General features: G+C 44.8%; 3 protein-coding genes and 1 pseudogene across 6 annotated transcripts; all 4 read left to right on the top strand.

Annotated features, from left to right (window-relative positions):
• Positions 1 to 12,107: 12,107 nt before the first annotated feature.
• Positions 12,108 to 56,199, top strand: LOC146198643 (uncharacterized). Its single transcript, XM_084594150.1, has 24 exons — positions 12,108 to 12,239; positions 17,824 to 18,134; positions 20,232 to 20,463; positions 21,698 to 21,829; positions 23,288 to 23,446; positions 24,180 to 24,317; positions 27,056 to 27,235; positions 27,831 to 27,965; positions 28,630 to 28,764; positions 29,562 to 29,690; positions 30,554 to 30,665; positions 31,342 to 31,511; positions 32,209 to 32,333; positions 34,415 to 34,595; positions 35,348 to 35,424; positions 36,819 to 37,041; positions 39,156 to 39,343; positions 42,218 to 42,329; positions 44,936 to 45,106; positions 48,269 to 48,391; positions 49,890 to 49,996; positions 50,341 to 50,539; positions 52,227 to 52,356; positions 54,502 to 56,199. Exons 1-24 carry the CDS (start codon positions 12,173 to 12,175, stop codon positions 54,680 to 54,682), a joined length of 3,717 nt encoding a protein of 1,238 aa, XP_084450276.1. The 5' UTR covers positions 12,108 to 12,172; the 3' UTR covers positions 54,683 to 56,199.
• A 444-nt stretch (positions 56,200 to 56,643) lies between these two features.
• On the top strand, positions 56,644 to 92,145 carry LOC146198642 (oxysterol-binding protein-related protein 9-like). Of its 2 annotated transcripts, none has more exons than XM_084594151.1 (20): positions 56,644 to 56,963; positions 57,123 to 57,173; positions 57,236 to 57,314; positions 57,463 to 57,548; positions 57,761 to 57,865; positions 62,105 to 62,182; positions 62,818 to 62,868; positions 62,939 to 63,017; positions 63,380 to 63,472; positions 64,892 to 65,030; positions 68,614 to 68,720; positions 69,282 to 69,311; positions 70,725 to 70,887; positions 74,568 to 74,730; positions 75,485 to 75,569; positions 79,224 to 79,495; positions 82,265 to 82,387; positions 85,273 to 85,364; positions 88,678 to 88,813; positions 89,367 to 92,145. In XM_084594151.1, exons 1-20 carry the CDS (start codon positions 56,781 to 56,783, stop codon positions 89,436 to 89,438), a joined length of 2,187 nt encoding a protein of 728 aa, XP_084450277.1. In that variant the 5' UTR covers positions 56,644 to 56,780; the 3' UTR covers positions 89,439 to 92,145. The 2 variants fall into 2 exon arrangements, with proteins under 2 accessions (XP_084450277.1, XP_084450279.1); XM_084594153.1 differs by having other exon boundaries at positions 56,646 to 56,963; positions 64,919 to 65,030.
• A 2,614-nt stretch (positions 92,146 to 94,759) lies between these two features.
• On the top strand, positions 94,760 to 112,221 carry LOC146198640 (pyroglutamyl-peptidase 1-like). Of its 3 annotated transcripts, none has more exons than XM_084594156.1 (6): positions 94,760 to 94,867; positions 95,135 to 95,176; positions 95,730 to 95,896; positions 96,158 to 96,268; positions 99,383 to 99,510; positions 112,091 to 112,221. In XM_084594156.1, the coding sequence occupies exons 1-6, from the start codon at positions 94,810 to 94,812 to the stop codon at positions 112,104 to 112,106; spliced, it is 522 nt and encodes a 173-aa protein (XP_084450282.1). In that variant the 5' UTR covers positions 94,760 to 94,809; the 3' UTR covers positions 112,107 to 112,221. The 3 variants fall into 3 exon arrangements, with proteins under 3 accessions (XP_084450282.1, XP_084450281.1, XP_084450280.1); XM_084594155.1 differs by having other exon boundaries at positions 111,636 to 112,207; XM_084594154.1 differs by lacking the exon at positions 112,091 to 112,221 and adding an exon at positions 101,412 to 105,006.
• On the top strand, positions 105,795 to 111,640 carry LOC146198641 (uncharacterized; annotated as a pseudogene).
• Positions 112,222 to 120,632: the final 8,411 nt, after the last annotated feature.

The following is a 120,632-nucleotide window of genomic DNA, read 5'->3' as shown; positions in this document are numbered from 1 at the left end:
ACTGGCGCCGATGTGGGCGAGTTTAGGCTCAGTCTCCAGCAGGGCCTGTGTCAAGAGACGCCGTGCTCTTCGCACAAGGGTGCCTACTGAACTGTAGACGATCTCTCGAAACCTTATTAGATCAAAGGCATTAAAAATCAAAAAGACAACGAAAGTGCTGGAAGAACTAGTCCTTTGGTGGAAAGCTGCGCTGCCACACTCAGTCTTCAAGATGTAGCCATTATTCACCTGGATAGCGACAGTAAAGGGGTGCAGCCGCGGTTAGCTCTTTGCATGGAGTAACTCTTTATTATAATGGCTCAGTCGTGCCGTTAATCCTCTTCTTATTGCGCCAGGAATGAAGAACAGTTCGATGCGAGATAAAAAGTGACACTGTAAGACTAAACATGTCAGTCAATCATGTGATAACGCACTCGAAACAATTGTCTTAATTTGATGTCGAAGCGTTGCAACATTTTTGTCGTGTCAGCGTTCAGCCCACTCAGCTGCTTAGTGAGTTTGTATACAGATTTGCACCCTCGCTTTGACCAGACCTAAAATACTACTCAGTGAAAGGTTAGGCTCATTCCTCAAGAACGTCGAATGCGAGCATGGAGCCGCCTACTCCTTTTCTACTCACTCCCATATAAGAATATCGGCATAAAACTGGAGCACAAATCCTAGAACAGAAATGAAAGGAACCTGCGATTTTATTTCAGTAATAAGCTGCACAAGGAGGCGCATTGAATACTTTACAAATTAGGTGACTGTTTACGTATAATTATTTCACATGCTCTTAACAGGTTACACCGATTCATTCGCCACGTGCTCCTTGTCATTGATTTGGTGGGCGCAGTTGTTGAAGGTGACTCATATGGTATGTTATACTCGTAATAAATATTAGCGGTCCCTACAATGTGTATCTATAGCAAAACAAGGCCAAGTCCGCTCGAAGCCCACACAGCGTCGGAGGTGGCATACTCTACATGTGCGGACGACAATTTCGTTTCTCTCTTTACCCTGGTGCAAAAAATACACCCACACAAAAGCGGTTGGCACTCCAAGCTGAGTAAATTGACCTTCTGCTGATTTTAAGATTGTGTTCTCTTTCTGCATGTGTGCACACGATCCATTGACAGTCAGTAGTCCCCTCAACAGGATGCTTATGCCTGAGCTGGCATACGCGTGAAGCAAAAAGAAAAGAAGTGTTGCACGTTGATCAAGCTGTGCGTTTCTGCGCCACAGCCAGCTCACCAACAGGAGCGACCGCACATCGCTGCTGAGCCTAGGGCAAGGGCATGGGACGGTCGTGCCACGCTGCCGCGGATGCACGCCAGGCGCGTCGCTGCCCGCTCGTGGCGCAGGTCGTGGCCCCCGTAGTCTGGTTGCTGGTAGCGGGGCCTAACCGGCAAGGCCCCGCGCCCCCGGCAGTCAATGGAACGCCAAGCGGCCGAGCAGTGTCGCCCCCGCCGATGCTCGCGCCGCCGACTCCCGCTGGCCGCAGCAGGCTTCGACACTGGCTGCTCAGAACTACGCTGTGCGGTTTCCATGCAAGCTTTTATTCTGGTTCTGTAGACTGGAAAATTTGAAGGCATCAAAAATTTTGAAGGCAATTTTTAGGTCCTGAAATACGACCACGCTCATCATGAAACACGGTGCGGCCCTGGCGAGCTTCTGAAAGAGGAGGACAAAGAGGAAGATATGGCCAGGAACAATAATAGTAAGAGGCAAAATGGCGCCCCTTTGCTCGCCGATTTGCGACTAGGTGGCGCTTAAAAGTGACTTTCCAGAAACTTGGCTTGCGCGTGATTTTCTTTTTCTTTGGTTATTCCGTCCCTTGGTGCTTCTACGCTTGGTCGTACCAAGAGAATGTTTCCTCTACCATCCAAACATATTCTGTAATCAAAATGTCTTCCATCATAACGTTTTGTTATAAACCTTCATCCCTTAATTTCGGCATTCTATTTTTTCTATTCCTATTTATTCTGCATTATTATTTCGCTCTTTACATTTCACAAATTGAAGCTCATTAGACCCTGGTACCACCATCAACGATCTCTATCACTGAAAGTGAGTCGCTCAAATTTCTGGTATCATATCATTTCTGACGCATGCAATCTACGAATCTGCAATCCCCGCTTGGTCATGTCCAGTTCCCCTTATGGATATGCGCCATTTTTATGACGGCAACAGCAACAAAATGGAGCTACAACATCTCGTGGGAGCTTGCCTTATCAAAAGAAGTCAAACCCAATGGCAATATTCAGCCTTCATGGGTGTTTGGGGAACTTGGGGTTGACTGCTATGTTCAGCCTATTTTTGAAAGCGAAGCGTACAGTGACAGGCGATGAATACAGATTTGTGGTGCCCAAATTTATATATCTGGACCATCTAGTGCGTGTCAGTGGTTGAGCAAATGAAGGCTGCGAACCACGAGGGAGGGTTACGATGCTCTAGAATAATAAGTATCCCTTCACTTTCATCTGTTCATAGCCGCACGGCTTGATGTCGGACGTAGTTAATTACGGTAACAAAGACCGCAAGGATTGGGAAAGGAGAGGCTGAAAAACAAGTCACTAGCCACCAAGTAGTGATTTATGCCTAGCGTTCGTGCGGGTAAAGCCCATTTCAAAGAACTGGGACAAACGCTTGTTGTCTGTGAAAAAGAGCAACTGTTTGTGGCTGATAAGACATTAACTTCCTCGACACCGATTCAAGGCCACGAAGTATGCAGTCGAGGAAACGTATATCGTACAGTCGAACAGCCCACCCAGACATCACGACATTGTAAAGGGCGCCTTGTCACAATCTTCGCATTATTGTCTTTTGAAATCTATGATGTAAGTAGATAAGTGCTAGTGTTTGGTCTTTATAATGAGCTACCGTTGATGGAATAGTGCCGACTTAGCGGAAGTGATTTATCTGGCTTAGAAAATAATCGACGTATATTTCCCCTTTTATTAGCATCTTATCCAAGGGTAAATCATTCTGGGTTGATCGAATATATTGTCATTAAGCGGGAAATTGAGAGTGCTACTCTCACAAAACTATGTAAATTTTCCCCGCACAAATATGTAAGCTATTCAAACTATATCCGTAGAGTGTCCGCGTGTTAGTTCCATTGATGACGTAGTCTTATGATTAATTTGGTAATAATTTGGTGCAGAAAATGCTACCGTAATAACTACAAGCAAGCTGCCGGTGTCTATACGTCACACTTTTCAAACTTCTCCCTGTTGCTCTTAAACGGGCCGAAATAAGTTATAATCACTGCTATGTGGCTATCTGGACAATAGGGAAGATGGAGCAAGCTAGGGCTTTCAAAGCAAGGCTCCCAGTCAGAATGGGCATTTTCATAGAGAATAATCATGTATACACATGACTTTTCAGGCCATTTCTTGCAATTATCATTCCGCATGGCACCCTGAAGATTGTGAAATAGGCCCCGTGATGGCTTAATGGCTAGCGCGTTTAGCTACTAGACCCAAAGTAGCGGGATTCAATGCCGGCCCCGGCTGCCTTGTTTCGATGGAAGCGAAATGAAGAAATATTCGCGCGCTTAATACAGAGCCTGCATCTTACATAGCCTTTGTAAAGTATAGGGACGTTATAATCGTATAAACTCAACAAAATCCCAGAACTTGGTAGAACCATGGGCAATCAATTGGTAGTTCTTTCTCCAAACACCCATGTGTGTAACAGCTTTCGTGTCCCAAAACACCATTTCCAACACCTCCCCCCCCCCCCCCCTAAAAAAGAAAAAAGCGGTGCTTTGCTTTCTTGATCAACTTTTCATCATAAAGGCAAATTTACTGTAACCACCTTCGGCTCAAGATTGGTTCATGGGCTGCTCACTAATACCTTGCCTGTCCGTCCCTGAACAAAAGCGAGTTGGATGGGCGCCCGCCCACCTTGCACAAACTTTAGGGAGAATAGGCCCTCATCGATGATTAAATACCAGCCAACTAATCCGAATGTTCTGAAAAAAAAAAAATTGGACGCACCTTGCGATTTTAGAATCCCGCTTGATATTTAGCGAGTGCAAATTATATCTGCAAAACATTTGCAATTCTATTAAAGTCACACTGCTGAAGATATATTGTGTCGGCACGAGAGAAAAATACGCATCACCCATGGCAACATAAGCAGCGGCTGCACCCTTACGGAGATATCTACTGTTTATCCGAAGGATCGCGAATGAGAATCTAAAGCTAAAGCAATTGTTGAGTTATTTTAATGCTGATATGTTGTATCTTTCGACATGGTTCCGCATTCGCAATATATTCCTGCGCTGCTCTTTCCAGTGACCTTGTCGTCTGTTTAATTTTGCATAATTCAGTGCAAACATTCCTGTTTGGTGTGCAGCACTTGAAAATAAGAAAATAATCACCACCTCCGCAAGCCTGATTCAGTATTGCTACTATTTATTGCTTTCGCCGTACATGTCGCTTGGTACGCCTTTGTTCAATGGTTTCATGTTTCGTGCTCGGCATTGCGTGCACGAAACTTTCACGCCTTTACGTGACCAGCTGGTAGTACGATTGTATACTTCTATACTTTTTGATTACCATGTCGACTTTGTAGTAAAGTGGTGTGCTGGAAGCCTTGACAAAACTTTGAAATATTTTATTGCGAAAGCAACACTACGACAGCCAAAGTGAGACCTCTGGTGGCCGCCGCTACGCCGCGAAGAGGCCTAGCTACGGTCTTCTCATATATAAAAAAAAAAAAATCAGCCTACCATGACATTTGAATTCACGTTACCCCTATCATGGGCAGAAGCTAACAACTCGGGTCGCTCCTTTCATGTGGGAGGGTGATACAGAATCAGCGTGGCGGGTGATATCAGCTTCCGCCGTTGCTTTCGCAATTCAACTAGAGTTAACCAGAGCTAAACCACAACTATTTTTTTGAAATCGTACGCTTCAAAGTCACCGGACTTCATGCCATCAAAAAAAAAAAGTAAATAACTTTTGCTTATTCACCAGGTGAACCTGGGTAGTGAACACTCGCCTACATGGAGACAAGAGTGACATAATACTCCACATCGCTTCACAAGGAAGCCAGGGTCTTTTTGTTATAAAAGGGCACTACCGTGGTACTTTATTCTAGCAAACTTACCTGGAGAAGTTTCTGAAGCAGGAGATGTCGGCAACAACTACAAGCTTTCTCACTTTGTGAAACAACCGTGCGTGAAAACCACAGTTATGAAGATTGATGAGTAAAACGCGGGGAGTCAAAATTTATATTTTGCAGCACTTTTTCAAAAATAAATATTTCATAAGCTTAAAACGCTGTACGCTAACCTCTCCCTCCCTCATTTCCCTAGAAAAATTTACGAATTTAAAGTCTTAAAATATGATAGTTGCCTCAACACCACCGACATTTATTTGTCATCTCTGGTGCAATATCACACGCTTTTACTAATTAAAAGTTTCACGAGAACTACTTGTTGGATGCGTTCCACAATCACGCGCGTAACGACCGTCACACGAACGTAGCCACGCGATTTACTTGCCACCATCTTTCGACATTCACCGAACAGCACACATGATTTGTTTTCGGGCGCCGTTGAGAAAATTGTTTCCCCTCAATGTGCCACCAAGCTTCTCCAGACGTTAGTCGTTTTCATGCTTTCCTTCGAGATGGGTTTCATTGCAGCCATGGGCCACAGAAATCGCACAGGAGGACTGTTCGCTCTTTTCCGCAGTGTTTGTTCAATCTAAGGCTTATGCGCTGTCGGCATCGTGGCGGCCACACAATTCTGATGAGACCAAGGTATTTTCCCCCAGAATTTGTGTGTGTGTGTGTGTGTGTGTGTGTGTGTGTGTGTGTGTGTGTGTGTGTGTGTGTGTGTGTGTGTGTGTGTGTGTGTGTGTGTGTGTGTGTGTGTGTGTGTGTGTGTGTGTGTGTGTGTGTGTGTGTGTGTGTGTGTGTGTGTGTGTGTGTGTGTGTGTGTGTGTGTGTGTGTGTGTGTGTGTGTGTGTGTGTGTGTGTGTGTGTGTGTGTGTGTGTGTGTGTGTGTGTGTGTGTGTGTGTGTGTGTGTGTGTGTGTGTGTGTGTGTGTGTGTGTGTGTGTGTGTGTGTGTGTGTGTGTGTGTGTGTGTGTGTGTGTGTGTGTGTGTGTGTGTGTGTGTGTGTGTGTGTGTGTGTGTGTGTGTGTGTGTGTGTGTGTGTGTGTGTGTGTGTGTGTGTGTGTGTGTGTGTGTGTGTGTGTGTGTGTGTGTGTGTGTGTGTGTGTGTGTGTGTGTGTGTGTGTGTGTGTGTGTGTGTGTGTGTGTGTGTGTGTGTGTGTGTGTGTGTGTGTGTGTGTGTGTGTGTGTGTGTGTGTGTGTGTGTGTGTGTGTGTGTGTGTGTGTGTGTGTGTGTGTGTGTGTGTGTGTGTGTGTGTGTGTGTGTGTGTGTGTGTGTGTGTGTGTGTGTGTGTGTGTGTGTGTGTGTGTGTGTGTGTGTGTGTGTGTGTGTGTGTGTGTGTGTGTGTGTGTGTGTGTGTGTGTGTGTGTGTGTGTGTGTGTGTGTGTGTGTGTGTGTGTGTGTGTGTGTGTGTGTGTGTGTGTGTGTGTGTGTGTGTGTGTGTGTGTGTGTGTGTGTGTGTGTGTGTGTGTGTGTGTGTGTGTGTGTGTGTGTGTGTGTGTGTGTGTGTGTGTGTGTGTGTGTGTGTGTGTGTGTGTGTGTGTGTGTGTGTGTGTGTGTGTGTGTGTGTGTGTGTGTGTGTGTGTGTGTGTGTGTGTGTGTGTGTGTGTGTGTGTGTGTGTGTGTGTGTGTGTGTGTGTGTGTGTGTGTGTGTGTGTGTGTGTGTGTGTGTGTGTGTGTGTGTGTGTGTGTGTGTGTGTGTGTGTGTGTGTGTGTGTGTGTGTGTGTGTGTGTGTGTGTGTGTGTGTGTGTGTGTGTGTGTGTGTGTGTGTGTGTGTGTGTGTGTGTGTGTGTGTGTGTGTGTGTGTGTGTGTGTGTGTGTGTGTGTGTGTGTGTGTGTGTGTGTGTGTGTGTGTGTGTGTGTGTGTGTGTGTGTGTGTGTGTGTGTGTGTGTGTGTGTGTGTGTGTGTGTGTGTGTGTGTGTGTGTGTGTGTGTGTGTGTGTGTGTGTGTGTGTGTGTGTGTGTGTGTGTGTGTGTGTGTGTGTGTGTGTGTGTGTGTGTGTGTGTGTGTGTGTGTGTGTGTGTGTGTGTGTGTGTGTGTGTGTGTGTGTGTGTGTGTGTGTGTGTGTGTGTGTGTGTGTGTGTGTGTGTGTGTGTGTGTGTGTGTGTGTGTGTGTTATTGACAACACAAACGAAAAAGACGGCTTCTGGCTGCTTTGAAATTACGAAGCGATATGCATAAAACTTGTACAGGATTATTATTGCAGCGAACAAGCACATCGCGAATTATTTCGCCGCACCACCACGCTGAGTAGGTCGCACTGTGACGACAGAAATATTTTTTTTTTTTTTGTAAAACAAGGAATAAAAAGACATGTCCTGCAGCTCTGCTAGCATGCAGAGACGTCTGTCACCGTACTTTCAACCGACATTTCACCGATCACTGTAGCAAGGGTTAACTTTTCAGCTCGTAACAGCCAATACGTTAAGGACAAAAATTCTCCTCACTTTTTCCTAACAGCCCTCTTTCGTCGTGTACGGAAGAAATCTGCCCCATTCTACATGTTTCTGCTCGTCTTCAACTTTAGTCGTACAACGGTGTCGCCTACTCATGCACAATGTTAACGAACACATTTATCGCTCGCCTGTGCTTTCCTGATACTCTTGTCAAGTTCCTGCGCACCCAACTGATTTCCGGCCGACGTGGAGTCTTGCCGTCAACATAAAGCTCACCGAGAGGCCGCATGTACATCCCGCTCCTTACGTTTGAATAAATGTCAGGTGGTTCTCTTTTTTTTTTTTTTCGTGTACAAACATTTGAAAATCTTGAAAATGCTTGTCACAATTATCTTGTCGCTCTCGCTACCTATGTTCACTATACCGGTACCACCAGTAAGAAAAAGCTAACGGTATTAGAAGCAACGCTTTCCACAACGTGTCTGTGTCTTTTCATGGTTCCCTGCAGAAAGCAATAGTTCAATCGCTAAACATGTACCTCGAACAAATCGGCATTTGTGCGCAGGCCTGACACGTTGTTCCTTCTCTCTGATAGTGCTTGTACTCCTTTACCCTAGTTATCAGTATATTCGCAAGATTTTCAACAAGTTCAGAGTTTGGTTTGGTTTGCGATGATGCGGTTCTCTTCAGTGTTATATAGATGAAAGCCCTAGGTGATAGAAGAAAATAAAATTTCGAGAGCATTGCAGAATCTGCAGTAGAGAAGTGCGAAAGCCTAAGTGTTGCTGCTGCACACGGTACATCGCGCGCCCGTTGTCGAACACAACCAGCGTGGAATGTTGAACGCATCAAAGTTCACCGGCGTTCCTTAACTGGTTTACAGAAAGGGAAAGGCACGGTATCTGTCACGCGGAATCTAGCTCGCACATCTCGTGGACAACACAGCAACCCTCAGGCTTACGCATTAATAATAATAATAATAATAATAATAATAATAATAATAATAATAATAATAATAATAATAATAATAATAATAATAATAATAATAATAATAATAATAATAATAATAATAATAATAATCAATCTTTATTTAATGTTCGCAAGAACAACCTGTAGCACAAAAAAAAAAAGCACACACAAGTTTTACACACACACACAGAACCCGAAAGAAGTAACAAAAATCACACGAAATGAAACTGAAACCAAATGAGTCATGGAGAGCAAGAAATCAATGAATAGCATGTCTTGTATACACGGTGAGAGAATTGTAGAGCACATCACGGAAAAAAAAACAATAGATAGAGAAAAAAAATCTAATTGACTACAGTAATAAAGAAGTATGCATAAAATAAACAACCACTCGAAGCGCAACGAGTGTTTGGTATCTAAAGCACAGGGTAGAAATAGGGGAAATGCAATAAAGAAATAGGGTTGAACTTGGGACAGTGAGATTCGAATATAAAGTTTAAAGTTAAAATATAAATAAAAAACGGATAAGAGGCAGCTCAAGATACAGACAGCATTGAACAGGAGGAAAAGCAACAGGTGAAGTAAATACGATAACTAGGCTAGAAAATGGAAGTTATATGTGATAAAGCCCTATTTAGAATACAAAACTACGAACATCCAATATAAATGAAGAGAGCGAGTTTTGGAAGATGTCAAGGTGAAGACAAAAAGAGTTAAACAACCTCTGCATTCTGTCTAGAGGGGAATGGGAATGAAGAAACGGAGAAACTTGAAACGGTCTGAATTCCCTCATGCTCTGACACGACGGCAGTGAAGAGAAGGAAGATTCAGTAGGGTGCTCCTGGTGGAGCGAGAGGAGGAAGTTGCGCAAGGAAAGCGATATCGAAATATCCGTAAAGAATGTTTTCTGTACTCTGCCAACCTTGTCCAAGTTCGATTTGCAAGTGCCATTACCGACGCATACTCCAAGAGCGGTAAGCATATGAATATGTACAGTTTTAAGAACGGAAGTGGAGTACGGAACTCTCTCGAAAGTCTGCAAACGAATCCGAGTGTACGCATAGCCCGCTGAACAATGCATTTAGTATGAGAGGAGAAGCTGAGGGTGCGGTCAAGAAGTACACCAAGGTCATTAATTTCATCAATCCTGTCAACAGCACAGAATTCACAGAATAATGGTAGAGAAAGCTGTGCGTTTTACAAGTAAACGAGACAACCCTAGATTTTGAAGAATTGAGGGTAAGTCGATTCTTCGCACACCAATCAGAAAAAGCAGATATGTCCGATTGCAACAACAAGCAATCTTGAAAAGAATATATATATATATATATATATATATATATATATATATATATATATATATATATATATATATATATATATATATATATATATATATATATATATATATATATATATATATATATATATATATTTATATATATATATATATATATATATATATATATATATATATATATATATATATATATATATATATATATATATATATATATATATATATATATATATATATTCCAGAGCACTATATGATTAAGGCAGAAACACATCCACTTCCGGTTGACGTGACGTCACATTCCTTGGACGTCGAAATTAGTCGTATGGCTATTGCGACGTCTGATCGATTTTACTTTCACAACTTGGCTGTAATGATTTATATTATCGTCCTGTTAACATAATTGTCTTTGTTTAGCGTCCTCATACCATCCTCTTTTAACTACAACCGCCCCTGTGTTCTTAACTCTTACGAGAACGGCACAAGACTGTACACATGTTCCGTACACACGTTTCACAGACGCGGCTTTGCCGACATGACCTCCGCATTGAAATATAAAAATGAATATTATCAAAATCAGTACAGACGCTGGTACGCAAATAAAAGTCCAAGCTGATTACAGATATGCATGGCGACCCCGAATTTGCCTTCCCATGAGCCTGTTTGCTTTGGGTACGAACCTTGCCGACGCATTGCAGCTCGACGTTCGTATCCCCCGCCAACAATGTTCCCGCATTGGTTTGTCAGCCGAAAACAACACGTAAATATTATCTGTGCCTACGTTCTTTTTTATACTTGTGGTAGCTCTAACTGTCTAAAGAGAGTTTATTGTTCGAAGCATTCACACGCCGCCATCTTGAGCCCATCTTTCGTAAAATTGCAACTCGGATCACACTGCACCCTGCAGAGTAGAAACAGTTCGTGAGCAAAAAGCAAAAAAATATGCATAGCCTGCTAATCGTTGAAGGAACAGAAACTGAGGAAACGTGCAGTGATATGGTCGGTATTCGCAAGGAATGGCTTCAATGAAATGGCAATGGCTCTTAAAGCCATTCCATTTTATCTTTCTGTTTTCGTGCGTACAAAAATTTGCCCCATATGACTGCCAAAAATCGACCCTGATAATACAACCTGTCATTTGGGGCGGACTTCTTGCCTTTTATTTCTCCTTTGTTTTTTTTTTTTTTTTTTGTTTTTTTTCCAGACTTCAAAGCTGTTCATTGTCACAGCATTAAAACAAGATGCCGAGTTGAAACCACTCTCATGTCTTCCCCTGCTTGCTTGCTTGCCTAACCTCATTTCATAAACTATATCTACATCCTTCTCCCCTGGGTGATTTCCTTTCGTCACACCCTGCAGTCTTCCCGCGCTTTTGGGACCACAAAAACAAAGTAAAACCCATAACTTACCACTTTTTTCTATAAGCAGAATAATTCATTCCTCGCCCAATACCAACTGGAATAACCTACATCCCATATTGCTAATTAAGTCGAATCTATGCAAAATTCGGTGTAACAAAAAGGTGTAAGCTAACGTTTTTTTTATTGCAGCAGTGGTATGTGCATTATACCTTTATGCCCGAATTTCCAAGTTACATACAGCAATGTTACGTGCATTATTGTTTTATGTGTATCTTCACACGCTTGTTGGTGTATCGTGATGATTGCATATGTAAGTACCCACTCTTATAATGTCGCGCTGTGCTTGACAACAGTATTTGTATATATTGTTTTCTATTATTGTATACGTTATGCTTCGTGCTCTTTTTTATTGTCATGAACTGCCCTTCCCCGTGTACTGCACTGTGTACACTGAAGCTGAATTAAGTGCATGTGTTCCGAATTCGGCAATTGCTCCGCATGCCTATACAGTTACATTTTATATCAGACGCATTATCAGTAGTATTTTATCATGCTGAATATTTATGCATGTGTTTTAGCTGATCCCCCGCCCCCCCCCCCCCCTTTTTCTTCTCAATGTTATACCCTGGCATGAAGGCCTTTGAAATATTGCAAAAAAAAAAAAACAGTTAAATCATCATTCACAATTTCACTCCCTTGTTTCATCGAATGCGAGTACGTCGTCTTTTTCAGTTGCAACGCACTGTTCGTTGCCCCCGTATAGGATACAGGACTGCGACAACCGACATCGGTGTTCCGTTCTGTGTACCTTTCACTGCATCCCGGAGAAAGTAGCACCGACGGAGAATCCCAGCGGTTGGTTTGTTTGCGCAATGATCACATAATCACTGCGTTGCCGACCGGCGGAACTCGCGGACGAAAGAGCAAAAACACATCATGAGGAAGTGAGCACTTCCGGCGCGTGCGACAATCGGAGCGCGCGCGCGGCAAAACTGGCGACGGCGTTTTTTTGCTCCGGTGACTGAGTCATTCATCATGGCTTCGCGACTGCTGACTCTCGGAGTTCTCGCGTCACTTACTCTGCTTCAACATGTGTCTGTGGGTGAGCGAATGGCGTTTTTCTTTCGTTGCTAGCGGCGGACAACCATGTGCACTTGTATCGAGCACCCTATCATAATCGTGAAGTCTTGAGAGCAATGAGCTTTTCATAGCTGCAGCGACCATCAACGCGCGCTGAAACACAATCCCTTTTTTTAAGCACTTCAAGGCTGTAAGCAGGCACTGCTACCTGTAAGATGTTGTCAAATACGACGTTAAAATTGAAGGCCACGCGTTTCATTTTTCTCTCTCTCTCTCTATTACGCTAGCGTCATTGCTGCTACGCATTTAGAATGCGTTCTGAATAGGATACCCACGGCACTCCGTGAAATAAAAATTTCATTTAACAACTGTTTTATTATTCTAACGACGCACTGTTCACTTGTTAAGGTGAACAAATAAAACTGAACTTAAGCACCTGTAATGGGGCAATAAGGAAAACATGCCGCTACAGCCCGGTCTCGTTTTGGCGGTACATACAACGGACGGAAATACGATGCTGTTATTAGGAGAACAAAAAAGGGTGCTGGAACTTTGACGCTTATTGACTTACCAAGAAACGGTCTGACAAGCAGAATATAGACTTGTCCTCTGCTTTGACATGAATTCGGGAGATCAAGATCTGCATATTGCGCATAACATGCGTCATTGCCGCGTGACGGATAGCATTTATTGGATGCAGATGAGGTGCACGATCAAGGATGCGGGCGCGTTTCGGTGTGCGGAAAAGAGGAACACAGAGGGTATATCTGTTTGTGAGACAACGATTCGAAGCGCTTTATTAACTTGAATAAATACGCACGCATTATTGTATAGAAATCGATCGATTATTAGTGGAGTATGTCGCATAAGCCAGAAACAAAAATCCTAAGCAGATTACGATACTCCCTGATGCGAAATATGAGCGCAGCTTTTTAAGCGTCTTTGCGATACAGTGAGGCAAAAATTTTGAGAGATGCTTGTGTGTATTTATATGCAGTTACAAATCACTCTGTTTGTCGCACGAGTCAATGAGAATTTCTCGGACAAAGAGAAAGAGAGCCACGTGCAAGCGGCGCAGAGCTTGTGGCTCACAATTCGTGACACTTTTTCAAGGCTTTACTCGTACGCCTCGGTCGATGGCGTACGAGTAAAACAACAAACATGATCAGTTAGACCACAAAAGCAGTGATTAAAAGATAACGCGTATGCCTTGCGGACAGTACCGACAAAATCTCACTGTCGTTTTTATTGTTAGCGCTTTTTTGCATACAACTGCAATAACAGTAGCAAGTTATTGACAAGCAATAGTTCGACTACGAATACGTATACCTGCCAGACTCGGAGGATATTTTATTTGGTGTCATCGATCGCAAAGGCAACGGCTTCTTTCCCGTTTGCGACCTTCAATGTCCACCTACTGTGCCGAAAGTTGTTATACCACTTGCAAAGTTGCAAGCACTTTCAAAATGCAGGTACTGCGATGGAAAGCTCTTCCTTGCACTTGGAGGTCTCACTCAAGCGTAAACCACTTGAAGAGGTAGTTTCACCCACCCCTTCACAGTCGCCCTTGGCGTCAGGCCCAGAAGTTTGGCACGAAACGTTATACAGCTGTCACTGCCACGACGAGGCCATTTTTCAAATGAACCAAACTGTCTTGTTTCTTTCTTTTATGTCTCTTCTTGTACGCTAAACGATGACGGAAAAGAATACAGTGAAGCGAACATGAGCGGGTACCCGCCATGCCGGTTCAGTGATCACTGCGCTTAACTGTCCACCACGTGTTCACGGCTTCGACTCCGACCGAAACTCGAAACTAGAATCGAAACTCAACACTACCAGGGCACCAAGATTTCGGCGCATGCTTAAAAAGCCAATGCGGCTAAACTTAACTCGCAACTCTCCACTGCAGCGCACTTCCTATAGCTCGTCTTACATTTGTAATACATACAGCCGCGGACAGAAAAACATATGGATCATATTCCTCGGCACTACAACTCCTCTTTCGTGTTGTGTTAATGGAGCTCAACATTTGCTGCCTTCGTGCGCAAGCTTATCTGCGGCTCTAGTTGAGTGTACAGCCGAACGAAGAATTATTTAAATATATCGTATTGATGATTCGATAAATACAAAATAGTCAAGCTAGGCTAATTTGCAAACCAAAAGAAGGACTGTACAGCACCCACATTAGAGGCTCCCCTCTCACAGCAACGTGCTGCTCGTCGACGTGACGCCAGTGCCCCACTCGCCAGGTCTAATGTGGATATAAAGATGTGATCACAAGAATAGGCTCAAACAAATTCAAGATGAAGGAAAACGCCTGTAATTAGGGGAGAGATAACATGATGATTGTGGTGTCCTCATTCTTATAATGGCACATAAATAAATAAATAGCGGCGAACAACGTCTTCTTCATTGGGTTATACCTCGAGGTGACGAAACAGACGAAGCAGGACTGCGTCTTCTTTGTAACTAGGCTCTGCGCAATATTTCTTATACTTAGTTGTTAAGCGATTGATGGTGTGTTGGCACATGCCTTTCCACTATGTTCGGTCGCCAGAGACTCCTTAATTTCGCGCACCAGCTTTTCTCTCCTCTTTTAAACGCTCTAATTTTCTTAATTTCCACTTCGCATTTGTGGTCCCAAAACATGACAGATTCCTTTATGCCTCATGGCATAAGGAAATTTCTAAAAATTTTAAAAAAGACGCATTAAATAAAAGAAAAAATGTTGGTCGTTTTAATAAAGTCAAAAGGGGAACGGATTATGAGGCCCTTGCGTCCAAGCAATATAAGATGATGGTTTATTCGGCTAGAGGGCTACTGCTGCCAGATGCCGAATTCACATTGGCTTCAGCGCCGGGTAAACCCACAGCAGGAATCAGTAGATATCACCACCTGGTTATGTTGTCCGTTCTCTAAATATAGGCGTTTTTAGTGTAAACGTTGCCCTTCATATTTGATTCGTGCGAGTCTACTCTCGTTGTGACGTATGGCTGTGTACCAAACGGCTCAGGCACAACCAGTTTTGGTGGCGTAAACTGTTCGTCATCAAAGCTCATCAAAGTCGCAGCGGATGATTTTTCTGCACGAGCCACAGCCTATCATGATAGGTCTAGTGCTGTTACCAGCGCACTATAGATAGAGCATTCAGTCACTAAATAAAGGTACAGTTCAGCTTCGCAACGATATCAACAGTGAAGTGAGTGAGACACGTCTGGCTAAAGCCACCGCTAATCTTTAGTGAACTTGATTGGCTTCACCGCATGACAGCTAATACGGAGCGGATTGTGCAAAAGATCGGAGCCCGCTCTCTTGTACATGTCATTTTCACGTCGTAAAACGGTTTAACACCGCTAGCGATGCTAGTAATCACCCAAGTCAGCACCACCAGACGTATTCCGCGTGTGAGTGTGATCGAACAGAGCCGTTAGGAGAAGAAGCGCCACCTGCAGGGCCACAGCACTACGACCAACGAAATTGAGGTTCGATATAATGCGCGACTTTCCTATACTTTTACACGGGAGTTTAAAAGAAAAATCTCTGTATTTGATACAGCCAATAATTAGAATTAAGAGGTTTCATATATACCGGCTTGACTAGTTTGAATCGAGTGGTAGTGAATGTAAATTTCATTTCTAACTCCAAACTTTTCAGCAATAAATATGTCTTTCGCTACAGAATTAATCTCTATACCAAGCTACAACGGTTAAACAAACGAAGTTCACTGTACGAACAAAAATTTGGCAGCGTTGTTGTTGTTTACGGTGATAATGGTGACGACAGTGAAGTTTAAAGACGCAAAATATTATCTAAGGCTAAAGTCTGCCTCAGTGTATCATACGTTACCGCCTCGATTTACCGCAAGGTGCATAGATAGATAGCCTGAGTCGCTTTGGAACATTGTACCCTATAAGCATAAGCCAAATCGCATAAATAAAACGCACAGCTTGAGCATTAGTCATTCAATGTACGCCATTGTTCCCAGCTCGTCTGATGTAAGGAGAACATATAGTTTATTCACTGCTTCACACCACTTCAGGCTCAACGACACCTTATTTTGTTAGAATCAAAGGTACGCTGTACGAGCCATCCTTTGTTATTTCCGAGGTAAGTGGCAGTCATTTATCTTCAAAAATGGCTCTGAGGCGAACAGCAGACAAATGCAATGACATAAATATACGTCCAGCATAAAAAAAAAATAAATAAAGCTGGCAATTGATTGAATGCGTGGGACACAAAACTGGCATTTTTTTTTGTTTTGCATGACTGTATTATATTAGTGGAACAGGTATGTATACCATTTTGAGAGGAGAACAACAAGATTTTTATACACTGAAAAGCGCGTTTCAAGCATCGCTATGGTGACATTTACTCGCTCTTTTCGGTTTTTTTTTTTTTGTTTGTTTTTTTTTTTTTCGGGCAGCGGAGCCCACGTAAACCGCTGCAGTGATGACCGCTGCATACCTAAAAATTACGTTCTCTTGTCAAAGCGTTAACAGCATGCTGAAACACTTCTGCATCTAATTTCCCAGCGTGCCTTTTCTTCCAGTATTATTCAACTTATGAATTGATTCATATGGGGTTGCGTAGCTACCGGTTAGCCGCCGTCATCTTATGCATATAGTTGTGCGTGGGTCCTTGAGTGGACGGTAACAAATAATTAAGCCCTTATTACAGATAATTTACACTTGGAGATTTCCCCAAACCTTATGCCAACTCGTGTACAAGCGAAAGCGAGACATTCTTAACTGCGAAAATCGCGCTTCGTAATATCGGAAGTGTCCGCCTAGCATCTTGAACATATGATGGAAGACAAGTCGATAAAAAAAGTCTACAATGCGGAAAATAGATAAATTTAATGAAGAGAGCTGGCTCAAAATTTAAAAACAGAGAAAGAAGGGTAGTTCGAGTTTAGGTTTGGCTCATCAATTTCGATACAGACATTACAGCAGGCACTCCTGTCTGCATTTATTGTGTATAGTGCGCCGTTTTCATTCTTACCCACCCCTCTCCTTCCCCCCAGGAAAGCACCCTTTTCTATTGGCATCATAAAATTTGGCATCATAAACATGCAAGCAAGAGGCATGAAAGTATTCATGTATCCCCACACCTCCTGAACGTACATATGTGACAGGCATGAATCTTCAGCGATGATTGCTACATACATTTTGTGTCCAGTGGGACTGAGTGAGCATCGAAATAAATTCAACGTCGACGACATAATAATGTCACCAGTTTTTAAACAACCATGCTTCCCACTGACCGCTCAAATGTATTCAATGGTTTCAGTTGAAAACCTGCGATCCGAAACACGCCAACTTCTAAATGTTGTTTTAGGGGCATCAGCCAACCTTCTGCAAGACTGAACGACCCTTGTGCACTGCATTTAGGAGCCCAGAAGTGGACGCGAGGCTGGCCCGTACATATTTAATCAATCGTCGTTGTTTTAGACCCTAAATTTTGGGGTAAATTTGAAACTGTGATTCTAAGTAATCTGGTAGCCAACATGTACCGTTTTTACACAGCGTTTCGCCGCCTGCTTTTCTCGGAGACAAATGATCTTGAAAAGACTCTTCATTGTTTCTCCTTGCCTCTGCAACCCACAGCCCAGTTCGACGCCAACCTGACGCTGCAGAGCTCGTTCGGGCACCTGCGAAACCGTGCACGCTCGCTGCTGCGTTGTTGGAGCGAACAGCACGCGCCCGCCAGCATCAGCTTCGAGCGTCCGGGCGGCCTTTCGCGCTCCTCGCAGCGGCTGCTGCAGGGTTCCAAGGCGCACATCCTCATACTACCCGGCAATGAGGGCCTGTCGCGCGCGGGACTGTTCTCGTGCCGCCTGGCAGCAGGGGGCATGACCACCGAGGTGGCCACGCTGAAGCTGCCACCCACCGCCTACGCCCAAGTGGAGCCCCTGCAGGTAAGTGCGTGCGCGCTCTACTTACAGAATATGTTCCGTAACACAGTTCTGTAATGCATTCGGTGGTGAGTGCGCATGTTCGATGCGGCATACAGGCGTTCTTTTTTTTTTTCGATGTCCAGAACGCCGTGAGCATGTGCAGTTCATTCGCTTGTATGAAGATGGACTGAGAATGCACGCAGTGCATCTGCCGTCATGACGTCAAGTGCCATGGTCCTGTCCAGCTGTATAAGTCCTCGCTCGCTGATAAGCAAGGTTGAGTGGCCTGCTTATCGACTTGGTCAGTCCGGAGGCCGAAGCCAAGCACAACCTCAGCAGATAAATCGACGTGCACCACACAGTTGTCAAGCGTAGCTTCAAAGTATCGGCGTGTATTCTTAAGCCAGTTCCTACAGCCTAGAACATAGAGGCCCCCGGTTGAGTTCTGCAGTCCTGAGCGACTAGGGCCCCCTGACAGCCCCTGAGCTATATTTCTCTTTCCAGTTCTTAGACAACTCTGGGCTGTGTATTGCGGCAAGTGACTTGGCAATCAGCTATCATCCAAAATGCTTACCGATCAGCGTCTTAACGTTTCAAGCAGAGAATGTATAGGCAATTTCTAAAGTGGTGGGTCAAAGAGCTCTGGTACGTCTAAATAGGCTAACAACTGACGGTAATGAACACGCTGAAATAAGTTTACGTAACAGTGCTATTACGTGCACGTGTGTCACTGAGAAGGCTTTTTGATCAATCAGTCGTCTTTGGACTGTTATGCCGCGCCATAAGACGAAGAAGCTACATTTGGAGTATATATTCAGCTTTGCTTAGCTTTCTTTTCTGCACGATCTAAATTTATTGGTAAACAGCTGCTGGGGAAGCGTAATTATTGCTCAATATTGCAAGTAGCAACAGGAGACCACCACGAGAAACCTGCTAGAATTTTCAAACCATCTTAAACTAAAGAGTTTCTGCATGATTCGCCGTCTAAACAAAAAAAAAATCTGAGGGACACTTATGGTCCACCTTTAAGGGTATGACATGACAGCATTAATGGCTCTCGTATGCGATCCTCTTGCTGACCCTCGTTCACGCACATGTACTTAAAATCCTACTCACTTAATCACTAATTACTTTATTTTTGCATCCATTACACATGTTCACTAGCATGCACCCATACAGCTACCACATTATGTGCAAGACCAGCGGTGACAGCACAGATATAACACCCCACTTTAACAAGGCTTAACGAACGTCTCTGCATGGCGTATAGGGCAGCGTGTTTATAACTCGGAATCCAGAGGTTCCAGGTTCGATTCTCATTTCACCTTCGAATCTCACAGGAGCTACCCAAGGTACCAACCCAACATGTAGAGTGGGCATTTGACGCCGCATAACCCACCGACCAATCACTTTCTGGCAATGTCACTTGCCTACTACCAGCTGCAGAGTGGTCACAACGGTCAACGGTCATAAACAGGGCCTATAATGCTGTCGCTTCATCAAGGTATTAACAAGTATAAGCACGGGCCACCACAAAACGGCGTCCTCGGTGATGATGGAGGGTGTGGTAGCGAGCCAACACCATGGACTGTAGGAGATGGAATAAGAACTTGGCCTTATAGGCACGATTTGACAAAAAATTCGATCGCTACACGTGCTGTAATTGTCCCAAAAGTGAAAAATATCGCATGCAGCGTTGAGCTTCTTATTGTTCGCGAAAATATGTGGTCTTTAGTGTGGGAAGCAAATAACTGAACTTCAAGTGGTATTTATTTACTGCTTCGAGTGTAGGTTTCATGTAGTCAACGGAAGACCACTAGGAGCAGTAAGGTCAGGACTGGCAAATGGGCGAACAAGAAAGTGCACAATCCACACTGTTATGACAGCTCGATCTTGTATGCTTTATTGCTCGCCCATTATTCTTGCTATCATGCTATCATTAAAATGTCTGTTTTCGAATTCACCTTTACCATAACGCCGAGCTTGCCCTCTTCTGTAGAAGCTTTGCGTCACTTTCTTGAGGTCACTTCGTCGAAAAGCAACGAGCTTTCGTCGCAGCGCCGTGAGATATGTGACCCCTCTCGTGACGAGCATGGTGGGCATTACGAACGCTTGCAGGCGTACGTGGTGGCGCACGTGGGCGAGACGGTACATCTGAGCGTCACCAAGCGCGTACATCGTCCTGAGAGCCTAGTGTGGAGGCTGGAAGGGCTCGAGCTGCCTGAGTACGAGGGGAGTGAGACGGTGACGCTGGCAAATGTGGAAACAGCGGACGCCGGGGTCTACGAGTGTCACTACCGGGGCCAGAGAGACGCCCGGTTGCACGCCTGGATACGGCTCGTCGTAGCCGGTAGGTCCTCCCTCTCTGGTCTTCACGCGTCTCTCTCCTGGATATTGCGATAGAGCACCAAACGCGTACCACAATCCGTAATCTGTTCCGCGAAAAATACCCACATAAAGACACTCTTCAATGGTGGGCACGATTCTTCACTGCCGTTCTCTATAAGGCCCGGCATCGACGTGAGTGTAGCAAAGCCTTCATCAGCTCAATCACGTCCACTGCGGGAAGAAGGCATCTTTCAATGATATCCGATTAACCATGTCACAGGCCAGCTGTGAATACCGTCTCCAATGAATTATTAACCTCTTGTCACCACCAAACATTCTGTCATCATCCACGCCAAGAGTGCATGATGTGTCCATATTTACTTCTTTTCTAGTTTCCGTAAAAACACTCCTAAATCGCATTGCGTTTTTCTTTTCTTTTTTTTCATCTTTTAATGCTACCTGTTTCCTCCACTATTCAATACAGGATCGTCAATTTATATCAGAGCCTTTTCCTTCCCATTCACGTTTCCTTCCATCCACGTTTCTCTCTGCGGGCGAACATAAGTAAGACACATTCGTTGACTATAGCTTCACTTTAAAAGCTATTTCAGAGAGAGTGTTCACTACTTGAGATACCGAATACAGAGCAGGGCTTCAGGCGTAGTTAATTTGCTTTTCTTTCAGAGTCAGGAGCACCGCGTCCTGCGTATCCGATTATTATATCCATGTTAAAGAGGATAGAGCAGAATTAACTGAAATGTCAACATTCCGGTTAAGGAAACTGAGTACCACCCAGTGGCAACTTACGTTCACGTCTTAAAGTTTTTCACTTTATTTCGGCAAATAAAGATTATCCCGCTGTGTAATATAATACCTATGAAATCATTATAAATCCTAGCTATTGTCGCAAGCGTAGTGTTCATTTGTAGGGAGGCAAAAAATAGCCGAAACTTTGCAGTTACGTTCAATCCAACCCCGTATACTGAAACAGGGCATGATGAGCCTCTGACAGGTTCTTCAGTAATATTTCCGAGAGCACAATGAAAACTACCCAACAACAATGACCTAGAGATTTATGCTGGAACTTCTCACGGTTGCTTGATGGACAGTACTGCCCTCATCAACAACATGCAGCACAGCTTCATGTTCACACTCGGGAGCGAAATAATTCTGAGAGCCAAATGATGGAAACGCGCTGGCAGGAAAGGTGTCCTCTAACTAAATCATTAACCGGTACTGTTGACATGCATCCGCAGACTGCCCCAGTGGCAAGTTCGGTCGGACGTGCAGCGAGGACTGTCCCCCGTGCCGCAACGGGGGTATGTGCCACGACACCTGGGGTGTGTGCGTCTGCCCCGCTGGATTCGCTGGACCAAACTGCGACACCCGTGAGTGACCCATTTGGCCACAGAGCAAAATGAGGCGGGGTTGATTCCCTTTTGAGCCGACGCTTTAACGCCAAACGTGGGTCATTGCAGACGAGTCACTACGTTTATAGGCTTATCCGAGGGAACACTGGCAGGTGGGAACTTTTTATTTCCCTTGTTATGGATTTGGCAATAAACAAGTGTTTGTTCAGTTCAATAAACGAGTAATGCTCTCAAGACAGACGTCCCAGACGGCGCTTCCTCACTAGCGCTGCCAGATGCTGAACATTTACCTGCAAAGTGCCTAGTAGAAATGTCAAGGAGCTTATAATTCGTGTGCGCAAACGTAGCGTATTTTATTTTAGGAACCCGGAGTAATGGCTCAAAGGCTGCAATTGCGCTTTAACTAATACTGCGTATTACATCAGTAATTACCTAAAGGCCATTGCGCAGCCTTATTCCCGTAACTATAAAACCAACAAATCGCACGGAGTCATTTATGACGTAAACACTTCCCAGCCTTCCCATGTCCTATGAAGCATTTTTCATGGGATTCGCACGAACAGTGGTCACTCTTCTTTCTCTGTGTAATCGGAAAGAGTCTGATTGATTGTTCAGAGAGATAGTCTCCATAGGGACCATCAGCTCCTCTCACCTCTGTCATTCTAATCTCCGCAAAGTGAAGCAGATAAGCATGATTTTCTCGCTCGTTCAAGGGCGCTTAGAGGTAAGTCATTAAAGGTAAACGAACTCGTTTACCCTAGTTTTTTAATCAAATAATTTTGTAATTTCTTTGTTTTCTTTCTCGTCTACGTTCTCGGCATGAAAGGCACCTTAAGAGCTCGGCGACGCACTGGGATCCTCGCTTGGGAAAGGGCTGTTGCTTGATCATAAATTTTGCGCTCTTCGAACTCTCCAGGCAATTGATAAGCATGCCCATATGAGCATGTATACCGGGTCTCGCAACTGCCATTTCACAACTACTCTTTCCAAACTGCCTAACCAGGAAATCGCTGCTGTAGAGAATGTCACTCAGCTAAAATGACTGAACTCTGACACGCGATTCCCTCTATAACTAGTCGGGCCTGAGCATAGTCATCGTCCACTGGAAATTAACTGGCAAAATGTTTTCGATGGCCATATTTATTCGGAACGTAATCAGGTCCCTTTTCCCTTAAGTGATATAAAAATGACGTGTTAGTATCCTCATAAGGCTCTAACCTGTAATGATTGTTTTCTTAATTCATTGGTTTGCTTCTCTGCTTTGCCCTGATATGCCAGAATGGACAGTGTATACATATATGGTATGCTATCAATCATTGTAGACTTTCGTGCCACCAGCGACCAATGAATCTTAAAAGGAACAATTGCCAAATGCTGCCTATGCTGTCCTGTACGCTAAAAAAAAAGCGGGACATGTGCATGCGCGCGTATATAATTAATGTCATACTTCTTTCCCATGTCGCGTTGCGTGCGCAGCGTGTGGCCCCAACCGTGTGGGCGCCGAGTGCGACCGCGAGTGCACCCCTGGCTCCCCGGACACCGATCGCCGGGGTTGCGCCCTGCACGTCTTCTGCAGGCCGGACCCCATGAGCTGCTCCTGTGCTCCCGGCTACAGGGGACCGCAGTGCAACCAGGGTGAGAGCGCGGGACCTGGTGTGCCTCTTTCTCTTTCACTCCTTCTGCCCATCTTACGATCGGTTTACATCGCCGATACAACCTAGACTTACAGTGTATTCGCATACTGATGGGACGACCCGACAGTGAAATAAATGGACCAATGCACGTTGTCTCAGTAAACTGCCAGATAATATTTTGTTGGTTCTTTGCTGTTTTCTCTCAGCAAATGGCCGCCGCCATTCCGAATTCCAATCGGCGAGCTCGTGCATGGCAGCGGAACGCTATAACAACTGAGCCAACCGCAATTAACATACTCTTTTTTTTTTTTCTACAGCATATCGTGCAGCGAAGAAAATTGTAGTAGGAAAGTGGGCTTACCGAATGGCACCGAGAAACTATGAAAACTAACAAGTAAACAAATTAGGCCTGAAGACATGCAGCTAAAAACTAAACACTCGCAAGTTCGAAACATAAAGCAACTCAGCGCAAAAAATAAGCCTATTTGTCGCAAATTGTTGATAAAACGAGCCAAGCGGCTGCTATCAGCTGAGATTCCATTTGCTGGTATATGAAGCGCTCCATTCAAATATTTTGTTTGAAATGAGTGTGTCATGTAATTTATTTGACATAATATTTTTTTTATTTGACTTCTGCGACCCCCCCCCCCTCTTCCTTAAACCCATCATGAAACTTAGTAGGACTTTGATATACGTAGATATGTTTTTTCCTATTCCCCTGTGTATTCACGTAGAGTGCGAGCCAGGCTACTACGGGGCCGACTGCCTTCAGCGGTGTCACTGTGTTCCCCCTGGAAAATGCGACTCCATCACGGGACACTGTTCGCAGGGCTGCTCCGCCGGATGGACGGGGGAGTCTTGCCACATACCAGGTGTGTCCCGCTCGTTGGCCAAGGTCTGGGAGAGCATTAAGTATGGCTGCAAGAAAAAAATGCGAAATGGCGAAGATCAACAGGGGTCAGCATAGTTTAAAACGTAGACCGACCACAGCAAAATGGGCTGCGCACTTATCAGGAACACTTACAGTCTTCAATAGAGGCTTGTAGACGACTCGGTGGCCTCAGTTCAGTTTCAATTTCAGTTTCAGTTTCAATTTATTTCCCACAACACGTACAGGGGATGTACAAGGTGTGGCGAGGGTGACGGGATAAAAGCTGCATCAATAGCAGCTTGACTGGCCCCGTCTTTCCAAACAACATGGCAGCAATCACGACAGTTTGGAAGCTCGGTACACATATATGATGGGAAGAATAACAAGAAGCAACCACTTCAATTAGCAAAAAATATACATACTAAGACAAATGGGAAACAAAGAAGAAAAAAAAAGAAGGAAAATATGCATTCATTCAAAAAATACAGTCAGATTGTATAATACTGGATAGTAATTTCCAATATTTTTTCTTGGTTAGAATACGCAGCTGCTCGACCGATAGCTTGTATTTGTTCAGTATACTTGGCAGGGTGTTTTGAATCATCTGGAGACCATAGTTTGTACGTGGTCGTGGAATGTTCCAATGTTCATAATGGCGGGTGGAACGAGGTGACATGTTAATCTGTAAGTTGGCAGCAGCCCGTAATGCTGTTCTATTTTTATGGATTTCCGATTTCAGGGATGCTAACAACTGATGCTCGTAGAGGGTAGAAAGTTTAGCAATCTGGTATTTACGGAATAGATCAGAAGTGTGAGAATTGTATGGAGCGTTGGCAATTGCTCGAACTGCATATTTTTGTAATGTAACTAACCTATTTTGATTTCTTGGTACTATTACCCCAAAACAAATGACAATATTTCAGATGAGATGCAAAAAATCGTGTTATAGAGCATTAGCTTTTGTGGGACGGGTAAAAAGCGCTGCACTTTTCTCAACATACCTAATGCTTTACACAGTTTAGTTTGTTATGCTATCTGTGTGAGAATCCCATAGTATATTTTCATGGAAAACGATTCCTAGTGTTTTTGCTGAGGAAGAAATTTCGATTTCAGCATTGTTGCACTTCAGCTGAATAATGCGAACGTTAGTTTGTTTACTTGAAAGAGAGCTGCTTTTGATTTGGAACAGTTTATTTTTAGACTGCTTGCTTTTGACCATTTACACAGTTTGTCTAAGAATATGTTTGCAGTTTGAACAAGGTCATTTGCATTATTTCCTGTAAAACATGTACTGATGTCGTCGGCATATATAACGTAATTTATGGTGTTGTCTAAAGATACAAGGTCATTAACGTAAGCACTGAAAAACAGTGGACCCAGAATACTCCCCTGAGGTACGCCATGCTTATTTATTTGTAGTGAGGACATTTCATTTCCAATACATATTGCTTGATATCGATCTGTCAAGTAGCTTTTAACTAGATTAAAAACGGTACCACGAACACCATAGCAAGGCAATTTTTCTTGTAAGATATTGTGGTTGATTCTGTCAAACGCCTTGGAAAAATCTACAAATAGTCCTAGCGTTAGTTGTCTCTTTTCAATATTACCTAAAATTAGTTCATTTTGATGAAGGAGAGCTTTCTCAGTAGATTGACCTGACCGGAAACCATATTGCGATGATACAATAATAGAAATAGCGTCAAAGAAACTAGTGAGTCTTATAAATACTATTTTCTCTGGAAGTTTTGAAAATATTGGTAATATTCAGATAGGCCTATAATTTCCCAAGTTATCTTTTTCTCTGGTTTTGTACACTACTGTCACTTTAGCATTCTTGAGTTTGTCAGGAAATACACCGGTATACAAAACTTGGTTATAAATATGGGCTAGATATGGCCCGGGGCAATAAGATCAATCACAAAGCTAACCGGCTGCATTTTTATTCCGTCTATATCCTCGCATTTGCTTTTCTTTTTCTTTTTTTTTTCAGAGCACAGAATAAATTGAAGACTTCGCACTCGTCAGTAGGTTTTAAAAATACGGAATGTTTCACCGGGGCAGATAAATACTGCAGGGCGTCAGAATTATAAGGGCTCGAAACTAATAATAAAAAATATTCATTAAATTTTTCTGCAAGAACTTTTCCCGTTGTCCATCTATTTTTATTTCCAAAATTCTTGTCTGATGCCTGGAAAGCAGAACTGACCTAAGTTTCTTCCAAGCTTGTTTGAAATCTCTGATTCCATCGAACAGGTGTGCATAATAATCGCGCTTTGCCTGTTTCAAACACTTGTTGAATAAATTCCTATACTTTTTAAGATCTTTTAGAACTTCTGGGTCACGACTTGCAAGGAAATTATGATACAACCTTGTTTTCTTCTGTATCATTTTTAGCATTTTAGTTGTCATCCAAGGCTTTCGTGCACGTTTTGGTTTCTTTACTACTTTGTATGAAAAATGTTTTCCAGCCGCTTTTCCACGTTTGTATGTTATAAAGTGGCATAAAGATTTGGATTGTGTGGAAACGTGTGGCGATAGAACGAGCAGTTGATCAATGGTAAAAAGTATAAAACTGACATAATAGCGGGGAAAGCGGTAATGCCAGGATCATATCTATACTCTCAATGCCAAGGGGACAAGTGTGACGAGTTACTGCACCTTTTCAAATCGTGGCTTTTTCATTGTGGCAGCAGAAGCCGTAAGAAATTCACAGCACAGCTTTATTACCATGCGCAGGCGACAGCCCTACGACGTCGACCAAGATGCAGCCGACGCTGAAGCCCGGCTGCCCTGCAGGCTGGTTCGGAAAGGAATGCTCGCGGCAATGTCACTGCGCCGATGGTGAGGCATGCGACCCGTCCTCGGGCGAGTGCCCGGGCTCCTGCCAGCCAGGCTACTCCCGGCCCACGTGTTCTGGTGAGAGACAAATGCAATTGGGCCGTCACAACCCAGTCGAAAAAAAAAAAAACTATAGGAGGTTTTCTGTTGTCACAACAGAATTTCTGTGCGTTTTTAACAGCGAACCTTTTGTGACAACAGAAATATTTGCAGTAACGTCAGAACAGTGCTACAGAAAAGTACGACAGAAAGAAATGCAGTGCTATGGGAAAGTACTAAAAACTACAGAAATGTTTTAACGTTTACAAAAAAACTACACAGTATTTTGTCGTATTTTTTGATACAGTTCTGTACTTTTTTCGAGTGAGCATTTCATCCTGCAACGTATCTTTCTTTATTACATGAGAATATCCAGCCTACTTTCAAACACTTTATATCCAAGATAGCCTAAAGCTCTACTAAGTAGCAATCCCCTACTCTGCACAAAGTATAAGCAGTTACACTATGCACGATGCACATCCCACACATTTATTCAGACCGCCCACCAAGCACACTGCGGCTCATGTGACACGCGATATTGTGTGTTATTTTCGTTTGTTTGTTTTTGCGGCATTTTTTTTTTTTAATTTCCATGCCTACCATATTTGACAACAATGTCCGTGCGTGACCGCAGAGTGCCTGTCCGGAATGTTCGGCGACCAGTGCTCCATGACGTGCCACTGCTGGAACGGCAACCAAAACTGCAAACCCGACGGGACCTGCCACGACGGCTGCGCCGCTGGCTGGACCGGGGAACGCTGTCAGCAAGGTGGGGCCGCGCAAACAGCGTGATTATCAAGCGAACGCTAGCCGCAATGGAATCACATTCAAAAGAGGATTCTACAGCATGTACTAGCAGAACCAGACTTTTTTTCTTTTCTGATACTAGAACGTTTGTACCATGAACAATATATGTGATCGATTTCACGCTAGACATGGCTTTATAATCGATTGCTTATCAAATCGAACACATCGCGCCACGGGCGTGTCATGAAGAGTTTCGAAACACATAACATCAGATTTAAAAATTCAGCACCATGCACCATTGCTGTCATGCGGATCATGCTTTTCACAGCAACAGCACGAGAAAGAGAATTTAAAAAAAAAACACTCAGGAAACGATTGCTTAAAATGTTGTTGTGCCTACCCCGTTTTTAGAGCTCACGAACTTGTAACAACAATTAGCTCATAGCATTAATAGATTTTGCCAATATACAAAATTCTACATTGGAATTTTGAGGACACCATGTAGGTACTACGTCATGTACGAAGCACTGGGCACAGCTCTTTGGGATTTCGGCATTGTGATCATGGCTTACCGCGACCACCCATAAGGGCAGCCCTCCCACAAGGTATACATACGGTAGACGTACTTCACACCCTTTTACCAAGCACTCACCTGCGCGAGTAAAGCTTCTTGCTTTCCTTTCTAGCCTGCTCTACTGACACCTTCGGGCCGGACTGCGCGTACGAGTGCCATTGTGCTGAGGACAGTGGAGCCTGCGACCCCGTATCAGGAACCTGCGCGGCCTGCGAGCCTGGCTACCAGGGTCTCAGCTGCCAAGAGAGTGAGTCCACTTTTACATGCCTGCCGTACCTGGGCAAAGAGCTGCCGAGAGCGTAGGTACCCAGAAGACAAGTCCTCATGTTGAAGCCTTGTCATTATCTAGTGGACTGAGTCGACGATTGTTCTTTAGATTTTATTTTTTTATATTTCGAGCAGTCCAAAAAGCAGCAAAGTAGTTCTTCGCGGCGATGACCTTCAATTACGGTGATATAATTCTCAACAGATGTTTTAAAAGTTGCTTAGCAAGAACTCGTTTGGTTGTTCCGTTGAAGTAGGGCTGGTTTGGAATATCGGTCAGTGCTCTATATTCGTCGTATTCCTTGTGCCATCTCTCCGCGCTGTTTACTGCCATGTTTGTTGCCTATCAATTAGAACAACTACGACTATTGCCATAAAGCCCAGGTTGATAGAAGCTACCCGTAGGGCAGTGAGACTGGGGTGAGGCACTCTTTTAACTTCGCAGCTCTAATGGACAGACTTTCCTCCTCACTGTCTCGCATTCTCAGGGTAGTAAATGATATCCGTGCCGCCTGCCTGCTGGAAATCCTAGTGACAGCCGAGGACTTGTGCCATAGGCTGGCGAGTGTTCAACAAAACAACTCATAGTGTGATAACCGTCTCAGCACCGTTACAGGTCGATTTTCTGCTGTAACGCTGTTTCTGTCATCATGCTAGTCATTTTAATATATAACGCGTCCATGAGGAGTTAAGGCGGGAGTACAGGCTGAGTGAGCTCTTATGCATATTTGGCACGAACGAGGGGATTATTGTCCGTCTAATAAATCGTACATCATGCAGAATGCAAGGCAGGAAAGTACGGTGAGAACTGCTCGGAGACCTGCACGTGCCTGCACGGGGAGACCTGCCACCACATCAACGGCAGCTGCCAGTGCACCGGACGCCACAGGGGACACTCGTGCGACGAGCGTGAGATTTCTGTGATATACTTCTAAACAATCTTTGCGGATTACTCTCAAAGCGACTAACCTGAAATTACTGCTGTCATAGCCTGGATTGTTTGAAAAATGTTCTGCTCAGCCACTATATAGCGTCGTCCTGAGTCTTTTTTTTTTATCTAAGTTAGAAGTTTGACGCCAAATGAGAAAATTCTGTATATGTATTTATTACTGACCATAAATTACTCGTATAATACGAGTGAACCACTTTTGCTTTAACAGGGCCGGCTCACACCTAGCATTTTTTGGTGGGCATAGTAGCAATTCGTTTGGTTTAGTACCACAAAGCTTCTGGAGTAATATTGTGGAGTGTACTTTCTTATTTCACAGCTTTTTTTTTTTTTTTCTGAAGACAGAGGTGTCGACTGACAGTATTTTTACATGCACCGGTTAATTATCAAACAGCGAACCTTAAGTTCGCACTTAACCATTTGCAGCACTTTGGCGCGTGAAAGGCGCAAAAGACGGAAATATTTAACCCTTCTGATAACCCTTCCTGTCCCGCTTATTGCAGTCAGCTGCATACCGACGTACTAAAGAAGGTATAATATACTGCGTGAATAAAAGCCCGCTTTTTGCTGATCCTTTAGCTTCGTCATCAATAATATACATGGCGACTCGGCCGTTCTAGCTTCTAAGTTGCAAGTATAAACACTTTGAGGACCATGCCCGCACCTGCGAGCATTCTCCGGCACTTATAATAGTGGCACTGCGATTAACATCTTGAGGTCCCATTGTAAGCGTCTTGACCTTCTAAATGACCAGATAAAATATACACGTGCAATGTGCATAGTGCAGCGCTTGCTCACCTCCGCTGCGACAATGTCGTTCCAGTGGTGCCCGAGGTGCTGCCTTCGGAAGAGCTTGAAATCGACAAGGGCCAACCAGGGACTCTGGAGTGTCTCGTCGAAGCCAACCCCAAGCCAGTCGTCGAGCTCAGCAACCAGTCAGTGCGAAATTCATTTACCTTGTCGTCTATTGTTTGTTACGACAGCTGAATTGCGGCATGTTTCCCATGAATATTCTGCTTCAATATTCTGACAGACCAATGGTACCGAATTCGGAGCCTTGACTGTGGTGATGTCGCCTGTTTGAGTAGAATATTATTCTGAGCTGTCGCAGGCAAGAGCCAGTGGGCAATGATTTCCTCCTTGTATCTTCAGGCAACTGGCTGCAGAAAATGGCTAGGTATTGAGCCTAGGCCCCGCGGGGTTGTGCAGTGGTAAGACGCCCGACTACTGTGCCGTAGTTCCCGGGTTCGAACCCGACCACGGCGGCTGTGTTTCGATGGAGGCGAAACGAAGTGGCGTCCGTGTGCTGTGCGATGTCAGCACACGTTAAAGATCCCCAGGTGGTCGAAATTACTCCGCAGCCCTCCACTACGGCTCCCCTTTCTCTCTTTCCACTTTCACTCCCACCTTCGTCCCTTCCCTTACGGCGCGGTTCAAGTGTCCACAGAGCAAGTGTGACAAATACTGCGCCTTTCCCTTTCTGTGAACCAATTATTATTGAGCCTAGCTTTTGTTAACGATATACTCGTAAACTGCCGTGAGCTTGTTTACGTCGGGCTCCTGTCCGCGCTGATCAGCGCTGTCCTGAGAACGAGTCTCTGGTGCACACAGGGAGACTCGGCGCAGTCTGAGCAACGTGATCCTGAAAGAGGAAGGTGGCGGCATCTACCGGGCTTCAGCGGTGCTTCCTAAAGATATGGAGACCGGAAGCCACAAGTTCCACTGCACGGTCACAAACGAGCACGGCTTCGACGTTGGAACGCTACATGTGACGGTTCTCGGTGCGTGCTTTCAATCCTGCGCGGGCTCATACTGTCTGCTTTGCCACCTATATGACAGGTATGAAGCGGTATCCAAATTGAGGACTGTAAAAAATACGATGACGTAGCAACGACCCTATTCCATGAGACCAGACAGACTGCATATGGCTAGTTATTAATGGAAGCGATTCCCATGCGGCTGCCCAATGAAGTTGCGTTGAAGATAGGTGGCAGAAGTGTCTTGTAAAGACTAAGATCCCAGTGCAAAGTGTCATTTATGATATCAGTTAAATTCCCCTTTAAAGTTCATGGAAACTACTGAGTCATAAATGCGACAGGACCAGTGTACCTGTTGGGATTAAAATGTATGTTCATTGGAAATAGGAGGAAACTTGGAAAGAAAAATATTCTGAGGTCATTTTAAATTCGCTCGAGAAATATAGCAATAACAGCGAAATAAAGCTTTGTAACAATTTAGCTTAAGATGATGTATCAGCAGTTTCAGACTGAGTCTTCTTTGCTACTCGTGTTCCAGAGATCGCAAGACGTGAGAAATTTGCTGCATAATTTGTGAAACTGCTTACTTTCTCCTCTTATTGTTCGTGTGCCGTTGTTAGTTTTTCACCTGAATTTCTTGCATTTTTAAATATGCATAATTCTCTTATCACTATGAAAATCGATCACATCTTCTTTACTGTTTTCACTGTTTCCTTTAAAGGTCCTCCTGAGCTGACCTCTCCTCCGCAAGTAAAGGTGTCTGCCGACTCCGCTATCGTATCTTGGGAGCCTTCTAACTCACCTACGAAGAAACACGGTGGACAGGGCAACCAGATCGAGTATCAGGTGCCAATTTCAACATCCTTAAGAAAATGCTGCAAAAAAGGGGTACTAACGTCTTGGAATTCGAGTCAGTAAGCAGCACAGCTTATCTGCCAAGCGCATTTGGTCGCCAGACGTTCCCAGATACATCTGGCTTGAGGCCGCTCAAAACAGACGGATACGGTATCTTGCGCAAGTTTTTATAATTTATCCCAATAATTTTGCTGAACGAACTCATTCACAATACAAACGATCATTGTATCTTTTAATTAGCCGTCATTGTGCGTGCTTGATCAAAAAAAAAATTATAACTTTCAGCGCTTCTGCTTTTTCTATATACGGATATCCTGTTGCATACGTGCACATGAAAAAGCAAGAGCTCTCCATTTAGTGAGGCCATACGCGAAAGAGTTGAGTTTACGTTTGGAAGCGTACGTATTGTCTACATTAGTGTTGTACGCATGGTGCAAGTAACAATTTCTCGTCTAAAAGTGTGGCATGTTCAAAATACATGTATTGAAGCTTATCTGGCACCTCAGCTGCATAAGGGAGTGGTTAGAGAATTATGCACTGAAACATCCGCGTTTGTTTTCACTTCACTTGCGTTTAGCACACGAAACCATTAACATTGGCATTGTATAAAATTAAGAACGCTAAGCTGGCAACATGGACATAAATAACGTCTCCAATAGTGGAAAAAGCAGCACATCATGCTTAGTTGTCTAGACAGCAGACACCGCACTTCTGAAACCAAATGCCCTTTGCTAGATCTCCCCATGGTCTTGTGTTGAAATTTTTTAATGCGATAGCGTTAGAGGTCTCGGTACCCGGTGTGACGGAAAGTTTTTATTCATTGAAAGGTTCGTGATATCGCATTTTACTCAAACGCACTATCCCTCCAGTACCAAGGCACGTTTGTTTGGATAGGTAAAAGAGAAGCCTTGTGCTTCAAAGTGTCTTATGACGTGCACGCGAAGTCTCTCCCAAGAATGATATCATGCACTGAGCGTAAATGGTGTACGGAGTTGCGAAGGAGAGGCAAAGTTTCTTCAAGTTGTAGCGACTTAAGGACTCCAGCAACCCGCCGGGGTGGCGCAGTAGTTAGGGTGCTCGACTACTGTGCCCAGAGAAGTGGGATCGAATCCCTGCCTCGGCGGCCGCTTTTCGATGGACGCAAAGAGCGAGGCGCCTGTGTGCTGTGCGATGTCAGTGCAGGTTAAAGAACCCCAGATGGTCGAAATTTTCAGTCTTCCACTACGGCTTCTCTCATAACCTGAGTTGCTTTAAGGATGTTAAACCCCAGAAACCAAACCAAGGGCTCTAGCTCTAAAGCTATCGCGTTTTACCCTCCTAAGGTTGTCTTAGTCATTCCCTAATTTTGTAGCGAGAGCTACATTGGCCACAGTCTTGCCATTTCGCCTTGCCTGTTCATGCCTGTCCGGTGTGGCAGCTGACCGAGCACTTACTGGACGTAGGGCTTCCTGGCATTACGTTTGCCAAGAGCTGCCAATTCAGGTCTCTCCTGTATAATGGGAGGGTGATATCACAATCAGCCTGCCAATACCCTTGCATTCACATTATCCCTAGGCCACGCAGGCCCGTTCATACGGCTTGGTTAAATCGCGGATTTATATGTTGGCTGGCAGCATAAGCTATCGCGTCATCTCGAAGGTGGGAGTGAAAACAGAGAGAAAGAGGTGCCGTATTGGAGGGCTTCGGACCACCGCGCGATACAGGCTTTCGCCTCATCGCACTTCAGCGGTCAAAAGTGCCCCTATGGCATAAATAAAGTTGAAACTATGGAGTAAACTACTATGTGCAAGAGCCATGTCTTTACTTTCAAGCCGAGCCTAAGCGTAGCCATGCACATTGCTCTCGCGTAACTCCAGGTTTAACCACAAGCTAAACCACAGCTAATTTTTTCACCGAAGTATGCTCAGACGATCATAGCGGAACAGTAGAGGTGATTATATATTCTTTAACAGACAAGTTAACAAAGTAAACCATCAGACTTCTAATTCTCCGAACCACATATCCATGAGTGCATGTTAGGACTTGAATATCAATACGCTTATTACATATCTTTTTGTCGCATACTGGTTCAGTTGCACGTGCGCGCCAAGGCTTCCGGTGGTGACTGGGAGACCGTGGGCCCGTGGCAGACAGCCGTTCGCCAGACGGCGTCTCCCTTGGAGCCGGACACCGAGTACGAGTTCGCCGTGCAGCTGCGCAGGGGAAAGCTGACCGCCTGGGGACCTCCGGTGTCTGTGCGCACGCCCTGCAGAGGTCAGTCCCCCCTTTTTCTTTGCTTCTCCTTCACTATTCGCTTTCCTTCGCGGTCGTTGTTGTATTCTTGTTGCTAAAGGAGAGTGGAGTGTTATGAGATGAAGATGTTTCCTGAGCAAGCGTGTGGCCATGTGGCCTCTCTTTCGTAACATGTAAAACACACGATGGAAATATCCTTCCCTCCATGATGTTAGATTACGAACACTGTTTTTTGATCACAAACTAACTGAGAAAGTCTATTTTATTCACGCCGAGTCGAAGCACTGATCTCGTGCAGTTTGTTTTAATGTTCTTTTGATCGGGATCAGTGGCTTACGGTGATTAGTTTTTGTTTTTTTCTGCAGTGTAAACGGCCTACTAAATATATGCCACTCTTTCTACACTTTTATCTCACCCATAGCAATGTCAACCAGAGGCATCATCCCGAGTAGGGGTTTCTTTTTCCAAAAGCCTGATTGTCTCCAGCATCGCAAGGAATTACTTGTTCTTTATTCTTCGCATTATAATTTCCTATTCTTCAATTTCTTCGAGATCACTGACGTATTCCACAAGGCGATGTCTCGGTTAGCGGTAGCCACTACAGGGGCCCTGTGCTGAGGGCCCCTCGCGTACATTGCAAGCTTCATCTCACTGCTGAACTAAATGTTTTACGTCATCATCATCGTCATCTTAACAAAACTCGTGAAACACATACCACCCAAACATATTATGACGCTGATGTCATGACGTATTTCCAACACATCCTGTTTCAGAGGACAGTCCCGCGGCGGTGCCCAGGAACGTGGTGGCCAAGGCACTCTCCGACCGTCGTCTCTCCATTAGATGGGAGGTGACGTGCTCTCTCAGCTATTTCTCAGCCCTCTTTTCCCGATGTGTCTTTTCTATCTTGAATTAATTCTTCGCTGTTGGTATAAAATACCATAATTCAACCAGTGTGGGCCCCAAGGGCTCAGTAGCTCTGGCGTTCGTCTGCTGATCCCAAGTCCGAATCCCTGAGTGACTGCCTCGCTTAGATGGAGGCGGAGGAGAAAGACATTTATTAACTCGAAATGAGTATGTACAGGGAGGTGCGTGATTCGATCAACCCTTAAGCGGCTGGTCCTCACAAGCACTAGGTGGAGTGCCTAGTACGGGCCCCCAGTGGCGTTGGGCGCTGCCCAGGAGCGCTCCACCAAGGCCTTTTGGGCCTGTAGGTCAGAGCAACCAAGCAGGGTCGCCTTCCAATCCTCCCGGGTGAGGTTGGGGTTAGGGAAGATAGCAGAGTTGGATAGACAGGCCCACACCATGTCGTAGATATCTGAAGAGTTATCTGCACAGTGCTGACAGCTGCCCGAGAAAGAATGGTCAAAGTGTTTCAGAGCTGCCGGGCACAGCAAAGCATTTGTATAAAGACAGAGCAGAAGCCGCTTCTCCTGCTTTCAGAGGCCTTTACATGGACGGGGATAAATACTATGGCCGGATTGATAGTGGAGAACGATATCTTTGAAAGAGTAGGATGGGGTGAATTGTAATTCCTGACTGTCAGGGTCGGTAGGGAAAGCTCGGTGAGCGATCGCACGGGCGGCGGCGTCAGCTTCCTCATTTCCCTCAAGTCCCATGTGTGAAAAGCGCCTGAGTTCTGTGCAATGTTAGCTCACGGTAAAGAATATCAGGTGGATTAGTTTAATCAGGAGCCCTCTACTACGACATCCGCCGTAGCATACATGTCTGTTCGGCATTTAAAACCCATCTTAAGCCATACATCAACCGGTATTCTCAACAAAGTATACCCACCATCATATATTTGTGTAACACAGCTATGTTGAATAAATTAGTCTAATTTGTATACATGGTGCGTTGCCGGAATATTGATTTTGCAGTGCGCATTTACAGAGTGAGAAGCAGGTAGCATATATTCACTGCAGGCATGGTTAAGATTATTTACCTTTTTATTTGCTAAATTTTCTGCCTTAACGCGATACGAACTGCCGTAACACCTCAGCATCTTATAATATGTCATATATTTGTTCCGGCTGTAAAAAAAAAAAAAAAAAAAAAAAAAAAAAAAAAAAAAAAAAAAAAAAAGGCTCATCATTCAAAAAGAACGTGAGATCGCTGAAGGTTTACGCTTAGCGAGTCCCATTGCCTTTTGTCTTAGCGCGATAAATTTGTTTTTCCGACAAGAAACAAACGAAGATAGCAGAGCGCTTGTAACTGTCAACCACGCACCCTTCATGCTCGCAGAAGCCCGACCCGAAGGTGTTGGGCTGCAAGCTGGTGGGCTTCGAGGTCCACCTGAACTCCCACAACGAGCCGAGTGGTGTGCAGGACTTGGGCGCCGACGTCCTGCAGACCGTGATCGACGACCTGGACGCCGACAGCACCTACGACGTGGCCGTGTACGCCGTCACCTCCGTGGGCCGCAGCATGTACAGCGCCTCGGCGACCGCCAAGACACCGCGCGGAGGTTGGTGTAACAGTGCCTCAAAGTTAAAATGTTGTGCGGTAGCTTGTTTTTTCAGTGTATTTTCAAGATGGTGATTAAAGCAGCACGCTCAGGTGCATTCATTTTACATAGGGCTTTCTTCCCCTAGGAGCTGCAATTGGGCGGAGATGTCTAAATTTCTAGGGCGCACTCTTGACTACAGGGTAGAAACGGTAGTCATTTGTGATAGTCATCAGTATAAAAAAGATAATCGGGATTTAACTCCACTTAAAGCGATCAAGACATGCGAAAACACGGTTTGGCATGGTGTGTGTCACAAACCCCCGCCTTTATAGTCAACAGAGCCGCGGGATCCCCTTTACACTTATCCGTCGTCCCTCTATGAAGTTTGAGAACATAGTTAAAAGTTAGGCCGTTCAACCCGTGAAGTACGTGTGTCAGTGTGTGATTGAGGATTAAGTCCAAGAAAGTCACTTTTAGTTTTACAAACAGTTGGATATTTATGGCTAGTAGTCCAATTTGAAACGTCACGGCACGATAGAGATAAAAGACGACTCGATAAATGACAAGAGGGAGGACACCCGACAATGAACAAACACTGCGATAAAAGAAAACTATAAAAATAACAATTATTAAAGCAAGTATTCCAGACATAGTAAGTAAGTGCAAGAGTTACACAGAAAACACAGCATAAAATTCTAAGTCAGATCAAGGTTGAAACAAAGCCGAAAACAATATTCAATTAACCAAAAAGAATTCTCACTGCTTTCTTGTTAGATGAGGCGTCGAAGTTGCAGAGTTGATCGGTAGTGGCGGCCGAACAAGAGGAGAAAGGATGAGTTATTCGCGGACTCGGTGAAAAACAAGACGCTTTCCCAGAGAGGCCGCGAGAGAGGCCCGGAAGACTGAATCTTCCCAGAACGCACAGCCACTGGCGTTCTGCGGTCTGCCTTTTTCTACTCTCGGCTGTTCGCGCTGCGGCCGCGTTAAGGACGCGCGCTTGCCCGGTCGCTGCCCCGGAGCGTCATGTCGAAGCATGCTTGGAGGATCGGAAAGATCCCGTACTTTCCGCTCTATATGTGAAGCACGAGATCCCGTAACTTCCGCTGTATATGTGAGGCAGCTTGTGACAGTTTGCCATGGTTTTGCTTGGCAGTTACATTGAGAGACTGACAAGAGTTTGGCCAAGTGTTAAACGTCTTTAGTTGATTTGTTTTTTTTTTTTTTTTTTTTTTTTAGGAAACTGAAGGCATAGTATTGATCTCACTTCTGGTGGAGGCCTACACGTACAATAACCGCATGCAGTTTGAAATTCATGTGTCGTCGGCTCGAATCATTCTCGCACGCTAGCCTCTCTAGTAGATAGGTACTGGGTGGGCAGCGGAATGGTATAAGGTTACCCTGAATATGCTGCCAAAAGAAAGGCTGCGTCACAATTTTCCCCCGATGTCATGCTTTATTTTTGTTTTCACTTCCTGTCCGCAAGTTATTCCACCGCCACTGATGAAAAAAGCAAAGCTGCCGCATTGAAATCGGTAAATATTGAAAGACGGGCGGACGGATGGGGTGTAAGTACATGTCCCTTACTTGTCGAAGAGTTACTAGGCTTGATCTCCACATGAAGCCCGATCCGGCAGCCTTCGGGCTCAGCAGTCCGCAAAGACGCCTCCCGGGAAGAATGAGCAGGAGGGGGAAGAACATTCCGACAGGTAGTGAAAAATGTGTATTTGGGCACGTCTTCATAACAGCAAGGTGGTGTGTGCTCTACCCCATTCCCGTCCCCGCTAGATGTTTATAAGGAAACCACTGTTACTGTAGATAGGTTGTTGCATGGAAGTGCCTGTCTGTATTAGCTAGGTCGGAATAGCGTATTGAACAGGATAAGAAGTTCCGCCTACTTTTTTCTCCAGCATGTCCAGAGGAACGTTGAAAATAGATGCTGCCCTTATAATTCTGTTCGTAATTTTATTTGCGTGCATTAAAACCAACGTAGGTCCTGCTATACTCATGGCCAACTTTGCAGCAAAATATTCCCTAGGTAATGGGGGTTGATGACTTTGCCGTGTGTCAATCATATATATAGTGAAGTGGTTACGGCTGTTCGATACTGATTGTGCATACTCTCGCGAGCGCAGTTCCGGGCCCAGTAGAACACCTCAGCTTGGCACGAACAAACGCCACATCAGCCCTGATCACGTGGGATGCTCCCGAGAGAGGACGCCACTGGCGTCACCTGGAATACCGCGTAGCCGTCGTGGCTCGAGACCTGGGAGGATGCGGCCACAGGGATTCCGAACAAGTCTTCCTCACGCAGTCACCACAGGTGATGTCGCCGATGAAAGAGACTTGTTGCGGGCTATTTTAGTGCACTAGCACTCATGGTTCACAAGCGAAAAAAAAAAGCCATTATATGTTCTGGTGAAACTCCTAGCAATGTTTTGATTCATGGGGCTCGTGATCCACCTGCTACAACGGTCTACTGCCATCTAGGTCGAAACTATATGCACCTTTTCTATTAGTGATTCCTGTACATTGTCATATTGTTCGCTGGACTACTTTGTGCACTTAAAGGTAATGCTGTGGCATCGTGCTAGCTCCAAGTGCACAAAGCAGTCCAGCGCGCAGTCTCCATGGCAACGCCGATTAGCCATTTAGTGAGTGGAAGAATGGGGACAACGACTTCGCGCCAGCTGCAGTCAGTGGCAGGAAAGTGGGTCACATTAGCTGCAGCCAGTGAGAGGAAGGAACGTCATACAAGCTGCAGCAGGTGAGATTGTGCCGAGCCCTTTCTCTCAATACTAAATAAACCCAAGCCACGGTAAAGAGCCAAAGTTGCATTTATTTTGTTTTGGTAAATCAGGAGCCATTTCTTTCTCAATGAATGCAAAAGCATAGAACTTCAGCTCGCGTACACACATTTTATAGCGATAGAGTTAAAGGGCAACTCCGGATGTTTTTAGATATTCGCGTACTGTGGTAGAAATTTTACTCTAGGTTTTCCTGTCCGCCCTGACGCATTCTACTAATTTTTATCCCCGTGCGACAATTCTTTCGCGCGCAACTCGATTTTAGAATGTACAGTTTTATGACATCAGCTCAGACGATTTCTGCGGGCAACACTGTGTTTGTGACATCACAAACATTCCACCTACGTTACACTATACCTACGTCCCTATGTTACCGCCCGCTCCCCGCGTGATCAGAAAATTTTAAGACCTGTACTATAGGCTATATCAGGCATTTCATGTACTGCTTTACGATTTCCAGTCTTTATTTCCCCCATCCAGCGCTCGTGCGGGTGTTTTTCCGCTACTGTATGTGACATCACCGAATCATCAACAGGAACGTCGTTTCTGACCGTAGAACCAGTTTAGGTTTCGATTTGCTGTTCTTTCTTTTGAAATAGTTCAACTTGGAATTTAGAAAAACGGTTCGTTGTGTCAGAGTCGGGACACACCGAGGAATATAATGCAATAAATGACTGAAAATGATGACCAACCGCCGTAGTTACTCTTAAGGGATCCGGCGCTGTAGAAAGGTCGGCGTTGGTGTCGTTGGCCGTAAGCGAGAAGTCCTGATTGATCGACAGGGTCATGATGTCACAGCCACATGAACCCTTACATGGTAAAGCATGACCCAGCATGACCGCTTAAGCAGTATGCTATAGATAACGTTTGCTACTACTATTACACCATAAGGTTCACGTTAAACCTGACGTCACCTGTGGAGTGAAAGTAACTAAAGTAGGACGTTCAGTGCGAATTAAAGGTCGTCGCATAAATCAAATTATTTAGTAATTGATTTCACCCCCCCCCCCCCAAAGAAAAAAAAAACAATTCAGGGCTTTAAGGCAGAATTTGAACCCCCTTCCTTTAAGCTGCTATCCAGAGACGATACCGACGGGACGGGACATACAAAACAATTTACTAAATGGTATTTCTGGAAATGACTGAACAGTGTTTGATTAATTGTAAGGACGCAATATTGTTCTGGAATTTCTGAACGCACAGAAAAAAAAAAAAGTATTTTTTTTTACTTTACATTCCATTCGATACCTCCGGCTCAATGCAATACGTTGATGTACCTCTTGATATATAGATTCTTTTAATTGGATTACATAGCTTATGGAAAACTAGAAATCGGCACTATGAATCAGTTTGGAGAAATCTCATTACTGTCAAATGATGGTTCAACTCAGGCCTACTTTGAACCACAGTGGCACTCTCTCTTGGTGAACTGCTCTACTTTGTGCTCTATTACTGTATATTTTAGGTGTATTTTATGGTATTACATGAAACCTGTGTAAATGGTTCGTGTAAATATAAATATTTTCAGTGACCACACAGGCCTCGCTCGGCCGAGAAACACGCGGGGGTTTGTATACATGTAGTGTGGCCATTCACGTAAATTATCAATTATCTTCCGAATGTATGGTAATCAGTATATGTGTAACTGGAGAGGACCACAGGCTGCTATTGCGTCATGCTATTGAGGCAGAGCTTAACACTGGGCCTAAGAGTGCTGTGCACATTTTTCTTTCTCGTTCATTTTGTTTTTGTTTTTCGTGGGAGGAAGCTAGAGAATAAAATTTTTTATCGCAGAAAACATATTTGTAAATTAACTATACGAAAATAAAAATAGGCGGTCGCTGCTTGCTTTCGCGAGATCTCCACCACATCACTCTGCGGCGTCCAATAAAAATACTATAATCTTGGAAGACGTCCAAAATAATCTTTAATAATGTTTTGGACGCGGCGAATATGTTGTTTTGATAAAACCGCTACATACCTGTGGCTCATACAACACGTGACTGAGAGAACAAGCCTGAAGCAAGCGGACTGCGTTCGCAAAGTCACTCCGCGAAAGCCCCATGACACCAATGCGTGTGTAATGCCTGATAGGCATTACACACGCATTGGTGCACTCCCTTCTGTCTGCGGTGACTTTCAAAAGAAAAAAAAAAACGTGGAGCTGGATCGTTTAACGCATTTTTAATGGAGGAACTCATTACCACGGGACAATAATTCGATGCTTACAAGAATGCTCGGAGCGCACAGATCGTGATTCCGAGATAAATATACGAGCTCCAATTTCTGTTTAGTGCATCTTAAGTTCCTATCTTGTTTTTCAAGGTCATATTTGCAATCTCAGTTTTGCATTTCGAGTTCCGACGCCTAATACGCTCCATCTGATGCAGTTTCAGAGAGACAGCCTGGTTCCTCACTCGTGGTACGAGGTACATGTGAGCGCCGGAAGCGGCCAAGGATACGGCAAGAGGAGGGAGGTCAGCTTCCTCACCGCTGCAGCACGTGAGTTTGAATTACATCCTCTTTTCACTTTGAGTTACTTGCCGCATCCTCGTTGATCATGCACTTAAACGAGGATGTAGCACGTGCCGGGCATTGCGGTATGTGCGTGCCGCGTCGAGAACCTAATGGTAATTACGGGTACCCCTTTGCAGCTTTCAATGCCGGCTGTGAAAGTTGGGCGCCGAACGCACCCTGTAATCACGCTGTGTCAGCGCTATATCATGTGTGTATGTGTGTGTATGTATAATACATTATTATTATTATTATTATTATTATTATTATTATTATTATTATTATTATTATTATTATTATTATTATTATTATTATTATTATTATTATTATTATTATTATTATTATTATTATTATTATTATTATTATTATTATTATGCTGATGATATAAAAATATTCAAGGTAATACATTCTTTTCAAGATTGCGTGTTGTTGCAATCGGACATATCTGCTTTTTCTGATTGGTGTGCGATGAATCGACTTACCCTCAATTCTTCCAAAACTAGGGTTGTGTCCTTTACTCGTAAAACACATAGCTTTCTCTACCATTATTCTGTGAATTCTGTGCTGTTGGATAGGGTTGATGAAATTAATGACCTTGGTGTACTTTTTGACCGCACCCTCAGCTTTTCCTCTCACACTAACCGCATTGCTCAGCGGGCTATGCGCACACTCGGATTCGTTTGCAGACTTTCGAGAGAGTTCCACACTCCACTTCCGTTCCTAAAACTGTACCTGTCCATATGCCTGCCGGTCTTGGAGTATGCGTCGGTTGTTTGGAATGGCACTTGCAAATCGAACTTGGACAAGGTTGACAGAGTACAAAAAAAATTTTTACGAATATTTCATTATCGCTTTCCTTGCGCAACTTCCCCCTCTCGCTCCACCAGGAGCGCCCAACTGAATCTTCCTTCCCTTCACTGCCGTCGTATCAGACTTGATATCATATTTCTGTACAAACTCCTTCATGGCCACATTATGTGCCCTCAGCTCTTAGAGTACATCCTACTGCGCGTTCCGCGAAAGAGCATGAGGGAATTCAGACCATTTCAGGTTTCTCCTCTTCATTCCCACTCCCCTCTGGACAGGATGCAGTGGTTGTTTAACACTTTTTGTCCTCACCTTGACATCTTCCAAAACTCGCTCTGTTCATTTACATTGGATGTTCGTAGCGTTGTATTCTAAATAGTACTTTATCACTTAAAACTCCCACTTTCTAGCCTTAAATTGTATTTACTTCACTTTTTGCTTTTTCTCCTGTTCAATGCTGTCTGTATCGTGAACTACTTTTTATCCGTTTCTTACTTATATTTCAACTTTAAACTTTATATTCGAATCTTACTGCCCCTTGTTCAATTTTACTTCTTTATTGTATTATTCTGTATTTCTAGCCTGTGTTTTAAGTACCATGCACTTGTTGCGCCTTGAAGGGTTGTTTATTTTATGTATATTTCTATATTACTATAATCAATGTCAGTTATTTGTTGTTGTTTTTTTTTTCTCTTCTATCTACCGTTCTTTTTTTTTTTCTTTATTTCCTGGTGTGCTAAAAAATTCTCTCACTGTGTATATAAGTGATGCTACTCATTGTTTGCTTACTTTCCGTGATACTTTTCGTCTGTTTCATTTCATGTATTATTTATTTATTTTTTTGTGTTCTCTCTGCGTGTGTAAACATGTTTGTGCTTTTTCATTTTTGTTTCTTTTTTTTTTATTTGTGCTGCAGCACAAAGACCACATGGTTGTTCCTGCGCACATTAAATAAAGATTGATTGATTGATTGATTGATTATTATTATTATTATTATTAATTATTTAGGAATCATGCTGGCTTGACTATGCTAATCTGCCGTATTGAAGCTACGCCTATGGCCGAATACAACTCAAGAAAAAAAGTAGCTTTTGCCCCTCAAAGGACGGGCCCCTCCACAGCCAATATCGCGTCGACGGATTCTTGTGAATAGTCCAAGGGGGCCTGCTAGAGGGACAACGCAGTCTGTGTGCAGATTAATTAATAGGATTAACCGCACCTTCGTAGGATTAACGGCGGCATCGCGGGGATTGGTCGACGCCACTGCCTGAAGGGCCTCCTTCGAAGAGCATCTGCAGCTTTCTTTCTTTAGTTTTATTCAGCTATACTACTGCATGGACGACATATTCAGTATAAGATACCGGTATTTCTGCTTATTAATCGAGATAATTACGACCCAAGCCACTTATATGCTCGATCGTTACCTGGCCCTTACTCCTTATGTTGCATTCTCCATACAGTCGTCTTAATATTTGCCGCATTTGTTATGAACTTATGTCGTTCATTTAAGGGCAGGTCTATAAAAGCGAGGGTCGGGGTGTAGGGAGAGGGTCGGCCATCTCATCCTCCTTATTTTATACAGAAAGTCATAATGAATGTATCGGCAGAAGAATCCAATAAATAGACGATTCAAATGGGACAACGTCCTCCAGGAGTGACCCATAAATCCGGCCCTTTGTTCCTTCGGTTTTTATTAAGTGCAACTGTCTTCAAAAAGATATCAATGTTCCGTGAACAACCGAGAAAAACAAGAACGCGAAACGAACTGGGATGAGTTGCCGTCGCAGCGCCCAGCAAGCCTCCCGGCCACGTCCACGTGGTGTGGGCCTCATCAAGGAGCCTGCACCTGAGTTGGGAGGCGCCCGCCTGTCCGGACATGCACGGCCCGCTGCTCTTCTACCACGTGCTCTTCTACGCCGACTCCCGGGCCGAGGACGAAGAGTGGGCCAACACCACAGGTCGGTCACATAATCCCTCTTTTTCACAAGATGTGGCGCCGTTTCGGGAGCGGTGAAAATTATTCTGCGTCTGGCTGAAAACGAACACATGTGGGCGACGCAGCGGCGATCCGGTTCCGCGGGGAGCCTGCGATGTAGAAATGCGTCTGCTGGACAGCTGCCACCTTCTCTCGCATGCGCCTGCCCTTAACACGAACTGCGCATGCGCGAAGAGGTCATAGTAAAAGCGGATTGGTGTGAGCACGACCATATGAACTCACATTACATCTTGAACATTCGAAAAATTTGTGGAGTTTTAAGCACAGCTTTAACATCCGCTTTCCATTCCGCGGTTTTTTCATAATTTTTTATTTAAATTAGGTTTTGCGTAAAGACAGAAGTTATACTTTTGAGTGGACGCCACAGAACTGGGGACACCTACGCCCAACCAGGTCAAGATCATGTTTTTATACTAAGGCGAATGCCTTTAATGGTTCATACTCGCAGCCATGACCCTGTCCGTCCGGCCATGAGAAGCGTTACACTTCTTCGCGAGATTTCGCGGGATACCGCGAGATTGTGATGTCATCACTTGGTGACGTCATTGGACATGACACCCGGGATCGTGAAACGCACATCATAATTCTCCTTGTCTACCGTAAGGCTGTTAAAAATAACCAAATAAATCCTGTCTCTATACTGGAAATCGAACCTCTATCTCTTGGAACTCCAGCCGAGTGATTTAACCAACTGTGCCACTTTTTTTCTTTGATGCAGAAAACAGATATTCTAAAATCAACAACCACACTTTGGCTGTTACATTACTAAAAGCGCTTGAAATTAGCCAACTCGTCTATCACAGAACACCATAAAATAATCCCGGACGTGGCGCAGTTGGCTAGGATATACATACTAACCAACTGTGCCCCGCCCGGGATCCCGGTTTTACCAGGTCGCATCCCGCAACCTTCCATGCACAGTCACACTAGCATCGAGCTCTCACTTTGCCCACACTTCAAAATTCCGGGAGACATATACATGCATCGAGTAAAGTTAACCAGGCAGGAGGCCGATCGTGCTTAGCATATACCCCCCACACCAAGCACAATGTTCTTCGAACTGACACTTCAATGAGCGTGGTGGCTCTGTGTGGCGATCTGTCATGAGGCTTTTCCACAGGCTTAACAGTCCCATGAGCACAAAAAGGTCACATGGAACCTTAGAAGCTTTCATTGTTAGCCCCCAGAGACTCAGGTAGCATGTTATAATAGCGTTATATATTCGTTATGTATGTTGAAATAACCTTATTTGTTATGTAATAATGTTTACCCAATATGAAAATGTAACGTTTATTGTTATTTGTTAAATTCCAAACGTTTCCACGAGGTTTATGGTATAACTAAATAGTAACGTTGGCAATAAAACATTTGTATGACACATTTAAAATTAGCAAATAATGTGCGTAAAAATTAGCACTAAAGCAAGCACAGCTGTAACATGGAAATTCATAAGACATGAAGCTTGAACAAATACTAAAATTCACGCTCAATGTCAAAACAGTAACAATGCTATAAAGGTAGTCAAGAGAAAACTCTTCATTAACATTGTATGTATGTTTGAGCAACGTTTATAAAGCACAGACTTATAACGTTATGAAAAAGTTTCTATAACATAAAGAACACATTCAAAATCAACGTGATCCCTTCAATTAAGTACCTAATGCACCACTGTTTCAAGGTTATTTTCTCAGATTTTAGCAGTAAGGATAGAGTTTAACTAACAGAATTTTGCAATTAAATCTCTTGGCACTATGACAGCTACATGTTATACATATATACTTTAAGAATCATTTAAAAATTGCACTAATTGCAATTCACCGCTAACACATTTGAGGGCACTGCTCATGGGTAGCATATATATATATATATATATATATATATATATATATATATATATATATATATATATATATATATATATATATATATATATATATATATATATATATATATATATATATATATGAATCAGCCCGGGTTACAGCATCAGATGAGTGCTTGTTGTTGTTGTTGTTGTTGTTGTTGTGGCTGTAGGAAGAAGGAAAAGAAAATGCACGGGCCTGCTACTGGCTTTGCAGCTGAGCCACCTCCTCTGCCTCGTGCGGACAGAAGAGAAAATAGATAAGAAAGGAAAAAGAAGAGGGAGAGAAACACGCGCGCCTGAGTGCGACATGCTTTATATGTAGTTGTGCGCTAAGTTGTACTGTGCCATGGTTGCTCCTGTAGAATTCTTCATGCAAAGTTTATGAAGCTGCTAACGTGCATGCGCGTAATATAACAACTGCGGAGTTCGGTTCTTCAATGTTTTTATTCTAACATTATTGTAAGTTGTTAAATTGTTACATAAACTTATGCATATTGTTAAAATAACATTATAATTACAGCCATCGAATTTTTATTTGTTGTAGGCCGCCATTGCACCCGCCACCGCTTAGGTGGTGGATGACGGCTGTTGCGGCACGCGTCTTTCCTGACCCTACGGGGCTGGGACTGGTGGGTCGGCGCCGCTTGCGGCGGGGGCTAGCCAGCCACCGAATTTTTGTCTGTTGTAGGCCGTCGTTGCACCCGCCACCGCTTGGGTGGTGGATGGAGGCTGTTGCGTTGCGTGTCTTTCTCTCCCTCTTCTTTTTCATCTCTAATTTCTCTCTTCTGTCCGCGCGAGGCAGCGGAGATGGCTCAGCTACAGAGCCAGTAGCAGGCCCGTGCATTTTCTTTTCCTTTTTCCTACAGCCACAACAACATTCGTAGGCAGGCTAGCCCCCCCCCCCCCCCCCCCACCCCCGTTTTAACTAGTGAGCCACGGCGGCGGGGCAACGTGTGGTTTGGAATACTACAGCACTGGCTTTAAGAACACTGAATGCAAAAAAGAAAAATCGTTCGCCTAAATTTGTGTCCATTACTTAGCCACCACTGTTTCACCTAGTGCGATGATTTGAGCCATTGGCGACATTGAGCAAGCAGCGGACACTAAAACCATTGATACCATTGCATGACACACGAGGATCGAATGTTCGGGGAAGTCTTAACCAGAGAATGTGCTAGCTTTCTTTAGCAAAGATCACCACTCGCACATTAAAAAAAAAAAAAAAAAAAACAATCGCTTTTTCCTCCCTGTTACCTGCAGACACAAACTTGACGCTGCAGGGTCTGCAACCGTTCCAGAAGTACACGATGCGCGTCAAGGCTGTGAACAACGCCGGTGACGGACCTCTGAGCCCACGCGTGAGTGCTAGCACCACGGAAGATGGTGAGCATGATGAAATCTCGTCGTCGATTACGCCTGAATTTCTTCTCACCCTTTCATTTCATGCTGTCACTTACATTTTCTAGTATTTTAGCTCTTGGGAACACAATAACTGGTACACATGTGGGTGGCAGTGTTCAGAAGAGCTTCTGCAGCGCGGTTCTACGACGCTTCTACGATGACAGTGCAATTACTAGGAAAGTCCCGGAGACATTTACTCGTACCCATTGGTATATACGACTCAGCGGTGGCTGTGTGATAGAACGCGATCTTCTAAATAAGCAGTGTCACCTTCACTGTTGGTGGCACTGTTATTCGTAACGAAAAACTACACTGCTCAGAAAAAAAACGTCGTCCAAGTAATTCCAAGCCACCAGGGACTTACGGCCAGGGTACGATACGATACGATAGTCTGTCCTCGTTGGTCACGTGGTCTTGGTGTGCCTGCTGTTACACTCACACAGGCCTGTGACACCAATGCGAGCTGCAATACTTGCTTTTGTTTTCATTTTTGGCTAGAGGTTGAGGGCATCCTTATGAGTAACTTAACCAATAGGATGAAATGCAATAGATAAAGTTCCACGATGGATGCATCACTACAATCATACCAATGAGTAGAGGGGGAAGGGTGAGAAGTCCGTGAGCTTTTGTTCGCGGTTTTGTTTTGTTGTTGTTGCTACTGTTGTTAGTTTGTAGAAGGCTCAATCGCTTCATCTGGTCTAAGCGCAGCCTTCGTCGTGCTGCTTCGTTTTTAGTAGCGGGCGCTAGCGGTGTATGGAATGGTAATTTTCCGAAGCTGAACCAAGTAAGAATATGTTGATATCAATAAGAATACGATCATTCTGTTATTTCTGTGATAAACTAGCACCATATCCCAGTTGATTAGAGAGACGAGAGACAGAGCCGAGGTAGGGCGTGCAGGCAGGCCTTGCTAGACCTCGCCTGACCCTGTCACATCTCTCAATTTTGAAGGCCATATGTATGAACGTTATCAAAGGCGCCACCCAAATGGACTGCGTCGCAGTGCTGAGCCGTCCTTTCCGCACAGATCGGTTGCAGCGGTGTGCTGTGTGGCATGGGAATAAGCCGTTTTTGAAACAGCACTCGAAAGTAACTTTGGCCAGCCCTTTTCGAAATTTCAGTCAAACGTTAGAAAGCCAGTACAGAACAAATTTGATTTGTTTCGAATAATTTTGAAGATGGGCTGGATCAGATAGAAAAATATTCAATTCGTTATTCGAAAATTTTAGTAATATTCGCACACACTACCCTTTTGTCAACAATACAATACGCCCCAAGGGGTTTAATTACTGAAAAGTTGTGTTGTTGGGGGCTTTTGTAGCAGTCTATAGCTTGGGAGGGCGAAAACAATAGTTGGTACAGCCCTTGACTGACTTGTAATGCCAAGTATTCAAAGCAATCCACACCACGCGAGCCACAAGAAAACTTGGCGGGCAGCGTGTTTTTATAAATTATGTACTCATTACGCATTGCGCCGCAGTTCCCGGTGAGCTGGAGTGGCTTGTAGTCGCTGATGTTAACGAGACCTGCGTTCGGTTGGCGTGGGGTCCACCCGAGGAGAGCAACGGAGTTCTCACCGGCTACGAGGTGCGTATTCCTTTGACATATCACATATATGCTATGGTGAGCATACAGGCTAATCTCTGTTCGTATCTATATATATATTTACTACTGAGCTGTATAGCACATATGGTCTAGTTCAAACAGCTATAACTTTCCAGTATGTGCTCGAAAGATGAATGATGGATCTGCACTGTTCTACCTTTTTTATGTTTTCAGGTCTCCATTTGCATGTTGTGAAAATAAATGCGACGTAGCGGAGGATTTCCTCCTTTCTTTTTGTTCGAGGATTGCGCACTCCCTTTATGTGCGCAAAAACGCTCTGCCTGTGCCAGGACCGAGCACGAAGTGCCTTCTTGTTCTCTGCACAGGTCACAGTGATCGCGCATTCCGATAACGACACGGACGAGAGCAGCTCCCTCCTACAGGCCATAGTAATGGGTCCTGGCGTCAAGGAAATGCTCCTTCCCGACCTCGAGGCCGGGCGGCGCTACAGTGCCGATGTCAGGGCGACCACCAGCGTGGGACACGGTCCAGCCATCACGGTCCATTTTGCCACACCTCCTACAGGTGAACCAAGCCGCCTTAGCAAATGGGTTAAAGAGGGCGTTTGTCCCTTTGTTACACACGCTTTGGGACCTCAGCTGCTCTTTCAGGGGTTTCACCGTTTCACTTTGTTACCACTCCGTACCAGCTGCATGCTGAGTGCCTTGCCAGACTATTTTCTGACATCTGACGAGCCATTCTAAAGCAGATGTGCAACGTACGATATACGAAGCCCAGCTTGAGCGCGAAGTTACAGCTGGCTTAAAACACGTTAGCGATGCAGCTTTTGTGTCCCAGTAGCCTCTGTTTTAGGCAAACCTCTCGCGGAAAGCTAGGAATTTCTTGGCGCTAAAGCATGCAACATATGCGCACATGCGACAGACTGCAATTTAACATACTGTCCACGCTTAATATTTGAAAGAAGTGCTGTTTTGCTTTAGGACACGAAACAAAGAAATACGGAGGGAGTGAGGGAGTGAGGGAGCTTTAGAATCGACGAACAGTCAGAAGGAACGCAGGAGAAAACCTGCAAGAGTATATAGTCTGTATTTCCTAACAATTCTGGAGGACACGATGTCTCTGCGCATGCGCTGTAAGCTCGTAAAAGGATGTGAGCAAATGCGGGCAGGCCTGGTGTATCAAACGGAAAACTTTCAAAGGGAATCGCCTAGACCAGGGTGGAGTATATTAATTACAGTTGAGAGTAATAATACGCAGTTAGTATCTGAGCGAATATCTTCATTTCCGGCGGGAGGGGGGTTGCACATATTACTCGGAAACGGCACATTTAAATTGAGAACGATTTAAATCCGACTTGGTTATGAAAATATCTGTAGCTGGAGTATATTTTAATTAAGGAATAATTATCGGAGTAAACTAACAGAGTAAATAAATCATATTTACAGAGTAATTTTATGCGGCATACCTTCGCTCAGATTGATGGTAATGAGCAACTAATTTAGCAAATGTTTCCATCAAAACCCAGTAGTTTAATTGCTGCTGCATGCTGTCACTGAAAGTGATCTCACTTGTAGACAAGCTAGGCAGATATACTGAAATACTGCCATTCTCTGCCGTAGCCGAAAAATCCTTTAATTAGACCCAAAATTTCTATTTTAGGTAGTTCGTCGCAGTTTAAAAATTTTAATAATTTGAAATGAAAACCGAGAAAATTTGTGCTCTTAAACTTCTCTAAAGACCTATAAAAATTTAATTTTCTCCGAATATTGCTTCCAAAATTCCCTAAAGATAGGAAAATTTCTCTAATGAAACATTCCTAACCCAAGCAGGCAAATTTTCTCTTTTAGAGAGTAGACTGCAGCATTCTCTTCAATCTACTCCGGAGTGACCACCAATTTGCGAACTTAAAACAATACAAAATATCGCATTATCGTTCATGTTTTCGGATGCAGTTTGTTATTTGTTGCATAGGCTTAGCCGGGGGAGAGGGCGTGGGGGGTGAAGAGAGGGGGGTGTTAGATTCCTCCCCACCCCCCTAAATTTTTCCTGCATTCTTTTTCCTTTTCTTTTTTCTTCTTTTCTCGACGACATATAACACTCCCCGAAAAATATTTCTGGCTACGCCCCTGATTCGTTGCCTTGACTTTTCGTTGCACATCGTTATGCTTTGTCTGCCTTTCTAGCCTAAGTGTGCGACACTGAGATCATGCGCCAACCGATCATTAACTGACACTGACTGACACTCTCGCAGTCGGCTCAACGATGCAGAGCGGTGTCGACGGATCGTTGCACTACCTGATCCCATGGGTCGTGGCCCCCTTCGGCGTCGCCGTGCTCCTGCTGCTCGTCAACGCTGCGGTGCTGATAGCGCTCAGTCGCGGGCAAGTGCAAGCTAAATGACAGTTTTTAGTTTGATTGTAGTTTGGTGCCTAGCCAGCGAGAAAGCGAACAAAAAATGTCATGCTATTTAATGACCTTGTGTTTTTATGTACCGTCTTTGCCAAAAGTAGCGAGGCTGCTCTTACCGATTACCGAGCTGCTAGGAAGGTTAACGTCATTCAGAGGTGGTACATCCTCTCGCGCCACGTAGGTTATCCTCGCAGCCCAGGTACAGCCCAGGCGGGCTGACGCCAACAGCGCCACCGCTCCGCCGATTTTGCCCCTTCCGCCGCGGTAATGGCTGCCTGGTTACATTTTTCTAGTGTTCTCGAGGTACTTTGTTTGGTTGTACACCTGCTAACTCCCAGGGGCATGAGAGGCACTTTCTCGATAAAGCTGTTAGAAGTACACGCAATGCCTACAGCAGGCTCTTGAACAATAAAAGGGGTGGCACTGACAGGACGTATACAGAAACGTACGCTCAAAACTGAGCGCGTAAGTGCCGGATCATCGTGCCGCAGAAAAAAAAAATAAATAAATAATAATAATAATAATAAATAAATAAAAAAAAAAAGTAATCATGATGTACTTTAGCAACACTGAAATCCTTCCCAGATGGTTTAGCCGGTGTGGAGGGAAGCCTAGGGAAAAATAAATTATGCGGATAATTGAAGCTTGGTCATGGAGAGCCGTGGCTAATGTGTTCTGCTTGAGAAATATATAGGGTCGAGGACACTACTCGATATGTTCGGGGTTTGGCCCCACACCTCCTACATGCGATACGTGGGCTCAATCTAGGTCACTACTGCAGTCCGGAATAAAAACCGAAGTATAGCACCGAACATTAGAGTAATGTTACAAAACTGTATAAGTTCCAGAAATATGTTACATGTTATTTTCGAATTCTACGGCAGTACTGAAACATTAGGGTATTTGTTGTTTTGGTCAAATGATAAAGTTCTCATTGTCCTTTTGATAACGCTTCTGGAATGTTACAAACACAGGTTAGAGTGGCATTTCCTTAACATCAATTACTAAACAATGTAAATAAAACATCCGTGATGGTAGTAAAGCAACTCTGCCCGAATACTTATAGGCCGCCATTGTTTACACAACTTAGTCGTATAACTAGCAACGCTTCCCAAAGACCAATAGTGGATGTGTCGCATGAACAGCACATTACAGTGCGCAACATGGAACTCATGCTCTCACCTCCGAATGGTTTGCTTCGGTTCAGTTTGGTTTGGTTTGCTTTGCTTTGGTTTATAGAATTTAAAGTGCCAAAGGGATTCGGGCTTTGAGAGACGCCATAATGGAGGACTCCGGAAATTTCGACCATTTGGGGTTCTTTAAGGTGCTGACATCGCACAGCACTCGGGCGCCTTGCTTTTCGCTTCCATCGAAAAGCGCCCGCTGCGGCTGATTCGATCTCACATCCTCGGGCACAGAAGACGAGCGCCCCAACCGCTGCACCACCGTGGCGGGGTACCTCCGTATGGCTACCAAGGAGTAAAGCTTATGTAGCCATTACTGAAGAGGTGCCCCTTGAGTCCCTGGTAGCGGCAAATCGGCAGCAAGCAAAACTTTTTTCGAAAAATACGTGGTTGTGCATATGCATTGTATAGTAAGCAAAATTTAGGAGATTCAGTTGCAAAGTAGTCTAGTTCAGAAACATATACTGCAGCTGTGAGTAAAGCTTGATTGCCTAGTGCTTTGTATATAATGGATACTTGTAATGATGTTTTGTGGTTTTGATCCAAATATTCTAATAATGTTTTGAAGGCTGCTGCCTTAGAACAATGCAATGTGTTGTGGTTGTTTTTGATGCAACATATAAGAGCCATTATTTATTCATATTTAACACATCATTCACTTCCAGGTTAGCATTAGAATAATGTTTATTTTGAATATTAAGGTAACGTTTTGATGTAACACATCGAGCTTTATTATTGTTACCTTTGACATTAATGTAATAGATAACGTTACTGCAACTTACATAATTTTATAACTTTATTCTGATATTCAGTGCTACTTGGGTGCGTCAGAGAGCCTTCAAACCAATCATATCCGTTTCGATAGGGTCAATTCCTTTTCCCCCGAACTGACGCACGATAATCCTGACATGAGTGTGCATGTCTGTTTCGCAGGAAAGGACGCACCCTGGAAGTGAGCAGTGGCACAGTCGCGAGCTCCACGGTCTCCACGGCGGTGTGTGACGAGCTGGAGCTCACAAAACATTATTCGCCGCGTGGCAGCGGCTCCTCCGAAGACGGCTTCTTCGTTGACTGGAGTCCATCCCGGACCGTTCTGCAGAGCACGTACATCTAACGTCTCACTGCTGCCACCGTTGTAAATCAGCTAAGAATTCCCGCAGGGCGACACGTTTCGCGCAACTTTTTCTACGTCACGTGCAGCACGCTGCTCCTTTTTGTACACTGCAAACCTGTTTCGTTCCAAACGCTCCAGCCTACACGTGTTGCATAATATATGCTCACAACCCCGAAAAGGATATTCCTGTTTGGTGTGTGCATGCCGTCTTGGGTGAATACTGGGTCGTCAACTTCTAAGGTGAACACGTATGTGGCGTATGTTAATACTTTCCAACTAAAGAGCAAACTCAGGTAAGACATGGAAGGCGGATGGTTCCCTCGTGCCTTGGACGTGCACACTTAATGTGGACGCTATATTTGAGTAATTATCTGCAGAATCACGATTTAACTTCATCACACGTCTCTGTGTTCACCTTTAGAGTCGACCACTCTGTACATCACTACGGAGCGAAACTGCGGCACTGAAACATACCGATACGGTCAAGTACTCAGCATCTGCAGCGTTCTAAATAAGGGTCATTTGTGACACTCTATAACTGAATGTGCTAGAGTGACTACAGAACCCTGCGAACTGTAGGCTCCGCCCACCAGGTCTTGTAAGGGACGGGCTCGGTTACGCTGGAACTAGCGCAGCCACATCAGGAGGCTAACTTTGTTTCTACCCAGGGTGATACCTGATAAGAATTAATACTCTGTCGAACTCTCCTCTGAAGTCTTTCTCTTTTTCTACCATCTGATACATTTTTTCATCCAAGCAGCCGTCTACGAAGCTACGGAAATAGAAAACAAAGGAATATTTAAAGACAGGAATAAGTGTTATAGCGAATTTTTTCTCGCTCAATTGCCACTTTGTAATCGTGCATTTTTGACTCATTGAGCACATAAAGAATTGTAAAGAATTCCTAATTAAATTTGCCCTTATATACACATAAATGCCTGTTATCCCCACATAAAACAATTTTGTTTGATTTCGTTTTACATCGAGTTTATTAATATCCGCGCACTATTTTTTTTTTTTCGTAGAGCTATCACAAACACATAATGCAAGAGAAAGTTTGTTTTGTTTTTTTTCCTTGACGAAACCATCTGTCATTCGTCCTCCCAAACGATATGCCTTATTGCTTGAGCAGAGTCAAATTATGTGCCATTTATGCCGTCCTTGGTGTACATGCCTGAATTTGTCACTTCTTCCGTTTTCACATCCCTGTACATATTTATGCATCATTCATGTTAATCATCGCAATAAATGTGAATGGCTAGTGCCTGTCGCAACTTTTTTATGATATGGCTAAAAAAAGCTTCATGCATAAGGGTTTGTTTTCGCTTTCATAGTTTCGCATTTGTGATTTCCAAATCCCGCTTTATAGGTCGAGTTCTTCGTTCCTTTCGTTTTTTTTTTTTTTTTTTCGTCTATGATATAATACGAAAAATGCAAATTGCTCTTCTTTCTTTCTTTCTTTCTTTTAGAACATGGTGGGCAATAAAGTTGATTTTCTGTGTGTTTACTTCCTCAACCGTGTGCGTACATGTTGTATTACACCGGCCAATATACACCCACGTACGTGTTAGACATCATATATAGGACAGTTATTGGTTGTCAGTGTAATAGCCAAGCTCGCTACGGGAAGCTGCAACACCCGTATAGGACGAGCAGAAGCCTAGCTCCAGTCCCATTAGCTCTATTTGTGTGTGTGTTTTTTTAACATACTTTATGAGTTTCACAATACTAACATGCAGGTTTGTTGACTAACAATATCTGCTATCTATATAATTCATTTGTTAGACAATTCACTCATTGCACAGAATGAGGAAGTATAACCCATTAGAATCAGAAAGCAAAAGAGGTTCCGTGTTGAGCAACCCACGGTGCAACAAGCTCAGGCACTGTAGCTCAGGAGCACAACGTCAAATCGAAACCGAAACTGTGTCAAAGTGGGTGTAGCTTTGGAAAGCGCGGGTGCGTTATTCGTCACACGTGAGATAACGATAAAGCAGTAACACGGCAGAAGCAACCCTACGGCAGTACGTAAGAGTTGCGCAGGATTATCTTTTAGCGATTTATCAAGAGAGTCCGCTCATTTTGCGCTGTGGGCGTAATGAGCATGTTGTGCGGTATGTCGGACGAACCGCCTCGCAACCATGGGTACCATGGTCGGCAGGTGAACATGGCTGCATCAAGTGTCGAGGGACCCCTCAGCAAATGGACAAACGTCATGAAAGGGTGGCAATATCGGTGGTTTGTACTGGACGACAACGCGGGCCTGCTGTCCTACTACACCGTACGTACCGCTTTTCGTTGTCGTCAGGACCGTGTTGAAGGTTGCGTAACTCCGGGCGTAGTTGCATGCTTACGGGGCCGTAGCAACGCATCACCGCTCTGCCCATTCCTTATCGTTTCATTCTTTAAGCGCGCTAAGACGTCTTGCTCACGGTTTCAGTCCAAGGAAAACATGGCCCGGGGAGCCAGGCGGGGCTGCGTGCGACTTCAGGTAAAGCTTCGTTTGAGTAATGTATCATTTTTCGGGCTCCACTGATGTGCTGGATAACGCAGGGAGCAGTCATAGGAATCGACGATGAGGACGACAGCACTTTCACGATTCGCGTGGACCGCAAGATCTTTCACTTCCAAGGTGAGCGGACTTCGTCCGAAGAATACGGCACTTGTCGTTACTTTTCCGCTCGCTAGTAACCCGAGCTGTCGTGCCGGTAGCGAGCCGGGAGGCCGAGAGGCCGTCGTAGTGCAAGAGCGTCAACGGTATTGTTTCGGACGTGTCGCAGCGCGCGACGCAGAGGAGCGAGAGCGATGGGTGCGTGCGCTGGAGGATACGATCCTGAGGCATACGTTACAGCGCCAACCAAACACTGTAAGTGTCCATCAACGGTCTGGAATAGTTGAGAGCTTCTCTCTCGGCTCAGGCCGACCAAAAAGACATTGTAAAGTTAAGCACCTTCCGTAATGTGTTGCTAAGCTTGAAGTGCAAGATTTAATTGTACAAGGACTTCTGCTTCCAAAAAGAGTGCAGAATCTGTTATCACAAATTGGGAGCTTTCTCATGTGGTACTTCTGTCTTTCCAGCGTCTTTGGGATCAAACAGGTATTGTCGCCCCGACGCAGCACAACTTTGACACCAAGCTGACAGAAGCAGACTCGTACCTGCAGCTTCTCATTGAGCAGATCAGGGTAGGCGACAAATATTTATTGCGTGACTATGTTTTTATTATTACATCATGGTCCGATTATGCTTGCTATACATCATCGCTATCGTGCAATATATAGGGGGCTAAACTGATTACAGTGAAGGCGGCTACTCATGAAGTAAATCTTTGTTTTAACGTGAACGTATGTTTATGACGCCCAGTTAAATGACCATAAACTTTATCCCTCTCTGTTCAGGGTTGTATGTTTAGTGCTGGTGAGAGAGAGAGAGAGAAACCCTTTAATGAAAAACAGATAATGTGCCCGGCATTTAAATTTCGCTGGCATGCCACTCTGCGTGGCAAAGAGAATTGCCAGTCTTTTAATGGATGCAGGCTTTAACCTTTGTTTGGTACTTTTCTTTTGTTGTGAGGAAGTTCTTGGTAGAATAGGTGATGCAGCTCAAATGCATAAGCTGTCATACTTCAAAGCTCAGATTGAAACAGCCAGTGATTTTGGCTGAAATCACTGTGTGAAGAATACAGTATTGTGCACCTTTATTGTGAAAGCTTCAAAACATTTTCCAGTCTAAGCCATTGGTGCTGTTGTGTTGAAACTGCGCACGGCGCTTGCACATTGTGGTAACTTTTGTCTTGTAGCAAGTTTGACTGTGGTACTTGCCTGTTTTGCGTACGGCTGATGCAAATACATCATTGTCTGCACCGAGATCAAACAACCAAAAGTCACCAATGCCAGGCTGCCGTCAAAAGAGCTGCAGTGGGGCCATCTGTTGTTTGCCGAGGCTAGTATTGCATATCTTGTGAGTGCCCTGCAGATGGCGCACCCACCACCCTCTGGCGGCGACTCGACGTTGGCAGTTTTTGGTTTCCTGACCTTGCCACAGACAATTAACGTGTTTGCATGATGCATGGTCAAACCGGGTAACTACTATTATCAAACTTGCTATAAAAGTTATTGCAGTGTGCAGCTTCATGTGCAGTTTGACTGCAAATGAGCCAGGCATTAATGCGGAGAGTTTTTTTTTCAAAGTCTTCATGATAAAAATGCATAGTACTGTGTAATTTTAGATTGCCAGTCTCCTCCCTATATTTCTTTATCCATACTGCTTACAGAGTTTCAACCAGAAGGCAAGTTTTATTATTGTGAACAGCCATTATGGCCACTAAAGATGTCCTGAGTTGCAAGTTTTTTTGTTTTGTGTCGCCATGGAACATTAAGCTTTCAAGCATTTGCAACTTGCAATGTTCGGTGCAGGTAATGCTTATTGCTCGACTTGAAAAGCATTCGCTGTAGGGTAATTTTCACGTTAAGCATGACTGGCACTGTGCCTGATTATTATATGGAAGTTGTCATTGTAAAGTACTCTTAATGATGCAAACAGAGCCTTGCAGAAAAAAATTTAGCCCAATTTCTTTTAAATATCAGCAGGTGTCACGTGCTCTGCACTTCCTCGGGACTGCTAGGTCATAAGAAAGGCGTGATGATTAGTGTTAGGCATCATAATGAATAATTATTGCTCACCTGTATTTTCTAGCTGTGGAAAAAATCTGAGCTGCAATTTCTGTACCTATTTTCATAACAGTAAGACACCGATATAAGCATGGCAGGTTTACTTGTCATACGCTATGTTTATATATATATATATATATATATTATAAGCTTCGCTGCTTGTCTTTCAATCACGACTACCATGCTCTGTTTGTGATAGTGATATGATGCTGTTGTCAACCATTTCGAGAATACCTTTTTTTGTTGTCTTGCTGTGTGTAGCACAATCAGACATGAGCAGAATAGTTGCATGGATACAACATTTTGTTCATGTTGTTGCTTTCGTTTACTCTGGCACTAAACAGTATGGTGTCTAAGAACCTACCGGAACAAAGTATCACAGATGGTTCACCTTTTGTGTGGTAGTCAACTTTCTATGCATATCAACCGAATGTGATGCATGCTTATAGAAAAGACAAGGAGTGAGAGTAGCCATTGTTTTGTTGCTTGCTATATGTGTAGTAGGAGCAGCTGCATTGACAAGAGGACATCCGCACATTTGTGCACTCAGGAGATGACTTATCTTTGTTATCACTCTCTTTCTGCTTTCCACAACGCAATATACCTGCTTTTAAGGCTGCCATAGAGAGATAACTGTCAGAAGCCAGCCATAAAAGCCAAAGGGAGCATGTATCTTGGAGAGCAGAGCAGTGCTTTTTCTCTTGGGTTTGTGGCTCAAAGCTTTGTTCTAATACGGTTTAATTTGATGATGGTGTAAATGCAAGATGCTGAGGTAAGATTCGCTGTTACAGTGACTTTGCACATTTGTGCTGGATGCTGTGGGTGCATACAGCTGCGTCAGATTGAAAATGCAGCAGTATGTTTCTTGTCATCCATTGCAGAGTTCGTTTTGACTTATGGTTTTGGAATTGTAGCATTGAACTGCTTTCCACAATTTTCACTTCGGCTTTATGGGGTGTTCCCGTCGTCCATATTGTATTACCTAATCTTTAGCAGCATTTAAATTCGGGGCACCATGTAAGGCGTTATACTTACAGCTTTGACTATTCTTGATAAAAATTTATTCTTTAGCTCTTTAGGGTATATGGCATGTGCCAGGCAGCAAAAGACACATCTATGGTTGAGAAGCTTGAATTTTACAATTTTCCCGCCACTCGGTTGAAACTTGTGGCGTTTACATCAAAATGTGTTGGTTGCTATCATTTTGAAGTTAATGGCAGCGTAACATAATCTCTGGAATCCGCGATCAAAAATCGGTGTCGGAGGGCTCATTTTACTTTGTTGTTTTGCCTTCTCTAGCTCATAAAAGCTGTTTTCGTAATTAAAATGCTATACCCTATCAACTGGAGCTATACTGCATGCGCAATGATGCACGCAGTTTCATGCCGCAAAGAACACTGGGGAGTGCGTTCCAGAACAATGGCGTGAAGATATTTACGACCTGACCGCGCAGCTGCCGTTCATTTTCTTGTTCTTGCTCGGCGATGAGAGCAGGACCCATATTCTGAGTTTGCGTTGTTATCTAAAGTGTCGCTATCTCCCCGACCTCGCATCACCTGATTGGTGGAAACGCTGGAACATGATGTTGCCACCTCTTCCGGTTCTGCAGTGGCAACACCCAGTTCCAGCGTTTCGACCAATCAGAAGGCTCAAGGTCACGTGAGATAGCGACACTTCGATAACGATGCAAACTCTGAATACGGGCCCAGTACAGTTTAGCGCTTATAGTGTGGAGTGAACTATTCTCGCGTTTGGGAAAATTGCTTGACCAGAAGCGTTTTTACCGTTTGATGTCAAAAATACCCAATTTAATATGTCGCGCCAACAGTACCAAGATCACTGTCGTAACTGATCTCAGTTTTAACCACCAGCAGCATTTGCGGGGCTTTATGGTGTTATGAGAGCGATCATTAAACAAACAAACAAACAAAAAATCTTCCTACGGTAAGCGAGTAGGCCGGCACGCGTGCCGGGGGCGGGGAAGAGGACGCCCATTTCCGATGGAATTAAAAGTTGTGCAACCAACCAACTTTGCATTTAGTTTTGGTTTCGGATCGACGCTAGCGCTACTTGGCGGCCTTGTGGCGCTGGCGCAAAGTTGGTTCGGATTATTTACACGCAGGAAATGATCCATTAGCTGCAGATGTAAGGAAACCCCTGTGGGCGTGTACTCAGTGCAGACCGGTCCTCGCATTCACGAAATTCAGAATGTAACGTTTCGGGCATTTTCTTGCTTCGAAGAGACCGTAACCAAACGCAACAGTACAGCTGCTGCAGCGGCATTTGGATGTGCGCGAACGGAGAGCGAATCGGCGGAAATGATGGTGCGTCTGCTCCGTTTTAAAAGACAGAGCCGTGCCGATGCGCTGCCACGTGACGGTGTGAGCCAATGGGGAGACGAATTTGTCCCTGCGCGGAAATGAAGGATGGTGGGCCGATGGGGCCGGTCCTCGACAAGCGGGGATGATTTCTGCACACGCGGTGGTGTGCCGCCCGCTTATCCTTCTCGTTGCGTCGTTGAGTTCCCGCCGCGCACTCTACGGCAACCACCGCTCCTGAATCTGCGATCAAGGTCGCTGCTGTGCCACAAGCGGTCGCCGAGCGCTTGTCCACGCTTTCGCGTTCGTGGCACGGCGGCTTCCCCGCACGACCGTCGATCTCTTGCCAGCTGGAGCCGGACCGCTGCGGTCGGGCCCTCGGAAACTGTTTCCGCAGATCGTGATCGTGGCTTTCTTTCTGTTCCTGCCCCGACAGGACTTGGAGTACAGCATTGAGAAGGTCGCCGACCCGCGCGAAAGGCAACAACTGTCTGGAATCGGCAGCAATGCCAACGTGAGTGCGCAGCTTGCGTTTCCGTTCGGAGCTGAAACCTCTTTACGGTTTCGTGTACGCTTTCCCATGCCGCTTGCCTTCGCCACTTTTCTGTTTTCAGGGGTTTTGTAACAACGCTTTCTGGCGGCCAATAAATTCTGGCTCTTTGGATTTCCTTTCGGCGTGTAGTCATTGCGCCGCGCACGTTCATTTCTACGAATTGGATGATCGAAGATGTAGTTTGACCATTTTGCACGTCACTCGTTACATTATTATTTCCTTCAGATGTACAATGCCTTGGACATTTTTAACTTCGAATTTATGAACTCGCATCTCCGTCACTTCGAAATAAATCCTCGCGTTGCATTTCTTTTCTTTTTTTTTTTTAATAGCTGCTCCCCTTAATTTTGTTCGAATTTCCTCGCGCCGTGTTAATAATGCTTTCTATAAATATAACGCGAACTTATCTCGTGCCAAAACTGGTTAAACTCTGCATGTTGGCAGCACTGTCATGAAATGCATGTGCAAAGTGCTGTTGTCAAGCGTTAGGAGCAGTTGCTTTTCAGATCTGTAACAGTGCTATCTTGAGGTTTCCCAGCTGCCATTTCCCTTGCCAGCCTGTGGTCAGGAAACTAAGCCACTGTTCCTTGCTGCAGGCCCTGTTGGAAACTGTCAAGCACACCATTGTACTGCTGCAGATTGCTAAGGTGGGTAACAGCGTAACTGGGATTAGAATCAGCTTTGTAATGTACATGCATATCCCCTTGCATTTGGCAGAACACAGCTCAGCCTGTGAATGGAGTCTACCCACAGCGTAGGGGAACTGAAGACCGGCCTACCCCATTAAGAACTCGAGGTATGGTTCAAAGATCATTTCCTTCTCGGTCCCATCAGGTTCCCACGAGAGACCACCACACCTTAGCTGAGCTTTAACTCACAGTTCAGTTATTGGAAGAAAAAAAATGTTCATGAAAATAAAAAATTTATTTCTCATATGTGGTAATACAGAAGTGAAATGATACTTGCAGCTCCTTCCTCATTTTCTCACTTGTCTTGGCCTTTTATGCATCAGTGGCTTTTAGTAGTGCTGATAAGGAATGCATAAAGGGAGGAGGTTCTCCAAAATTTGTTATCTTGTGGTGTCACTGCTTAGCCTAGTCAGCCATTGTCTGCCTTATAAAAAAAGTTATTGTTTGCAATCAAGTAATATCCATGCAGATGATGTGGCCTCCACAGCGGGCGTTCAAGCCCACGAGGCCCCCGGGGCCCTGAGTGTTGCCGGCCGTGACAGTGGCAGCTCAGACTCCAAGGGTAAGCCCTGCTGCGTTTTAGCTTCCTCGTTTTGTCGCTGAAAGTATGTCTAAAGATTAGGCGGCATCATGCGATCAATTTCATCAGAGTTGAGTTGCCTTCTTGTCTCTCGAAATGCTGCCAATAGTAATAGTATAGTTCTTAGCTTACACTGAATGGTGAAGATGTCTGAAACATCATATGTAAAGGATCGGCCAACTTGTGCTGTATTGATCGCTTTCTGTTCTCATGCATCCATGTGTAACTTGAGGTGGAAGCAAAATATAAAATAGGAGACAAAAGCTTGAATAAATGCATGCTTAGATATCCTTTTCTTTCTCTTCTATGCCTTTTTAGTTAACTAAAAGCTTCAGATGGAATGGTAGTGTAGGAGGCATAATTTTATTTCATTATTTTGCCATAGAAGAACGAAGCAATATGCGATTTATATGCCGTAAACCGTCCACTGACAGACTAGCTTCTGCTGTGACAGAAAGCGTTTATCCTGGTCACATGAGCAGATAGTCATCACCATTAGCTGTTCTGCACTGCGCCTTGCATTTAGATGCTACTAAAGATAATTTTTGCAGAAATGATTGGAAGGCTTCACATTATATTAGGTCAGCCACTGTTTGCTTAGGACAAGGTTAATTGGAAGTCAGTGGGAAAAGTCATTTGCCTGGCAGTGGATGTAGTTAAGCTGATGTTAAGGGTGAAACTCACATGCGAAGTGCACAAACATTGGTTTGCACCTACTTCTCCATAATTTATTTCATAGCATAAGCTAATCGGGGATTCCACAAAGGGATGGTATGCCATGCACAGCAATCCCTCGGAGTCCGTAGTATGGATGTGGTTGGAAGCTAATGGAAAGCACTTTGAAAGAGTTGTAATGGAGCTGTACCACGCTGTTATGGGAACAAAGGTTTTTTGGCATATCTAAAGCATTACCACTGTAGACTCTTTGTCAAACATGTTCTCTATGGACTTTGAAAGGCCATAGTTGTTTTCTCTACAACTTTTTTATTGATGTGTTGAGGTAATACAACCTGCTGAAGAATGTTGCCAGATGTTTTTTTGTCACGTTTTGTGTGTCTATATGAAGGGCTTTAAAGAAAAGAAAGATGTGTAGCATTGCTAAGCATGGTACTGCATGTGGAGCATTCTTGGATTTCAGCCTACCATTCATTTCCTTGACATAGGTGTGTACAAACCAGGCGATTCAGGGATGTATTCGTTACCATACCAGCATCTCCTCCTTCCTTGTTTTTAAGCTAGTTGCAGTGCTTTCAGTGCTGTGTTTTATATTTGACAAACAGCATGCCAGTGCCTCAAAAAGTAGCTGTAATTGAAGGAAACGCAAGAGAACAGCAGTGGTTCAGAGCAATTTTAAGCAGTGCAGGGATGAAGCACTCAACCTGGTTTACGTGTCGCGGTCAGGCCATTGTCTTCTTGCCGCAAATCCAGTGCCACCGGTCTCCTACTCGAGTGACGACGAAGACGAGGAGTTCTTCTTTGACACCCAAGAGGAGACTGAACACGTGCCACCAGTATCCTCACACCCCATGCCCCAGCCGCTGTGAGTACGCTGCAGAGCTTAAGATGTTCCTCTGATCACATCCCTCTAATGTACCTACTATTAAACTCTGCCACGGAGGCCTGAACGAATTAGTGAGGAAGTAATTCTTGGTGAGCTGGGTGATAAGTGACAAGAAAGGTGCATGGGAATAGGGATAACTATCTTGCTTACACGCATAAAATTCAAGTGAAAGCTAGTTATTTTGAACTCCAAGGGACTGAAGGAAATATTTGAATTATCGACTGAGTCCTGCTGTCCCTGGTGTCCCTGTTCTGGCTACTACGCAGCCCTGTGCGCCAGGCTATTTAGGCGCGGCAGCGCATAGTTCAAGCTATCCATGGTGCAACCCATTTTCATTTTAAAGATCAGTCTTCTTTATTTTTAAAACATTGACTTCTATAGAGCTTGGCCGTACCGAATTGTATAGTTCAAATTATCTAAAAATACTGAATATTGCAGGTTTGAATTAAGATGCTTTCACTTTAGTTATGGTAGTGTGCACTTGCAAGACTGACCAACGAACAGTTGAATGTTGTCAATGCAATGCTCAGTGCCAACTTCCAATTCATCAGCTGAACTGCTTGTTCTATTCATATGTAAGCAACATTGAAAGAGTGAAAGGTGGTGTTTTCACCAATATCATTATGTGTTGATAGTCTCATTACATCCCTGACAGAGGCAGGCCGTCTTTCAAGATACCGACTGAAGTCATTCTAAAGCAGTGAAAACAGCAAACTGAAACTCAGTTCATGGCTAGGGATAGTGCTTCACGTGAAACACTGACAATGTCACAAACATTGCTGGACAAGCACTCGTATGAGCATTCATTGGTTGAATTACACAGTATCATACATTAGGGACAATGCTGTTAAAGCTAGCACTGTTGTTTGCATTGTTTATATCCATGACCAAAACGCCCTGCTGTGATGGTGGTGCAGTGGTTGGGGCGCTGTACTGTTGTGCCCAAAAAATGCGGGATTGAATCCCGGCCGCTTTTTGATAGAGGTGAAAAGCAAGGCGCCCATGTGCTGTGCAATGTCAGCACACGTTAAAGAACCCCAGGTTGTCGAAATTTCCGAAGCCCTCCACTACGACTTCTTTCATAGCCCGAGAATCGCTTTGGGGCGTTAAACCACACAAACCAAACCAAAACCATGGCCAAAAAGTAGAGTTCATTCATGGTAAACGGGCGCAAAAAGGACGAACGCAGCAGAGAAGACAACACGACACAAGCACTTGCTCACAACTGAAGGGCTTATTCGGAAAGAACAGTTGCGAGTGCTTGTGCTGCGTTGTCGTCCTCTCTGCCATGTTCATCTATTTTGCGCTCGTTTACCATGAATACCTACCAACTAGCCCAACTTCATGTTACGTAGAGTTCCTTGTGCCAAGTGAAAAATAGTGGATGTTTTGTCTGCAGCCCTATTGCATGTTACATTTGTCCAGAGCTTGACACGACAGGCTGTTATTGCTGATGCAATGCTATGAACCTGTAATTTTTTCCTTTCTTTTTTTCACATTTATCATTTTGGTCCTGTTGGGTTCTTGCTATTCCTCCAGCCGTGCTCATACCAGTTTTGAAAACATGCTGTCCAGTGCAGAGACCTCGTATAATTCTCCTGCTCGGGTTTTTTTTATTCGAAGATTTGTTTTTTAACACATCTAAACACACCAAGCAGTTTCAGTTTCTAATGTGTGCGCCCTTACAGAGATGCATTTCCCAGGGCAGTCTGGATGGTTAACACTGAATCTAAGTGGGGGTGTAGAATCTGCGTGAGGCTGGCATATCTAATTCGAAAGGCTCACAAAGTTCACTCAATTGTTTTCATGAGTACAAACAATGTACTTAGCAGGAAGTGCCAATATAGCATCAGAAAGGAATGCAAGCAAAAAGTCATGGGCAAGCTTCCTGCAGGTGGCAATTGACAGGTGTCATGACTTTACATGCTTACCAACTTGGGCTTCATCTTTGAAATGGGAGGATGCGGTCCAGCCCTTTCGGGTCCGTGGACCCAGACTTACACGTTGCCCGTAGGCCATGCTGGCACATTTGTAAAGCTGAGTTAAAGTGTTGCTTTATACCTTTGTTGGGTGGTCCTTCACATAACGCTGTGTTAATGAGCATGTGTGGGATAACTAATGTAAAAAATTAAGAGATTAGTGATTAAGCAAGTAGCAAAGTGCACACACGAGAATTATGGTCCATAAAGGGAGCCATTGACGGCTAAAGGTCCCCTCACTTTTTTATTTATTTGTAATAACACATTTCCAGTGATAGCTATAAAATATTTCCTTGTTGCTATATGTGCTCCGGCTGGCTTGTAAGGTGTATAGGAAGCCGGCTGCAGTGTACTTGGAAACTGATTTGTGAATTCTGCCTAGAATTTGCAGCAGCACCACCTGCCGCATATAAATCTAGGCTAATTTAGTACAGTGTCAGTGCACGTTAAAAGGCCCGGTGTTGGTGATAGCGGTCTGTTAAAAAATAAACGAAAAGAAGGAGAAGATTGTTGCTGGCTGCACCATATCTAATATCTTGAGCCAAGCTGCAACTGGCAGAAAGAAAAGGGTCAGGGAGAGGATAGCGAGGAGAACTGTTAAAGGCCCCCTGTTTGTTAAAAGGAATCTGGAGTCCTGCACTGTGGTGTCCTTCATAGCCCGAGTCTCTTCGGGATGTTAAACCTCACGTGGTGTCACTTTGTCATTCGTGAGTTCCTGTGAGGAGTGCTCCACAAATTCTTACTTAATGGTAATGGCAGAAAGAAAATGGTGCATACGAACTGCTTATCTTCTTCCTGTTTCTTCTGTGTAGTGTATAGTATGAAAAAAAAAAAATGAAAATGTGTGCTGATAAGCTGAACAAAGAAAAGCCGATTGGTTATCACATGCAGTCTTGCACTGGTGCTCTGAGTGCCCACCTCAGTGATAAAAAGAGCAAACCTGCTCTTACCATTATGTGCTCTCTCCTTACGTGAGTATTGATGAGGGACAAGAAGGGAGTTAATCCAGTTTATCGCCTGCTGCTGGACTGTCATCCTACTTCTGTAATTCATTTGCTGTTCATTTTCTAACTCTCAGACCTGATCTATAAAGGGCTGGAATTATTTGTGTTGCTAAGCTGCCACCTACTCACTTTTATGAAGGTAACTGTCTGGTATATGGGTGCATTCTTTTTTTTTTTTATCAGTTTGTGGCAGTTCTGTCACCCAAATGAATGAAACCAAGCGCTTTTATTTGTTATTGCCTATATCCACCTATGATTGTTTTTGCATTCACCGGCATTCATGAAGACCTGCAAAGTGCCGTGTCATAAGAGGCCTTCCTTGGTACATGGTCAAAGCGTTCGTGTACTGTGCAGTATCAGTGCACATAAGGAGCCCTAGGGGGTCAAAATAATATGTAGCACTCCACAATGGCGCCCTTCATAGCGTTCGGGATCTTAAAAGCCATAAGCAAATTCGAATAATCTCTCCACGAATATATGTACTATATATATATATAGTATATATATATGTATTTTGTAGTAGTAGGCGAGCGTGTTTAGGCAATTTTCTGTTTTCTTTTTGTTTGTTTGTCCCTGCAGAGCCGAAGTTCGCACCACTGAGGCCACAAGTGACAAGTCTGCCACTGACGTTATGAACTCAGCCTCTAGTTCACAAGCGGCAGCACCTCTCTACTCTGTGTACGACGGTGAGAAACTTTGAATACCTGCTGCACACTAATTTGCCATATTTCTTGCAGTGTTGAGTAAGTAGAGCAGGGAATGTTTGTACAGCAGAGGTAGAAATGGTGGTCCTCTAGCTCTCCTTGTGGGGTATACAGATGACAACATTTTCCTTGCATGTTCCTAAATACTGGTGCGTATTGGCCCGGCATGGTGGCGCAGTTGTTAAGACACCAGACTACTGGCCGAAGTACCTGGTTTCGATCCCGACAGCCGGCAGCTGCATTTAGATGGAGGCGAAACGAAAAGGCGTCCATGTGCTGTGCGTTGTCAGTGCGTGTTAAAGATCCCCAGGTGTTCGAAATTACGCCCTCCGCTTTCACTCCTACCTTCCTCCCTTTCCCCATAGCACTGCTCAGCCACAGAACAAGTGAGACAAATACTGCTCTTTTCCTTTCTTGTGAACCAGTTATTATTATTTTACTGGTGCGAATAAGCGGCATTAATGGGGGCAGTGTGATGTAATGTTTGTGATGTGCAGAGGCCACCTCACCTCTCACAGATGCTTTTCCTCTTGTCGTTCACAGCTGCTTATGAAGATGATGCTGAAGATGAACGTAAGTAGCCCTGACTGGCATTCGCTTGTTTCGTAGTCTCTTCCGTTGTCAACATACTGTGATAGCATGTTTTTCTAGGATAAGAAAAGGCACTTGACATACAAAGCACAGGTTGCAAGAGACAAACTGTGGAAGCTGCATGGTGATAGGTGTTAGCAATGCTAATAACTAATTATGTAGAAGAGTGGTTAGATAATCACAGTGAGGAAATTATTCTGCTGCATTGATACATTACAGTGAGCAGTATTTGGGATAGTATTGCTTTTCTAGCATGCCATGCCTTTATTTGTTGAGAGAGTTGGCTCGTGCAACTACTTTTTCCAAAGCGTAGCCCTCGGACGTGCTCAAGAGACCTGCTTGCAAAAGCTTTTGTGGAGCAGTAGTGTAGACTTGGGAACAGCTTCCTGTTAGAGCTGTGCACGGGCTCAGGTCGCTCGGCAGCCTTTTCTCTCGGGCGGGCAGGGCCGGGCATCCCGATCACGAACACATGCAACATTTACGAAAGCGCGATTACGGCCATAGTGCGAGTTAAACTTGGTTGTTCTTGTTGCAGTGTGTACATGGCCCACAGCCCAACGGCCTGCAAACCTAACTGTGTGATAAGCGTGTAGAATGCACAGCATCTTCCCGTTTCCTCCCCACGCAACATCTTTGGTAGCAGTCAGTGAGCGATCAGAGGGGCCGGTTGTCGTCTATTTAGTTTCACGGCGCGGATGTTTAAGTATCCGTTTCAAGATTCGCGCCAGGCTGTCGCCTATCACACATCTCTTTTGTGACTTACTCCTGCCTCGACATGGCCTCGTCTGAAGTGGGACATAGCTCAAAGCATCTGTGGTGCAAGAGTTTCTTGTTCTCTTGTTGCGAAAGTTTCACGTGAAAGGCACACGGTGAGCCAGGCGAGCTCACCGAGTACTTGGAAACGGAATCAACCTCTTGTTTAGGTTTAGAGCTAACGCACTTTTGGAGAAGCAAACAAGCTGCTTACTCCAGCCACAAGCTGTAGCGCCGAAAGAAGCTTCAGCGCTACCGGATTCATTACCCAAGAGTGCTGTGAATGCCTCAGTTGAAAGGATAACTCATTGTTTTTGCACAGCAAGTTCATTCTGCGTACGTCTTGTGTCCTTATATATTCATAAAATTTGTCATTTCAAACGTGAGAACTCAGCATTTTAATATCTTTATAAACTTATCACCCCGAAATTATTTTCTCCTTTTTTATCACTTCAACTGCAATTATAGCATGATGGGTCGGGCTTGGGCCTAAAATCTAAGCGCCTGGCTGGGCCGGGCCGGGTTCAGGCTGAAAAGTTTGGCCCGTGCACAGCTCTACTTCCTGTCTCCATCTTGGTGTTGTTTCTGTACAGGAAATGGAAGACTGTTTTTATTTATGTGCGCTACCGTCTGGCTTTGCAGTGGGTTCCCTGGAGGGCCAGAAGAGCGTTTTCTCACACCTCCTCTCCCAAGTGCGCATTGGCATGGACCTCACAAAAGTGACACTGCCCACCTTCATATTGGAGCGACGGTCCCTCTTGGAGATGTACGCCGACTTTTTTGCTCATCCAGACATCTTCGTCAGGTGAGAATGCTAACGGGCTTCCCTGTTCTGTGTAGACCACTGTATGCAGGCATTATGGCTTCATGCACTGCTGGAAGAAACTGCGCTGTGCTTAGAGGCCCATGGGGGATTTTCTTTACCTGCAGGGCTCGGTCTTCTTGATTTCCAGTTCAGTTAGGTGCGACACTTGCTGCTCTTTGCTTCCCTTAGTGCATAGTAGCTTCTTTCTTGGTGAACTCGTCTCTTGTTCATGTTGGCAAGTGGAATAACTAGTCTCTTCACTCTTTATTACAATGCACAAGCCATCTTCGCGCAGCAGCAGTTGTGGTTGCACAATTTCGGCACCGACCCCTGAGAAGGTGCATAGTTTCTTGAACTTCTCGTGAACTGAACCTACATGACACCTGCACTTTTTAAAACAAAAAGGTCTGTGCAGGGGTGTCATGTTGCAATACTGAGACGAGTGCAAAGTGTAGCACCTCGCTAACTAGCAGTTCACTTATTGCAAATGAATCAAATGGACATTGAAGTGCTCAGGTCAGAGTGGAAGCCTTGGTTTACAGCTAGGGTTCAAACATCTTACTTTAAATTTTCAAACTCTGGCTGACTTCTTCTTGTTTATTTTTGAATGCAAGTTTTTGCTTTTTTAGCAAATTTTCTTTTTGATGAATGAATTTTTCAGTGATTTATTGTAGCAATCCTGCTTGGCGAAGTCAATTAGAATGTCACTTGGCATTTATTTTTTGCACGAACAGCTTATTAACTGGTAATTAACGTGTAAATGATGTTCAACAAGGTTGACGACTGGGCAAGTTGGTAAGGGTTCGTATTTAACCAGCCAAAGGACGAGACACAGGGAAGAAGAAGACAGGACAAGGCTGGACTAGCAACTGAATGTTTATTGAACGGAAGAGAACAATGAAGACTCCTTCCGACAAGCGTGGGCACAATCCAACCGGTGGAATGGCAGGAAATTGAGAAGAAGATGAAAAAGAAAATTCAAAGCCAATTCAAAGTCAAGGCCTAACTAACGACTTTTCTAATAGAGCGAATTCCTTACAATGAAGGCTAACCGATGCCTTAGCCACACACTTGTCCTCAGCCTTAGCAATGTTAATATGCTTCAACCAACTCTCGACAGAATTGTTTACCATTACTGTAAACTACACCCGTATTACTGAAATCAGGCGCACTGTCCATCTCACTCGTCTGTCAGAACGTGTTTTAACACGTTCAAGGAAGAGCAAAACAGGGCAGGTTGATGTTGGTGTGGCGACGCGACGAAAGAAGGTGGTTGCCATACCTTACCCCCATGGCGTTTCGCACCGACTCAAGAAACTGGCAGCAAGGTACAACGTTGACGTTGTATTTACAGCGAGAAACAATATAGGGGGCTTGTGCGCCAGAGTTAGAAAGGGTCTCGACAGTTTAGCTCGTGATAGTTTTCATTGTGCAGTGTCACATAAGAAAAGGTTCACCACCTGCAGAAAGAATGTGGTTTATCGCATTTCGCTCAGTTGTGGCCGGTGCTACTACGGACAGACAGGCAGATGTCTAAATGTGCGCCTGACGGACCACTCTGATTCTCTAGGAGGTAAGGTGAGTTCTAATCTGGCGCTACATGTGCAATCCCGAGAGTATAAGTCGGAGCATGACCCGTCCCTTTGTGCACCTGATTTCAGTAATACGGGTGTAGTTTACAGCAATGGTAAACAATTCTGTCGAGATTTGGTTGAAGCACATTACATTGCTAAGGCTGAGGACAAGTGTGTGGCTAAGGCATCGATTAGCCTTCATTGTAAGGAATTCGCTCTATTAGAAAAGTCGTTAGTTAGGCCTTGACTTTAAATTGGCTTTGAATTTTCTTTTCCATCTTCTTCTCAATTTCCTGCCATTCCATCGCTTGGGTTGTGCGTGTGCTTTTCGGAAGGAGTCTTCGTTGTTTTCTTCCGTTCAATAAACATTCAGTTGCTAGTCCAGCCTTGTCCTGTCCTCTTCTTCCCTGTGTCTCGTCCTTTGGCTGGTTAAATATGAGTGTGAATGATGGTAAAGTTCTTAGAGCTGCACATTTAAAAGGACTTGCTATCGTCATTGATGTAATGCTGTTAAAATGAAAAATGAGGCAACTGACAGACAAAAGCACAAATAGTACATATTTCTAAGAACTTGGTTGATATTTTACCGCTGGGTTGAGCAAGTAGAGCATCACAGGATCTACATAATGATAGCAGCAACGGAACTACTGCTCAGCCATCATGATAGCCAGAACATGGTGTTTTTTGTAATGACCGTTCACGATTTAGTGTTAGTGTCCAACATTCAGTTGATAAATTTTGTTAACTGGCTTACTGCTGTAAAAGTGTAAACAAACAGTGCTTAGCTAGTAGGTGCCAAAGAGGTAGTGCTTCACATACAGCTGAGACGTGCAAGCTAGTAGAGGAGTAACTCAGGTCACACAGCTTGCGACTTATTCAGCAATAGCTCCGTTGCAAATACTGTATATACTCGTGTATAAGCTGCCCTCGTGTATAGCCCGCCAATCCTACTTCCGGCTGCAAAACTTCCAAAAAAAATCTAAAACACGCAAAAACGCCAATAAAAAGGGGGGGGGGGGGGGTGGCAAGTAGTGTCTTCGTGCACACTACTGACGCAGAGAGGCAAAGGCGCACGGTGATGCTTTGCATCACAGCTGATGGAAGGAAACTTCCACCCTATGTTGTCTTTAAGAGAAAGACTTTGCCAAGAGAGAAGTTCCCACCGTGTATCGCTATCCGGGTGCAAGAAAAAGGTTGAATGTCGGACGAATTGGTCACAGACGAGCTTAAAACAGTGTGGCAGAACCGACCAGGAGGACTACTATGCCGCAAAGCCCTCCTTCTGCTTGATAGGTTTAGAGGGCACCTAACAAACCGAGTGAAGATTCGGCTGGCAAACTGCCGAATGGACTTGGCCGTAATTCCTGGTGGCCTTACAAGCGTGCTGCAGCCGCTGGATGTTTGCGTTAACCGGCCATTTAAGGCGAAATTTCGGCGGTGCTACACCGAATGGATGGCCGCGGGCAACCATGGAACAGCTCCGACAGGGCGGCTGAAGCGAGCATCTCTCCAGCAAGTGTGCGCTTGGGTTCTGCACGCGTGGTATTCATTGTCACCGGACGCTATCTCAAAGAGCTTCAGAGTGACAGGGTTGTCAAACGTCATGGACGGCACAGAGGATGACCAGCTAGCTCGTCCGACAGCGGTGAGAGTGCCGATGAGCTGAGCTCGTCCGATGGTGATTAGCTCGGTGATTAGCGGCGATGAACAATGAAATAAAATGTTCATATCCACAACTTTTTATTTATCTAGCACAGTAGTCGCAGTAGCTCCACAATGTGTTAATGTTTATCGAATCGGCCTGATTCGTGTATTACCCGCACCTGAGAAAATTTGATGAAAAAAAGTGCGGCTTATACACGAGTATATACGGTAGTGCCTTGTGATGATTGCTAAGGTATTTCTGAAGAACCTGATGGCCTGTTTTTATTGCTGTTCACTGTATCAAAGCTAAGCAGGAAATTCAACTGCATGCAGCAACTGCGTACATGTCTCATGGCTCCGAGTTTTTTGTTACCTCATCTGGCATATCAGGCGTGCCAGTGAGAGGTTTTTCTACGTGCATTTTTCTTGCTTCGTGCTGATGCGACATCTGGCTGTCCACAGCATAGTGGACCACGACGACCCCAAGGAGCGGATGGTGGAGGTGGTACGGTGGTACCTCTCTGCCTTTCATGCTGGCCGCAAGAGTTCTGTGGCCAAGAAGCCATACAACCCGATCTTGGGGGAGATCTTCCGCTGCTACTGGAGGATTGGCGAAAAGCCTGGGGTGTGTACCTTGCACTAACCCCTTTCATTTCAACAGTACTCCATACTGTTTTTAGGATTCAGCTTACAAAGCATTTTGGACGGATGCAATTGCCCTTTTATTACCTGTTCCGCCATCTCGGTTGCGGGCTTCTTTTCTTTTCTCTTCTTTTTTTTTTTTTTAGTGAGACTGCGCGCAAAGCTTGCATTTGAGGTTCCTTTTGTCTTTTACAAAGCTGATAACTATACTTATAGAGTTTGGCTGCACATGTGACGAGAAGGCGGAATAGAGTACAACAAAAATGAGAGAGCGAAAACTACCAGTGCTGACTTTCTGCTGCAGGCGAATGGTGGCACATGGCTAGCTCTAGTGATGCCAAATGACTGCACCACCACGCTCAGGTGGAAACTCTGCTTTGGTAGCCTTTTCTTCCTCAGTATCATCGCACACTATATTCCGGCTTCTCATCTTGTGTGGCCAAACCACATAAGTCATTGTCAAATTTGATACAGTGTAAGAGGGGCCTTGATGTGCAAGTTTTTCACGCAGTTTCATTGCAAACGAGCCTGTGCTTGAGAAGAGAGAATTTTTTAAAACTGTTCAAAGTTGCTGAGCACTGTACTTTGCACTGCTCAGGAAACTGCCCACAGCACTTTCTTTAGTTATTGAACTCGCAGTACTGGTGTCTGCTGTAGCATCTGTAGCCCAATAGGGTGTGAGGCTACCAAGCCTTTTTTATCTTCATTGCTTGTTGGTCTCCTGTTTCACCTTTCAGGCACCTGTCAAGGAAGGCCCCGTGCCTTGGGCCACCACAAATGATCTAACCTTCATCGCTGAGCAGGTTTCTCATCATCCCCCTGGTAAGTGCTTTTACTAATGTGGTCGCCTAATGGACAAATGTGCGAAGGACAAATGTACACTAGGCGAAGAGGCAGTCAAATGCGTGGAGGGCCCATGAACACCCACAGGCTTCCCTCATGGGGAGCATATTATATAGTCACAGTAAGCATGATGAGAAAGAGAAGAAAAAGTGTCATGCTCATTGAGCATGTGTTACCAGTGGCCCATAGATATTTCATGCTATTGTAGTATTGCCAATGAACTTCAAAATTCATGCACTTTACTTGTGTCGTCCTAGAAGTCAACCACCAATTTCCAAATTATTTACAGTTCTGCTACAAAGCCTTGAATTTTCGTCGGGAATTGAAGAGCGCAATGTGCAACTTTCCATATTGAACATGAAAAACTCGCCGATATCTGGGACATTTTGCAAACCACCTTGGTTTTATCATTTTTTGGCTGTCGCAGTAATTTTTTAATGCTAGTTGTAGTCTTTGGGATGATGTCATAGAGCCTGGTTTTAGTTCTTGTAATGACTGTCAAGAAGAGGAGGACCAAAACAGTAACTGCTGTCCACAATGGAGCTTTTTTTTTTATCACTTAGTTGTAATTTGAATGTGCACATTATCATGGCTCTGATTCACAAGTTGTCTACATTGTGTGGATTTTGTGCTGTAATCTTTACAATATATGCCCCCCTCCCCCTCAACAATAAAATTACCCCCCTTCCCTTTTGTTAACCCCCTAAGTTCCACTTGTTAACTTCACTTCCACAATCATCGTTAATGCTTGCAGCTTTGGACAATTCCTGGCAGCGCTAATGCTTTAAACCACTTGACTAGAAAAGCCTGGGCATGCTTGAGGGTAGATAATTTTCCACTTGACAGCACTGTCATGTGAAAAAGTTTTCATTCAACACACCACACCTCGTTTGGCAAAGCCTAAGTGTTAGTTAATGATAGGGTAGTGCAGCCTTCACCTGTTCTTCGCTGCTGGAGGCATTGGTGTAACTAAATGTACTACCTCAATTATATTTAGGGATTGTCCTGTTCATAATATTTCATAATATTATGAAAATATTAATAATAATGTACTACCTCAGTTATATTCAGGGATTGTCCTGTTCATAATATTTCATAATACAGTTGAATCCCGCTATAACGAAATTCACGGTGCACGAAAAAAAATTCGTTCTCGCGGAACTTCGTTATCGCAAAAATTTGACGTGAAACGCAGAAAGAATTGCCCAAGCAGCAGCAAAGGCGTTTAATGCCAAAAATCTGTAAGCTTGGTTTGCTTACGCTTCACGGCGAGCAACGCCGTCACGCGATTTTCGCACTCGGTCAGCAAACCCATTGCAACATCGTCGTCTCGGACAGCAACGAAATTCCTGATGAAATCAAAAGCGTCCATCACCTGTACGGCGGTTGCCGCAGCCGGCGCTTCCTGTACGTCGTCGTCTTCTTCATCGGAAGAGTCCTTATCATTCCGGGCAGCTTTTATGATCTGCTCATCACTCACATCTTCGTGAACAACAACACAAGCGTCAGCGCCGATGTATTCGTCGAGCTCGAGATTAGGCGGCACGGTTCCTATTTCTCCCAGCGTTTTCCAGGCGGCCGCGATCCCCGGAGCCGGTGACGCCTCTTCGTCGTCGTCTGTAACGCCTGGTGTTAGGCCAGCAGAGTGTACGGGTCGACCTTCGGCAAATCCGGCGTGCCTGAAACAGTTCACAATTACTGAGCGCCCCAGTGTGCTCCAGGCAGCAGACATAATCTGCAGTGCCACGTACAAGTCCACCTTCGTGTCTCGGCCGGTTTCAGTGTTAAAAAGCAGCCGCTGAATTAACCTCCCGCGGTAAGCGCGCTTCAGGCTAAGAATCACGCCCTGATCGAGAGGCTGTAAGACAGACGTGCAATTGGGAGGGAAAAACCTCAGCTCCGTGTTAGTGAGCTTGACTTCGTCGGAGTGATGCGCTGAACAATTGTCCAAAAGCAAGCAAACTTTACGGCCCTGCCGCTTCATGTCGCGGTCGAATGCCATCATCCACTCGGTGAAAATAGCGCGGGTCATCCATGACTTGTTGTTCGCCTTGTACTGCACAGGTAGGCTACGAGTTCCCTTAAAACAGCGCGGCTTGGCACTTTTGCCTATGACTAACGGCGGACGCTTGTCCGAGCCATCCATGTTTGTGCAAAGCAGCACTGTGATGCGTTTTTTGCTGTGTTTGCCGCCGTGACAGCGCTGCCCCTTGAAGTCGAGCGTCCTAGCCGGCAACATCTCGTAGCATAGCCCGGTCTCGTCGGCGTTGTAAATGTCTGCAGGCGCGAAGTTGCTTAAAATTCCGGCCATGTTACTCGCCTTCCAAGCAGCTGCTCCGTCCACGTCTGCTGACATTGACTCGCCGCACAACACTTTTCCAACGATGTTATGGCGGGCCTTGAAACGGTTTAGCCAGCCAATGCTGGCTTTAAAATCATCAATGCCAAGTAGGCATGCATAGTTCAAGGCTTTCTGCTGGACGATGCTTCCGGACAGGGGGACGTTGCTGGCTCGTGCTTCCACAAACCACGCATGCACTGCTTTGTCCAACTCTTCATGGAGGGGCCGCGTCACCTTTTTGTGCTTCGAGGATGTGCCTGAAGCAAGTGCCATTCTCACGCTGTCCTTATTGCCTAGAATCGTTGACAGCGAACTTGCAGGAATTCCGAAGTCTTCAGCAATTGCCGCTTTCTTCCTTCCGCTTTCTGCTTGGGCGATTATTTGAGCTTTTTGCTCAAGGGAAAGAGTTTTGCGTTTTTTCACTTGCGTTGCCATCGTGCCCTGCGGATGAAAACTCGTCGTTGTCGAAGAGAAAGGCAGCGAGTGAACAACGCGACCACGACACAAAGCCAAAATGGCGGAACTGCAATCACGTGATTTCATGCTTAATGTGGCTTTGGATTTGACTTGGACTTCTCGCCAATAAAACTAGTTTCGGTTTCGATTTTGAACGCGAAAATTTCGTTGAAGCGGAAACGCTCTGCAAAAATGGTTCGTTGTGCAGAGAAATTTAGGCCATTAATTCTTATAGGATACTCGCGGGGAATAAAAAATTATTCGTTGTCGCGGAAATTTCGTTGTGGCGGTATTCGTTGTGGCGGTATTCGTTGTGGCGGGATTCAACTGTATTTTCATAATTGTCATAATATTTTGGCAATTTGATTAGACCTCATTAAAAATGTAGCAACTAGTTCACAAGCAGCACAGTCTGTTGCGGGTTCAGTGTAAAGGATAGCCAGGTGGTATAAGCATTTGCTTTAAAAAGGAGGCGGGGGAAGGCACCGCCACCATCAGGCCTGCTTTTGCCAGGTCTGGTGATCAGTGTGCGGTCACTCGCACAGCGCAGGTTTCACTTCAGACTACTATCCCACCATTTGAATTGACTTTGACTCAACTCTTTATGAGCTACACTGCTCCATCTAGTTGTAAATAAATCTGGACAACTTCTACTCTACCCTTTGGTAGAGTAGAAGTTGTAACGCTTGGCAACCTTTGTACACACAGTTTTGTTTTACCTGTGCATTCACTTTGTTGTGCTCTGACCTGTGTTTTAAGTACCTTCTGATTTATGCCTTGCAAGGAGAAGGCTTTAAGAAAAATGAGGGGTTCCTTCCTTTCCTTTCGTTTCACAGTGTCTGCCTTCTATGCCGAGCATGCGGCCAAGGGGATAGCCTGCTGTGCCCACATCTGGACCAAGTCCAAGTACCTGGGCATGAGCATTGGTGTCCACAACGTGGGGCAGGGATGCATCATGTTCCTGCGACATGACGAGGAGTATGTTGTGAGCTTCCCCAGTGGCTACGGTCGCTCAATATTCACCGTGCCCTGGATCGAGCTGGGCGGCACAGTTGAGATCACCTGCCAGAAGACGGGCTACAATGCAGTCATCCACTTTCACACAAAGGTCAGTTGCCCTGGTTGTGAACTTCTTTGCATCCAAGTTCGCTCTCTCAGTCTAAGCACGGTGAGAGATTTGTGTGCTTCTCAGGCTTTGACGATGTCTGCTGTTTGTCAGACAGATGGTCTTCTATTCTCATCAGGAACACCACCAAGCCTGTCTGTCAGGACTTGCGTCACCATGTTTTAGATATATGTCGCATTGGGGCATTAGACCACAGTAGTTTTCTACAGGGAGTGATTGAAGGTATCAAGCAGGCACTACCATGTGTTATTGCTCTCCTTGCCGGCCAAGACTGTGCTTAAAGGTTACAGAATCAGTTTTGTCGTGACTGGTAGAGAATTGGAGCACAGGTGAAATGCTTATTTAGGACTGCATAGCTTCATGTGTTTAGGCGTTTTCTGCACAATTTCTTTTCTTTAAAGGATATGCAAGGGTATGCAAATACAGTACACTGTCATCGATTCAGCTGTCAAGGAACCAGAAAAAATGTTGGAATTAACCGAAAGTTCAAGTAGTCCTAAAAACCTGCTGAGAATCGTTTGCATTGCAGTAATTTTGTCTAATAAATGCGTGTTTAATTTGACTAATAAATACACATTTAAAAGTGAAACTCAAGTGAGAGCAATGGTTTCTTCCTGGTTTCATCAGTTGCTTTGAGTTGCGTGCAGTGTTGGACGTTGAAAGAACTGCTTCAAAATAGCTAAGGCCTCCGACGCAATAGCAGTGGTGCGTCCACAAAACAGCCCCGTCTTGTTTTGACTATTCTTCACCGCACAGTTATGCTGTGAAGCGTCGCTGTGAAACATGCAGTGCATGGATGCACACGAGGGACATGTGCATATGTTCATTAGAACAGCATGGTGCCATGCCAGAATAAAAATAAAATAACAGCGACATGCCACGCAGTACTCGAAACGACAAGGCTACGCACTCGCCCTATCACAGCTTCGGTACAATGAAAGGTTAAGAGAAATGAAACAAACTATGCAGCTGAGTTTAATTTCGGAAATGAAGAACTTCCGATCATCGTCGGGTCTGCCATAGCGCTCAAACTGTTCCATGCAATTCAGGTTTGGGGAGGTCTGCTTCGCTGAGTGCTGGCTGCGCGGACCATACGCCGACGCTATTCCCCATCTGAATTAACCGGAATGAGCACGCCCAACCAATGCCATAGGCTTATGTGGGTGTTGGCCAGGACCATGCTCCTTGCTTGAATTATCCGAATTTCTGAATTAACGTGGGTTGAATGAATGAGATTCTATGTACTGGTATACCAAATGCTCTGGCCTAATTAAAGCCTATGCTAATACAGTGAAAGCTGATTAATTTGAACCTCGATAATTCGAATTTTCGGATAATTCAAGCTAGACTACTTGGTCCGGCCAAGCTCCATAGAGATCTGTGTATAAAAAAGCCCATTAATTCGAACGCGAGTCGGTTCCGCTACGGATAATTCGAACTACGCACCGCCGCATCTGGGCGGCTTGGCGCACATCGCGCGACAAAAAAAAATAAATAAATAAACATCGGAAGGCATAGTTAAAGGCTGCACACGTCCAAAACGGGGACATAAGATGGAACCAGGTAAAACCAAGGAAAAGTGGGTAAAACTTAAATGGCGCCATGACCGGCACGGCGGGCGGCGGTGTTGGAGGGAGGGGACGGCGGCTGCCTGCTCTCTTCTGCGCATCGTAGCTCGGAACTAAATACTCGTTATTTCCAACGCTGTTAATTTGGAAATAGGGATAAGTACTGTTGGCGCGGTCCCAGCCAACGCCCATGAAAGGCTATGATCTCAGACGGGCACTACGGGTTAAACTTCTCTCTCTCTCTCTCTCTCTCTCTTTTTCTTTTTTTGCGATAGCCATCCGTCCTTCCAGCCATCAGTTGTCAACGGAAGCACGCAAGTCAGCCGCGATCATAACGCTGCTTCAAAAGCCGCTTGCTGCTATCGCGCGTTCCGATTATTGGAGTGGCGGTAGACGCGCCCGCCCCAGTCGCTCATAGCATAATAAAGCGAACGTACTGAAAAGGAGGCTTACTCAACCGGACAAGCGCTGGCGCACTTTGCCAAGTTGACAGCTCCAGCCAAAGGTAACGTCAGGAAGCCCTACGTCCAGTTAGTGCTCGGCCATGTCAGCTACCAGCTATCACCTCCCACGACTTCTACTTTTTCTTCTTCGCTCTTTGGACAGGCACGGTGAAATGGCGAGAATGTGGCCAATGTAGCTCACGCTACAAAAATTGTCCATAGTCATCGTCCTTGCAGCCTCAAAAAAAACTGATGAGCATGCCTCTGGCAGAACGTGGCTGGCACTGATAGGTTGAATCCCCACTCTCATTTCGCTTTCAATCTTAGAAGGGGAAGGACTGGAATTGAGTGCACAGGACCCCTGCACCCCCCCACCATGTGGTTGAAGCCTCTCCGTCTCGACAAATGACGGGCATGTAATACTCAAAACTTTAATCTGAAAAAATATACATGGCTGCGGGACATCTCCTGTGTGTAGTCTGTTGCCCAAAAGGAAAATGCTGCCGCACAGTAACGATTAAGAAATGAATGTCTGCCTCATTTCTTCACCGAGGCAATAACATCATCAGTAGTGAGATGGAGAAAAATGACGCTTCCTTCTATGTGCTGCATGCATCTCACTGATTATCTGCAAATTTTGCTTTTTGACCGTTTGGTATGTGTTTCGCAGGTTAAGCTTGGCGAGTTCAGCTCAGAAGTTGCCGATTTCTGACTGTGGTAATATTGTTCTTGCTGTGCAGCCCATGATTGGTGGCAAGAAGCATCAGCTCACGGCCGAAGTGTTTCCCCCTAATGAACGGAAACCATTCATGACCGTCACTGGGGAATGGAACGGTGTGATGACTGCCAAGTACCCTAACGGGGTAAGTTAAGGCTGCCCACAATGGAAATTGTTACACTTTGTCAAGGGCAAAGTACTAGAGGGTTTCTTCTAGTACTCATGTCTAGAGAGGCGTTCACTAAGTGTAAAAAAAAAAAAAAAAATGAATTCCAAGAGCAGACGTAGTACCAGTAGGCCTATATCCATCTGGCAAAGTACACTACCATTTGGCCAGCCTGCCTTCCCTCTGTTTAAAACTTTTTTTTTTTTCATGGCAGTTGATGCTTGCATGCCACAAGATGTTGGAACTGCAGGTTCTTTCTTTGATTCTCACATTTTGTGGTGTGTATTCTGCGCCAGTAGGAGTTAACCCTCCTCTAGGTCTTTGTCTCGTAACCAAGGCCCAAAGACAAGCTACTTAACTTGTGCAAAAACATTAAAATGGGAGCCACGTGTTTACATGTGTAGGTTGCTATAGCTGTGCAGTAGAAAAAAACGGCCTACTGTTTCATTGACATGAAATTGCATTGCACAGACTCATCATGATTATCATCCATTGGGTCATGTCCATTACTGGACAAGGGCCTCTCCTTTTTTCTCAACAGCAGGAGTTTTCAAATAGGGATTTATGGGCTACTTTTTTTGGATTTGCAAGCACCCACACTACTAGCCTTTTACACGCTCCCTTCGCCTTCTTTCTTGAGGAGAGCACATGCTGCTGACAGGCACAGCATCTGGTTAGTTGCTCATACTTTAGCTCATTCCTCGGTTTCGCCTCATCGACATCATCCGCACCGCAAACCTCAGTAGCAAGGCAAGGTGCTGCGCGCTAGTAACGGCGCGGCTTGTTTGTTTTGATGCCGGTTACTGCTATCGCTTGGTGAACTTAGCAGCATGCCAGCACATTGCTGTGGCATTGTATATGCGTTTAAAATGTCAATGAGATGGTTTAGAGTGGGAACGCCGGGAGGGGTGAGTTGGCATTCCACTCTCGAGCATGGCAGCTGTAGGGCTATGCTGCACTGTCAAGCTAGCTGAAACAAGCTAAGGCAGAGCAAAATATGAGCACGCCTCACGTGATGTTTTTCTGGGTGCTTCAGTGGTGTTGGCAGCGCTGAGGCAGTGTTTTGGTGCTGGGGACCTCATTTGTGCCAAAAAGCAATTATCTGCGGAAATTTTTAATATGTTTGTACTGTTCTGACACTGAAACGGGAAGCCGTAGATTAAGAGCGAAAGCCAATTGAATCATGATGTCATTTTTTGCACAGCCCTGTTGGTCAAGCACTCAAATGTGGCAAGAAGTTATTAGCTTATTGCATTTTCGTCTTCGGGCTTGAGAGCTGAGTATGAGTGAGAGGTGGGCATTTAATAAACAGTTGTCAAAAGCAAGAAAACAAAAAAATGCTTTAAAAAAGAAAACTAAAAGGTAAAAGAATAACAAAAATAGTCTGTTCACAAGTGGCATTGATTTATCATGATCCGTGTGACCACAGATTGTGATGGTGTCGGGGGAAGGGTTCTTTGAGGCATAAATGTTTGAGAAGACTTCTTTTACAGTTATGCCTGTTCTTACAAACTTCCTAACCTTGTCACTTAACTCAACTGAACCATGAAACAAGAATGTTGCAAGAAATGAGAGCTGTGGAGGAACATTCTGATTTAATGGCATAGAACGTAAGCTCTTTCTAAGTTTCTGTGCTTTGCGAGCACTAGCAGAGGGGAACATCGTAGATACCTTGGAATGTGCAGGCGTGTTTTAAAACGTAATCTGAATGACTTGTGGTGAAGGCACAGCGGTTGCATGCACACAGCTGCCTTAGCTGTCCCACTAGGTTTTTACGGTACCATCTTAGTGCATCACGAAATTCTTCTTCCTGTGCGATTTTGCTTGATTTAGACTACCTACCATATTTACTTGGATTTAATGGGAACTCGAATGTAACACGAAGGGCGACTTTACATATTGCTCATTATGAAAAAATAAAACCGCAGAAATAATGAGAGCTAAGCACTTGAAAAAGTACTTTTAATAGACATAATGGCCCATGCAGTCTCATCAGAAACGCTCATTTGCCGTAGTCTTCGGAGGCCAAGTTTTTGGAAACAGTCTTCCCTTTTACTGTCGTCCTCCCACATGATGTTGTCGGAAGCCTTTGCGGTCAGGCTCATATTTAAAAATCACCTCCCTCTGCATCTGCCACCCACATATGGTAGATTAGTTAATGTCTAGCCGTTGAGCTGCTGTGGAATTTCCGATTTCTTCTGCTATCAGAATAGCTTTTCTTTTGAAGTTAGCGTCGTACTGTGCATGGCGTGTTGCCATCATGCGAAATGCGATAACAGAAGTAACTGTTCTAATCCACTGCGAAAAATGTGACAAGGACGACGAGGTAAAGGCGACAACGTGATTCTGAGCCTACGAGCAAAAAGCGCAACATTTTCACTTTGGATAGATTGGGATTTGTCTGATTTGGCTTCCTTGGTTTGACGATGTTATGTTGGCAACATGGGTACCAAGGAAGCCAAATCAGACAAATCCCAATCTATCCAAAGCGAAAATGTTGCGCTTTTTGCTCGTAAGCTCAGAATCACGTTGTCGTCTTTATCTCGTGCTTGTCACATTTTTCGCAGTGGATTAGTATAGTTACTTCCTTTATCGCATTTCGCATGATGTGTTGCCAACATAACATCGTCAAACCGCAAAAACCGAAACCAAGTGGTGATGGTTTCAAGATGGCTACACCCTGCGCTGCTTTAGGCCAGCCGAATCACAGCATTAGATTATAACGCGAGGGTAGACATTGAGAGCCAAAAATCATGAAAAATCTCGCGTTACATTCGAGTAAATACTGTACTGTTAGTGTCAGTTTCACAGTGCAGAATCTGCTTGTGCTAAATGCATGGCGACACATCGTCCCAACTTCTCAGGATCAAGCGGTGTTCGTGGACACGACAACCCTGGCGACGACGAAGAAAGTTGTGCAGCCCATTCAGCAGCAAGAGAGCTTTGAGTCTCGCAGGTCAGCCGTTATTCTTCTGTTCCTTGTTACTTTGTGGGCATCTCACTTGTTTCCTCATCATCACTGAATATCTATTATTGCAGTCAGGTACTAACATAAACTTCAAAACAGCTCCTCTTGCCTCTACAGAAACTATGCCACTTGTCATGGCTAGACGTTAGATACTTTTGTCTGTGCAAATATCATTTTAACTGCAGTGCTATTGTTCTAACAGTGCTTGCTAGAATGCCGTGGTGTTTTGCCCTCATCTTATTAATGGGGTCTGTGAGTACTGAGCAATGGTGCTGTTTTTAAAAGGAATTTAATTTACCGTGAAAACCCGCATTTAATACGAGGTTTTATTCCCAGTTTACTTGCCAGATTTCTGCCTCGTACTATATGCTTATCCCAAATCTGCAGTTCAAGCCTCGCTCATCGCTATCAGCATCAGGCTCCCAGCGAGAGGAAGTGCTGTTTAGTGATGGCGTCGGCTGCCTTTTCGGTGATTTCGGTTTCACCACCCTAACTCCGCGATTTTCGCAACCAGAGTGCACGCCCGCTACACGCACACAACTGGAAAGAGGTCGATCGCACCTCACACGATGTAGAGATGGCGAAAGGATCACTCGGCATGGTGCACGGGTTTCTCACGGGCCTTTCCAGCCATGATGGCCATGCCCTACAGCCGAATTGTAAGCGCTTCACCAGTATTCCTAAAAAGCGCTTTGGTCGTGCTTTCGAGCAAATTTTTATTTAGGTATTTATTTGTACTTACTGCAGCCCCTGCTGGGGCTATGAAGGAGTGGGGTCAAGAAATATGCATACTAATGTGGCAAGTTACAAAACAAACTTAACATGTTTACGCACATGGTGAATATAGTATGGTGTGGGCGCTGTGGAAAAAGAAAATTAACCAATACACAATAGGTGTTAGACAAAAAAAAAAAATTAAATTAGAAAAAAAAAATTTAAAAAGAATCATGTGATATCAGTGGCTGATAAAAATGTGCACAATGGAAGAGACTGTGTTATGGCAGGAATTGTGTTCAAATGTTCAGTTGTCCGGACGAAAAAGCTTTGTTTGAAATTATCAGTACGGGCGAAGCATGGCTTTAGATTAAAGCTATGCGGACTCCTGGACGGTCGGGGAATATAAAGGGTTGCTCCATACTCTTCAGTATATACATACCAACACAACGCGGGGTGAAAATATGAACTTGTAGAAAGATTTGGCAGATGGCGCAACCTGTCCAAGCGCGCCAGCTTCGTGTTCAGGCGCGAAGTTTTGAATGCACGACAGAGAACTTACCGGTACGTTCGTGACAGCGAAAGGGTTGCATAGTAGACTTGAAGTTAGTGCAATGTCAAAAGTTTTAGAAAAATCTACAAATATAGCATCCACCTGGGCTCCAATATCCAAAGTACAGGAAAACCCGGCCACTCACTCCTATTCACACTCATGGCCACCCCATTCAAGGCCACTCACTCACATTCACGACCACTGCGTGAGTGTAAGTGAGGCGATATGAGTGCATCATGAGTTAGTGTACCGACCTATCTATTCAACATCGCAAAGGCAGAAGTGTAACTCACTCACCCACTTTACATGCTGTACGCAAGCCCAGGAGGGTGGCAGTGTGCCCTCTCTCTACTCCTTGCTGAAGCAGGAGGGGGAGCAGGTTATTTGACTTTGTTTCAAGTGAACCGGGCGCAGCTCGTGGCCCTTTTAGAGATGTTTCATCCTGCTTTCGATGCTGCCAGGACACCTCTCAGCGACACTTCCACAGCTGTGCATCATACTGAAACCTGTCATCACACGCTTTTTCTACAGCGGCCCTATTGTGTGTCAGCGGTAGAGCATCGCGGAATCAATGGACAAGGACATGCTACATTGTGGTGTCATCCACCCGTCTCAAAGTGCTATAATGCTGAAAACTTGTCTGAATTCATGTTGAAAATGAGACATCTTGTTACATTCCAAACATTCTATTACTGCATTTAATCAAATCTAGCCAGGACTGTTTATTTTTTTTAATTGTTTACGAACAGGTGAAATTAAGAACTGCTGGGTATGAGAATCAGCGTTTTACCATGATATTATGTTGCGTGACTAATGGGAGAAAACTTCCGTCCTACATGATACTCAAGCAGAAGACGCTTCCAGCCATAGAGGTTTCCAGGGGTGGAAGCGCTGCTCCATTTTCTCCATTCTGTTTCAAATTGCTTTTCCTGCTCGAAAGCCAAATATTGCTCCAAAATTGCTCCAAACAGCTGCCACAAGGATTTGCTATCGGGTGTAGCTGAACATGGGAATGATGGCAGTGCACCAGTGCCACAGGTGTAACACTTATTGCGCTGAGCTTAATACCAATAAAATTTTCGGAACCGACGGGAGCTTGGAGCGTATAAATATTTGGTCGCAAGTAAACTTAATACAGGCCACAAGCAATTGAAGGGAATCACGAAAAAATGTTGCATGTGACATAGCACCTCCTCCCAGTCTTTTGCATCGCCGGTGGAGAGAGCTGTATTAATATATAATGTACAAAATGTTAATGTACTGCAAAGTATACTATCTCACTTTGCAGTTATGTTTTGTATGCAAGTTCAAAACAGCAGTGAAATTCTGGCTATTCTTTAATTTCTTTTTTAGTGAACCACTCACTGTTCACTGAACCCTTTAGACAAGTTGCGTTCATCTGCATGTTTCTAATAGTAAAAATTGCCTGGGATGAGCTCAACACTAATTTTATCATCAACCAGATATTTTTCCTTTTCCTGAGCATTCAACCCCTGAAAAGTGAAACAGTGGGCAAGATTAAAGATTGTACCCATTAAGAAATAAGTGGGTACTGAGGTGAATGCTCAAATCTCAAAGCCACTGCTGTGATAATTTTTGCCTTGTTCCTAGAGACATGAACAAACTTTGTCCGTGTTTTGTTGTACTTTGGGTACGTGGCAGCCTGTATTCTATAGGGCAGCGGAGCCATAAGTGAGCCTATTCTTGCGAGAAAGTGTTTTGAAGTTTGTACCACAGTAAAAAAGAAAATGCCATTTTTTATCAGGATTTAGGGTAAAAGTGCGGCTCAGGATAACCAACTCAGGGTTGAAGATTAGGTCTGTATTTATTATTTTTGCAAGTTGAACTTATTCCGGTGCAAGTATTGACAATCACGTGCTTTGTTGTATTCCTACTTATTCTTGAAAATATATGCTTAATTTTGCTTCCAGCTCGTACTTTTACCAGAGTAGTTCACTTTTCCTGCATACTCAGAGCAGCAGTACAGTAAAGATGTGCTTTTCCAAAAATTATTCTTTTTTTCTTCTAAATTAGGCTATGGAAGGAAGTCACCTTAGCCTTGAAAAACAAGGATGTCAACAAGGCAACAAGCAGCAAGACGTTCCTTGAAGAGCAGCAGCGAAGGGAAGCCAGTGAACGACTGCAAAGTGGCCAAACATGGAAGACAAGAGTAGGCACATTTTCTCTGTAGTGCTTCTTCCAGGGCACCATCATGCCTGCGCTAGTGCAGACTACAATGTACTTGCGGTGTTTAGAAGACATCGTGTGCACATCTTGTGCTACACTTCACTTTCCACAGACTAATACAAGGCATGCATGTTCTAAGAGCACCTGCTAGTTAATCTGGGGCTTTCCTGGGTTGCACTCTGACCGGACTCAGCATTACAGCATGCTTTGTTGCAGTGCATTATTGCAGCCAACATTACCGAGAAAGGAAAAAAACATGGGCAAGGCAAAGAAACACTGTTAATTATAATTGTAGACAAATTCCTTCAGAGGTACAGGTGTTAAGACATGCATTTGTATTCCATCAGTCACATTCCGGCAATGCGGAGTGCACTCCCATCACTATGCTCTGCCTTTTCTTTGTCATGAGAGGAACAAATTACAAGGTCTGAGACCATAATTCAGCAGTGCAACCCTGTCACCATGCAGCACCGTTGCCTTTGAGGCAGTACCTCAGTAACTGAAGTGCATCGCCTCCTTGTGTTTCCCACTGACAGGTCTTTCACATGGAAGGGGAGCACTGGGCTTACGACCACTCACTCCAGAAGCGCATGGGCAAAAGGAACTGAAGACTACTGCCACCGTCCACGCGTCAACTCTTGGGAGACGCTACCTCACCGAGATGCACAGCCGGCGAGCCAGGCCGAAGCGGACGGGAGGGCACGGGGGATCCAGACTACTCCGTCGTTCCAGCTGGCAGCGTGCTCGCCGGAGCCAGCCTCCTATCACTATGCATTCCAACCGGAGTGCCTCTCTCATTCTGGACTGAGCGCCTGGCCAACCACTCACCCGGGCCATAGGTTTTTCTCCAAGGAACAAGCTGTGTGTGGGCCATGCCTCGAGGGTCCAGGCGTTCTGCTAGGTGCTTCAACAGCACTGCAGCAGCAGCAGCAGCAGCAGCAGCCGACGCAAGCGTGCCGCATTCTGCTCTGACATACTCCACTAGTCGTGCCCACTGTGGAAGAGCAAGGTGCTGCCGACATATACATACATATATAAATATATATATATATATATATATGGTTACGTATACTACACTTGCTCACCAGAGCTGGAACAGTGAAGAGAAATTCTCCACCAAATACAGAGGGAGGGCAGGTGCCACCAAGCCCCCTCCACGTCAAGCAATAAAAGCGTGGCCTTTGTCTTAGGGGAGCACGCCCTCCGATCATCTCGTAAACGTGATGTGTAAAGACTGGTTTCTGTGCTTTCTTCTGTATGCATATTTGGACACCTGTACAGACAGCGCAGTGACTGTGCAATACTACTGTATTTACAGTAGAACCTCGTTGATACTTTCCAGGTTCATACGATTTCCTGTTTCATATGACGAAAATCGCGGGCAATCTAAAATCTCCCATAGATTTACACTATTTTTATCTTGGTTAATATTATGGTTAATATGTTCCCGGATACGTTTGGCATTTTGACACATTTTAGTCGGGTAATACATTTTGCGATCAACTGGATGTGAGATAACGCGCACTCGCGGCACGAAAAACTGATCAGTGATGTTTACCTACCATAGTTGCTTTCCTGCATGCTGAGGTGCAAAGAGGCGAAGCATCAAAGAAAGCCAACAACATGCGAGGCGCCTGATCGTGCGGAAACATGACCATGAGGAGAAACAAGGTGGCTTCTTTGCGGTGCCTTAGGGGCATAGGGGTGAAGCATTTGAGAACTACAACTATTCGCTTGCATGCGAGCAGGTGTCTGGGGGTGCAGCATAAAAAAAGCGCCGATCTGTCATTGCGGCAGCTTCTCCACACGTCACTGGTGTAAGCGGTCGAAGCATCTAAGCAGCCAAGGAAGCGATGCCCACTCATCATTGCCTTCTGCGAACCACATTTGTTACTAAATCTATTCCGCGCTTAAGACAATGCAAATATGGACTGAATTCTGCGAGAGCTAAAACGAAGGAGCTGTTCATACTTAGTGTGTATATGCTAATCGACACTTTTATGCAGTGAAAGTCTCAATATTAAATGCCTTTGTACCTCATTCCACAGTTAAATTTTTCAAAATCGCACAGTTCAGATCATACGTGTTCCCAGATGAGTGTTTTCCCCGCATTTTTTTAAGCAATCATTGCAATTTTACTGTGCTCGCATAATGAACACACTTTTCATTAAAAATTGATAAGTGTGTCCGTATGTCAGGGTAACGGTAATTAGCAAAACTTCCTATTCTGAAAACAAAAGCAGGTGCATTTGTTATGCAAGTACATTTATTACTATGGTAAAGAAGCTGCGGCACGTTTGAGGACTCTGTTTTAATATGTTATATGTCGCAGCTTAAAAAAAAGTGGTTTTTATGTTTTGTGTAATTATGGGACACCACTTTCCTTGTTGACACTAAAAATAGTTGTGAAAGGCAGTTGGAGTGTTACAAAAACCTGTCTGAACATGGTGAAGGAGGGTTTTGCAGGGCTCTTGGCATTTACCTTTACTGCATGCAAAAGCCTTTCAAGAAATAGGTGACACTCCTATGTTCTTCAACATTAGAGGGCACAGCCAAAAATTTCAAGGGCTTAGTGGCTTGTTGCTCAAGGTTAGTGGAGTAATGGAGTGAATCCTTGATAAAAAAAAAAGGCAAATTTAGCAGGGGATGGCTGCATGTCTGGTAGCCAAGTGGAATTTGGAAGCTTGCAGGGATAGTGTTGCTGCAGCCGATACAAGACTACTCATTGGAGAGCAAAGGTAGAGTCCATCAGTGGGCATAGCACACCAGATGATTGCTACTTTTTAGTCATTATATAATAACTACTGTATGGGATAATTCACATCCACATATGAAAAAATATTTAAATATAGTCTTCAGAAGTCCTGCTAAAGTGCTAAACTTGAAGCCTGAAAACAATGAAAATTGCTGTTCTGAAAAAAGGAAAAAGTGCAATGAATCATACTTCCAGTGCATACCCAAGAAGACAAAGAGGGTGAAAGAATGGCACCATTGTAGAAAATTATGGAATATCTTGATCACCTTGGGCTCCTGTAACTTGAGGCACCTGCATATTTTCATATCAGCTTGTCCTTTCCTTACAGCATCTGAATTCCGGCCATACAAAGCATTAGCAGTGAGCCAGGATAGTCTGCTTTTTCTTGTTGGAGCCAGGCAGGTTAGGTTGAGCTTGCTGCTGGTAAACATGCGCGAGGGTGATTCTCGGTGCCCAGTTTGCATGTTCTGCAGTGCCAAAATGCTATTGTGGCAGCATCGGCAACATGCATGTGCAAATCCAAAGACATCTTCTGGAGAAATGAAAATTTTTGCCTTCCATTGTATGTCTTGTGGACCTCGCTTTGTTGCGTGGGCTCTTCTGCAGCATTGCAAGACATTTAGGTCTCAACGACTGCCACTATTTGCAACACGTGTTGCAGTAATGTTTATCCATCATACTTTTGTACTTAATGCTCGCCATCAGTCCAAGGTAAGGCAGGTTTGGTTGCTAGTAGAAACTAACTTCATGGTGCTACAGCAGCCTTATTGGTGAGGCTCAGAAAATAAAGCGATACAGCTTTACTTTCTGAGCTTTGAAGTGTCTAACTGCGAACTTGAACACCGCTGTAAAGCGCTAGGCTATGCACCATCTCCTAGACAAACAATATCGGCTTAAGTAGGTTTTTTCGCTGCATGTAAGGGTATCAACAACTTTTAAAGCTGTAACAAGGTACCATCAATTGGAAGCGTTATGAATGGTACTGAAGTGTCCTGTCTTGGTTTTCGCGATGTTATGTGTCAGTCTTATTGCTGCCAACAGCTCTCCACACCACAGCACGAGAACAGTCTCTAGAACAGTTTTATTTCTTTTTTTCTTGCAGCCTGATTATATGAGGTTGGCATTTTCTTTCTTTTCTGCAGGGGCAACTCGTAATACAATCATATGTGTGTTAACTACTGCCACGTGAGCTACTCATCTGAAAAAGTACGAAGATAAACTCGACATCATTTTGACCACTTGAGGACATCGTATATTTATTGAAAAAAAGCTGTAAATTGCGTTCTGAAAGAAACACCATAAAAGGTCCATCGAATCTTTTAAAAAATAAACAAAAAACATCTTACTCGTTATAGTACACAGACCTAAAAGTATCAACGTCTCGCTTTTTTTCGCCTAGCACTCTGGCTAGTCGTAAAGCAAAGCATTTACAGCACATAGTCTCTTATTGTGCTAATTTATCTTTCTTAGCCCTAGTCTGACACTGATCTATTGCTTCTTTTTTTCTCTCATACTTGGGCAAAAACTTTCTTCATGCACCATTCAAAATGCTCTATACAATTAGCATATGGTCAGATTATCAAACTTTTTCTCCATGGAGGCTGACAAGTGATTTCACAGTCAAAAGAGAACTTGTTGCAGAAATTTAATCCTTTTTCTGCATGGTGATCAATTGCAGGATTATTGCATGCCTTGTTTCTTTCCATTGCCCTCCAATAATTTAATAAAGTAATAGATGTGCTAATTTAAGTGCAGGTGCTGTCAAAACTAAATGGAATACAATGTCAAAGTGAGTTGCTTCGTCCCTCATTTCATGCATACAGTATACTTGAACATATGCCTAATTATTGTGACTGCAGATCGCACAGTGCACCAATATTATCTGACCATTATGCTTTGGATTCAGTGAAATATAATTGTTTTTGACAAAGGCGCATTCTGTTTAAATTTGACAGTGCCTGTACATTTGTTCATTAATTTTTGCTGCTCAGCTGAAAGTTGCCTGCTCTTGAGTTGTAACTAGACATATGTCAAGATCAGGGTCTTGCCATTGTTTTCTGGCCTTTGAGCTCAGTTTCTCTGCACATTATACCTGGAATTTTCATGATGACCATTGGTCAGGGCTTCTTTTTGATTGGCTAACCTAAGCTTACTATCTTCAACAAGGCACAAACATGGTTAAATAGCAAATTATTTATTTTTCTCAAAGGTCCCCGAGTGTGGGCATGACGGTTATAGGATGATGGCCTCATTGATGTCCTCGAAAATTATATGCTAAATGAGATATGCACGGCGTCCAGTAATGACAGACCATTCCAATCCTGAAATTACTACGAAAATGCAGGTCAATTTTCGCTGCGGGAGCATAGTTGCTTATTCAGTTGCAGTCCCCAAGTGCGAATGCTAAAACCTATACTGTATATACGTGTCTAAAATTAATTTGAAATTTTTCTTTGCGCTTCCAGCTTAGGTTGTCTCAAGATTTTAAGGCATAATCATGATCACCGTTTGGTTTTGTGTGACTTTCCTTAACTTTTCTATCACCAGTTTAATTTGAACGCTTTCTTGAAGCATATGCTACACTACGGTGGAACAGCATTTTCACTTGTCTACAGGCCACACAGTAGGATGCACAGCTCTTTTTATGCAGCGAAATATGAAAGCTTCAAATGTGCGCTTGCATGCTGAAAAGCTGGAAAAGTGCAGTTCCTTGTTGTCGTACAAAACCCGGAAGACAGCAAGAAAAGGTTAATGTGCCAAGAAAGGCTGGGATGCTGGCGCGCTGTAGCCGACGACAGACAGCAGATGCGACAGATAGTAGGTTCAGCAACGGTGTGGTAGAGGACACAGATGGCTTCTTAGGTCCTCGTTTACCTTTGCTTAAGTCGAATGCAAATCATGGGTCGTGGGATGGGAATCGTGGGATGGGAGTCGTGGGACGGCCGTATCCTTCGAAACCTGGCGCTATATTGACGATCAGCCTGAAATTGAGTTTTACATTTGAGCTGAAGTTTTGGTACAGATTGAAAGTTCTTAATAACTTCAAAAATGCCGCGCCATACTGATGTTTTCACCCACAGAGATTTTTGCACAGCTTTTGTTTCATTTTTGCGATTGCTTACTATTAATAGTAGCACAGTGCGTAGTTATTTGTGTTTTAATTATGTTCAGCGGTCCTCACTGGTTTCAGAAAAGAAAAGTAGCAGGTTGTAGTAGTAGCAGGAATGCTGTTTTTCAGTTTCGAATGTGCAATGGCGGCGTTAAGCAGTGACTCGCTAAACGGTAAGTTTTTGTGGGCATTACTGGTCGGTTCGGCGGCAACATGCGGTCTCAAGAGCAAAGATTCTAACACCGCAAAGCCGGATGACATTGTGGCAGAACGCAGGGTATTGACCACATGCACGATTTAAAATTTAGTCACACTTGTGGCTTGTATGTCTGACGGGCCGATGCCCTGCTTCACAAGGCACAGCAGTACTAGCAGCACCAACCGCAAAAAAAAAAAGAAAAATAGAAACCGAAATTTTATTGCTCGTTCTCTGTTGCCAGGTGTGTGCCTACCAGAAAGCGAGCCCACCGTTGTGCTTACAGGTGAGCCGTAAATTCACCCCGCGTTCCTGCAAAACTTTGAGCACGTGATGTTTGTTTTCCTAAACGTGCGCATGGAGAGTGAAAGTGGAACCGCAGTGTAGTTGGTGTGCTGAATTTTTCGCTTAATAATAGCGGTACGTTGGGGTAAAAACGCTACTGGCACTAATTTTACTTGCCAGTTATGTCCATTTTGTGACTTCAACGTTCAACATCTAACCTGTTTACCAAAAATAGCAAAATTCATGAGTCTGCCCAAAGAAAATGTATTGCACGATTGCCGTACTTGCATCGATAGGGACTGGTTGCATGTCATGCGATCAGTTGATATTCAGCGCTTTTTTAGCAGTGTGTGACGTCCCGAGGCTCTAGAGGCTTTTTTATCGTTTGGTAAATTCGAGTTGGGAATGCAAATGTGATATTACCAGTGCGCAACTCGAGCCATATCGCCACTGATTCAAGTTCAGTGTTCTTGCTCCCAATTGTATCTTTTGTATCTATTCTTTTCTTCTTCTTTTTTTTTTTTTTTTTTTTTTTTTTTTGTGGACTCTTTTAGGGTTCGGTCTGTTTCGAGAATATGGATACAATTCGAGCAGTGAGGTGGTCAAAGCCCTCGCCAAGAATGGTATCCCAGGGGTAAGGCTCGTGGCGAGAGAGGTACCCGTCGAATACAACACTGTTATGAAGGTCGTGCCCCAGCTGTGGCAGGAATTCAAGCCAGACGTAAGTCTAGCTTAGTGATTGTGTAGCCTTGTATCAATGCTTGTCACTGGCTGTGCATCTCACTTCCTCAAAATTTTTTTATTCTTTTTATCCTGTGCTCTGTGGTGACCAAAGGACAGTTGAATTGCTTTTGCATGGTTCATGTTTGTTTGAGCCTTTTTGTTGCATTTCTTTTTTTTTTTTTTTTCACATGCTAGTTGCATTAATCAGGCTTGTTGCTTGGATGTTTGTCTTCATGAGGAACCATATTTCTTCTTTCAGCTTGTGGTGCACTGTGGAATGAATGCCAGTGCTCAGAACCTGGTTGTTGAGAACCAAGCTAACAATGGCTGCTACTCTGCTGTGGACAACTGCGGCAAAATTCCTGAACAGGTAAAGCACCAGCACTTTGTGAGAGTCCTGTGTTCAGCCCACCAAGCTCCTCAAATAAATTGCAGCAGATTCCTTGAAATTAAAGGGACATTTTTCACTCGCGCTGCACGTTAAAGAACCCCAGGTGGTCGAAATTTCCGGAGTCCTCCACTACGGCGTCTCTCATAGCCTGAGTCGCTTTGGGACGTTAAACACCAAAGCCAAACCAAACCAAGGAAAATGTAGTCTTACACCTAAGGGCTCGATAGAGCTAGGGCCGCTGACCACCTTAAGTTTGAAAATGTGTTCTAACCTAATTGTTGTGATGCATTGCCTTTGAAATACACAGCCACAAACATTTTCTCGGAAGACTCAATAACTGCAGAGTTACAGCCAATAAAATCAATCTACAATGCCATGCTTCTCTCCTTCCCTTCCATATCTGAAGAATTTATCTCTACTGCATAGTTGACTAGCCTCCACAAGAGAAATTCGCCCTTCTCCTCTGCATTTAGCGGAAGACCTGCAGTCTGGTAGAGTGCATCAGATGCCAACATCATAGCCTCGCCCTATTAGCTTTCTTTTTATATTTTTGCTACCTGAGCATTTCCAAAATGGGGGGAAAGGTGACTGGGGACTCCCAGGAGTCCTATTGCTCGAAAATCGATAGAGGAGCTTTTCGCAGCATAGTCAATCGCCCTCTGAGCAGGACGCCTGACTCCTGAGCAGGAGCCCGAGCTCAATGAGTGGCGAAAGTGCAGACACAGAAATCCCTCCGGAAACGCAAGCCTGTGTGTATGTATGTGTGTGTGTGTCAACACGTGTGTGTATGTGCGTGTGTGCCTTCTGTACAGTTTTTTTTTTTTTTTTTTCTCTCTCTGTGTCCATGGTTATGCGTGGTGTACGAGCAGCATAGCACATAAAACACTGTGAAGCATACATGGACCAGGACAAAAAAATAAAACCTTCTTTTTGTGTGCTTTTGTGTTTTGTGCATGTGTGAAAATGAAAGGCATGACAGAAAAGCTTACGCAAGATGAGCAGACAGTGTGACACACTTCACCTGTCAGTCAGAGAGGTCTATCGATGGATGCCTTATCTGTTAGTACGTGATCAACAGGGTTTTATGCGCAGTGTAGACTATGCAGAGGTTTGGGTCTTCAAAAGGAAGCATGAGAGCAATTTGATTTCCATTTTTGCTCCTCTCTAGCACGTGCATTGCTGTGGTATTTTGCAGAGGCTGTCTTCAATATCTGATCAAAGCACTACGCTCGTTTTTTTAACATGTCATAACCTGGTCAATGGCCTTTTAATAAGTAGCATGCATAGCAACACAGCTGGAAGTCTGTATGGGTCGAATTTTAGGGTATGCATTGTCATTTTACCATCGGTTCAATCAGGTAACGACCTGCCATGGTTGCTGAGAGGAATTGACTCCTGATCCCAGAGTGATGCAATTGAATATATTTTCAGCGGAGGAGAAATCCAGAAAAGCCCGTGTGCTGCACAAGAACCCTTGTTGCCTGTATGTAGCTTTGGGACATCAAACCCCACATAGCAAAGAAAACCTCTACGATGTACCGTAACATTTATACAGCCATATCATGTGTAGTTGCTGAGTAAAAGCTGCTATTGCTCCTTAGCAATGTGGCTATGCTTCCTGGCATTCATGAGCCACGCTTATGATTACACACTGCAAGAATACAAGTGAAAGCTGGTGACACCCTTTTGTCACAGGTAGGCAGTCTGACAATATCTGGAGAACCAAAGAAACGAAATGTCCACTTGTTTCATTGGGCAAGCCATGCACATGACTGTGCTCGGTATCTTGGAGTCAACTCATCAGGGAACAATGCCTGCATGCTATACTACAGGATCAGAGCATAAATTTTGGCTAGTGGAAGAGTATGATGAAATCAGTGCAAAGTACACAGAACTCGCAAGACAAGAAGACACCACAAGGCGTGTGATGTCTTCATACTTGTCTTGCGCGTTCCGTCCAGTTCCCACTGTTTTTCACCGTACATGCTACAGCTCTTTACGGCTGGAGTATGTTAGTATGATGGCTTATTCTGTCAGGGCGTCCAGGGCAACTTACGCCTAGACATGCTTCATTTTTCAGTGTTGCAAAACGTGAAGTGCTGTATCAATGGAGTCTATACTGTGAGGCAGAAAATACATAGTTAAACCCTGCCAACAATCCTCCGCATGCATGGTAGTACATTGGTGGTTCGAGTGATCCTTAGAAAGTTTTAATTTGTCATATAAACAGTGGCAGAACTGTAACAAAGCGAAACTTCATCTAACCATCAAACTTTCACCGACCATACAGAAAAAAATTTTGAAATTATGTCTTCAACCCTGCAACACAAACTTGTGTGGTGGTAAAAAGGTAACCTCATTTCCCCAACACATCCTTCGATCCATGTAGCATATGATTTTGGTGTACTAATGAGAGGTAATTTGTTCTGTCTTTCATTTTCCCAAGTTATCTCTTTGCAGTGTTTCTATTTTGGCATTCTTCACCACACGCTAATTTCTAGAAATGTCATTTTTTAGTTTCTCAGGTGCTTGGATGTTCTTTTCATCACTAGCCTATATTTTCTTTTTCTTTCTGCTTTTCCCACTGTGGCCATTACTTTATAATACCACTATATACCCATCATTTTTAACTCGCTGCCCAAGCCTCATTAGGTTATGCTAGATGTCAAAATCAATGTAATCTTTTTTTTTTCTTTTTCTGAAAAACATTATTATCACCATCACATGGCATAACTACCTTTACTTTCTCCCTCTCTCAAAATATATCAGTTGTTTATTGAAATTTGACAGTCTTTGCTTTTTTTACCTTGCAGTTGCTTCCTCTACTGATTGCTGCACTTGTTTGTCTCAGCATTCCTTCAGGAGTAGTACACCTTATTTACTGCATGTGTGCCAACTTGCTCAATTTTTCATTTTGCTTTGCATGCATGAAGAATGCTTGTCACGTCTCTGTAAAGGCACATCATGCGGGTGCCCGGGCTTCGCCTTGGATGCGACTGTTCTGTCCCTGATGCTTATCGCAGAGTTGTTTGCGTTAGGCACGCCAGCTGCATAGGCTGATGGTGGAATTTATTTTCTTTATTATGGCTTTAGGGTCTTTGCTGTGGGGTATCTCCACAAAATGAAAAGCTTCGTACCTGCTTCAACCTTGCTGCACTGACTGAGAAGCTAAAGACAACTGGCTGCCCAGTTCCTGTTGACACTTCGGACGATGCAGGCAGGTAAGCTGTCGTTTAGAGGTGACCTGGCTGGGTACCTTTCTCCTAAGTGTTTCGTGTGGATCTTTTTACAATGATGTTGAGAGGCCTTTGTGACCTTGAGCAGCTGAGGACACCTGCAAAGAGAGGGTTGATGTGTGAAACTTTATCATGCTCTCTCTGCAGTCCAATAAGGCAAGCGATTGAAGGACCACGAAAATGTTTATAGTTGCTTCATTCAACTTGTTACTTCTTAGCTGGTGTACCAGGGTCTTGGGACACGATGAGCCGTAATGTTGTCACCCAGGCAATTTTTTGTTACTTTGAGCTGTTGACACTGCAACCTGCTATGTGGGATGCTTTGGTGACGCTAGGTATTATTAAGGTGGTGCTGCTAAATCATATGAATGCCCTGTTGTGTATATGCTGCTCTTGGTTCTGTCGCGGTGCAGTGAAGCCAGCAGCTGACCAGAGGCTTGCAAAAGCTTTCACGTGATCTAGCTCATTGCTAAAAACCACGCAGAGATAAACTTTGCTCTAACTTTAATTAAGGTAATATTGCACTTATAGTGTACTGTTAATGGCATTATACCGGGATTATGATCGATGATAGCTCCTTCCAAAGCACCGTCCGCTGTGGCTTCGATGTGAAGTGAGCTAGGCCTAGCCGGCACCAAACGAGTGGAACCTGCACCTTGTCACTGCAGAAAGTATGCACAGTGTTTAGTTTCTGCATTACTGATAAGATTATCCGTTGCCACATTTTGCATATCTACTGTATTTCACGTTCCTCCTCAAGTTCTATATATCTGGGAACATCTGTAGTCCATAAAATTAACTCTGTTTGCTTAATAAGCTTCATTCGTCTGCCCAATGGAGAAAGATTGTGTGACAGGAGGTCATTACTAGTGATATTGATGTGCAGTGTTATCGTATATAAACTGATGCTTGCCCATTTTCTTTCCTCACATATTACCTGTCAGAAAGACTTCTGAAAAAAAGACCATTTCTGAAGTACTCGTTACATTCTGTCTTTGGCAATAAATCTATTCATTGCAAAGAATACCTCTTCATTAAACTGTTACGTCAATTACGCTGCGCCACGCGGTGTTGCGCATGTGAAAGTGAAGGTGGACGATTGAGCATATGAAATAGGGGGACGAAGTGGATGCGTGTGGACTTGTTCTGGGACAAGCCTTACCGAGACTGTGCCTGAGGCTTATTGTGCCTAGCTTTCATGCAGCCCCCGTATATTTTGTTGTTGTTACGGGGAAATGGGTTTAATATTTACAAAATATACGGGGGATGCATGAAAGCTAGGCACAGTAAGTCTCAGGCACAGTCTCAGTAAGGCTTGTCCCAGAACGAGTCCATGCGCATCCACTTCGTCCTCCTCTTTCACATGCGCAACCGTCCACCTTCACTTTCACGTGCGCAACACCGTGCGGCGCGGCATAATTGATGTAACAATATAAAAAAGACAGCACTTCACATAGGTACCAAATTTGGAATGAGACAGGATGCCCGCTAATTTATTTTCTGGGGTCTCCATGTGAGGCAATAGTCTTTTTATGATACAATGGACACCCAACTAGCCCAGCATTTTACCTTGACTGCATGACCTCCTCACTTGTTGCTTGAAGAGCAGGAAGAGTAAAAGTAATGCAGTAGTAATCTTATACTAAATAATAAATAAATTTTCTCAAGCAGTTTGAAGCATCTAATTGTAATGGCAATTACATAGAGAGAGATAAAAATATGATCTGCTAACCTAGGGAACACAGGCATACTCAAGTCTCGTCACATACGGTGAGGGGAGACCATGCCTCCCAGCTCATAGCGTGGTTTTAGGAGGGGGCACTCACTATCCATCGCCCTCGACGGCAGATACCATCCCATGTTCATGCTGTCTTTATGTCCTCAAGGTACCTGTGCGAGTTCATCTACTTCACCTCGCTCAGGATCAGCCCTTGGACCGTCTTTATCCACGTGCCGCGCATAGGCGAGCCTTACACCATTGAACAGCTTGCCTGCACTGTCAGCGCTATTGTACTGGCCCTCCTGGAGCAAAAAAGGGACATGGCCAAGTCTGGTAGCAAGCACAACCAGAGCTGTCTTGACCTGGGTCAGGGCCAGAGTAAGAGTGAGGAAAATAAGGTTACTGTGACAAGAAGCAGCGAAAGTAGCTCATCCTAGTGCCACTGCCTGTGCGCAAGAGATGCTGTTGCAAATGCACTTAACCTTGCAGGCATGACCCTGCAATGTAGTAAAGGTATTATGCGTCTTGTTGGATGAGTGTACCCTTTTGTTATAGAAGTTGTGTTGTCTGCTCTTGTGGTAGATGTTGAATCCCATTCTGGAGCATGTCACCCTTGCTGACATGTCTGCATGTCACATGCACTGCTGTGCAGTGCTCTTAAATTCTTTTAGAGAAAAAAATTATTTTGAAGTTTTATTTTTATCTGCAAATGACCAAGTCTATGCTTGCTCAGAATTTTGTGTTTTTAGTAACTAAAAAGTTTTAATACCATCCTCTAGAATGTCTAGTACCTGCTGTACATAAATCTTTGCTCCAGCTGTTTCTTTTAGCTCCTATTTGTTCACCTGCTTGCTTCAGATAAGTGAGCATTGTCTCTCAGACCGTATTTGAAAATTGGAATTGCTGAATTTTTTTAGTAGTCTCTGTTGACTATGGACAGGATGTACACAAAGCTAATCCTCTTTAGCATTCTTGAGTCAGTGCGACTCTGACCAAATTTTGCATGCAATCATAGCCAACAACTTATTTGTCTTTGGAATTGGCCACTCTTTCGAAGCTGACACCTTTACTGCCTTGTTGGGTCAGGCCCTGGAGCCCAGCTCAAAGTAAAGCTTTGGCCAATGTGTTTGCATTTGGTGATCAATGGGTTGTAGCTAATGTTCATGTTGTAGCGACATTTTTTCTATAAGACTGGTGAATTAAGCAGGCCCTAGGTACACATGCGTTTGAGCTCCTGCATGAGGCATTTTGCAGTATTCGCAACGAGAGGTATCATATAAAAAGTAGCAATGGGCCACAGCTGACAGTGTGAGCATGTCAACAAAGGATGTGTGGCTTCATGCTTGTACCCAATTCAGATGCCTGATCTCATGATGTTCTGGCATTACACCTTGAGTGTGCTACAGATTTAATATTTGTGAAAAGTATAGACCTTTGCAATGAGGGCCCCCTGGGCACCCCCATAATGCTCGCTGGGCTGTTGTGTGCACCTAACGTCAGTTCGGTGGAAGCGGCAGCGGAACCGGTTTGCAACAGCCCAGAGAGGAGGTGTTTTGATCTCCTTCTTACCCGGTGCAAAGGTCTATACCTGCATTAGCAACGGCACAGTCTATGTGTATAACCAGTTACACAGAAGAAGCTTGCTCAGTTTACACTGCTTTTTTTTTTCTTTTTCCAAACTGTTTGTATTATCATTGCTGGGCTTATGGATCACTCTCGGAGGGGGCGGGTGACGAGGGGCACAGTCCTATTTAAACAATAGGATAAATGAGGGTCAGTATGTTTTTTCTATGTGAAATTTCTCTCAAGGGACTGCCACCCTCATAGATATACCTCTGCGTGTTATGGGTATTTTGTTGTGAATTTGTTTATTGTATGTTATTTAGTGACCTGCTGCTCTCTGGCATTTTAAACAGTGGTTAATCAAGCAGAAAAGAAAGTGCAGCTTGAGCTATGTTCTTGGACATTTTTGGGAATCCCGTTTAATTTCTTGTATGAGCCACTAGCATAATCAGGCTGTTTTTCATGAAATTGCACCAGTACCACTCCTGAATGTACTAATTCCACCTGGAGACACAGCCACCGCTGAGTTGATGGGGTACGGCCAGAGGCAAACAGTGGCGGCCGTTTGGGCAGGATAACTGCCGTGCTGGCTCAAGGGCTTTGGCATCCATCTGCTGATGCCGGGGGTCATCGTATCGATTCTCTGACACAGTGTACACATCATGCCAAAATGACCATGTGCTACGCGATGGTGTGAGCACCCCCATTAAAGAACCGCAGATGGCGTAAATTAATCTGGGGCCCTCCATAGTGGTGTCCCTTATAGCCCTTTTGTTAATACTGGACGTTAAATCCCGCATACCACATATTCGGGCGCAACAATTCATTTAGAATTGTTGCTAATGTATTTTTTTACATGAAAGTTGCACGTGCAGTGTGCATGCATTTCAAGCTGCTGCCTTTACAGTGTGTTTATTATTATAGCCAAACATTATTAGACATGTAATTATCTATATTTAGTGTGAATACTGAAGCAGAAAAAGCATTTAATGACTTATTTGACTGCCTTCCAGTAAAGTGCAATACTGCAGCCATCTAGTAATTTTTAATGCCAGTATCCTTGGCACATGTGAGCAACATTTGCAGTTGGCCCCTGGACCTTATTGGTGCCTTGCTTCCTGCCTCATGCTGTTAACAGTTAGAGCCTTATTTTCTGACCCCTTATGTTCTTTTTGCAATTTGTGCCATGCCTCAGTCTTGTCTGTTGTTTTCTGTATTGATTGTAGGCCCTCGTTGACGCATTCCTGGCTCATGGGCTCAGAATTGTGAGCAGTAAAAATTTCTTATCGAATAATGTTGCTCTTCTCACAGTTATTGCGATCTCAGGTAATAAAATTGTCAGTAAAAATCATACAAAAAGATTGCAGAAACTGGGTGCCAAGGGAAGACAAGCACAGCTTGGGGTGACAGAAAATTAGGTCGATGGATTAGACTAGGAGGTTTGCAGGGGTCTAGTGGACACGGCTAGCACAGGACCAGATTAATTGGAGGAGTACGAAACAGGCCTTTGCCCTGCTGTGAGTCCAGTCCGGCTGCTGCTGATGATGAGTCGTACAGTGCGTTCAATGCCCATCGGAGCATGCAAAAATATATATATATGTGAGGCTAAGACCATACAGAAGCATCTCGTCTTGATCAAGGCAGTGCTTGTAGACAGCTTTCTGCAGCTCTGCAAAAGAAGCTAGGCAGGAAAGGAAGATGGGTCATTATCCCCGCACCGTTTGGTCACTGACTGGTCGTAGGCAGGAGTGTCCAACTTGGGGCATCTCGATTCAGATGGGAGGATGAGGAAAATTGAAAATTCCAGAAACCTTAAATTCTGAATCAGGTATGCTAGTCCTCACGCAGGTGCAATCGTAAAGCTTGGCTAGGTGGGATTTATGTCTCTGTCAGGTAGTCTTATAGGGAGCTTGCACCAAGCCTGGATAGCTTGCCATGTCAGGGTGTCTAGCAACCAGGAAAACCAAGAATTGTTAGAGAAATTTTATGCACTGGGAAAAATCAGTGAAATGTCAGGGAAATCATCAAATATTTCGCAAAGTCAGCGAAAGTGGCACGGTATAATCTGCAGTGCATTTTCATTTTAAGGTAGCACACAGCAAGTATGTTATTCATGCAGTTGTGTGTGTGTGTGTGTGTGTGTGTGTGTGTGTGTGTGTGTGTGTGTGTGTGTGTGTGTGTGTGTGTGTGTGTGTGTGTGTGTGTGTGTGTGTGTGTGTGCGCGCGCGCGCGTGTGCGTGTGCGCGCGCGCGCGTGTGCGTGTGCTATCTCGCGGCTGCGCCACAAGGCGAGCCGCGATGTATTACTTTGACGCCCAATGCGTGGCTGAGCTGCCAGAATAGAAGAGCTAATACGCACATAAGGTGGGTAGTCAATAAAATGTGCGGAAGCGCTGCGTGAAAGCAGTATGCGACAAAAAGCAGGAATAACCGCGCTAGCAGCGGCCAGCACAAAAGCTATCGGCGATCTGTGCTACTGTAGTGCTGCCTAGTGCGCGCGCCATGGCGAAGCAGATTTACTGGATTGGATTGGCTCGGCTTTTTTTTGGAATGGCTGCTTGCGGTTTCTGAGGCTGGCATCAGTACGCTTTAAACTTTTGACATTCTTAATGGCCATTAACACTAATGGCAGCCTTTTTCACTGTTGTAAATTGCAGAATATGATTAATAAAGCATGAAAAGTTTAACACTACTTACGGGAAAGTACGATAAACATTTTAGCAACGAAACAGGCGTTGCTACTGTAGGTAGCGATTTTTCGGTGTCATTGCGTCTATGGGCCTACACTTTGGGCTCACTGCACCAGTGCGGCTTCGCGCTTGTGGCTGTTCTGCTGTCCTACGTTGAGTTCGTGCTTGAGGCCCCTTCGAGAAAGAGGTCTGCGTAGAGAGACGGTTCTCCGAGTCTGTGCCTTCTGAGCTGAGGGATCTTCGCTTTGCTTCGCACGGAAACCATAAGGTGCAGAGTCACACGTGCTGCGCACGTGTGACTCTGCACCTTACGGTTTCCGTAAACGAAATTATACGTCAGCGGCTTTTCCTGCAGCAAGAAAGTGTTTCCCGAGCCCGTGTTGGTCAGCCGAGCCATATTTGCTGTACTTCTCGCGCTTCGCCGGACATTTTGCTGCCCACGTGCGGTTCTGCGCCGCATGGTTTCCGAAAATAAAACTATACGTCAGCAGCTTTTTCTGCAGCAAGAAAGCGTTCCCAGAGTCTGTGCCTGTTCAGCTGAGTCATATTTGCTGTACTTCTCGCGCTTCACCGGACATATTACGGTGCACATGGAGTTCTGCACCGCATTGTTTCTATAAACGAAACTATACGTCATTGGCTTTGCCTGCAGCAAAAAAGGGTTCCCTGAACCCGTGCTTGGTCAGCTGAGTCATATTTGCTGTACTTCTTGCGCTTCGCCGGACATTTTACGGCACATGTGGGGAAAAAACATGTGAAATTACATGTGTTGGGATGTCGGTGGGAAGAAGGTGGGAAGGTGTTGCTCATTTAATCCAGACTGGACAAACCCGAATATTTCTGAACATGCGAGCTGGATTAAGCCTGTGCAAGGTGACCGTTCTAGTGCGCAGTGCACATTATGTCGCAAAAGTTTTTCTTTGAGCAACGTGGGCAATACGGCGGTCTGCAGTCATGCTTCGAGCAAGAAGCATCTTGCTGCTGTGAAGTTGCTTGCAACCCCCTCCCAAGCAAGAATCTCATCATTTTTCACGAAGGTAACAAATATTTCAGCCAAAGCTACTAATGACTCGGGCTGCACTCCCGTTGATTCTGCACCGGCAATGAAGACATCTATAGGAGGTTTTTTTATTGAAGAACAGTGCGACAAAAGCCAAGATCATTTGGTGCATGAACTCCATTGTGACACACGGGTTGTTTCGTTCCACGGCGGCCTCAGCTGCGCTTTCCCTTGATGTTTCCTTCATGTGAAGTCGCAGCAAAAATGCAGTTAGGGAAGGTCAAAGTAGGTTACTGCCATGGTATTGCCCTCTCTTTTAGAAAGAAGCTGCTTTCAAGCCTTGCTAGTGTGCCATACATTGCTGTTTCGTTCGATGAGTCAGTAAACAAAGTCACTCAGAAGTAGCAGATGGATGTGCTGATCAGGTACTGGGATGATGCTGATGGTGCTGTGAGGTCTCGGTACTTTACCTCATGTTTTTTGGAACACACCTGTTCAGAGGACTTGGCTTCCGCTTTCGGAAATGCGATCCAAGAAATCAATCAGGCGAAAATTCTTCAAGTTCCTGAGGTCGCTCCAAGAACAACTCAGAGAATCTGATGACTGCCATCGCATTATAGACATCGAATCCTGTGGACTGCATGTTATTAATGGTGCTTACAAAGCAGGTTGGAATTTTTTTGTATTTCTTTGCAGCATTTACAACCTCTTCAAATGCGCGCCTGCACGGCGTGCATATTACGCCAGTAGCACAGGAAGCACACTCTTTCCTGTAAACCTTTATTGAGGTGGCTGGAAAATGGCAGAGTGATCTCTAGGGCACTAGTAGTTCTGCCTAAGTTGCTCAGGTTTGTTGAATATTCAGCAAAAGCAAAGAAGCGGCCAGCATGCTCCAGCTGTGGCATTGTTGAGAAGTCAATGGCAGATGAATTATCAGCGAAGCTCTCTTTCATGTTATCAATTGCTGACGAATTGGAGCCGTTTCTAGCTGAATTCCAAGCAGACAAGCTGATGGTTCCTTTCCTGTCAACTTCATTGGAGGGGATCTTGCAGTCACTGCTGGCAAGAATTGCGAGGAAGGAAATTCTAAATGCTGCTGACACACCCTTGAAGTTGCTAAGGATTGATGTAGACAAAACTGAGAACATTGTACCTGTAGCGTCTTTTGATGTCGGGTTTGCCACGAAGAAAGATCTCCGCAAGAAAGACAAACTGTCACTGCTCACCCTCCTGAACTTCAAGAAGGACTACATACTTTTTGTGAAAGCCTGTTTCCAAAAAATCGTGGAGAGGTCACCACTGAAGCAAAAGCTAACGAGAGGTGCAACCTGCTTGGATACAACCTGTGCACATACTCTCAAGGCTGGTGCTAAACGATTGACTTTTGCCATTGAAGTGCTTTCGGAACATCACTGGAGGACAGGCCTAGAAGCAGAGCAGGCCCATCGTTCATATGTCGAGTTATGCTCTCAAGGCTCTGCACAAACTCAGCTGAAACATTTTAGTAGAAATGAACACATGCTAGATGCTTTGTGGTGTGAGCTATGTTCACAAAACCATGAAGAGCTACTTCGATTTGTGAAAATCATCCTGTGCTTGTCCCATGGTAATGCTGCTGTGGAAAGGGGTTTCTCAGTAAACAAAGAGTGTCTGGTTGAAAACCTGAGAGAAGAATCTCTGGTGGCTCAAAGGGTCGTTTATGACACTGTATCAGCAGCAGGTGGGGTTGCCAAGGTAGAAATCACGGACAGGATGATTCAGCAGGTCCGTGGTGCCTATGTTACTCTCAGAGAGGAGATGCAGAGAAGGAAGAAAGAAGAGCTAGAAGCGTCAGATGCTCCGAAGAAAAAGAAGAGGGCAGCTGCCCTTATTAAAGAGCTGGAGGAGAAGAAGCGACGGTTGCTTCATGAGTCGCAGCTTGAGGCTGAAATTCTTCAGGAGAAAATAGATTCCCTTAAGCAGTAAGAGGAAAGGCGTTTTCAATGTGCCATTTCAATAAATGGCTTTTTGTTGTGAGCTATTTGTCTATGCTCATTATCTTCATCAGCTGCGCTTTTGAGCCTGTTCACACGTCAGGGAATTTTAACAAATAATCAGGGATAACCTGGAAAAGTTGGGGATTTTGAAGATAGTGGTTTGCTGGACACCCTGCATGTTGTTATCGCTGGCAACAGCCGACACAGCGCAGCAAGGCTGCAGTGAATTGATCGCGAGTCCCTTGTTTTCAACGGTTTACCAAGCAAGCACGCGGTTACTCATGCGCTGCCCCTACGTGCGTACAAGATGTCGCCAGATGTCGTCAACACTGGGCTCGGAAGATCAGGCTCAGTATGAAGAAAAGGCAAAGCGGTGCGTGATGTGAACCCCTTGACGCTATGCGCGGACGGCTCCACTATGGGTATAGACTAATTGAGGCTGCACATCAACATTCATGAACTACTGAATTCATGAATTCATGACTAGTTCGGTATACTCGCCCGGAATGACATCGATCTCGTGTCTGTTGGTTCGTGCGAGCCATTTGCGTCGAGTTCGCTCAGAGAGCTTGCCTTCTCGCACTCCATCAGGTGTATTCTTGAAATCCTGAACAATGCACAGCCGGCCTGTCCGATTGCGCCAGCATTATCTGTGCGCACGTGACCAGTGCGGGACTGCGTTGTCTGCTAACAGCAACGACAACATGGCGGATTACCCAGCATGCATCGCTTCATGCAAGCTCCCTGTACCTAATATAGTAGCTTACGACTGCATGCTAAAAAGAGTGTGAAATAGCAGAGGCACAGATCAGAGAATTAGATTTTAAGTGAGTTTTAAGTGAGTAGCAAAGCACATGTACACAAACAAGGGGATCTACGGACAGGAGCCGTTAATGCTGTTGCATCATACCCATAAAAGCAGACCTCAAGTTTCGCCCGGTTTTTTTACAAATGGTTATGAGTTTCCTGTTCTACACACATGCTCCGAGGAGCTTGAAATTTTATGGTGTTCTTTTCTTTTTTCTTTAAAAGGTCTGAGCAGTGGAGAGCTTGATCCTATACGTAAAGCAGTGCTTGAAGCCTTGCAATTACGTTTACTATTAGAACCAATAAACACCTACACCCATCGCACTTTCTTTGTCGTGGCTTCACGCTCGTTTACATTGGTGGGTTATCTTCTTAGTGTAGTATGGGTGGCCACTGAGCATTGGAAACCAGTCGTAACTCCTACAGGCAGAGCACCTAAAATTGTGAACGAGACCTAAATACTATTGAAATCTCTCGTATACAAGGCTCTATTTCTACAAATCTTGAAGCAAAAAAATATGGTGATCATTTTTGTTTAGACAGATATTGAGTCAGGCATCCAAAGTGAACATAGGGATCCAGTTTAATGAGCGGCTCCTAGTTTTATGTTAGTTCTGGTATTGCTACAGTGTTTGTCAATTTCTTTTTGCATGTTTTTGCATTCAAAAATGCTTATAATATGTCTATTTTAACAATTTTTGGGGATGAAAATGCAGGGAGTAAAATAGTATGGAGTGGCAATATGGGTATGTGAGGACCTAAAAAATAAAAAAAAAATGCAATTAAATTACCAAGGACAGTTGGATTCGTTTTTTGTGCAGGTCTGGATATGAAAAGCTTAAATGTTGAGAAGTTTTCCCTGCACTGGATCTTAACTTGTGCCTGAAGGGGCTAAGAATTCTATACACGAGGCTTTTGAATGTAGCTGATGGCACTAACAATATGCGCAAATTTTCTGCACGAAGTTGGGAAAACGTTAAGTATGCAATACTACATTGCAACAAACCATCCTGATGGATTTTGATGACCGCATGGATGTGATTGCTGCTTGGGAATGAGCATTGTGAAATATTTAATTAACTTGTGAAATAACATATTGTTAAGTAATGCACATATGAATATATATGCATTGTTTACTTTTATGGTAGATGGACAGCATCGATATTGTGCATTGTTGATTCAGCATAATTTATGTTGGCAAAGGGCTATAGACACCAAATTTTGGTGGCATTTTTCTTCTCTTTAATGATGTGTAAGTCATTCCTGTATATCGATCCGCACGCAATTTTTGCCTACGACCGCTAAATAATTTATAATTGAATTTTCTTTTCTCGTCAGTTTCGGTTTCAGCAGCCAAGAGATAGCTGTGGCGTATCATGTCTTGACGTGCAGCATGAAAAAACAGCGGTATAATCGCTGATTCTTCGATTGTAGTGATTTCTGTTTTTGATGCAGGCTGGCTTTATCATTATAGTGGATCCAAATGACACAGCAATGATGATATCGCTGTATTTTCATTCCTTGCATGACCTAGACTTGACTGTGACATCACAGCCATCGCTCGGCTGTTGAAACCGAAACAGATGAGAAAAGAAATAGAATTATAAATTATTCAGCAGTCGCTGGCGAATATGACGTGGTGATCCGTGTAGAGCAATATCTTAGGCATCATTACGAAGGATAAAGCACGAACTCAAAAGTTGTGTCTATACTCCTTTAAGCTGCAGTCTATTATAGGCTCACTTGACGGCACTTTTACACAAACAAATTTGTAGACATTCGTAGCAGCGTTTGGAGCTGTTGCTAGCACACATGTTGCCATCTGTGCCATTTAAAGTTTTGCCCTTCTATTCAAGAACTAGTTTTGTGTTAGAGAAAAGAAATTGCGTTTTTCTCTTATTTCTCAGTGTTGCTCTCTGGCTGCAAAATGTGAAGCTGCTCTATGACTACCTTTCTGTCTTTTATTAAGTCTTCTCTAAAGTGCTTATAGTCATTTTTTCTGCTGCATGCTTTTTGTTGTTGTTGTTTTAATCTTATTGCCATCTAATATCACCGCATTTCTGCACTCGTGCATCTTGCCTTACCTCTACTCGAGGCAACGGTAGCAAAGTGTTAAGGGCACAAAGTGGCGTTGTTGCAGCAGAAGAAACTTTGCGGCCTGAACAGTTGCACTTTTTGGAAAGAAGCTGGCCATTGGCTATTGGAGAAACATTGGTTGTTTTCAACAGGTCTTCTCTCCGCGGCTGCCAGTTCTCGCAGTTTTTTTTCCTCAATTTAAATATGTCATTAAATGGGCACTGAGGGCACCTTTATTCAATTTTTGCTACAAAAGATGCATGTATTTTTTTTTTCTAGAAGCTTCTATGCTGAAATTTTACCACCACTCGATTCAAAGCTGTGACATCATGACCGGAAAGGACTCGGTGATGACCGTTTTGAACTGAACACTCGGGGATGACTATGTTAAACTGAACAGCATTTTGTCAAGCCTATGCCAGTGATGGCAACACTTGTATTCTTTTTTTTTTCTCAGTTTTTTCTGGTCTTTCAAAGCTTCTATTTTCTGTGAAAGTAGGGCTATTGTTGTTTGGAAGTGACATGTAGGCCAACTTCAGTTTGCGCTATGCATCACTTTAAGGTTTTTTGTCACAGTCAGGACAGCCTGCTTCTTGTGATACTACTATACTGTGCTGCCAAAGCCTTTTTTGTGCACCTAGCCTAGTCTGTTGGTGGTATAGCATATCAAACTATGAATTCTGTGCCACTTGCAAACTATTCCATTGTCATGGACAAATCTTTGTTTTTTTCAGTGTGAACATGTACTGACAAGGTATTTTGCTATGCATTCCTGTTATGTGGAGAAGTCGCTTTAATAAAGTGCTCCCGTCTTGACAGTGCAAGTGTGCAGTCGGTGGTGCTATCTTAATAGCATGCAGTCCGTTTCATGTCTGCTTCATTGGAATGAACAATAGCTTAGGGCTATTTCGAAGTAAAAGGGACGAAATAATTTTTTGTTGTTAGTATTTGTTGCAGTATTAAAATTTACATGAACCAAAAAACATGGAGTGGAGTCAGCCTGATGGGCTCATGGCGAATGCCAGGGGCTCACACTGAGTTATCCCTCTGAGATCGGTATGTCCACATGCATATGTCTGGCAGGCGAGTTGGTGATAGCTCTGGCTACTTAGGTGTCAGCTGCACACTGCCTGAAATTAGGCTAAGCTCCTAAAAATGGTTCAGTGTTGCCACAATCGGGAGTAGGGCAGAGATCTAAGTTGTAGATACCTCAGTGGAGGGACCCGCGACCTGGATTACATCCACATGATCGAATTGATGCACGCATGTAGCACTGCAGATACCCTTAGAGCTAAAAGCTGTTTTAGGAAGCTCCACGCAAGAGGTTGGGTGTAATCACACGTGCAAGCAGATATTTGCTACTGAGGCTAGGTTATAGCGCCTTCCTATTGCTGCGCCGAGAGCGCAGCCATCTCATGGCTGCTGGAAGAAGAAAGACAGCTTTGGCACGTCACGCCAAGGCTGACTGTTCTGTTCTTGCCTAGATCCGTGCCAGCTGTCTCCTCCGCCCCAGAGGTGTTCGACATAGGACTACCAACACGATGACTGATCAAGGCAATACCAGCCCGGAGTGGGACTCGCATTCGCAGGACATCTCGTTGCTGCGGCTCCGCCTTCCCTCCTTCAGGCCCCAGAACCTGCAAGTCTGGTTTTCCACATTGAGGCGCAGTTTAACCTCTACCACATACCTCGGCAACAACGTGCTACTAACGGGTCGTTTCTGCGCTTCCTCCTTACGTTGCCAACGAGCTCTCGGACTTACTTTTCGAACTGGCGGGAGAGACGTATCAGCACCTCGAAACCAAGGTGCTAGGGAGAACCATGCCTTCGGACCGCGCCCGCCTTCAGCAGTTGCTTGCCGGAGAGCACCTTGGCGACCGGCGGCCCTCTGAACTGCGCCAGATGCGGCGTTGCTTCGGGAGGTCTTCAAGCCTGCCCCAGAACATTTGCCTTGTTCTCACGGCGACCGGGGACATCAAGCTTGATCGCCTCGCGGGGCTCGCCGATCAGGTTCACGAGGTGACTGCCCTGTCCATCACTGCTGCCTTACCGCCACCTGACCCGGTGATTTCGCGCCTCGAGGCCCGCATCGATGAGTTCACCGCCTCAGTCGCCGCACTCCGACGTCCGCCCAAGGAGTACCGCCCACCTCGTCCAAGCCATCGCTCTCCTTCACGCTCACCTCAAACTCGGAGCCCCAGCCCTTCACCTCTCTGCTGGTACCACCGGCGTTACCGACATTGCGCCACGAAATGAACATGTCCCTGTTAGCGGTCGGGAAACACCTGCAGAGGTCACTGACGACGGCGTGTGGTCTCCGTCGTCGTCCCAACCGCCACTTTATGATAACCGACCAGCTATCGGCACCACCTTCCTCATAGACACGGGCGCGAAGACCAGTGCGTTTCCCCCGACTAAAACTGACTTTTCCAAATCAACGCGCCAATCTCTCCAAGCTGCCAACACCTCTATAGCGACGTACGGACTTCGCGCCCTCACCATCGATTTAATTAGGACTTTGGAATAGGTATGCATTTCTACTTCGATTCCTAACACCGTCACAAAAGACCATGGGCGCCAATATGAGTCCACCCTGTTTGCTTCCCTCAACTGCATCCTCGGCGTCAGGCATTGCCGCACCACTGCTTACCACCCATCCGCCAACGGCATGGTGTGAAGTAAGTGAACCGACGCGGCGACACTTGAAAAAAAAAAAATTAACACAAAAAATTGAGGTTTAAGCAAGGCTTGAACCTAGTGGCAGAGCGAAAGCTGTTTGTATTGCAGCGATAACCTGTTTCATACCCGCTTTTCTATCCGCGTTTTTTTTTTCATAATTTTTATTTAAATTAAGTTTTGTGGAAAAGAGAGAGACCTTATACTTCTGAGTGGACGCCACAGAATTGTGACACTTACACCTAACCAGGTCAAGATCATGTTTTCATATTGTAGATTAGTTTATAAGATAGGGAAGGTGCATTATATGTTTTTGACCTTCAAGATGACATCGCACAACCCAGGGCTGCCTCCGTTTTAGGTTTGGGGAAAGGAAGACTCAGTATACATTTGGGTGAACACGAAATCGTAAACACCCGCCCTTAAATCTGTGAATGTCATTTAAAGGGCCCGTGTTCGAACGCGTATTTGGGTTTGCTCGGTACGGTGGCCCCGCAAGGGACAAAACGACGGAAGAGACGAAGAAAGCGGGCTGTTCCGACTAGCATCTACCGCCCCCAGGAGCCGAGCAGCCTAGCGATTAGCAGCGCATGCTTTTTCAATGGGCGTCACGTTGGACGCGGCACTAGCTTGAGAAAGCCTATACTACTACTACTATTATTATTATTATTAGTAGTAGTAGTTTAGAGGAAGACTCGTTTCACTAAGTTGGCACTGAATTGTCTCTAGGTAACGGCCAAAATAACTGGCTAAATATCTTCACAGTTTTAATTATCAATGATAATATTAATTGGTTCACAGGAAGGGAAAGGCGCAGTATCTGCCACACTTGTGTCTCTGGACACCTGAACTACTCCGTAGCCCTGCGCTACGGCTCCTCTTTCTCTCTTCCTCCCTTGTGTCTGTGGACACCTTACCTTCCCTTGGTGTCCACAGACACAAGGGAGGAAGAGAGAAAGAGGAGCCGTAGCGCAGGGCTACGGAGTAGTTCAGGTGTCCAGAGACACAAGTGTGACAGATACTGCGCCTTTCCCTTCCTGTGAACCAATTATTAATATTATTATTAATTAAAACGGTGAAGATAATATTTAGCCAGTTAATTCGGCCGTTAACTAGACAATCCAGTGCCAACTTCGTGAAACGAGTCTTCCTCTATACTACTACTACTACTAATAATAATAATAATAGTAGTAATAGTTGTAGTAGTAGTATAGGCTTTCTCAAGCTAGTGCCGCGTCCAACGTGACGCCCATTGAAAAAGCATGCGCTGCTAATCGCTAGGCTGCTCGGCTCCTGGGGGCGGTAGATGCTAGTCGGAACAGCCCGTTTTCTTCTTCTCTTCTGTTGCTTTGTCCCTTGCGGAGCCACCGTACCGAGCAAACCCAAATACGCTGTTCGAACCCGACCACGGCGGCTGCGTTTCGATGGAGGCGAAACGATGTGGCGTCCGTGTGCTGTGCGATGTCAGCGCACGTTAAAGATCCCCAAGTGGTCGAAATTACTCCGTAGCCCTCCACTACGGCTCGCCTTTCTCTCTTTCCACTTTCACTCCCACCTTCCTCTTCCCTTATGGCGCGGTTCAGGTGTCCACAGAGCAAGTGTGACAGATACTGCGCCTTTCCCTTCCTGTGAACCAACCAACCAATTTAAAGGGCAATTTACTGTCGCACGAAGATCTGCTATACCTAGAGAAGTGAAGGTTTCGCGTTCATTGTAAATTGCTTTATAAGAAAGGTGCTGCATCTGTCAAGGTCACTTGAAGGTGAAAACCGGGTGTACCCGACGGCTCGAACTACCTGGCGTAATGAAGCTTTCGCTTCGAAAAGCAAGTACAAGCGTGAAAATGGAAAAGAAAACGCGCAACGAAGAAGGAAAATAGTCTACAAAAAAAAAAGTCAACTCGTGTTCGTGTCCTGGATGGTAGTGCGTCCGGCAGAGAGGTGTGGCTGGGCGTCGGCGGAGTCGATGGCTTTGGCTCTTTGAGTCCCAAATTGAGGTAACGGCAGCGTCTCGGATGGCATCTGCGCTGCAGCCTGGACCCATAAGTTACGCTACTCGTTCGAGTACCTCAGCTGGCCGGAGCAGCGTCTGGTGGAGACGCGGGCAGCCTGCGTTCGGTCACCACCCAGGTGGTGGCCACGTCACCACAGCTGCGTCTTGGGATGAAGGTCGACCCGGGTCTGGAGACCCAGACGTCTATGGCAGAGGCCCAGTCCTGGTCACTCAGGTCGCCAGCAGGCACGCACAGCATAATCTTCTGTCCCTGACCGCTTTGCTCCTGTTTTCTGCATGTGTTATCTTCTCCATGGGCCACGTGGTCATTTTGTAGCGAGAGCTACTTTTCTTGCAGTCTCGCTGTTTCGCTGTGGCTCTAGTTTCGCCATTTCTGCGCATGCGCAAGGAACCGAGAGCCGCGCTGCTGGTGCACGGTGCAGACGCCGCTCACCTCCGACCGAAGAGTTTCGCCCTGTGCTGCGCATGTAACCGAGGAGTCTCGCGTGTGCAAGGGGGAGGGTTCGAGGCGTCGTATAAAGCGAGGGGGGGGGGGGGGGGGGGGTGATGCGGCGGTGTAATGGAGGGTGACTGCTCCTAGCCCTACGGGGTTGGGATTGGTAGGTCCCCGCCGCTTGCAGCGGAGCCGTCATTGCACTTGCCGCCACTTCAGTGGCGGACGATGGCTGTTGCGGCGCACGTTTTTCTAGCTCCTTTTCCTACTACGAGGCAGCGGAGGTAGCTCCGCTACAGAGCCAGTAGCAAGCCCGTGCATTTTCTTTTCCTTCCTACAGTCGCAAGAACTGCAGCGTAACCAGCTGTTGGATGCTCGTTCCTGCCTTGAGCGGCGTGGACATAATTAGTTGGCCCTGTCACAATTAGCACTGGCCAACCTAGGACGCATAACTCTCGGCCTCCCCGCAGCCCCCCATGCATGTTCTCCCGGAAGAGAGACGTCTCGGACAGCGAGGTGAATGGCGGCATTGTGGCCCTGGTGGGTCCTTTAACGCTATCGCGTCCTAGACTTAAAGGCGAAGCTTCAGTGTACCCGGGACTGGGAGCCCCGGATGGCCACCCTGTTTCGAAGGCCAACCTGGGGCAGGAGACTGCGCGGCCAACCTAACATGGTCGTACCGGCAACCTGTCAATCTTGACAGGTAGTAGGAGAGTAGCGCCTCTGGCCGCCTGCCATAGCTAGCGGGTAGCAAAGTGAGGAAGTGGAAATCCCGCCCTCCCCATGTTTAGGGGAGAAATAGGCAGCAGTCGGCCTAGTGATTTGAGGGTATATGGCAAGAACGGAGTCATGCCCAACTGGAAGGTGACTGGCAGAGTGGGGAGTTTGAAAGCCTCGTCATATTTAGGAAAGAGGGAGACGTTTGTCCTATAGTAGTTTCGGAGTATGGCGGAACCGCATGTAGGTAGCTAGGGAACCCGGAGTGGCTACTGTGGAAACAGGAGTGTATGACAAGGGCCTAATAGTATGCAAGCGCAACCACATGATGCTACGAGAAGCAGCATAATGGCGACTACAATAAAACGCAATGTGCTGTGGCGGTGAAAGAATCTCTCGGAAGGAGGTACTGAAAGACTACACCAGTTAATACGCACCGCTGTTATCCTCAAAAGAAAAAAAAAAACAAAGAGGGCGCGTTGCCTGGCGCCTTGCTTTTGAAGGCGCGGAAACGCCCTGCGCGACACGAGGCGCGGCTTCTGCAACGGCTTCACGTAAGTCGGTCAAACCCCGGCCGGGGCGACCGCTTTTCGAAGGAGGTGGAAAGCAAGGCGCTCGTGTGCTGTGCGATGTCAGAGACGGTAAAGAATCCCAGGTAGTTGAAGTTATCGGAGCCCTCCAGTACGGCGTCCCTGAGTCTCAAATTCTTATTGCTTTGGGGGCCGCTTTGAAAAGGTGTCTCCTTGTCAGAAGCCAGAAAATAACAAAAAGAAATATGAAATGAAGAATAAATAATAAAATGAATTGAAATGAAGCAAACGTCTCGTCACCAGACCAGGTCCTCCTACTCTTAGTGGAAAAACGGCGCACGCTCCGTTCTGCTTGAAAACCAGACAAAAAAAAAATTCAGAATATCTCGGAGGGAGGCACTGAAAGATTGGTTTGTAGGGTTTAACGTCCCAAAGCGACTAAGGCTGTGATAGACGCGGTAGTGAAGGACTCCGGAAAGTTCTCCCACTTGGGGTTCTTTAACGTGCACTGACATCCCACAGCACACGGGCGACTTGCTTTTCGCCTCCATCGAAAAGCGGCCGCCGAGGCCGGGATTCGATCCCGCAATATTGGGAATAGTAGTCGAGCGCGGTAACCACTGCGCCACTCCGGCATTTTTTTTTCTTTATTACCGTATTGGCAGCTCGTAAAAACACACAATACATTTACATGACAATAAAAGCAACAATCACTTTCTGGGTACTGCACGATGATAGAATGGATTAAATAATTTAGTTTGTCGAGGACTGGCAGCCACTCAGGTTGAGGATCTTGCTGCCCGAACACTTCCTGTGTGTAGATGATGCTTTCAATGACATGCTGATAAACAGGATGCACAATGATACGCTCATGTCTTACATCCATTCGCATGCGCCAACACTGTGCATGCAGAGCAACATATCAACAGGTCGCAAGGAACCTCACCTGGTTCTGCACATGGTAGGAAACGTATTCCAAAAGGCGTCAAAGGTAACTCTTTTTTTTTTTTTTCAGGGTGCGTTTCAAAACATCCCAAAGAAAAACAGCATCGTGGCAGTCTAGAAATGTTCAGTTGTTTCCACCTTTTTACATAAAATACAATCGACCGACCATGGTACAAAAAGACATTAATTTGCTCTGCAACCACGGCTTCACCGGAAGTGTGCCAGTGTGCAATTGAAAAAAAGAACGAACGCACTGAGGGCTTCACAGGCATTCTTTTGATTATTTTCAGCACGTCGCGTTCTGGACCCAAACGATATCGACTGCGATAAACAGGCACTGGCAAAAACACATCCAGCAGGTCTTTGTACAACTTTTTTTTTTTTTTTTTTCATGACAACAGCTCCGAAAATACTCATCCGAAAATGTCGACTTGAGGATGCGGACAGCTGAACAAACTTCGTGCAAAAAAACACTTAACCTACTCCGGCCGGCAGACAAAAACGACACTACATAATCAGGCAATGATGTCGACTATCGTACTTAAACAACAGTTTGAAGATTTGGATTGGATTGGTAAAACGTTTATTCGGGGCCTGCAGTAGAACGCGCGCTCGCGCGCGCGCGCTCCGGACGGGGCCTACGTCGTCCTCTGGGCACCGGCCGCGCGGCCTGGGTCCCCGCTCGCCGTGGCCGGCTCGCTGGTTCCCTGCCGGGCCAGCGCCTTGATGACCTGCTGGACGGCCCAGAGTTGCTCCTCTTGATTGTCGCTCCCTGCGGCTGCTTCCAGTCGCGGCGGGATCCTCCCAGACTTAGCTTCTTCCTGGTACTTGGTACAATTCCACAGTTTGAAGAAAATCATTTTGTTGCCGCAAGAAAAATAATCTGGTCACTATCTGTCTGAGAAATAAAAGCGACAATCCTAGACCCTCATTCCGCACTCTGTGGAATAGATTACATCGGCTGGAGCAGGCTGACACGTCGCAGTAACCGTACCGCTTGTACGGTGTCAGTGCGGATGAGAACATGGGCCGCAGGAGGCATAGTTGTGGCGGCCACGGAGCAAGTGCCTCTTGAACTGCAGTGAGCTCAGCACAAAACTATGTAGCTCGTTCCTTAAGTTGAAACGGGGAGGTGTCACTACGGCGAAGTCTGCGCTGATAGTAGACTGCTGTTGTCGTTTCGCAGACTTGGATGTTTGCATCCCCATTTACAACAATGGGTCCTTAAGGCAGGTGAGTCTCTTGTTCTTCCGATGTCTGCCGAAGCGACGATGCCGAGTTGGCGGACGTTTGATTGCGAGTATCTGTTGGCTTTTTTCACTTAGCTGTACAAACTTCCAGGAAGGAAGAACTGCTCTGGCGCCTGAAGAATGGAGTGTGTAGTTGCATCAGCCATCATTGCTTACGTGTAGTTTGATAGACTATGCGAGCGTCACGGCGCTGCTGCACTAGATCATCGATAGAGTTGAGGTGAGCAATGCTGTAATGTCGGCTAGTTGGTTTTCCATCAAAGGTATGGCGCATGTACCAGTCTTGTCTTGTTTTAGTGAATCGTCTTGGGTCAAATTTTAGCGCGCCTACCTATGAGTTGAGGTGCGCACTCTCTTATAAATACATGACCGGTGTGATGTGTGGAAGGCATGAAATGGTTCTCATAGCCTCTCGGTTCACTTCTTTAAAGCGATCCCATTGTGCTCTTATAATATGTTGAAACTGGGCTTGATAATACATGGCTGGCTGCAGAACTGCTCTCACCATTTGGCGGGCATCAAAGGAGTCAGCGTCACCCGTTTTAGGAGCAAGTCTTCTAATCAAAACTCAACGTGTGATTAGCTTGCTGTTTGCCTGAGAAAGCTGAGAAGTTGTTGACCCTGATTGGTGAATTATCAAATCCAGTATTTTTACACTCGGAGTTTCTTGTAGTGGGGTACTTGGCAGAGACGAATCGGACAAGTTTACAGC

The sequence above is a fragment of the Amblyomma maculatum genome, chromosome 2 (assembly GCF_055883805.1).
Source record: "Amblyomma maculatum isolate TAMU_Amacu chromosome 2, ASM5588380v1, whole genome shotgun sequence".
Classification (NCBI taxonomy): Eukaryota; Metazoa; Arthropoda; class Arachnida; order Ixodida; family Ixodidae; genus Amblyomma; species Amblyomma maculatum.
Note: the sequence above shows the minus strand (reverse complement) of the source record. Positions and strands in the feature narration are given on the sequence as shown.

What these genes read in the sequence shown, in the direction of transcription:
- LOC146198640 (XM_084594154.1), top strand. Translation starts at nt 94,810, where the DNA reads ATGCTGTTTTTCAGTTTCGAATGTGCAATGGCGGCGTTAAGCAGTGAC. An exon ending in AAGCAGTGACTCGCTAAACG is followed by an intron (nt 94,868 to 95,134) that starts GTAAGTTTTTGT and finishes CTCTGTTGCCAG; the next exon opens with GTGTGTGCCTACCAGAAAGC. An exon ending in ACTTCGGACGATGCAGGCAG is followed by an intron (nt 99,511 to 101,411) that starts GTAAGCTGTCGT and finishes TATGTCCTCAAG; the next exon opens with GTACCTGTGCGAGTTCATCT.
- LOC146198643 (XM_084594150.1), top strand. Translation starts at nt 12,173, where the DNA reads ATGGCTTCGCGACTGCTGACTCTCGGAGTTCTCGCGTCACTTACTCTG. An exon ending in GCAACCAGATCGAGTATCAG is followed by an intron (nt 32,334 to 34,414) that starts GTGCCAATTTCA and finishes ATACTGGTTCAG; the next exon opens with TTGCACGTGCGCGCCAAGGC. An exon ending in GTCTCTCCATTAGATGGGAG is followed by an intron (nt 35,425 to 36,818) that starts GTGACGTGCTCT and finishes TCATGCTCGCAG; the next exon opens with AAGCCCGACCCGAAGGTGTT.
- LOC146198642 (XM_084594151.1), top strand. Translation starts at nt 56,781, where the DNA reads ATGAGCATGTTGTGCGGTATGTCGGACGAACCGCCTCGCAACCATGGG. An exon ending in CTGCCAAGTACCCTAACGGG is followed by an intron (nt 82,388 to 85,272) that starts GTAAGTTAAGGC and finishes CCAACTTCTCAG; the next exon opens with GATCAAGCGGTGTTCGTGGA. An exon ending in GAGAGCTTTGAGTCTCGCAG is followed by an intron (nt 85,365 to 88,677) that starts GTCAGCCGTTAT and finishes CTTCTAAATTAG; the next exon opens with GCTATGGAAGGAAGTCACCT.